The sequence below is a fragment of the Mugil cephalus genome, chromosome 8 (genome assembly GCF_022458985.1).
Source record: "Mugil cephalus isolate CIBA_MC_2020 chromosome 8, CIBA_Mcephalus_1.1, whole genome shotgun sequence".
Classification (NCBI taxonomy): Eukaryota; Metazoa; Chordata; class Actinopteri; order Mugiliformes; family Mugilidae; genus Mugil; species Mugil cephalus.
Window position 1 is genome coordinate 19,107,343 of NC_061777.1, and position 128,869 is coordinate 19,236,211.

At 41.6% G+C, this 128,869-nt stretch overlaps 4 protein-coding genes and 1 long non-coding RNA gene across 12 annotated transcripts; 3 read left to right on the forward strand and 2 right to left on the reverse strand.

Annotated features, from left to right (window-relative positions):
* Positions 1-1,124: 1,124 nt before the first annotated feature.
* On the reverse strand, positions 1,125-5,030 carry vgll4l (vestigial like 4 like). Its single transcript, XM_047590962.1, has 5 exons — positions 4,816-5,030; positions 3,064-3,187; positions 2,707-2,956; positions 2,061-2,142; positions 1,125-1,931 (listed from the first exon to the last, which is right to left on the reverse strand). Exons 1-5 carry the CDS (start codon positions 4,880-4,882, stop codon positions 1,630-1,632), a joined length of 825 nt encoding a protein of 274 aa, XP_047446918.1. The 5' UTR covers positions 4,883-5,030; the 3' UTR covers positions 1,125-1,629.
* Positions 5,031-7,267: 2,237 nt separating this feature from the next.
* syn1 (synapsin I) lies at positions 7,268-17,850 on the forward strand. Of its 3 annotated transcripts, none has more exons than XM_047591798.1 (14): positions 7,268-7,528; positions 7,821-8,293; positions 9,123-9,180; positions 10,204-10,295; positions 10,391-10,547; positions 10,641-10,730; positions 11,224-11,286; positions 11,373-11,515; positions 11,611-11,685; positions 11,776-11,878; positions 11,968-12,117; positions 13,076-13,145; positions 13,262-13,799; positions 14,680-17,850. In XM_047591798.1, exons 2-14 carry the CDS (start codon positions 7,923-7,925, stop codon positions 14,813-14,815), a joined length of 2,046 nt encoding a protein of 681 aa, XP_047447754.1. In that variant the 5' UTR covers positions 7,268-7,528; positions 7,821-7,922; the 3' UTR covers positions 14,816-17,850. The 3 variants fall into 3 exon arrangements, with proteins under 3 accessions (XP_047447754.1, XP_047447753.1, XP_047447755.1); XM_047591797.1 differs by having other exon boundaries at positions 7,270-7,528; positions 7,858-8,293; XM_047591799.1 differs by having other exon boundaries at positions 7,270-7,528; positions 7,858-8,293; positions 14,718-17,850.
* A 7,655-nt stretch (positions 17,851-25,505) lies between these two features.
* Positions 25,506-33,102, forward strand: unm_hu7912 (un-named hu7912). Its single transcript, XM_047592682.1, has 2 exons — positions 25,506-25,761; positions 28,487-33,102. The coding sequence occupies exon 2, from the start codon at positions 28,539-28,541 to the stop codon at positions 31,746-31,748; it is 3,210 nt and encodes a 1,069-aa protein (XP_047448638.1). The 5' UTR covers positions 25,506-25,761; positions 28,487-28,538; the 3' UTR covers positions 31,749-33,102.
* Positions 33,103-35,438: 2,336 nt separating this feature from the next.
* Positions 35,439-66,739, forward strand: gapvd1 (GTPase activating protein and VPS9 domains 1). 6 transcript variants are annotated; one of them, XM_047591680.1, is made up of 29 exons: positions 35,439-35,607; positions 43,348-43,566; positions 44,748-45,015; positions 45,124-45,696; positions 45,793-45,876; positions 45,969-46,103; positions 46,780-46,972; positions 47,565-47,645; positions 50,301-50,458; positions 50,699-50,828; positions 51,046-51,171; positions 51,275-51,448; positions 53,689-53,826; positions 55,167-55,301; positions 56,009-56,128; positions 56,360-56,437; positions 57,556-57,902; positions 58,011-58,098; positions 58,903-58,935; positions 60,325-60,396; positions 60,481-60,600; positions 60,694-60,820; positions 60,929-61,041; positions 61,777-61,936; positions 62,102-62,289; positions 62,640-62,853; positions 63,102-63,174; positions 63,293-63,490; positions 63,741-66,739. In XM_047591680.1, the coding sequence occupies exons 2-29, from the start codon at positions 43,382-43,384 to the stop codon at positions 63,879-63,881; spliced, it is 4,452 nt and encodes a 1,483-aa protein (XP_047447636.1). In that variant the 5' UTR covers positions 35,439-35,607; positions 43,348-43,381; the 3' UTR covers positions 63,882-66,739. The 6 variants fall into 6 exon arrangements, with proteins under 6 accessions (XP_047447636.1, XP_047447637.1, XP_047447638.1 ...); XM_047591681.1 differs by having other exon boundaries at positions 50,304-50,458; XM_047591682.1 differs by lacking the exon at positions 58,903-58,935.
* Positions 66,740-99,347: 32,608 nt separating this feature from the next.
* Positions 99,348-117,193, reverse strand: LOC125012496. The gene is made up of 3 exons (XR_007113286.1): positions 117,093-117,193; positions 101,271-101,603; positions 99,348-99,949 (listed from the first exon to the last, which is right to left on the reverse strand). It is a non-coding gene; the product is annotated as an uncharacterized LOC125012496 (long non-coding RNA).
* Between the last annotated feature and the right edge of the window lie 11,676 nt (positions 117,194-128,869).

Sequence of the window (128,869 nt, forward strand, 5' to 3'; positions counted from 1 at the left end):
CCCGGTGGCAAGTTCAATATTATCTCGTCACTTTCTACAGGTCTCTATGTCAAAGGTGAGCTCCCATTCAACAACAGGTTTGTGTGCTTTGTTTTTTTAGCTGTTTGCGCGGCACATCTTGCAACATGAGACTATTTATCTGTGACAATGTCGGCCCACTAAGGTCTACCTTAGGGCCTGTAGGTGGCGTCAGTGTCCCTGTGCACATTTAACTGGCTGTTGACTTCATGCCTTGTTGAAACACCAGTTTATGACTTAATGAGGAAAAGTAATAATCAGCAGATTGTACACTATTTGTCCTTCCACGTAGTGTGTGGACACACTGTGTCATATGTGTGGTGTTAATATGTGTCCAGTGGATCTTAACATTTGGTTATGTGCAAATGTTTAAAGTCAAGCCAAGAATGTATTATCATTTATCATCATTTATCATTTTTATTTAAAGACACCTTCAGTTCATACTTTTCTTCTCACCATTTACAGCTTTCTTTCTTCAACTTGTCACAACAGCCAAGTTAATCCTCCCTTTTTAAAATTGTCCAGCTCTGTAATTTCAAAGGCGGAAGCTTTGTAATTAATTTTTTTTGTGTGTGTGTGTTGACTATCACATTTAAAATTAGACAAGATGGAACATGCAAATATGTAACCGAAGAGCGTGGCTGGTTCTCATGCTCAGGCCTATGTTAGCCCAACCCTTCCTTCCCCTCTTCCCTCCCTCCTATCCCTTGCCAAACAGGATCTGTAGGATCTTACGGAGTCATTTTCTCAGGAGACAGGAATGTCAGAACACAAGGCCTGGAGCCTGCTGGGACATGCTCCCTAAGCGCTCTGTAACTTACAGGAAAAAGTCCGCAATGAGTGTCTCATGCAGCCATTTAATTTCCAGTGAGTGTGTGGCAACAACTTTCTGAGTAAAGTGTGCGCCGGACGTGTTGTAGACGCACATTGACTCACAAGCGAAATGAGTTGTCTGGTTTACCACCCTGCCTGCTTTTTTACACGGTGCCCTTGGGTTCACGACCTTCCTTTTGTTGCTCAATTTTTTTTTCTAGTGCTGTTCACAGACATGCCCTGTTAAACTTTGCAAACGAGCTTTACAAATAAACACATGAAAAAATGTAAAGTGATTTTTAAGATTTTTATTTTTCCCGTAGTCTTTTCAAAAGTCTGTCGTGTGTACTGCGTAAAGGCATAATATACAGCAGATAAGTTAGTCATATAGACTATAAGGAACCCATTTGCATCAGAATATAAATACAATACAATCAAATTGTGGCATTCAGCCGCTTTATGAGAATGACACAAAATTAAAGAAATGTAAAGGATTATCTGGCTGAATTTTTCAACCATCCCACATCACCATCTACAGTATCTCAGGCTTTCAGATGCTATCAACAAGCAGAGGATAGAAATGTAGCAAAACAGGGATTAATGCTACATCGGTCTGCGTCACTGTGTATTTAGGCTGGACACACAGAGGTCCAAAGTGACAGCACTCCCGCATCTGTTAGATCACTCTCTCAGCACTAGCGCTGACATTTCCATTGCATGGACAAGCAGAGCTGTTCGCAGTGAAATGTTAAAAGTCACAAAGTCCGGTTCGCACCGGGATCCAAGGTCAACTCCGCTTTAATTGACGCACCAGCGGCCAGAAGTCGGCGATGAGCTGCTGGCGGACTCTTTGTGGCTCTGGTGTGGGCTGTGGCTGTAGGTGGGGGAGTGGGTAACACTTGGACTGCTGGGGGGTGTGGAAGAACAGGAGGACGACTTGGGCCTAATCTGCAGCCACTTGTCTCCCAAAGCCTTGGCAAAGTGGTCGTCAACGGACAAGCTGATGGAGAGCTGCTGGGAGCGAGCCTTTTGGTAGTTCACTCCGAGGCTCCTCTGGAAATGCTCCTCAAGGACACGGTCGTAGTTGCACTTGGAAATCACTGAAACAGGAAGGATGGATGACAAATGTCAAATACACACCTGAGTGAGTCAGTGAACGCGTGCGGTTATCTACACTATGAAGCGTGTGACAACAAGGGAGGGACCGTTGAAAAGAGTGTGAGACTGACCCGGTGAGTGGCTTCTGTGGAGCTCAGGTCTGCTGGAGGGAGTTCTTAACGAGGACACACGAGTGATCACAGATGGACGCACCTGGAGAAAAGACAACAGATAAATGGGTCATTCATTTAGATTAAGGGCTCATAGAAATTGGAACCCGCTTTGTGTTTCCCTTTCATTACACTGGAAGTGTATACTAAACCTGACTGTGCACTCCATCTACACTACAACAATAACTGTGTATACAAAAAAAAACAAAATGATTTGAAACTGATTAAACTGGTTGGGTTTGCCCATGAAAGTCAGATCACTCCCATTGTGGTGGCATAAACAGGTCAAAGAGAAAGCAGTCTGTTCGGTCTTGTTGATGGCATTCCTCCCTCCATTGCTCACATTTTCTTCCTGAATCCGGCTGGATAGCATAGCTTGGGCAAGCTCGGGCCTGCGCGGGCTCTTGGAAGTGGAGTGCGTGTGCAGTTGGATTCGCTGAGTACAGGTGGGAGATGTACCACTGCTGTGGGTAGCCTAGAGCTATTCTAAGACTACAAAGGGACATGCAGACCTGCCATGTTCCCTAAGTTATGACTGCCCAGATATTCCATATCTTCCATGAAATCTCCTTGCTGAAGACTCAACCAACACAGTTTTTTTTCTCACCTGGGTTTGAGCGGTAGTCGTGCTTTTAGTCTTCTCCACTGTGCTTTCTGGGTCTTTCCTTGGTTTCTTGATGAGGGCGAGGGGTTCGTCCATGACTGGTGTGTAGTACACATTTGCGGGCAGGGGGCTGGTGGGGCTGGGTGTCGGACTCTGGGTAGACGTGGGACTCTGTCCGCCGCCGAACATCGCCGGTGCCGGCGCTGCCCTCTGTACCACTTTATTACCGCTTCTGCTTATTGCCCGTTCTCGCCTGAAACAATGAACGATCAGAATACGTGACACCTTTGTCAGAAAGAAGCATTTCATGTGTTTTTACACACTACATTAACGGAATCACAAATAAACCATTTCACCAACCTTTCCTCCAAAGTGAGGCCTCTCTCGTGGCTTCGCTTGCGTTTGACTGGATACACAGCCGGACCTCGGGCTCGGTCATTTGTCATATGTCTGAATCTGTCCTCGCTTCTGAGGTGGGGCTGACCTACAAAAACAAAAATAAAGTGCAGAATTAGTTTAGGCACTAGAGCTTTAAAAAAAAAAAACGTGCCAAACCAAATATGGTTTGACAATAGTTAACTGACCAAAACACTGCAAGTGACCGTACACTGGTGCAGTTGGTTTTAATTGGTGTGTGGCACTCATTGATGAGTAACTGCTTGTTTTGATCCATGACATCAACCTGCATGACTGCTATTCGTGGGAAAACGTTTTTTTTTTTTTGTGTCACCGTTAATCATAAACTCCGTTAAGCTGTAAAACTCGATCTACCTGATCAGCGAGGTTACAACAGTATACAGCTGATTCAATACTAACGGTAAATGTTGTTTTTCTGCTTAATGTTGGCATACTGCCCTGTCACACGCTCAGAAAGGTCCAATCAACAATATAGGTGAGGATGGAGCGCCAAATGTCAAACTGACTCTTGTTACGCTGATTTGGGCGGCACCCGTGTGTCAAAAGGCCACCATGTTGAACACAGGCATATACACGTATTAGATTTTTGCAATTACACAAGTTGAAACACATCAAAAAGCAACCAATGATGTCAGTGATGTGTTGAATAAGAGGGGCATGGAGTGCACCCCACCTCACAAGATAACTTATTGGTGTTTTTTTTTTTTTTTAGAAAAAAGAAAGTTTGTCATTGTCTATATTTGAATTAAAGCAGCATCAGGAATATGTCCCAAATACATCTGCAGCCATGTCCTCAAGTGTCATGAATACAGTCCAAACGCCAGCAGTGTGTAATGGGAGCATAATTACAGTGATCCATTGTTTGACTGTATGCGCTGTTAACACTTGGAAATGGGACGGCCGGCACAGTCTATTCAACTGTATTCAAATCAGCCCTTCAGAAAACGTCTGCAGCCTCACTGAACTGAAACAACAGTGGATTGTTTGTTTTGCATTCCAAGACAAACACAATAATGTGAAAAGTCTTTTCGCACCCAATCTGCTCACTCCAGTTCACATTTCCTCCCAGCCTAAACACTCCAACACCTATGAGCTCCTCGTTCACACACAGTGCTATTGTGGAGGGGGGCAGGTATAACCACACCTATGCTGATTTTCTAATGCCTCGGGCATGGATATTTCTTCCTTATTAGCAGAGGGAATACGCCGTCTGACCTTCTGCTTTGCTGCGTGTGATCAAACTTTAATGATAACCAAAAGAAAGGCACAGTTTATAGAGCTTCAGCTCAGGGCTGAGGACCTGTAATGTCCGTATTAATCAATCAGTATTAACATGGAGTCATTTAGTCTTCTTTAAGAAGAGTTCCTACATCTATAATAAAGCTAAACACATATCCAAAGTATGTTTTAAAGGTTCCTCTAAGACTGTATCTCCCATTGGATTTTCATTAAATCTGTTCTTTCTTCTGGTACTTTATTTACTTAAATGTCATGGTCCGAACAAAGCTAAACACTGCTGTAATGAACACAGATGTTGAAATAAAGTTGTGACATCAGACAGAATACATATAAGTGTACGTCACTTAAATGTTTAGCTTATTTATGACATAGAAGTAAATGCACATGTCAGTGTAATGCAAGCAAATGTGAGCAGGCAAAGTGACGGGATAAAAGAGAAGCGCGAGCCCTACTTACCCTCTAAAATGTAGACCTTGAATCCACTGCTCATCCGAGTAATGTATTGGAAGTTAGCCACAGCCATGGCTCCTGGTCTTTATCTGAGCGGATCCAAAAACAGAGGAACACCTTGACTGCTGGAGGTTACAGGACACAATGTGCCTCAGTTATAGATTGTATTGGAAAAGGTAATGAGATGCTTGCTCTGAGCTCAGGCAGGTAAAGTATCAGGTGAGTGCAGATAGGCACAGTGGCTTCCCTGTGACTCATTCCCTGCTTTCTGGTTGGCTGATTGGCCTCGGCCAATGGAAAGCCCCCGTTCACTCCGTGTTGTTGTATTGTAGGTGGAATGTGCTCACAGGTAGGCCTGTCTCAAGTAGAAAGTGAAGTTGCTAAATGTCACAGTGCTGCGCAATTCACATCGATTAGCTTTTGCTTTATCCAACAACAGCAGTTTATTTTGTAGACAAGAGACAGGGAAGCAAAGATTTTTTTTTTCACACGGATCTTTTTGAGGTTTTTTTTTTTCCCCAAAGTGTGCCTGAGGGCAAAGTGTGTGTCTTTTGTTTCCGTCCATGGAGTCAGCACCTGTCCCACCCCTCCTCCCTTCCCCCTAATCTGCAATCTCACCAAACTGCATTTTTCTGAGTGCTTAGCCCACCGAGGCTCCAGTCATTCCACTGACCTGCCCATACACGCATGCAGCTGCACTCTGAGCCTGCCTCGCCAGTAATCCAAAGGCTTTTGTTGATGGCCAGACAAAGGCTCCTAAGTCCCGAAAATGCCGCTGCCATGAGAACAATCTCTTCTGAGCATACTGAGGGGTTTGGCTGCACGTTGAATGTCTTCGGAGGCCACACACTCTGATACTGTCCCTGCTGAAGAAAAAGACAAAACATTAAGAGTAGTTAATATGTTTTGAGAGTGTTTGCACATCGGTGTTAAAAACAGTGAAAAATATCTTTTGTGTCTACTTGTTTTGGGCTCATGTGTCATTTATTTAATCACACTGTTGAATATAACAGGTTGACAGCAATGACTGGAATAGTTTATACATAATAATCTTGCTGTCAATACAAAATGAAACATTTCAGGTTGGGTTTAAACTAAGCTCAACACTGCCCCCTTACGCCATACACATTAATAACATGGCATTCATTCCTATCCCTGTACATTTTGCATAATAAAGGACAGAAATGCAAACACGTTTACAATACACATCTGGCAAAACCAGTTTGCTGAGCGTTAAATGCCATGCAGTGTTAACATTTTAAAATGCAAAGAATCTGGTTAGAAAATGCAGGGAATCTGCAAGTGGTCAATCGTGTTGAGGTTTTGTCCTCATTTAGCACCTCACACAGATAAGAAAGAGCTTCCCTCATTGTTATATATCAGTATATAGCAAATAACAACAGATAAACAGGTACATTTTAATTCATCTCAAGCTAAAAAAAAGAAAATGGTTGTCATTGACCAACAAAAAATAGCCTAGTTCATCATTCAAGTTACCACAACTTAATTTTAATATTGCTGCTATATATATATATATATATAATTTTATTTTCTATACATCTGTATATCTTAAACAATTTATTCTTATTCTTTTAGAAGACTTAAGTGTTTCATGCATACATTTATGTAAGCAGGGAGCTGATCTAATAATTAATTAAGCTACATGTGATTCCTGAAAATTATCAGATAAAAAGGCTGACATTAAATGAAACATAGGCCACATACGCTCACATTATTTATTATTACAATGATAATAATCATGATATTATCTGTGTAAGTCAGTAAATGGTTAATTTTATCTTTCTTAAATATATATATATATATATACTCAATTAGACACTCAATTACTATCACACAATGCAGTTTCCATAGTACAGGCCTGAGCTCCCAGGGGGGTCTGTGCTCATCCTTGTCTCTTGTTATCACCAACAGATGGCGCATGTCTCACAGACCTGTATTGACCGGTGGAAATCAAAAGTCACACTCAAGTGACAGAGGGAGCAACTGTGCCACTGCTGTTACATTGCACTCAGCAGGGCGCTGGCGCCATCAACACCCGTATGTATCCCGTGGAGTCAACAGCAGGCTCGTATCCGACAGAGAGCGACGCCCCTGCCACTCCGCTCTCATCAGCACCACCCTCGTACCCCACCACAGGACTGCGTCAAGGCAGACAAGGACAGCCAGAACAAGACAGGAAGTCCAAAAACGCCCCTTTTAGTAGGATTCTACAAAATAGCACAGCAGTTGTATCTGAATGCTTTTCACTGGTTGCAAAAATGATTGAATTATGACCCCGTGAATTGTCATCTGATTCACTGGCCAGATAATATCATGATTTAGAAGCTGGAACCAGAAAACTTTTGAGATTTTGGTATTACGTGCTGAGATACAAAATTTTATTTTGAAAGCATTCCCCGGAAGTCAGAGTCCTGACACTGGCCACCTTGACAGCGGTCCAGCCTCGCAGGATCTTTCCCTCCGGATGACTGGGAGTGACGCAGGGCAGACGGAAAAAACTGGGGCTTGAGGGGAAGGACGGCGGTGATGCAGGAAGGACAGTAGCTTTATTTATTTCACAGGTTAAAGCCCGATGCACGAGCTGCCTGCCAGCACGGAGGACACGAGAGTCACCTGCATGCAGGCATCCCTGTAAAGAGATAATAGCTAATAACCATCAACTCATCGTTGGGGCGGATCAGTTTGGATACACTCCCAGGTAGGCTCCATCAAGCCTTGTTATGGATGTTACTACGGGCTGGTTTGATATGTGGCTTCATTAACCGAATCAATCGGGTATGAATAGCCCAGTGAATTATTGATTTCGTTTGAATTAGTCTGTAGTATCATTATCAAAATGTGGCGATATGATTTCGTGCACCTAAAGCCAGTTCTTTGTCACGATTTCTTACTAACGTTAAAATACCTTTAAATGTCTTTCTAATTAGTAGCTAATACCGGGCTTGTGTTTCTTTATGTAACACATATCTCTGTTTCTGCTCATGGGAAAGTGGCCTAGTCATTCATTTTTTCTCACTGATCACCAAGTTGTAAGCCGCATCCAGTGGGAGGATTTTTGGACCCCTACTCCGTCGTGTCGGTAAACCTCCATCATGAACTACCTGCGTCGACGACTCTCGGACAGCAATTTCATGTCCAATCTCCCCAATGGCTACATGACTGACCTCCAACGCCCCGACCCACCGCAGCAAAGCCCCGCAGTGTCACCCGGGCCGTCGGAGAGGCGCCAGTCCACCAGCCAGCAGCAGTCTGGAGGTGGTGGTGGAGGAGGAGGTGTAGGAATAGGAGTAGTGGGAGGAGGAGGCGGAGGTGGTGGAGGCTCCGGCTTCTTCTCGTCCATATCCAATGCTGTCAAACAGACCACGGCTGCTGCGGCTGCGACCTTATCCGAGGCGGCGGACCGGGCCGGAGTCTCCAGCAATGCCAAGATCCTCCTGGTGATCGATGACCAGCAGACCGACTGGTAAGATCAGTGCGCACTGGGCAGCTCCTCGGTGACTCGTCTAGACGAGGAATGTGTGCCAAACCGTGGGTTGCGGTGGCCTGGCATCTAGAAGGTCATACGATTCATCTGAGAGGTAGCCCTGCATCACGTGAAAGCGCCCGTGGGCTTCTTGCTCGTGCCAGCAACACCTTGCAGATGCGCGTGTGCGCTGGTAGTGGCATGGCACAGGCGCAACACACACGGAAGGCAGAGAAGCCATTTTTATTTGGCGATCAGTGCTGCATTCTGGTTGCATTCTGCCGTCAAAACGCTTGTAAAATATCACACTGCACTATATGGCCGGCGCACCACGGTGATGCAGGGATTTTTAGATTCAGTGGTTCGGAGGAAAAACTGTGCACAAGAGAAATGCTCTCACCAGGCTTGATATGCATCTGCACTGGTGCACACGATGCATCATTATTAGAGCTTTGCACACAAGTGACAGGTGATGCGACACTGTAGTCTTACTAAAGATGACGCTCTGTAGGTGCTAATAGGAAATATTCCATTATCACATCATAACTCGGGATTGATATTTATATTGGCTGACGCTGCCCAATCCCAATTCACTGCAGGTAGTTATCACATTATGCAGTATTGTGTGTGTGTGTGTGTGTGTGAAAAGGGGGATTTTGTTACATCAGTGTCAGCTTTTTTGTGTGTTTTCAGCGGCTTATTTTTTTAAATGCTCTGCTGGTGTTGGGGGAAATGTCAGCTGTCAGTTACAAGGGAAAGTGCATCTAAATCATACACATCTTTGTTTTTGGAAACAACAGTTGGATTTAACTTCTTGTTTCACATTCAGGGTGAAGGTCTTCAGAGGAAGGAAGGTCCATGGTGAATTTGACATCAAGGTAGAACAGGTAGGTTGTCCGGTTAAACTCCTTCATAGAAAAATAGAAAACTTGCAAAATAAAGATAACAGAGGTTTATATGGTTGGGAAAAAAAAAAAAAACAGCCAAGCTCAACTGGGCACTGAGACCAGATGGTAACTTCGGTTGGACAAATGTTACATCGTTTTCTCTGAAGACTTTGTGTTGACTAGTCCGGAGACATATAACACCATCCCTGCCTCTGATCTATTTTTGTCAAATGAAGAAATACTTGTGGTGTATGGTTTGGTTTTCTGCAGATTAAAGCATTGCCTTTGATTGCATTTATCACTCGTCACCATTCTCACAGAAAAATCATAAGCAGTGTTCAACAAAGGCCTTTAGAATGATGATTGTCCCAGGATCCAGTTCACTATTTATTATTGCCAGGATGTGGGATCGCTGTATTCATTTCCACACGGAAGCTCTCTCTGACTTCTCATTAATAGAAAAAATATTTATTTTGGCATTTCCAAAGCAAATGCTTTACAATCTAATACTGATTTATCAGTCATTGCAACTGAACAATAACCGTCTTTGTAAATGTGAATACAAATTATATCCAGTTATACAGATTTGGTCAGTCGCTATTCATGGTGCAATCTACTATTCAGGAATTCAGGAGCTCCCAGATGCTTTAGAATCCTTTTCTCTGCCTCTGGCATTTTCCTTTTGTGTTATTTTTGTCCCTCTACTTTTTGCTGCAATGACATTTCTATTATTTGCATTGAAGCCTCTTATCAGTAAGGACACACTCCAAGCAGAGTCTCATATTTGAATGTTTTTGGAAAACAAGAAAAAACCACAACTTTTAGCAAGCACATATTGGGATATTTTTATTGATATTGTAACAGTTATTCAAAAAGTGACTTGGGCAATTATGCTATTAGGCTAACGATATCTTGAGATTGTACCCAATTCTGTCTGGCTGATGTAGAAATAGCCATTCCTGCCCTGATTAGGATAATTTTTTATGGCGTTTTTAGGGACTGACCTTGCTATTGTCCTTTCAGGCAGAGTTCTCTGAAATCAACCTGGTGGCTAATTCCACAGGCACTTACAACGTGGACATTGATGCGATTAGGAATGGACATAAGGTTACAAAGTAAGTATTGTGCTAAATATTTCCAGTAAAGAACACGTTCTGATCAGTTTGTCTTTCAGTGCAGTTTAACACCTTGCTCGTGTCCTCTTCACTAGGTCCCTTAAGCCAGACTTTGTGCTGATTAGACAGCATGCGTTCAGCATGGACAAGAACGGAGACCACCGGAACATGGTGATCGGATTGCAGTATGCTGGACTGCCAAGTGTCAACTCTTTGCACTCTGTCTACAATTTCTGTGACAAACCATGGGTGGCAAGTGGAAATCTTTTGTTCAGTTAAAGACTTCACTGAATTAGGCTGCACAGACATATGAATCAACATTTTAAACATTCATGTCTGCTTCAGTTTGCTCAGATGTCTAGACTTCACAAGCAACTGGGCCCGGAGGAGTTCCCACTAATTGAGCAGGTTTACTATCCAAACCACAAGGAAATGGTGAGTTCACAGCCCTCCAGCTACACCCGTGCTGATGGGAATGTCTCGATGCTAAGCAACCCTTAGACAGTTTGACATGCTGAGCTCAACCCTCTTAATGGGTCACATGTTAGAAGGGTAATTTACCTCCATGTCAATAATCCATCGTATGCTGCAGCTGAGACCACTCAAATTATCTGAGAAGGGTGTTCTTGTGTTTTTTTTTTCATTACTGGTGGACGCCTTTTGATTACTGGCGTGCCAAGTCAGCGTCAGTTCATTTAGACTGAGACCGTTGCTGCAGAGCCGCCGTTTACACCCCCGCGGTCACAGGCTGACAGAACTAGGCTGGCTTTCAAGTCATCAATATGAATCGGAATTTCTGCAGAAATGGAGGAAGGCTGCACTGATTTTAGTCTGTATGATTGAAAACTGATGAAACAATTGGTTTTGTAATCACAAGAGTACCATGATGGATTACACTGATAAGAGATCTGATGATGTTCTTCTACAGATTACTTCTCCTCGATTCCCCGTGGTGGTAAAGATGGGTCATGCTCACTCAGGAATGGGGAAGGTAGAGAGTCCTCCAAGTATTCTCACTCAGAAATGAACACCTTATTTCTTGGACTCGTATATCTCATCATGTGTATATTTTGACAGGTGAAAGTGGACAACCAATATGATTTCCAAGATATCGCTAGTGTGGTGGCACTGACCAAGACTTATGCCACCTCTGAGCCCTTTATTGACGCAAAGTATGACGTCCGCATCCAGAAGATCGGCAACAATTACAAGGCTTACATGTGAGTGAAGTTACCACGAATACCAAAACTACTGCTATCAAAGGGTCGGCAAGTGGTAATGGTGAACGAAAGTCAAATTTTATCCTGATTTGCAGGAGAACATCTATTTCCGGCAACTGGAAAACTAACACTGGCTCATCTATGCTTGAGCAGGTGGCCATGTCAGACAAGTAAGAGCACATAACCGCAAGCCGAATGAAATTGTAAATCACATGACGCCTCGGCGTGTAATAATATCTCTGTTTGACATGTCATTGCAGGTACAGAATGTGGGTAGATTCTTGTGCAGACATTTTCGGAGGGTTGGATATCTGTGCCGTGGAGGCTCTGCATGGTAAAGACGGCAGGGACTACATCATAGAGGTAATAAAAACAGTGCACGTACAGTATACCAATATGTGCCGGTTGTCAAAAAGGGAATGAAGAAACTTCACCATGTTGCTGTGTTTTAGGTTGACGACTGCTCAATGCCACTGATCGGGGACCAGCAGGATGAGGATCGTGTTCAGATTGCAGAACTTGTGGTTTCTAAGATGAACCAGTCGGTTCCACGCACTTCCAGCCCTTCCACAGCCCGCGCCACAGCAGCCCAGCCAGCACAGGTGTTTAAAACGCAGGCACGCTGCGCGTACTCCAGTAACCACTGACCTTTCGTCATGTTCCCACTTTTATTAGGAATATAAACTATGTCAAGCCAGATATAATATTTTATTTTAGGTGCACCTCTTTCTTGAATAATTGGACTAGTTGGGCATAAACCGCACATGCCTTCGAGTCAGCAGTTGGTGTAATGAGTGCAGTACTCGTGGTTCACTTTGTGTGGAATAGAGCGATGATTCCAGCTTTAGTGCGCTGACCAAACTTGAGGGAAATTGAAAGCATTTTAAAGGCCATAGAGATGTAAAACACTGCAGTTCTCGTAATTAACGACTGAGAGTGAGACAGGTACAAATGAACAGGAATGCTTTAAGCACACTCACACTGTGCAATGGCAGCCATTAAAATGTAAACAGTTTGTGTCTGAGTGGAATAGATGTTCGCAGTATTTGTTTTATTTCTGGTAGAGAGAAGTAATGTGATGCATTGTAATGCAAATAGCGTAACTGCTGGGTAGTGGCTAGTTGAAACAATAACATACCCTGCTTGTTTAAAACATAGCAAAACTAACGTCCCCCGTCTGATGAGCAAAAATAGGGAAACATCTGCATCCATCTCCTGGCTTTTCTCTCTCCATTATCGGATCTTTTCCTCCTTGGTTATATTAAGGCCATCGCACTTTTTTGGATTTCAGCTGTTAAATTTACCCAGGGTTGCGTTAATCTCCTTTTTTCCCTTTTATAAAGCCAGAGATGTGTGTACTAAACAATTGTCATCGTCGTAGAATTCGTTGGTATCATTCTCTAAAAGTCTTGACACGTCGTGCCGCAGTTGTTTGCGTGGTTGTCTTTAAATGTCAGGTTGCCACTTTAAGTGGGAGTATTATTTTCTACGTTAGCTATTTTCCTTTCTTATTTTATAAAAGTTTAATTTCTGTCCCTTTAACTTGTGCATGCTTTGTAGAAAGCAGTGTCTCCTCAGCCCATCTCACAGCCCAGAGTACCACAGGCTCAACAGCGTCCCTCGCCTCAGGGTATGAACTGGATATTTTCCGCAATAAAAAAGTGAACTCACTGATAATATTTGTTACAGACAATAATATGATGAAACTTACTGGATTCCTTTGCTACTTTCGTTTTTATGTCACAGGTGGTCCCCAGCAAAGCCCCCCATCTCAGCAGCGCCCACAACCTCAGGGCCAACCTCCTGCGCAGGCTCAGCAGCCTGGTGCCAGCCCCGCTGCTGGTGACCCCAGTACCCAGGCTAAGGCAACCCAAGGACCTGCGGCTCAACCACGGCCACCGGGTCCAGGTGCTTCTCAAGGCCAGAGACCTACTTCCGGGCAAGGCACTCCTCCACGTAGCCAGGGAGGCTCCCCTCAAGCTCAGAGGCAACAGTCTGTAACGCAGCAGCAGAAAGCGTCAGCAGCAGGCCCCGGCCAGAAACCTCCGGGTGGACAACCGCAGCAGCAGAGGCCCACTCAGCCCCCTAGGCAGCAGTCACAGGGGGGGGCGCAGCAACAGAGAGCTCCTGGCCAGCAGGGCCGTCCCGGAGCGGCCACCACCCAGCAGCCGCGACCCGCCGCTCAAGGCCAGGGGGGCCCGGGAGGACGACCCCCTCTGCAGCAGAAGCCGCAGCCCCCACAGAAGCCCAGTCAAGATAGCCTGAGTGGCTCCCCACAACTAAAGTAAGTAGCTGCGTTTGATTTATGATTTGTCTCATCTCATTTTTCATAAAGAGAACCTTACGGCTAAAAAAAAATAAAATATCCCTTCTTAATTTTTGCTCCTGTGAAATATGCATGCCACAAGGGAAATCTCTTTATTGATAAATGATCCACCTGAATGTGCATGGTTTATTGATTCTTAAATTTTTTTTCAGCCCCTCAGCGGCACTTTCACAAAACATAACATTTCAGTTTCTCTGGAGAAGTTGTGATACATTAAAACAACAAGCAGAGGCTGTTATGTATCTTTCGGCCTCAATTAACGCTCTGGACCCAGGTGACCAAATTCTTTAATTATGACTTTTTATCTCAGCAGTGGGGATGGACAGAAAATGTCCACATCTTGATGTAGTTGATCACTGTAAGTGACTGATCACTATGAGTGGTAAACACGTAGTGAACACGGATCGTAACTATAATGAATTTAATCAGAAATTTATGTAATCACATTGGCTCCAGCCATGGTGGTTAACTAGTGATAGTAGCACCTTTTAAAATCTTTTAAAAACCTTATGTCCATAGCAATTAACTTCAATGAACTAGTGACATGAACACTCTTGACATGAATCCCAGCCAAAAAAAAACAAAAAACACATGCATCACTATGCATCCAGAAAAGGCATTCACTATTCATATCATATCAACGCTAACTTGAAATGATAAGGTGATAGTGAATGACCTCAGGGAACGAATGCGCTTTTATCATCTTTTACTGAGCCTTTCCTCTCCTCTCTCTCTGTTCCTCTGCCTTGCCGAGCTCCGGTCTTTTCATTCCATGGGTTTGCTGCATGACTTTAATAGCCTCTCCCTCTCCTCTATTGCCATTTTCCTCTCTTTATAGCAAGTCCCAGTCTCTTACCAATACCTTCAACATTCCAGAAACCCCAGCGCCGCGAGCCAGCCTTAGCCAGGACGAGGTGAAGGCTGAAACCATACGCAATCTACGCAAATCTTTTGCCAGTCTCTTCTCAGACTGAGACGGCATAAGTCCCCTCTTCCCTCCTCCTCCTCCTCCTCCTCCTCCTCCTCCTACTGACAGAAAACAAGGACAGGCAAAGTGAAGGAAAGATCCCTTCTACCCCCCCTCCCCAACACACACCAACGAACAAGGACCAACAGGACACCATCTCCAATTCACGTACATTGAGCCTGATGTGAAAATGTACGCACTTGACACCCACTGCCTAAACAGTTAAAACGAACGAAAAGTAGAATGATGTTAGGCACAGATGTCTGAAACATTCCTTTGCCTTGCCTCAAGCTTAAGCAAGTCATCCACACAAACTGTCGAAAGCCTGTATATGCATGAACACACTTACACACAAATAAGCAGCTGAACAACACAACACTGCTCCCACTTGTTTGTTGGTGCCGTAACGTCATTGTGGTCTTTATGTTTCAATAAATTAAGGCGCTGTACAAAAGTTATGTGGATCGAGAGGACTGCAGAATCTTAGATTTTCACCCTGCCTAGTGTTATTGCACCCTGTTAGCTCATGTTGTATATTTTTAAAATGTGCTACGTGACAGCTACTCTCCGTGCTTGAATGAAGAGATAAATAATAAATCATCTGTTTGCCACAGCAGGGAACAATGAACAGCAACAAGCAGGCGTGACGCCGCAAAAGACAAAAAGTCTCTTTTTCTGAGCTCCATGTCACAAATACAACAACTTTTACAAAATACAAATTCTCAAGCGGAAATATGGGTTAAGATACAGTAAAAGACCACTCCCCCTTCAGCAGAAATAACCCCTCCCTCCTTGTAGTTTTTGTACAGTGCCCACTTTTCACTACAGCTGCACACATAGGATGTCCCGTGTTAGCAAACTCTAGATCAGTTCGAGCCGTTGACTGCTCATAGTGATGTCTTAGCTGCATGTCAATAGGAGGCAATGGTTGCATTTTCCAACCCCTGACTTTGGCGCTTGTAACTGTGTTGTCACATGTAGTTGAATTAGTTAGTAACGTAGCCTAGTTGGTGTCGTGAGTATGTCGTGGCCCCTCACTCTTCCTCCCATCCTTTGTCGCACAAGAACGAAAGCCCAAAGGCTCTCCACCTTAAAAGCATGCCTTACACAGACAAGAGCGTCAAATCAAATGGAGCTGTCTCAGGGATGTCCAGTTGATTGTGACACTTGTGTGTGGGTGAGGGTCTTCCATTGCAGTCTTATCGTGGTTGTTTACAAAAGAGCGAAGGAAAAGCATGCATTTTGATGAGGTGGGATGTTTTATTGTTTCAAACGCATTTGCACACAGAGTATACTGCAAAATTATACTTGAATAACAATGACATGGACTGATGTACGAAGTCTACATTTTCAGGTTTTATTCATCTGCCACTCGACAAAGCGACAAGTCTCTGTTCCCTCCTCGGGGGGGGGGCGGCTGTGTCTGTGGCAGGTGGTGTACAGTAAGACACAGCACAGGCAGGGTTGGCTGTTCAGGTACAGTTAGCGAAAAGTGACAGTTTCATTTCATTGTCGCTTGACTTCAAAGCAACGTGACGAGAAAACCCCGTGACTGTAAAGGCAGCCGTTAGAGTTTAGCGGATGTACAGTAATATTTTCGGATTTAGCGGTAGGTGGGATTTGGGATTTTGCACTTCAACATGGAGCCTGTGTCGTGCAGCGCAGCAGAGCTTCTGCCTCCGTGTGTGCTTCTCGGTTTTCAACGGGTTCATTTACTGCGAGAAGAGGCCATGCTCCAAAGCATACTCAGCCAAGGAATGTATCATAATGAGGTTCATCTATACAATAAAGAAAGGAAAACATTGTAAAGAATGAAAATAAAAATGGGAATGTCAACGGTAAGATGCTCCTCTGCAGTAGATTTAACACTTACTGCCACCTTTTCTTTGCACTGATGAAGCGTTCTTTGGTCACTAGTCCAAGTTAAACAGTCATTTTTTTCCAGGCACTAAATACGTCTTCCAGATGGAGTGTATACAATTGTTGGTACAGTATGGCAATATCATGCTTTTTAGAGAAGACCCAATAGCCAAAAGTCTGACGAAGTCCTGGCCTCTCCCTCCCCCCTGCAGACTCTCTATGCTGCCTGTGTTTATCGGTCTATTTGTGTAGCCACAGTGACCCCTTGTGCTCAATGGTGCATTAACGTGTGAATGTTGTTCTGTAACTGGTCAAACCAAATAGATGTGCTGTACAGAGCTCTGAGTGATGCAGATTGTCGCCTCTTTCCCCCCTGCTGCTATTTGTGCTTGTTGATAACGCGTGTGTCTCTATTTATTTATTTTTTTAGCTTCCTTGAATTATTTTGTACTCGAATCATCTTCTTCTGTGAGGCACCACTATCTGGGCCTTTATGCATTCGCGAGCTGTATTTTTAAACTTTACAGCACTCAGTATGTAATATTCCGACTTAGCCCGCTGTCAGGATAATCAGTGAGAGCAGTAATTGTTACGCTGAGTGTGTAATTTATGAAAATGAGCTATCACATTAAGCATGGATGGTTAACTTTGAAAAATATCATTTTGTCAGTGGCCTCTGGGCCGTGCTGAGACACACCATTCGCCACGGCGCCTCCTGCAACAGGCGGGAAGAGCCGCGGCAGCAACGCATAGAAGTAGTTTTGTATTTATGTTTTTATTTTTAATATTCACAGAGCTTTCTTTCTTTTAAACGTTTACATTCTTCATGGTGGCTATATTTGACTGTGAATGTACCTCGTTTCCTCCCATGCAGCTAGTTCTGTTGTTTCCTCAATGCACTGTATAATCATTGTGAAAAGATGAAATCGTTGCAGATTCGAGTGATACCGATAGTCGGTCGATGCCTGCCAGATTTAAAAAAAGTACGTCATAAGTGTAAAATCAAAAAGCTGAGGTTTTTGCTAATCAAAAAATAAGTTACCGCATAATGTAAATCATGGTGGAATATTGAATTAAATGTAAAAAAAATATATATAGATGTTATATGCAATGTAGTTATATTATGTGAAATTGAGTATGTTATTAAAACATGCACATGTCTAATAAAGTCAATGACCATCAGAGGCTGTTTCATTTGTGACTGCTGACTGGATGTAGAATAGAAACCCTTCCAGGTATTCCAGGTTCAGGTTTTGCTTGATAATCTCTGTCCATCAGAGAGGAGTGAATCCTCCTCTCTTGCTCCTTCTGTTTTCTCTGCAGTATTTTAGTGTTTGGAGTTGGAGTTCAAAGAGGGTCTATAGCAGCTTGTAGCCGTACCAACTGTGAAGATGTGAAGTCTGAATAAATAAAATATAGCATCATATAGTAATACAACCACATCAAGAAATGTAAAATCTTTGACAGTCTTGTATAGACTGTTTTATCCTGGCGTGAATATACTTAAAGTATTGTGTGTGTAGTTGTAAGCTAGTCAGCTATTTACAAAGTCAAAAAGAACACTGGGTGAACACAGGTGTTTTATTTAAGTCCTTTTTGTTTCAGTTGAAACTCATAAAGCAATACATCAAACAAATTTTTTTTTCAAAAGCAGCTGAACTTTTTTTCATAGAACACTATAAAACATGACTGCCTCATTAAGTTATATGGAAGTTTTAGCTGGTTTTTAGGTTTTTATTTGTCTCAAACAAGCACAAACATCAAAGCAAACAGTAACTGAGACAAGGAAAAAATATAGATGGATATGAAATAAAATAAAATAAATGACACTTTGTAATTAAAGTGCTATGTTTAGAAGGGGCTGAAGGAAGCAGAGCTTATCTAGTTCAGTCCCCTCTAACATTGTCATATAACCTCCAGATCCATGAGAACGTACATTTTTTTAGTCTTTAAACATTCCCTTTCATTATGAGACAGCAACACCACAAAATTAAATCCTGTCAAAGAACACAGACACACACAGACACACACAAATATATATACACATACATACATACATTCACTTAGCTGTCCGATTTCTTAGAATGATTGTTTGTATTTACTTTTAAATTGTTTTAATGTAATGCAAAGTTTTATGTTTTCATCTAGTTTATTCCACAGTTTCACACCACAAAGAGAAATGCACATACTGAGAGCTGAATGGATGGTAGGCTGTTTAAAATGATGAATCCCTATTAAATTGTATTGTCCCTCTCTGACCGTGAACATCATTTGGAGGTTGCTGGGTAACAACTTGTTCTATGCTTTAAAGAAATTCAGACCCATTTAAACTGAACTGGGTCCCAAAACTGTAAGATACCAGATTTTAAGAACACAGGATTTGTATGAGCTAGGCGCCCAGCATGATGATTTGTAAAATGCAGATCTTTTGTAAAGTGCTTTTATATGTTTCTCCAAACTTGAACACAACAGGACAAATGTGGATCAATAAGAGCATAGTACAACATATGAAGTGATTTATGATCTAAGACGTGTTTAATTTCTACTAATTTCTATTTCTACTAATTTCTAAATACTTCTAGATACTTTCGAACACAAATATTTAATATGAGGTTTTCAGCAGAGCTTCTGATCAATTAAAACACCAAGAAACTTCATTTCTTGGTGTTTTTCCACTTCCAAACATACTTCTTGATTAATTTGACAATTTCCAAATATCATGAACTTAGCTTTGTTCAGGTTTAATGATAATTTATTTTCATCAAACCAGCAACCAGCATCAAACTTTAGTTTTAGCAATTAAATTTTGACCATTAATAACAGCTGCTGTAAATCTCCCCCGGACATAAAATATTTGTGTCATCTGCAAAAACTACTATTTTTAAAATGTTAGACACTTTCCATATATCACTGATATATTAGATAAATTGCTTAGGTCCCAAGATTAGTTCATATTAACTTAAAAATGTTTTGATATTGAACTGTTTTAATATCATCTTATCAAAAATTAAACTTGAAGCAATCCATTGACTGGACTTCATATAAGTTTTGACTATGTGGTCACTGTTCATTTGTCTTTAAGTACTGAGTTTAAAAAAGCAATGGGGAGGAGGAGGAGGCATGATATGATGCTTTTTTTAAATTAGACATAACTATTATTAGAAAATGGCAAAACCCCTAAAACAAGGCTCTACAAAGGCGGATTAAGCCATGGTATTACAACGTCAGCAAAAATATAAAGCTGTTAAAAGCTGTTTCCCCACTAGGAATGTATTTCAAAGGGGCTGTTTTTGGTGGATCAGATTTTAACGTCCTTCTCTCTGAACGGCTCATCACTTATCAATATACAGTATTTTAAAATAAATGTTGAATTTCTGAAAAAAATTAAAGGTGAATTGAATCTATCGGAAGTTTTGGTGAACTTTAAAACATTTCATTAGGGGTTAAAATTAGAAATAAATAAAAAAAAAGACATGAAAAACATTAGTGCTCTCACATTAGCTGCTTTAACTCATATTATCAAGTAGAAACCAGAAATGATCATAAGTCATAACTTTGAAAAGTTGATCTTTAAGTTTTAAGTTTTGCCGACTTGAAATGTACTTCAGTGTATTTCTAGCAGCAACCACACTAATGTGACCACAAGGTGGTGTGAGCCAACAGTCTTACACACAGAACTAACCATCACTTAGTTTAGACAGTACTACTTCAGTTATCATTAAAATACGAAGTCCATTCCTTTCAGACGACATCGTTGCAAGTTTTCAGGTTTTTCGTCTCGTACGTTTTTGACAGCCCACTGTGTAATGATGGCATTAGTTTGTCATTATTAGTAAAGCTGCAGAAAAAAGGCTTTTAGTGGAGTTAATCGGTGGGTTTTCATCTTCATTGATTTCTGAGGTTCAGTTTTTAATTACGCCGGCTGGAGTAACACACAAACACTTAATAAAAAAGAAAAACACACAAATACCATGAGTGCATAATCCTATTAATGAATTAATAGCAAATATTGATCGATGGCGCCTTGAACGGCGCACATCACAATTTAGCCTCGTCATTTCTCTGTGGAACAGTGGCCTGATTCATGGCGTCTGCAGAAAAGTGCACGCATTATGTTCCCTTATATTTTGGACGTTCATCAGGGCTTCAAGTCTGAATGCAGCAGCTGCAGATGAGAGAGGCCAATAGTATTATGTGCCACCCATTCAAAAGAATGGTGTGTCTCATTGCCTTGTCTTCAATCTTGAATCAGCGCTTGCATCCACGGCTGAAGCAAATGCATTGAAATGGAGATGTCTTACTGTCCCTCATCAGCTGTAAAATGACTCGCCCTGTCCAAATATTGTAGCTGCTAGATTTGATGCAGAGGATGAAAGGGTTCAATTTTAATCACCAAATGGATCAATTCCTTTTTCCCTTGAAAGTTTTCATTGCAGACAAAGGTGTCTGGAGTGCAAAATCCAATTTGCAGGCAGGATGTTATATAGCTGCTCCATCTTGAAAGGTCAGTGTGGTTTTTAAAGCTCGCTTAAATTTCTTATCTGGCTACCCAGTGAGCCATACTGTTCTCTGGTACAAATGCAGGTATGAATGCTCATTGGATCAAGAAAGGCATATTTTATTGTTTCGAATAACACTTTCCGAGGGTTGACTTTACCACCTTGGCAGAGGACAGAGTTCATTCACACGGAAACAACATAAATAGCTATTTTACGGCTGTGTAATCGCCTCCACACAACTTTCATGACTTTTCTGGTCACAAATAAAGGATTCAGAGACATCGCCAGCGATAATTTTGCTCTGTAACAGACAGAGAAGACGGGGGGGGAGGGGCCGTGATGACTTCTTCTCCGTGCCAGGATATTTCTAGAGCTGACCCATTTAAACAGCCTCGAGAAACAGCGAGCACAGGTGCATCTGGATGGCTCCAACCAGAACGTGTAATTACATACATTAAGACGCTATTTATTCACAAATTGAAGCAAGCGTCGAAACTGATTTGCACGTGTAATTTGATGGGCGGCTATGCTAACGAGGCGGAATCTGAATGGGAAGAACACCAGGCGTTGGGAGTCAAATAATTGATTTCAAATGAATAAATACATCACTTGTTCTCAATAACTGTTGAATGAAAAAAAATCGAATCGGTTTGCAGTTCGGATGTTTTATTCAATGCTCAGATGACAGTCTTTGAATGATAAACAGTGGCTGTTACCGCTATTATACATGGCCTACAGCCTTGCACAATTAGTGCAACCCAGTACTGCTTTGCATTGTGCTGCTTGTGGGATGGAGGGTGAATGATATCCATATTTAGAGGCCCTCATTGATTCTTCCTAGCCGAGGCACAAAAGATTTGTTGTCTGTCCAGTCTTGAATAGCGGGGCCTTAATGACAGTCCTGCATTATAAAACCTCGTGCTGACCTTAATCAGAGTTTAAAATTCTCATCAAACTCTGAGCTCCGCAGAGCAGCATGCTCCGAATGTAATAGAACTGCATTCCTTTGGTTGTTACATAACAATATCACGGTGACAATGCGCTACCACAAATAATTCACGTCGTCTGGAGCTCTCGGAAAGAAGCAGCACCCACGGAGAGGCCAATCTCCGCCGTCCAAATGTGTTTCCCCTTTAATAAACCTGCACACATGACTGAGTGATCCCTCTGCCAAAATAGCAGATGATGAAGGATGAGAGAGGAGCGTGTAATAAAGATTTAATTAAGTCCCGCCATGGGATGTCTTACTGCGACTCCAGAGACCAGGACAGTGGAGTTTGTGTTTGCTCAGTGCAGCTGTGAATAATATCTACACTATTCTTACTTTGACCTACATGTAGTGAGAGGAGGATCTGAGAGTATGCCCACACGAGTGCCGAGCTTTCGTCCTATCTCATCTTCACCGTGAGGCTGCCAGAGGGGGTCTCCTTATGGCCAACCTTATGCTGACTTTAAACTGACAATCCCAGATGGAGATAATCTGAAGCCCAGGAAGCGTCCGGGCCGTACGTGGCTGCAAAACTGAACAGCAGATACGAGGCAGCGCTGCTGAATCCCTCCGCCAGTGCACTTGCAGATTGTTGAAGGTTTACAAGCTTTTTTTTATTTATTTATTTTTTAATCACCCCTGCTCTCATCTCCATGACGTAGAATTTTTATGGTCTCCATGGAAGACTCCCATCAGCATTTCTTGCTTCTCTTTGAAATCAATTCAGTCTCTTTTGCTCCTACTCAGTGTGGGTTACCATGGATACCTCTCTCAAATGGTTTGGCTTGCACATGAATTTGTTTATAAGTGCTACTTGGAGTGAATTGGAATGTTCTTTTTTGTGCAGCTAAAATAAACACAATTCCCTAATTAAGCCCGAGAAAATGACATGTAATGGCTTCTTATTTTTATTGTATTCTATGGGTCTAAAATAAAAGCTGGATCAAGATTTCTTCAGGCTGTGATCTTGACATTTCTTTTTTTTTTTTTTCTAAATGGCCACAACTTTTACAACATGCAGAATCAGCAACCTGCAGTGCTTCTGGCAGCGCTACTCCCCCCTGGAAAAGCCTAACAATCCTTTCGCATATAATGTAGTCTGATGCACTAGGAATCAAAACTACGCCAATGTGGATTCTGCCGGGCCCCGCTGCGCTGATGAAGCATCCAAATACTTCAAATGGCTGCTTCTAATTCCTCACGAAAACATGTGGCGTGCTCCCAGTATGGACTGCCACAACTGTAAATTACGTCCGGGACAAGAAAGTTTGGACAGAGAGGATTGAGTGGTTTAATTTGTTGAGGGCTTAATCAGGGCTCATTTGGAATTAAAGGAAGACTGGGTGCATCTCCCACTGAGTTTTCAGATTCCCCACGGCTGCATGTCCCTCCCCTGTTAATGCGAGTCCACTGAATCACAGTGTCTACATACGATTGTGGGTGGATCTAAAAGAACCAACGGCATACAGTCATATGTCTATCCAAGATGTTTAATCCTGGCTGTGTAAAATATTCAGCACTGCAGGGCCCGTATATACATCATCCCTAACTTCCCTGGAGATTCCTTGCAACACAGCCAAACTGAATTAGTTTGTATTATCATATCCATACCATATTAAGCAACAAGATTCTTTGTATTAGAATGCCAGACTGGCTATTTATAAGGTTGAACTTTGCAAGCAATTGGGCCTGGCTGTGTGTGTGCATCCCCACACCGTATCATGCAGTTCCCTAGGACAGGAAAACAGAAATCCAGAATACAGAAAGAAAGTTTGCAGAGTCATGTAATCTTGCATGGAGTTAAATGGAGACAGCCGCGCAGCTGAAGGTTGTTTACTGAGTTGCGTGAAAGCTGTGTTCGAGCAGTCGAGGGCAGACTTAGGCAGCGTTCTTTAATGTTGTTACTTTGCGATAGTGTAAGCCTGATTGATCCCCGTCAGAGGGACCTCTAATCAACAGAGAGCCATTGATTTCCTCTCAACAGAGTCTACAAGGTGCCTAAGACACCTGCTAGCAGCCAGCTGACAGACACTTATGCCTGCTAACCAACAGCTGACACAAACTGATGCCAGTGCACTGTGCTGGAGAGAGTGAGTCACACATGCTCAGATAGATCCCACTCTCGGGGATGCTGGACGCCGCACAACGTGAGATCCACTGTATTCTGAATCATATGATACACGTGGTATGTCACAGATGGAGTCTCCGTTAGCTGTGGTGTTTTGTAACCAGTGGGCAGGCAGTAAAAATTTGAGATAATAATAAAAAGGGGTGGCAAAAAAAAAAAACTGATCTAATCTACCGTGCTCAAGCAGTGGAAAACTGTCTTCCCCGCAACAAATTGAAATCTGTCAAAGCTAAGTATCATTGTGATCTTCAGCCTGATCAGCACAGTTTGTCAGTAGTGATTTCTATCTGCTGCAAGAGTGCCTCAGTAAGCAGTTCTTCTGCAGCAGTCACATGCTTGGGCTGGGGCTCACAGCCAGCTGTCCCCATCATCAGTTCAGACAATGCAGAAGGATGTGGAGAGGTGAGACTTGGACCAGACATGTGTGGTACAGGGCAAGCTGCGAAAGAGTACAAATAAGAAGGATCTGCAAGAAGATTCTGACTGTATTGATATCTCGCCCTAACAAGGAACACCATGGAGGATTTGTAAGTTTAAACAGACCCCATCATGTACACAACAACTGTGACACACTCAAGTTAAACAGTCCTTTAAAGCTTCAACAGTTAGTTGGTTCGCATGTGACTCAGTAGACAGAAATGTCATTTTCTTGGCCGATATTTTGGTGCATTTTTATATCATAATAACGTCACTTATGAAGAGTGACAAATGGCATTCGTTTCACATTTTAGTTCAATCTCAAAGACCGAGTAATTAAGTGATTCACCAAGAAATCAATCATCTGCGAGCTGCTGCTCCCATTACACTGCACGATCAAATGCAAAACAAATGACAGCAAACTGCCAACGCTGGTTTTTCTCATCCCCGTGTCCACCTCGTGTCCAGCTGCGTGGGAGGAACATCAGCAGTGATCAGTCAAGTGTACGAAAAACCCAAATCTGCAGTTTTTTTTTGTTTTTTTTCTGCCTGTAAAGTTACTAAAAATGTAATCGTGTGACGCGCTCGTCACTTTGATGGGCAGCACTGATTGCAAAGCACCTGCTTACACTGCAGGATGACCAAACGACCTGCGGCTCCCCCGGAAATTGGCTTTTAGGGCTCCCGTGTTCAGAGGGAACAGAGAGACCGCATTGCTGCTTCGAGGCTGATCCCACCAGCAGCCCCCACCCCCTCCTTCCTCATAAAAACACGCACAACCACGCCTCCGGAGGCACGACCACAAGCGCAGGCTCAGACACACCTCCTCCTTACCCTCCATCACGCACAGGCACACGAGCGCGCACACGCACACACGCACGGAAAGGCATAAAGCGAAGGCTGAGAACATCGCCGGGTGGTGGGGGGAAGCAGACAACATGTAAGGAGGCATCATGAAGGACGAGCGTCCGGCTCCGGGAGGATCGCAGCAGGTGCCGCGGGGCTGAAGCTGCACCGCGCTGGAGGAAGAAGGCTGCCGCTTCACCATGTCCACCGAGACGGTAAGGCCCTCTGTTTACTCGAGAAAATCTCAAACGTCCAAACTTCGTCCCCAAGTTCGTCTCTTTCGGCTTCCCTGCGCTGTCCTCATTTGAACTCGCTCGTATCTCTCATTCTACGCACATGATGTCATTCCGGGCTCAAAGGCATCGGGTCAGCCACAGGGGATGGAGGGCCGTCCGTGCCGCAGCACCAAAATAAAAGAAGCGCCCAAGTGCGTTACCGCACAAGAATTTGGTGCCGTTTCAAGGCTGAATGCGACGTATGGGCCCGGGAGGGAGGGCTCAGGCAAATCTGCATCGTATTTGTTATTGTCTGGAAGAAGGGAATAAAACTGCGAGATAACACAACCTAGGAAGTTGCTTTAAGTTATTAACTGACAAATAAATGAATGGGCTTTATATATATATAGGCCATACGTCAGCCGTGTGAAAAGTCTAGCACGGGAAAATCCTATCCAAGCTATTATTCAATATCAGGGTTACATCCTATGATTTAAACTTCTGTGTCACAAATGGGCTCGCATACAGATATTAAAAGCAATTCACACTGATAATTTTTTTTTCAGACTGAGATTTTGCCCTCAGTGTGCGACTTGAGGAGCCTTTAATGGCTTCTTCCCTGTGTGCTGTAGCCATGGAGACTGTATGTGGCATGTGGTTTTACAAAGTGTGGTCCCTTGAACAGGAGACCGTGAAGATGAGCGCAGGAAGCTATGCATGCATTAACTGTGTCAAGATGTCCCGTCCTCTAATTCAGTGAAAAAGAAATGCCCCTGATTTAGTTCTCCTAGATCAGCATCATTTAATGTCCAGGAAAAAAGCTTGAGTAGAATATTTTTGCAGGGAATAAGTGTGTGTGTGTGTGTGTGTGTGTAGTCAGGAGTAATGTTCTGGCGACTTACAGTATCTCCATAATTAATTCACATTAATTATTTAATTAGATGACATTTACTGTAGTATTCCTGGCACAGCAACATTTGTAGGACTCTTCACCGCATCTGTGCAAGCCCATTCATAATTCTTTTAACAACAGCTTTTGACTGGTAGCTGATTGTTCTTATCCATTAGTGTTTGAAAGCTGGGCTGCTGATTGATAGATCTTGCTAGTGAACCACTCACTGGCTGTTTAAAGTCTCTCTGAGGCACTTGCTATTGTTGCCACATCACCTCAGATTCATTTAAACCCAGAAAAACAGGACGAATTAAATTAAATGACACAGACTAGTCATACAGTGTATTCATATCATTCAGCAATTAAAAAGACATGACTACATTCTTCCCAGTGAAGATAGACCAGTACATAATAGTATAGCAGACCTCAGATTTGTAAACAAAAGTAGAATTACAATCTTAAAAGGCAATTAATTTAAATTTAGTAAGCCACAGAGTATTTAATTTACCGTCTACTACTAATCTATTTGTACAACAATTTGGTCAGTATCTGCTGTTTTTAAATGTGCTAGACACTGACAACTCAACTGAAATATTATTGTATAGGTGGAGTATTTATTATTTATTAGACGTTCCTATAAATGCACAAATATAATAAAATATTCAGGGAAAGCTGGCATATGAATCTATGTAAAATGCATTAACCTAAATTTATGTGGTATGTTATTAATTTGCGTTATTAATTTGCGTATATATATATATATGATTTTAGCCTTTCCTGCTATTGAAAGCAGCAAAATAGCCACTCTGCTGCCCAACACTGAGCCTTTGAAACATAAAAAAAAATCTAGCAAATCAGTGAATAACAGATCACGTTTGTGAGTCGAGCTTTGGTTGTGAAAAGACGTGATATTTAGGTGTGTTGTGGAGACATGACAGGGAGATGGCTGGTCAGTCCTCTCTCATCACGCTGAACAGATGGTAACTCAGGGTTGGCTTGTGGGTGAGTGCCAGAAAGAAAGCCCATGTATGTGACACACACACACACATCCATTGTTGATCCATTTGTTTATACCTAAAAGGACTTGGAAAATGCTGGAGATATACTCTATAGTGTTCTCTAGATATTGATTCAAGATACCTGTATATTATTGACTGGGATTTTCATTTGGTAAGTCATGTAATGGGTTAATTGGCTTACCTCGTTTAAGGGTAATGCAAGAGGTGTCACAGTAATGTAATACTACTTCTATGATCTTAAATACATCTTCACCTTAAATATTAGCTCAATAACAACAATGTAATAAAAATAATTAGTGGAAACAGCCATTTGATATGTAAATTGTAAATTGTTTGTTTTGCATTTAATGTCATCCTAGTTGGCAATGCAAAATTATGTGAATACTGTAGCTTTCAATAGCAAATGCTTTATTCTCCAATGAAACATCTGTATTTTTTAGTTTAACTGGTGTCTTTGAATGTGCTATATTCATCCAAGCCTTTCAAAAATAATGAGTCCTTGCTATGATGCTAGATGCAATGTTAACGTTGAGTCAGCGCTCATTAAATCTTCTTTTTATCCTGGTTAGTTAATGAGCAACTTTACCTGTTAAATATATACCCAATCCCATTTCTAGCTAGGGACCAAAACACATGCTGCTGTGTTGTTTTCCTTGGAAAGAATATTCAGTCCATTAGAATTTTTTAATGTTCATAATGTTTGGTCTAAGTATATTGTTTGTAAAACAGTTGGTGGCTTTATTTGTATCATTAAACTAATGTATACTGAAAGTGCATTAAATTTTCTATGTGCTTCATGTCTTTCTCTCCGCAGACTGTGTTGATCTTGAATCACACTGAATGGAGAACAGTGAAGTTCCTTAAAGATGACTCGAACTCATCCCCCTGATATACTGGCATCGACTCTGTATCAGGACATTACGCTAAATCCCATACCTGACCACTCAATTTCTCTCCACTCCTCTCAGCAATGTGACTCGAAAATGATCGACAAATCAGAAATCATCAACAAAAGACACTGTCGTAGTTTTGACTTCATCGAGTCACTGGATGAGCCACAGCCCTTCTCTTCCTCGATGGAGTACCCTTACAAGAGGCCTGACCATCAGACATTGAACAAAGACCTCATGTGGAATGGACTAGATCAGCCGGGGCATCTACGCTTTTCATCTCCTGATCTGTTTAACACCAGGCAGTTCCAGCAGCACACCAGCCAAGACAAAACTAGCCATCTCACATGGTCAGATTCAAAAAAGAGATCAAGATCTAAAAGCACTCCTAGAGTTAAGGCTACCCTCACTCCTGTGCCCATCTCAGTGTCTCCTCCTGGGGTCAGGAAAGGGAGAGATGTGTCCCAGGCTGTGGCAGATAACCTGAGGACTTCTGAAACACAAAGAGAATCTTACTCCTCAAACAGGCCTTTTTTGAATGAAGTACATCCTATCAAACTACAGCCCCATTCTCCCCTCTATGTCTCAGACTGCTTTGAGGAGGGCAAACCTGATAAACCTGCCATAACCCCTCATGTTAGGTGCCGTGTGGACATTAAACCAGATGCGTCTGTACTACAGCATACAGCTAGACAGGTTCCCAATGCACGAACTGACCATCCTTGGCAGAGATACTCCCAGGCAAGTAGCAGTAGAGGTTTGTATGTACCAAGGCAGGTGGTCTCCTCACCAACGCCAACACCAAGCGAATGCTACAGTGGAGATTTTAGGCAGGGATACCACTACACCACCAGCATGTCTCCCATCTCTTACCAGCATCTAGACATGCATAGAATGCCATCACCTACAGCACCATACCTGAGTCAAGAACAAAGAGCTTACTCAAATCCTAACATACCGACCAAGTTTTTCTACACAGAGGATGCTGTTCGTTATCCAGTCCATCCTTATTCTAGGGCATACTTTCAGGATGATCGGTCCAGTCTAACCAGCCATGGTAGTACGGTGACCAGTCAGTATGATCCAAGAACTCGTTGGGTGCACACCCTTCCTGTCAGGTCGTATTATGCAGACCACCTTTCCAGAGAACCAGCACACTCTGTATATAGTAGACCTTACTCTACAAGTGAAGCAGGATCATACTTTTCTCAGACTCCACTGTCTAGAGCTTACTATGGAGAAGACAACCGGTTTAATCCATACCACATGAATGGATCACGGTTGTTTTATTCCAAGCCCTTCAACTCTCCAGAGGAGCAGTACTTTCCATCAAGGCCATATTATACAGAGGGACGGCGACGCCCTCGAATGTCCCAGGCATTTTCGGATGACTGGTATCGCTCAAGTATATCTGGTTATTCAAACCAGTCCTCCCAGCTCACACCGCCAAGAGTAAGACCAGACTTTGGTGCCCCCCCATGGTTTACTAACAGCTGTACAGAGACAAGTCGCCTTGGAGCAGAAGTTAAAAACCACTCCAAGTCTTGGGACAACATTCTATATCCACGGAATGACAGAGAGCAATCAGTGCCACGTGGTCGAAGCTACGAGAACCTGTTTTATCAAGCAAAACATGGAGCACCTTCTGACATTACATCTCAACCTGTGATACTTAATCTTTCAAGTTCACCAAGGCGATATGCTGCTCTGTCACTCTCTGAAAACTCCTTAGAGAGAGGTTCAAGCAATCCATGGAGGAATACTAAGAGTGGGCACTGGTTTGTCACTCCAGAGATCACCATAACGGACAATGACATATGTGCAGGCAACAGTAGGCGACGGGAAGTTCACTCTGTCAGCTGGGACACTTTGGATGATGAAAAGGCACCGTCTCCAAAAGTAGTCCTTCAGAAGCAGCCATCTAACACAACAGATATTACCAAAGAAAGGAAACACAACAACTTCTCCCTCCAGCAGAGTTTAGAGCAACTGGATGAGCTCTTAGCTGACTTGGTTGTTGACTACAAACCACCAACAGGCAGAAAGTCAAGTGCAGACCTTTTAGACCAGCTAAAACAACTAATCACCGAAGACAGTGAGATAGACAGAGGCTCTTCAGGACTTGAAAACTTAGGATGTCTGAACACACAACTCCCATCTGATAAATCCAGCCCTGACACAATCAAAGACCCTGATAGTGGGTGTGATGCTTTACAAAGGAGCGCCGAAGAATGTTCTCCAGACCACAGCACAGACGAAGACGACACCATGGTGTGTGCTAACAAGAAGTGCAACCGGATTGAGAATATGTTCAATGCCTGTTTGTACTTCAAATCATGTCACAGTTGCTACACTTTTTATTGCTCCCGAAACTGTCGCAGGGATGACTGGGAAATCCACAAAGAGACATGTCTGTATGGTCGTGTCAGCAGTGTGTGTCGGCACACTCTTAAGTTCTGCAGAGAGAACTCGGAGATCCATAAAGCCTTCTCGCGTGTTGCTAAAGCAGGCTACCTCTCCAGAGGGAGAGGTGTTCTCTTTCTGGGTTTTGCTAATCCAGAGACAGCTGACAACTTCCTGCAAGTTGGGCTTGAGAGCCTCCTCATGTCTCCCACATACTTATCTCTCAGAGAGCTGGATGGCTTCAAGGACAACCTAGGTGAATACTGCAAGGAACTGCAGCATGCAGGTAATGAGTACGACCCCAGTGAATGTTTCCTTTTGAATGTATCCATAGCTGTTGGTGAACTAGTGCCTAACCGGCCTTCACCAAGGGTCCAAGCACCAACAGTTCGAAAATATGCAAAGGTGTCCCTGGCCTCCTCAAGCCCTGACAAAAAGGTACTCAAGAAGGATAGTGAAATGGAAACTCTCATCCTCACTCCGCCTCCAGGCACACCAGACATTGACAAAGAGGGGGAGGAGGGAAGAAAAGCCAGAGAGGTGTGCTTTGTCAATATCCAGCGCGAGCTCAGGACCAGAGGAGTCTTCCTTCGTCACGAGTACCCCAAAATCTATAATCAGCTGTGTGAGTTTGTGGAGAGCAACAAAAGGTTCACTCCCACTACTATTTACCCGATAGATAAGAGAACAGGGAAACAGTTTATGTGCATGATCATGGCTGCATCTGAGCCAAGAACACTAGACTGGGTGGGCACCCCTCATCTCTTGGATGATATTATATAATATAGCACTAAACAGTAACGATAATGATGTCAGCTACACTAAATTTACATTTTGTAAATAACACCATGTGATTTAGCAAATATGGACATACGTGTATATATTGTATGTGACCAATCTCTCTCTCTTTGTCTCTCTCTTTCTCTTAGTTGTGTCTGTTGCCACACACACAAAAACTCTCACACACACTTTAACGGGATGTTTTTGTTTTTGGCTTGTTTTGATCGTGTTGCACTTTGAAGAGTTAATAGCCTGCATGTGAACTAGGTAAAAACCCAGTTATTCAGGTGTTTAAGATGTGAACATGTATGATATGTTTCTGCAGTTTCTGCAGCCAATGTATGAAGCACACAATATTTATGAAGTGCACCTTTCATCACTTCCACATAACAGTTTGCACAACCAGGGTTCATATTGTGTCAGTCAAACACTATTGATTTCTCCAACAGTTACTATATCAGACATTTATATTATACCTTGTTACAGTGGTTGTAGTATTACAACTGTTTATTAGTATTTAAGTATTATTACCTTGGTATGCTTGTAGTTGTGTGAGTACTTTTTTTTTATTGCTGTATTATTCTTTCATAGACGAAGAAGTACAATCAAACCACCTGTTTGTTTTCCCATATCATTAAAGACTTCATTGGAAACATATTTCATGTCATGGAACGACTTGATGTCTTTCTCATGTAAAATGCTTTGTTTCAAAGTGGCCTTCTGTTGAGAAAAAAAAATGCATTTGACACAAAGCAATGTATAAGGTAAGCTATTTCTAAAGGCTTGACAGCTCTAGGCTTAGGTTGTTTGACTACCCTTGTAAATGAATAATTATTTTGCTCAAAGCATGTTATTTATATTCAGGTATTTTAGTATTGACAATGCTTATAATAAATTTATTATGTTAATGAGATCCAATTTGATGCTTAGAAATGTAAGAGGTATATTATATATATTGAATATTAGATCATTTAAACATCAAGACCTTGAGACCTTATTGTAACTAATGCCACAGTATGTTCTTAATTAAACCATATGCAATAAAAGAGCAACCTTAACACCTTTATTGTAAAATCCTATTTTATTATAGTTATTGAATAATTCCTTTGAGCCAAGAGCTGCAAGGGCTCTTTTTGCACTAAAACATAAATTATGAAGCAGGAATGTTCCTAACATAGCTGCAGCTCTGAACCCAGATGTGACGATATGCCTGCTTCCACTGTCCTTGTTGACTAATCTAAGGTTGCTCTTTTACTTGATAATATATCTTTGTGCAAGACCTTCCTTAACTTTCTATTTTGTGATGTTTATAACCTATATAGTATATAAATATGTAATAAATGGAATTTAAAGGTGATCTTGTGTTTTTGAATATGTTTCGTGTGCTTCATATGAAGGTGTTAAAAGCGTTATTTTCAGGATTCATTCATTTTTCTTTGTGCAAAACAAAACACACAGACAAAAAATAACTGCTTGAAAGCATTCCATTTGAATTGATCCAAGTACCAGTACCATGTTTTCATGCCAAGTGCAACATGGAAACCTTTTCTCAGAACGCACAGTACCGTACCATTCCTGACTGCAGCCAAGCGTTTAAAATGCAGATTCTCATGTACACCAATCCATTACGCACGATGGTTGTGGAGGTATAAGTTGTAGAGCACAGTTATAATTAGAAGTGATATGTCTCTTGAAATACTAATTGCTGTTGAATAAAACTTGAACCATGAACAGGTACTCCAAACCTTAACCCTCCAAACCTTAACCCTCCATAGTCTGTTGTAGGACTAATTTGCTTTGCTTTTAAATTTTAATGATGCCTTAAGAATCTTCAATCTTTTATTTTCTTTTATTTATTTATTTATTTTTACTGGGAAACATAATTTCTGGTTCACTGCTGCGTCCTTCTGTTTTATTAGAACGCCACCTAGTGGCGTAATGATACATTACCAAAACCAAAACGCTTCCTATCCTAAATCCACCTTTTCAGACACTATTAGACAGATTCATGGCTTGAGAGACATAAATATGCAAACATTCTACAGCACAATTAACTGATCCACAATGTAGTTTGTATTTGTTTGCTTCCTCTGCATTAATATCCTCTCTGTCTCCATTCTAATTTCTTTACATTGTACTATCCTGCATTAATGACTCTCGTTTCATCACCTGTAAATGTATAAATGAACGTGAATTCTGTCAGAAAGCTGCCACAGACAAAAACAAACAAACAAACAAACAAACAAAAAACAAAACAAAAAACAACAACTTAAATATTTATGATGCGTTGTTTTTGGTATTTTTGCAATAGCCAAGTCCAATAGAGTTACTTGTGTGGAAGCATTGTGTTATAAAATCAGCTAATGAAAAACAAATCATACAGCAATGGCCTAGGACTGCACAGTTTAAATAAACAAAAATAATACTTGTAATAATACTTGGAAGACAGATAAACAGAAACAGCTGTGTTAACCATACTACCTGACTTACCCTAAAACTGAAACGTGTCTTCACTGATAAATGTAATGAATTATTTCATGAGGATGGAGATTTATGTATGTTTCAACAAACAAGTTACACAAAAATATACACAAACAAACCAAGCAGACTTTTCAAATCACCCTGCAATGTAATACGTTCGTTTTTAATCCAACATTCTCACCTTTTTTTTTCTGATGGCAGCATTTCAAGTCTTGATTCAGTTTTGGTCTAAGAAAACATAGGGCACTCTTTACAGGAGATGTCTCACAACACATCTGCACTTAACAAGAGTCGTCATGATACAGGAAATGTAGCTGTTACATATAAAATACCAAAAAACATGATTACAGTTATATTTACAAATGACATGGCCATTACACTGGCAAAAACACACACTTCTGCACCGTGAAGATAAATAAAAATAAAGTGTACTTTAATTATATACCACTTTACAACAACTCACAGGTGAACCTAAGTGTTTTACAGGAGATCAAACAAGGATTAAAAAACATACTGGAAAACATGAGTAAAAGTAGAAGTAGAGGTGATGTTTTTGTGTTTAATAACAACATGACATTGTAATATCAATAAATTATAATATTATAAGGTGGAGGCTGCAAATAAGCCCATCGTGTTTTTTGCCTCTCCCTGCACTGTATCTTTTTTCTGTAATATTTTATGTGTATTTTTTTATTGATAAATAACTTAAAACTAAACTAAAAAAAATAAGAGAATAAAAAATAAAATAAAAGTGTCACCATGTCACTACTACGGAGTATTAAAAGACATTCCAAATAAATAGGTTGAATAAGTTTGGATTTGTTAGCAAGAGATGGTTAGAGGACCCCTATATTAAAGCTCTGCCACACTTACGAACAGTTAGCATCTCAGATAAATAAGATGGGCAGAGGCCATTAAGAGCATTAAAAACGAACATTAAAAGTTTAAAATGTAAAATGGTCTTGAAGCCAATGGAAGGAATAAAGGTATGGAGTGATGTGCTCTATTCTCTTAGTGTTTCTTAAAAAAATGGGGGGGCTACATTTTGCAAATGTTGAGCAAAGACAAATCAGAAAAATAAAGATCTGATGAAAATAAAATGCATCAAACTTTTACTTACACAGAATGGACATTTCTTTTATTTGAGTGTGAAAGTTGCCTTTAAACTGTGTGGAGCTGCCCGTTTTGCGCATGCGTGCTGCGCAGGTCTCCTCCTCGTGATGACAGCTAATGACAGCGCTGCTCGCTCCTGCAGAAAGAAACCGAAGGAACCAGTGTGAGACCGCTCAGCGCCAGCTAACGACTCTTCTGACTCGAGAAATCTGATGATCAGCTGCGTTCAGAGAACTCCCGAACAACTGCTGCAGGTTAATTACGTTTGGTAAGTAGCTGTACCTACGTTACCATGTATCGCTGATCACATTTGGTCTCTCGGGACCTTGCAGCCTAAAGCTAAGCTAAGCTAAGCTAACGTAGCCTGCTAACTAGCTTATCGTTAGCCTCTCTACGTTAGCAGAGTTTAACTTGGTTAACGTCAGCAGAATACTGCTGCTACACCAGCCTCTTCACTGGTTTGGTCCCCGGACTTGTCCTCCAAATCAGTGCAAATAACGTTACAAGTCGACTGGTCCGAACGTAGCACTTTGGTGTCCTGGGTTTCGGTCCCCTGTTTATTCCTCCTCGTAGCATTTAGCTGCTCAGATGTTACTTAGGTCTTGTATTTGACGTGATGTGGTGTATTTGACGTGTAGTTGGTCTTTTTAACGTGATGTAGTGTATTCGACGCGATGTGGTGTATTTGACGTGATTCTCGTCTCGTCTGGCGGCTAAATGAATGTAGCAGGCGCTAACACACTTGACATCTCGTTTTGTTGTTGTTTAATCTTGGTTGCGTCGAACACACTCAAATCAAGGGCACGATAAACTTGAAACCAGTGGCACCTAGCAGCAAATTAAAACGTTTAAGATATTTTGTGTTAAAGCAGCCTCCAGTCCAACTTTAGTCGTGCGTCTAAAGTTGGAACAATTACTAAGACTGTGGCTTGTAGCGTCATGCTGCCGTTTAACACTATGAATACTAACGACGAGACTAGCACAGTAGTACTCGGTCAACGACTGGAAGAAGTTGATCCTGCTTTAAGTTTTTTTTGTTGGTCAGAGTAAAGCTTAAATGATGAAAATGACCATGAAGTGCATCCAACGCCCACAGTAATGACTTCACACCTTCAAGACAGTTACAGCCCACATGTTTTGAATGATCCACCTGTTGTTGCCATGTTACACAACTCATTCCTTTATTATTATAGCAGCAATCACGCTCAGTAAATCACATTGAAATGTCCTCCTTCTCCTTTGTAGTGATGGCTGCCTACTAATGATGCATGTATACATTGTGTTGTGATAGAGTGTAACAAAGGAATCATGTCCATTTTTTTTTTTTTTTGCGCTGAAACTGGATTAGCAGTAACTCACAAGCTTATTACGTGTCCGCTTGTGCAATACTGAAGGTTTTTTCAGATAACTGACAGCAGTGTTAGTCACTCCAGTTGCTTCCATCATCAGTGGTCTTCACTCCTTGCTGTGTCACCGACTGCATCCTTCCCTCTCGTGATGTTCAGCTGGTGATTGGTTTAGTCAGTGCTTCATTAGTTCCTGTTCTGATTTATTACTAGACTCTGCACTGTTTCTGGGAAACAGCGCAGCCACTGAACACATCAGAAACCCGGTCAAATTTAATTTAAATTAATGGGATTTTAATCTGCAGAGCCAGTGTTGTGGTGGTGTTGTTTTTTTTTTTTTTTTTTTTTATCTGAAAGCTTTTGCTTCACTCTGTATTGACATTGGCTGGACAAGTTTAAGGTTCAGGTTTTGGTCGTCATGTTTTTCCTTGCAGACATTTCACTCCCTGTATATTGTAGACTAACCATTTTTGACAACAAAATGTGGTTCAACCCACCGTCATTGATCTACCAAAGCCCAGGAAACTTAGGTTCAATTTGCTCATTTCGCCCAGTTGAGAAACTACATTTCCGTTCAAAGTTTTAGAACAATATTTCTTTCTTTTTTTCATTGAAATGTTTGCAGTTCAAGGTCTCGATTTACTCTGTAAAGAAAGCATAGAACAAATAAATAATTGAAGTTAAAAACAAATCATGGAATCAATATATAACCCAGAATATATTCTTAACTTTTGATTCGTCAAATTAACCATCTTTGGCTGATTTAACATGTGAACACACTTGTGACGGTCTTTCTTTCTAAAATGGAAATCAAATACTTTTCAGAGAGTTCTTCCCGATTTTGTTGCAGGAGGTCCCAGACATTTATGGCACTCGTAGGGTGTTTTTTGGGGTTAAAGTCTAAAGACTGGGCTGTCCACTCAAAGGTTTCAAGCTTTCCATCTTGTTTTTATCCTGAGAGAGTACTGGTAAAGCTTGGACTAAAGTTTTGAGTCACTTTCTTGCTGTAGGATGAAGCCCTGACCAACTATACCAGAGGATACTGTTTGCTGTTCTAGAAACTTGTGACCAGTAGTGCATATCCTGACTGAGACAGGATATATACTTACTTAGGTAAGCTAGTGAAAACATGATCATTCACTTGGTAACACAAATAGTTTAAAGACAAACTGACAGTACTTGTGTCAGACTAGGTTAACTTCTATAATGCTGGGGGTTTTTTTCTGGTCAACAATTTTGTTTGCTTTATGCCACCACTACAGCTTCAGAGCTGGTGGACATTGTCAAACATTCCTGGTGGCCAGTGTTAGTCTGAAGGTTAGAGAAATTGGCATTTGGCCAGGGGGTTGCTTCTTTGATCCCCAGGCAGGATAAACCTGTTTGGGGAAAGTGTGCTTCCTTACCACACCAGCCTTGAATATCTGACTTAACATTCAACATAGGTTCGTAGCCCAGCCAAAATATTGGGAAAGTTGGCTTTTAAGTGTCACATACCTAGGGTACATTATTCGATTGCTGAGCAGTGTTCTGAAAAAATTAAGAGAGGGAAGTGTGAAGAGGATGTTGGCTCAGAACCGCAAGTACCTTTTGTAGAAAGTGAAATCCTTTATAGATCTAGAAAATACAACAACATTTTGTTCCATTCGTTGCCTTGTGTGTATGTTTGTGAAATCAGGTGTAGGAGGAATAGGCTGTGATTCAAATACATGTACACTGATGTTGAGTTATATGTATTTTTTTAGAAAGCGTTATGTTGTGCTTTGCATTTCTAAGATATTTGTAAACCTTTCCAGGAGGTATTTTGCGCAGCTGACACTTCAACTTCCATGTTTTGTCTTCATCCTGTGCAGAATCCTGTTTCTGTAACCCTGCTTTGTTGTCAAAATTGTGGTGCGTACACAGATTTTGAATAATTACTCTTGTTGTGACTCATTTGAACTGTATTCAGAGGCTGTCCTGCACAACTACAATCATTCTCACACACAGAGCTGCAGATTAGCATCTGTTTTCTGGTTTCTCTTCTGCTTTGGAGTTCCTCAGTGCTCTCCATGAGTGACTAACCAGGTATCTCCATGCTGTGACAGCTGGCCGTAAACCTCTGTGTTAGTCACTTAATAGCCTCGTTGCTTTTTCACTTCTGTCCGAGTATGTGAGGAATGTGCTTATTCACGAACATGAAGATGTGCTTGGAAGTGCTCCTCGAGTATAATCTAGAGGCAGTTACCTGCCAGTGTTAACATTCAGAAGTAAAACTCAAACAAAAGAAAAAGGAAAATTACCTTCCTTCCTTTATTAATATAAGTGTGTGTGTGTGTGTGTGTGTGTGTGTGTGTGTGTGTCCCGATCTACAAGTCTATAAAGTACCCAAATATTGATCACTTACAAGTACTTTTAGTGTAGCCGTCTTTTTTTTTGCTAAGTTTTCGTGTCGGACAGTGGATGTCTATCTGCTGGCTTTTATTACTTTTGTGGTAGTAAACAGAATATGCAGTTTGAAGACCATATCTTAGGGTCTGGGAATCTGAAATGAACATTTCTAGTAATTTCATATTGCTGTCATTTAGAGAATTATTGGATAGCGTCAGTCATCATTCATGGTCATACTCTGATGATCTAAAAAAATCACTCTACAGCGATTGTCTGTTTGCCGGTTTCCATACGTTGGGGAGCGTCAGTGGCCCTAGTTTTTCTGGTGTGTCCGGTGTCTGTAACATTTGCACTAGCGGTATTTTAAATAAGCAGAGAAGGTCATCAAATTAGTGATTGTATACTGAGGTCAGAAAAATGAAGCAGCAGAACGAGAGGCCAAAAAAACGTGCCGTCAGGTTTTTTTGTTTTTTGTTTACAGTGACCAGATGTCCTCAATGTCTGGAGACTGTTTTGGACGACTTCTCCCTGAAAGCGTCCCCAATTTTGGCTTTATGAATGAGAAAAAAATGTTGTGGGTAGATCAAAATTATTACAGTAGCCAGTCACGCTGCTATTGACATCACAGACATAGCAGGTTAAATATGTCAAAATAAATGAACCTGTAATTGTCCCTGTTTCTTCATTTCATCTTAATAACGTTTAATTCTTCCGCAGGGAGTGCTAACATGGTGCCATATAAACCTGTTTTACTAGTGTGGGATTCTACAATGTTTACTCAATGTCCATGCTTAGTTAATCAACTGCCTTAATTCCTCTCTCAACCAGTAGAAAATGTTGTGCACATGGAAAAAAAAAAATACCATGATATAGTGTCAGAATTTTGAAAATTAGAAAATTTTTGAAAAATACTATAATCTGTGTATGCATTTTTGGTCACACCACCCAGCCCTACTGTCATATCTGACTATTTGTTACAGTTGATACAGAATCTTTAATGAAGTCAAGCATTGCTCATATTTTAATGATCAAGCTAATATTATCAATTAGTAAATCATTACGGATTAAATTTCCGTAGTTAAATATGATACACTTTTTCATGATCATCAAAAACTGTTGGATAAATGTCTTATTTTCTGTGATTTTACATTTCTCACATCACAAGAAGCGGCTGAATATTTTGTAAAACACAACACGTATGCATTGTCTGCCCAATCCATAAAGGAATATGCTAAATATGTGTAAGAGTTGTGTTTTACCACTAAACTACAGTAACGTCAGTAGTCCTGCACAGCAGTTGGAATTCAGTAATCCTGTTTTTTATTCTTGGTTTCCCAGAGGACTTCAATGCAGAGCCTTTCATTATATGTTTAAATCTGCATAACCAAATTGATTTGTCAGGCACATCAACTCTAACGTCCTGGTTGTCTGTTAGCTTATGAGCAAAGACACAGCCTTGCAGTCATTCCCGCTCTGAGGCTGTTTTCTCCAGTCTAGTCTAATTTTCCTCTTGGATCCCTAATTCTGCTGTTAAATCTGTGTTTTCTGTGTTAGCGAGCGACCACAAAGGGGCTCTTGTGGAAAGGATTCACCAAGAAATCATTTAAATTGCACACACTCGGCTTGGATTGTATATTTTGGCGGTGAATATCTGGAAAAGGAAGAGTGATTTGCATTTGTGCTGTGCGGCGTCTCCTGAAGCTTGTAAAGCGGCGTGCTTTCGCTGTTGTCACTGGGCCAGCGTGTGTGAAGCGCGCTGAATGCAAATGACCACTTCCCTTGCATGATGTGGCCGTCACGCGTGAGCCAGTGTTCAACCAAACATTTAGAGAAGAGGGAACTATTTTCTGCTTTTAGTTTGAGTGTACTTATTTCTAAATGCAGGATAACTCGGATGAATATTAATTGTAAGATAGTAATTCAAGCGCATGGGAAGACTAGTTGACCTACTGTACAGATAATGCTGAATATTATTAGTCCACAATGCTGATTCTGTGGCTCCATTGAGTCACACATGGTTGTTAGTCCAACTGCATTGTTGTCACTTCCTGAAAACTATAAACACTGACTGAAAGCAGACTACAAATAGCAGTTTCATGCTCTTGGATTTGTGTCTCCTTGTGAAATATTATTTGCTGGCTGTTGTATTGAAGCTGAATGGGGTATTTCAATTCAGTCATTCAAGGATGATTGAATAGGAAGCTACTGCTGGGGAAAAAATTGGGTAATCTTTTTTTTTTGAGAGGGGACTTGCTTTTTCCTGTATCCTCTTGTGTGAAATGTCACCGCTCTCTTGTGAGTCTGGCTCCACATGAGTAACGTGTGCGAAACTGCACAACGACATCTGGCCACTCTGCCCATTGACGAGAAACACTATGCGATGACATGATCCATGCCGCTGTCGCTATGCAGCTGACAAAAACAACCGTGTCGGACACTGTTTTTGCCAACTATTTTTGTATATTTTTTCATAATGCTAATTCTATACATTTTTTGATTACACTTTTTATTTTAATTTTATTTTAAATCTAATCTCAGTTTATTTTATCTTTCTTGTGTTCACTTTTATGTGCAACAAAGCTACGGTGACAAAGTAATTTCCCTTGTGCATCATTAAAGTCTGTCTAAGTCTAAGTGAGGGAGATCCAAACCATGACTGAGGCTAAAACTCAGAGAGGACTGTTCCTGGGTGGTGTCACCAAAAATGTATATCACTGTATTTTTCAAAATTCTGACAGTATAATGATATATCACGGTATTTTTTTGTCATGCATAATCAGTTGTTCACAACATTTTATACTAGTTTTTTAACGTTTAATTAACGTAGCAGATTGGCTAAGGATGGACCATTTTATTATCTAGTAGTATAATAGGTTTGCATGGCCCCGTGTTTGCACTGCAGCTTTAGCCCGACAACACTCGCAAAAAAAAAATTTTTGTTGTTTTTTTGTGTGGTCAATATCACATTTTTTAAAACCAAAAAAAAAACTAACAAAAACCAACACGGCATATTTTTTGACGCAAGTTCTTCAATGTCTTCATGGTCTTGTCGATCATAATTTTGGCACCTTTCCATCTTCACCACGCCTCGCTGTGACACAGTCGCACCATGCGTGTTTAGAAGCGCTACATTGAAAATGGTCCCATCTGAATCAGTGTTTTGCGGCACAGTGCTCCGAACGCTGTGTAATAAAATACACCGATATGCACTGATATATTAAAAATTCATATCATAACCATAGTATGAACCGGTTTAACACCCGGCCCTAGAGAGCATGCCTGAGATCTGATGTGTGGCAGCATTTTGGATTTAAAGTATGACGACAGGGACGAGCTGAGCAAAAGCACAGACATGCAAGATGTATCAACAGGAAATATTGGGGGAATTACTGCAAATCTCCAAAGCATTCCTTTCAAAACTGAAATAACTTTAAGTGAATTAAATCAAATTGGGACCTTGTGAAATGGAATCAAATGGATTCAGGAAATCGGTAGGGATGGGCACTGATACTCTGTACCATAATGGCATCGGTGCAAATGGTAGTAACCAGACCAAAAAGCATTGCAGATTTTGGTGCTTCCTTTTGGTGCCTCTGAATTTTTGTAATTACCGCTCCCTTAGCTCTATTGCTCTGCCGATCTCACCTGTGGCATCGGTCAAAAGTCTAGCTGTGCTTCACCTCAAAAGATGCAGACTGCGCAACCTGCAGTAGCTCAAAGGTGATATTGTGCAAGGGAGGGGAATTTTATTTTATATTGGTTAATATTCTGTTCAACTTGCACATCACAAAATTCCTTCAAAATGAAAATGCACCGTTTTTGGACAAAGTTTTGTTGTATGTTTTCTATTCTTGAAGCACCGTCACCTCAAGATTTAAAAGTACCAGTTTGGTACCCACCCTTAGAAATCAGTAGCGATACCTGACCCTAGTAGCTACCAGTAGAATTTCATTGAACCCTTTTTGTTTAAATTATATTATATTATATATTATATTGTTCAAGCAGAATGACGGCCCAAAGCCCAAAAAGGTCAACAGATCAGTAAATCGGTTAAAGCAACCCTCATGATTTGCTCATCGGTTGTTTTCTCAGACTTGACAAAGCACCTCTAGTACCATTTTTATCGTTATTTTTTTGTGAAATTTGTGCAGCCGTCAACACAGCTGACTGAAGAAACCCTTTTCTCGTTAATGTGACATTTAATAAAAGGTTATTTGGGCTTTCTCTTTGTTTCGGTTCCATATATTCACCTCATTTACCTGTTTCCATTCCATCTTGCCCTTTTTGTTCCTCAGTCACTGACCCATCTGCCTGTGTGAGCTGGTGAAGATGGTGAAGCCAGACATCCACACTCTGGCCCACCACTTGAAGCAGGAGCGGCTGTATGTGGCGTCAGAGAAGCAGCTGATTCAGAGGCTCAACAGTGATGTGCTGAAGACAGCTGAGAGGCTGTACCGCGCTGCATGGATCGCCAAGCAGCAGAGGATCAACCTTGACCGTCTCATTCTTACCAGGTCAGACCTATTATCGTGATTCATTCTCAATCTTGAATAGGAATCACTCTCTAAGGCACCACTTAGACCTCACAGTGTCACCTGTTCTGGGGAATCTGATCACAAGTAACCGGCGTAATGTCCAGGTGTAAACAACCCATGACATATTTGGGAGATCCAGTCTCTGACCACATTTGGAGGTGGTATGGGTCACATTTGACCGCATTCCTTTGATAACACACAAAGTGCCCTGGGTCAAACTCAACAGGAGTGCTTCATTCAGGAAAAAACAGTCAACCACTATTATAAACGATGACCTGAAAAGGACGTCATTAATTAAAATACTCTATCTACTCTAATAAATCTGAACAATAGTTAATATATGAGTGCACAAGTGTCATTCTGTCATTAAATAACCTGTTGGTACGAGTTAATTATTGATGCAGTGATGGTGATGTATAGAGAAGTGTGGAGTTCTTTATTTACCTTTAGTATCTGAGATCACGGTGCATATGGAAGCTGCCAACTTTTGCACAGGTCTCAAATAAAAAAAAAAAGAGTTACATCAAGGATAACAGAAACAACAGTGCTGTTCATGGTTCTGATACAGTGGTAGAAATCCATTGGAGACAGTAGCTGTTAAAATATTCTGCTGTGCCCCAGATGATAGTTGAGTTTGTTTGTATACAGAACGCAAAAATTAGATCATATCTGAAGGGCTGGCTGGGGTCTCATGTGGAGACACATGTGGAGATGCAGATACTGAAAACTGCCCACTTGTTATCACATTGCTCAGGTCTTAACAGTACGTAACATGTCTGTTGAATTGATAGACACAAGACAAACAATTTGTTTTAAGGGAAGTTTTGAAAGTTAACATTTCCTGTTATTTGCAGTTGTTTTCCTATTTTCTATTGTACTCCAGAAAGCACAAAGCAAATGTGCCAAAGTAATGTCTGGTGGTAGAAACAATATTTTAGTAATAGTAATTTTACAGTTTTTATTTCTATTTCAAATGCCTAAGCACTCGATGTCTGGTGTGTTTTGACTACTTCGTTGACTACTACGTTAAGTTATATTCTTTTAGTGACATATGCTTTTGTTGGTGAGAAAGAATTGTAAAGTAAAAGCCTCTGTTGGTCCAAGAAGAATCCAAGATTTTATATGATGTGTATTTGTACTGAAACAACTCTGTTCCATAGTGCGGAGGCTTCTCCAGCTGAATGCTGCCAACATGCCAAAATGCTGGAAGATACACAGTTTGTTGATGGGTACAAGACTCTGGGCTTCCAGGAGACCATCTATGGTGAGTTCTTGGCCAGGTTGAGGGAGAATCCCAGACTGGTTGCGTCCTGCCTGGTGGCGGGAGAAAGGCTAAACCAGGAGCCCACCCAGGGCGTCATCCACACAGTCTTCACCTCACTTTATGGCAACTGTATCATGCAGGAGGATGAGAGTTACCTGCTACAGGTCAGAAATTTTACCTTTCTCATTTTGAAAAAACGGTTTACTATGCTCTCAGTAAGATGAGAGGGTTTAATCTGGTTTATGCTTTTTCTTCTTCTCACCAATTCCCAGGTGTTGCGCTACCTGGTGGAGTTTGAGCTGAAGGAGAGCGACAACCCTCGCCGGCTACTCCGACGAGGGACCTGCGCCTTCAGCATTCTTTTCAAGCTCTTCTCCGAAGGCCTGTACTCAGCCAAGCTCTTCCTCACTGCCACCCTTCATGAACCCATTATGCAGCTGCTGGTGGAAGATGAGGACCACTTGGAGACCGACCCAGCCAAGGTGACGGAGCGCCTCACCCCAGCCCAGCAGGAACGCTTCGGAGAGAAAGGCTCCGAGGGCTACAAGCAAAGGGTGCAGGCAGCTGTGGAGGCGAACGAAGCCAAGCTGGTAGCTCTGGTCAACAAGTTTATTGGTTACTTGAAGCAGAACACCTACTGCTTTCCTCACAGCCTGCGCTGGATCGTGTCCCAGATGTACAAGACTCTGTCGTGTGTGGAGCGTCTTGAGGTTGGTGAGGTGCGCACCATGTGTACGGACCTGCTGCTGACGTGCTTCATTTGCCCAGCTATAGTCAACCCAGAGCAGTATGGTATTATCTCAGACGCCCCCATCAATGAAGTGGCTCGCTTCAATTTAATGCAGGTGAGTGATGTAGCAAGTTTTTTTTTGTTCTTTTTAACGTAACATACGTAAGACATTCAAGTCTTGATTGATGTCGCATTATTTTTTGTTACACAGGTGGGGCAGCTTTTGCAGCAGTTGGCTATGACTGATGATGATGCAGACCCAAGGCGGAAAAGCAGTTTGTCTAAGTTTGATAAGGTGTGTTTAATCAGAGTAAAGTATTTGCGTAATTCTAGCCCAAGTACCTGATATTTGTCCCTTTACTAAGTCAAATTGTCTCTGTTTGGCAGAGTTGTGTTGCTGCCTTTCTGGATGTGGTGATTGGAGGACGAGCAGTTGAGACTCCACCCATGTCCTCAATGAACCTCCTTGAAGGACTCAGTAGGACTGCAGTCTATATTACACATAATCAGCTACTTGCACTGGTAGGCTATTTTTCAGTTGATATCAGAATGTACACATTAATGCTATTTGAATGTCACATTTATTGTCTCCGCTGCATCAGAGCAAAGAAAAATGTGCAAATGTTAAGTTCATGCATGTGGTCTGTGGCACTAAACAAAAATATGCTGAACACTACAAATCTTTGTGGGAAACACTTGGTACTTCACATCATCCACGTCATCTTTTGGTATTCATGTGATCATTTCTCATTTCAGTTTTTCATATGGCACATCCTGTATTTTCTTATTAACCTTTTGTCTCATTCTGAAGTTCAATTTACAAGTTTATTGGGTAAGAGTGAATGGATATGTTTTGCCATTCTTTAGAAGAGTGTTGCTGACCTTAAGAAATCTTACTTGTTTTGTTTAATCATAACTTATTAGACCACCAACATGACCTGATGGGGTTAATGTGTTACAGTGTTTACACAAAACATGAGGCAGCTTAAATGCCTGTTGGTTTATTTATGTATGAAAACAGTACTAAAGCCACTTTCATGCCATGTATAATCCCACATCTGATCTAGTCTAAATTCACACAGAGCACAAACCTGGCAAGTGAAAACCTGTCTCACACTCTTCTTCAAAATAAATTTACGCATTCAAGCATTGATTTTCCTGAAAATAACATTATAATAAAAATGTCTGTCCTACACAGGTGGACTTTGTTCGGAGTGTGATGGCAGGGGACCACCTTCGAGAGGAGGAGCACATGGCCTTGGAGACCCTGCTAGCCAATGTGCCCCAGTCCCGAACTGTGAAGAGCAACAGTCTGGAGCTAACTCCTTCCAACACCCCTCAGCTCTCCCCAGCAACCACTCCTGCCAACAAGAAGAACAGACTACCCATAGGTACCTTCCTCCACTGCTTCTAACTCTCAGTCTTCCTGCCACAGTTTTGTACCACTGATGTGTTCAAAATGATGCAACCCCTTGTAATTTCCTGATACGATGATCTGAAAGATACTTTGCTCCGTAGAGATATTACAATTTGAAACAAGAAGCATAATGTAGAAGTGTAATATTTTGTCTAATGAGAAGCAAAAAACACAAGCACATTTGAGTGGTGAAATACTGTGTCCTATAGGAAGCTAATGAGCTTCTTCTCATCTTGTTATAAAGCTAATTAGCATGGCCTGGATTGAGGCTCAATTACAGAAATGACAACCAATTAAATTACCAAATATAAATGAACAAATTTTAATTGGAATGGATGTAAAAGATGCATAGATTACTTTCATTAGCATTTCCAAGACAAATGATACTATAGCAACACCCCCTTAATTAGAAACCAACCAATTGTACTTTCTTCTCTGATATATGACATTTCTATACACAACTTGATATTTGAACTACTTTGGAATCTGAGATATACTCTGTATTCAATGTCCAACATCCTATCTTGTCCTTCTCCTTTCCTCCTGTGCTGCCACTGAATGACCAGGACAACACTTAGCCGCTATAACTTCCTGGGACCCCACAACCACCACTCTGTCTGCTCACATTCCATTAGTAACCCCTTTTGGTGGGTAGCCTGTTAGTTGTGTTAGAGCTGCAGAGCACTTAACCCTTGTATTCATAGTTTCACCCAGCTACGTGCTAGATAACACTCATCACATCACACGGTATCCATGCTACCTCAGCACTAACACTGTTAACCAAGCACTGCTGTTGTCCATGTGCTCTCACTATCCCTGCTTTGCCTTGTGTAGTGCTTTGACTCATTACCTGCTCACTAAGATGCTTTTCCACTTGCATTGTTTTTCTTCTAAGTTTCCCCTTTTTGCTTTCTCATTCAGCGGAATACGGCTATTCATTACCAGGTAGAGTGGGGGAAAAAATCCATCCATCCCTCTTTTGTGCCTGAATAAAGGGATAAAGGGGGTTTGTGTAGTTGGTAGTGATGATATCAAGACTGAGTGATTAGAAGACAAAGTTTAAAACTCAACTAGGATTATTGAAGAGGATAAAAGGACAAAATATTTACCTTGCTGCCTAATAAAAGCCCAGACACTGACAGGTGTCATGATAACAAGATTATCAGTAGGTGCATTTACATGCACAGCTTAATCAGGTTGTGCTCGAAATTCAACTTTTCTGAAAGCGGTCCTTGTCCCAGATTACATACAATGGAGAAAATCAAATTATTGACGGGAACATGTCCTCCTCCTACACACTAGGTGGCGATATGTGTGTTGTCAGCGGGTTAATACAGCCTCCTACCTGGTTGACTTAATGCCTGATATAATAAACAACTGGAGTCTAATGCGGCATACCGGCATTTAAAACAGCAATCTGATGGATAGTAGTACAGTTTTTTAATCTTGTACATAATGTTCGCGCTACTTTTGTGCACATAAGATGGTGCTATCCCTCAGGTCGTTCTTCTACTGGCTCTGTTTACCTTCTTCTTCTGCGACTGGTTTTCATGGATGTTTTTCTTCCTGGGTCATACACCAGTGCAGTGGTTGTGGAACATGCGCACACGCGTTGTCCAGTTAAAGTCCAATTAAGATAGATGCATGCCAGTTAAAATCACATTGTCTTGGTGTCGTAGTCAGATATAGAGAACTCCGATATTAGTCAGTAGTCAGTAGCGTTTTTACATGCACTTAAATTGTCCGGTTAAAGTTGGATTAAGGCAGTAATTTGTGTTTTAGTTTTTTTCACATACATGTAAACATACTCAGTGTTACTCAGTTAACCTGTCAGAGGTCATAATGTAATGGCTGATAAATGTGTACATTATACATTGAAGCCACAATAAATAACTGTCTCTGAAATATATCAGACCTTAAAGTAGTATGAACGTCTTGTGCTTCTTAAGTTCTTTATTTTGGTAGGCCTGCCTTTTCTGTCCCTAAAACTATGAAAGCAGGTACAGAGGGTATCCAGTGACATCACTGTCGCTTGCAGCCACGCCCGCTGGGGGGCGTGCCCCCCTGAGTGGCACAAACACAGTAAAATGTATCAGTAAATGTAGCAAGACTGGGAAAAATGTGGAGTATCAGATCAAATTAGGTCATTTCAGTCATGATAAATATAGCTGAATAAAAGATGCTAACGCTAAGAGCTCTACTGAGAAGTAATGTTGGCCATGAAATACTGTAGTGTCCAACCGGACATTAAAAAATAATGATGAGGAGTGATGACAAATATTCCGTTTATTATTTTATTGTTATTTGTTGTTGGAACTGAGTTACTGTTGACCGTAACTACGCCAAAACAAAAACTTCAACAAACTTATCTGACAGCCCTTCATCAGAAAATACAGCACAAATTAATATAACCTGACACTAAATGTGAATCACAACACCAGAATTCGGTGTCTGGATTCCTGTTTCTTCGTAATGCAGCGATCCAGTTACTTCTTTTCTTTTCTGTGATTCAAACTAATGCTGCTAATCTCCATGTTCAGCCGTCACTTTTTGCCACTCAGTGACTGTAACCACGTAGGCTTGGCTTGCTGTGACGTCACATGCATACCCTCTATTTCCTGAACGCACACTACAATGGCAACAATGAATTGTTACACGTTAGTAATTCTATTCGACATCATAAAATGTAGCACTGTGATGAAAAACAAACAAAGGAGTCTCTTGGATAAAACGGCTGAAAATCTGCTTTTGTTATTCATTGACATGACAAGCAAAGTTGTGTGCGCTTCTGTGTGTGTCTGATGCCGATTAAACAACTTATATGTACAGTTAAACATAATATCATTCTCAGAAGAATAATATTTTGTTTAACTTAAAAAAATAAATTAAAGGAAAAATCATCCTTTATTTTTGTAACTAAACTACAGTATGTACCTCTAGATATTATAGAAACTCATATTTAATGTCATACCAATGTGTTGCTTCTTAGAGGTAAAGGTTTTGATATTTTCTTTGTAAACTGATGAAGGCAATGTGCTCACTTTCACTTCAGCCCAAACATTCACTAATAAACTCTCCATAATGTACTTCTCATCAATTATGGATCGCAGATAATGGCAACGCATTGATATGAAATGCAATATGAGAGTCTGTTTTCCAGCCTTGGATCAGTATTGCTCATTTTCACAAGTACAGTTTTTGTGATGGTTGTTGTTTTTTTGTTTTTTTTTTTTGGATTTATATTAAGGAAGAAAAAAAATAACACTTGCACCCTCCCCTATTCACTGTAACTGACCAACTAGCAGCTGCTCGGAGCCGCAGCCGTACCAACATAGCCCAGGAGGGGGAGGCAGAGGCCAGCTCCCAAGAGTCCATCCAGGAGCTGATGCCAGAGGATGTGCTGGTGATTTCACTGGGAACTGGTCCTCAGACAGTCCCTGGCATGATGTCAGAGAATGAGGTAATATGAATTGAATTAATGCACTCATTTGGAGGAGACATGATGTGATAAATGCGATGATAAATGTGGAGTATGCCTTTTTGTGTGTGCTTGTAATGTCATGTAGTTGTATGAGCCCTGTATCTCGTATAAAACAAACTCACTAATCCAAATGTAATTTTTTTGAATGAAGAAGTCAATTTTAGTGACCAATTTTTTTTTTTTGTATTTATACCCTGCCCCCTCTCTGTTGGTCCCTAGGTTTTAAACCTTCAGCTGGCTGATGGAGCACAGGGCGATAGCCATGCTGATGATACCAAGCTGCATGGTAAACCAGACAAAACCTTGCGCTTCTCTCTCTGCAGTGACAACTTGGAAGGAATCTCAGAGGGTCAGTCTGCAATCTGATGACACATAAAGCTAAAACGTATTAAATTAACAAGTCCTTGACACTTGAGGTTTTTGAGAAACCCAACGAGCCCCCAGGTGCCCTCATTTCAGCTTTGATTGTGGAGGAGGTTTATGCTAATCAGTGCTGTAGTTCATCTGATTAAACTACCAACTCTCTGACCTTATTACCTTGCATATGTTTTCACTTTTTACCTCAGGTCCGTCCAATCGTTCTAACTCCGTCTCATCACTGGACCTGGAAGGAGAGTCTGTTTCTGAGCTTGGAGCTGGACCATCAGGGAGCAATGGGGTGGAGGCTTTACAGCTTTTGGAGCATGAACAGGGTATGTCTATGTACTTGGAAAAGCTGCTAAAACTACCTGCAAATTGAAGACCAGTAAGACTGTAGATGAAAGAGGATCTGAACATAGGGTGTGTCTCCTTCAGCCACCACACAGGACAACCTGGATGACAAACTGCGCAAGTTTGAGATCAGAGATATGATGGGCCTGACAGATGATCGGGACATCTCGGAGACAGTCAGCGAAACCTGGAGCACTGACGTACTTGGCAGTGACTTTGACCCAAACATGGATGAAGATCGGCTGCAGGAGATAGCAGGTAGGACTTTAACGGTGTTTGAATGTGTTTGCTCCCTGCGTTGGTGAGCAAAATGAACGCATGCACGCAGCCTCTGTGATCACTGCTCTCCTTATGAGGTGAATTTGTAGAACGTGGGGAAATGTCATCACCTTGTGGTGTGTGGGTGTAATGGCAACAAAAGGCACATTTTGTGTTCAGCTCAGCTTCTGCAGGCAAATGCACCAGTTCAGCTTGACTTAAGAAATAAAGTGAATTACATTTCAGTGCCCTTCATCCCAAGTTATTTTGCTCCCCAGACTTTGTGAAAGTAATAATGTAATGGCCTTGTGTTTCTTCTAGGCTTTTGAGCACTCTGTTTTTACAGCTATTTTTATTGTATTTTTTTTATTTTTTTTGTAAATTTAGTGCTAACGCTGCAATAAAATGTCCTATCTTACTATAAACAAAGGCTGTTTCAAATACTATCTGGGTTTCTGCATGAATAAACAGTAACATTCACATTTAATTCTCAGACCCCAGGAAGAACCTAGTAATGTTATATTTTATGATTTTTTTTTTTTTATAATTTGAATTTTCTTTCTAAATTAGCTACTAAATATTATTAAAAACAAATGTATTTTTCTTTTCATCAGATAGGGTAGTGGAGTGAACATATTTGATAAAAACGAAAGGATTTGACAAATTACTTTGCTCTATCCCAGCAGCAATGACTAAAACTAAAAAAATAAACAACACACTGTGGAATGCATGTCAGTGCTCTGCACACAACAATAAAACCAGTTGGGCAATATCACATTATTCTTATGTGAAACCAACTGTAGACACCATGTTTGTGTCTTCATGTCATTCACGCCCCCTTTCCTCAGTCTTCCTTCCCCTTGCCCAAGTCTCTTTCTATCCTTCTCTCTCCCTCTCTCTGACATTCACTCAGTCCCCGCAGTCTTATTGACCTTGGTTCCTTCTCATTTGCATCCACCATTTTTCATTCTTCCGAATATGGCGTTGGGGGACTTTTCCATCATTAAGTGAATTTACAGCGATTTCCTTATGTGTTTTCTCCAAGGGATTGGGTTATGAGATGCACATTAAATATCCATTAATACCTCATTATCCCACTGATAAGATTACCATGATAATGAGGCAGAAATTCTAATTGTTTCACTTCTTGTTGTGCCACTCATTTAATCATCCACCTGAAAGACAAGTACTCTGCGCCCCTACCTTGAAGACTGTAAACACGGACAGCGGGGTAGAGCTCTCCCACTGCCAATGAGAGGCCTGCCCCCGCCAACAGCGGTACACACTGTTGCCTGGGTGCTGGCACGCACGCGAGCCCATGGCGTGTGTGCGCCATGAAGTGGAAGCATCTCGTACCGGGGAGGGGGTGCCGCTACCACAGGTTGACTTTTTGGTCGTGAGCCTTGGACAGTGTCTCCCACTCACACCTGCTAGCTCCTCTGCATTCTTCCGCCTTGTTAGGCCACGGCTTCCCAAATGGAGACTGCGCCGAGCACTTTGTGGGAGGGTGGACAAATCAGTAATTTGGTTGTGAGTAATGCAAGGCTTAATCAACAGCTCAAAGTCACGGCCCCGGAGGCCGTAGCGGGGTGAGATATTACCATTAACCTCTCACCTCTGGCGCAGTGGTGAATGCGCCTGCGGGTCCCAGCAGGAAAGCCACGTGACCTCTCTGCGTGCAAAGCTCACTGTCTCTGAACCCACGTTCTTCAAAGTTTATGGAGTGTTTTTGCTTACCTCAGGCCGTATGACCGTGTTGCCTGAAAGTCACACCTGAAACTATAAAAGTGATGCAACAGTGTTACACAGTAACTTTCACGTAATGGATGTAGAAAATACTTTATAAAGTGATCATTTTAAAGTTATTCTAGCTACTCACATGTGAACATTGTTTTCCATTATGAATTGAATATTGGGAAGTTTTAACTGTTTAACCAGAAAATTGAAGATGACCCTTTTAACTCTTAATGCGAAATAATATGTGTCATTTTTCAGTCATACAGAGTAAACAGTTAATTGAAAAACTAATTGATAGAAGAGTTTGTGGGAAAATACACCATTATTTACTTTAATGTGAACATGTGTACAAAAAAAAAGTTGTTCATATTTAAAATCTGAATAATTTATGATTTCAAAACTGTAGAGGTGAGTAAAGGTGACTTGTCGCCGGTGCCCCGCTTTCCTAAACAAACCCTTCTGAAGGAGGTTAACTCTTTGTCCCTCCCTTTCTCTGTTCTCAGGGGCAGCTGCAGAGAACATGCTTGGCAGCCTGCTGTGTCTTCCTGGCTCGGGTTCAGTTCTCCTGGACCCCTACGGCTCCACCATATCAGAGACCACAAGCGAGGCCTGGAGCGTGGAGGTCCTGCCCAGTGACTCAGGTGTGGAGCCAGATTTATTCTTCTGTTATAGACACGTGTATACATATATAGTTCTTTTGCTTCAGTTATTGTCTCGGTTTTGTTGACACGACCGCCTCAGAAGTGTGTTTACATGCATATTTATATTTTTTCACTATAGTGGGGGCTGGGACACCAGGTGCGGTTGCGCCGTATTCCATACCAAAAATGTGTGCATACATCTGTCATCATATTTTTGTGCACTTGCTTGTCTTTCAGGGCCGATCTACCCGTGCCAGTAAAAGGCAGCTTAGGGTTTCCTTAGAGGGACCACCAGGTGTGTTTGCACCTGTGTTAGAGCAGTGGGGAGGGAAGCGCAAGGACAGCAGCTGTCCTCAGTCGGCTTACGTGGTGTCAGTTCTCTATCTGTCTAGACTTAACACGGAAATCTGAGACAGTATCTTCAGTTAACACCGTTGTGCTGCTGTCTCAATGCAAATGCTTAAAAAATATATATAAATTATAGAATATACTTGCAGATTAATCATGCAAACCAAACCTTTTATTAATGAGCGATTACATGCTAGACTCCCCTCTTTGAAAACCAGTGTTTTGTGAAATCAGTGGAGAGCTTTATTAAGAGTGTTAAGTGTTTCTTTGAAAAGCTTGGGCTTTATGTTAATTGGAGTAGTACACCATTTCAATATGTGCGGTGCAGAAATGACATGCATGAGTGTCTTGATTGCTTTTTGTTCCGTTTGCTGCCCCTGTTCTGCTCGATAATAGCACAGTCGCAGGCTTGCTTCAAGTACAGAGCTTGTTTCATGGCTAGGCAGCAGAAAACTACACTCTGAAGAGCACTTCACCAACGCATTATTACTAACGAGCATGCAAATGAGTACCGCTGTTAGTATGGAGCCTCTGGGTTTGACCCAACAGCTCCACGGAGTAGCCAAAGAATTGGCCGCACCAGCTTTATGGTTTGGATTGGCAGTTTTAAGACATGATAATGTATGGGTTGTGTTATTTCTCGCATGTGCGCACGCCTGGTTTCTCAGTAATCATTACGGTGGAGTTGAAGAATGGCTGTCATGTGTCGCAAAGCAGTATTTTAGCCATACCTTACCTGTGAAGAATAGAATAGAAAAATACTTTATTCACCCCCCAAAGGTGAAATTTGAATGTCCAGTAGCTTGTGCACAGACTTAAACATAACAAAAAAATCAACACAAGTAATAGCAGCAGAGAGAGTAGTGCAAATGGACGACTGGTAATATATAGATATATAGGTAATATATAAGAGTACACATTTTCTTGCCTTTTTCATCAAGAGAGAATTTCTCTCCTCTTCTTTTTTTTCCCCCTTTTGGTTTCATTTGCAGAAGCGGCAGACCTGAAGCAGGAGGAGCGTCTGCAGGAGCTGGAGAGCTGCTCTGGGGTTGGCAGTACCTCAGATGACACTGAGGTCAGGGAAGTCAGCTCAAGACCCAGCACACCAGGTCTCAGCGTTGTCTCAGGTATAAATCTAACTGCGCCACCTCTCCCGCAGCTACTTCTCCGTCTGCCTATCTTTTCTCTCTCAGAAGCCACCGGTTCTATTTCTGTCTTGCACTCTGTAATTCTTTATGTCTGTTGGAAACTATTTAATTGACCAGCATTGTTAAATTCAGGCTCAAAAGCACAGGTTCACGTTCTCCTTGTTTCCGTGAAGAGCGGTCACGTTGCTGGGAGGGTTGTTAAACAGCATAGCGGGGTCGTGTGAATTTTCCTGTATGACACGGGGGTTAATGCTGGTCGTCTTGTCCAAGGGCTCAGGTGGACATGTCAGCGTTGACTTGCATGAAGTAGTATCCTAGATTAAGAAGCCAGCGGTGACGTTCCTGGCTCGGCACACAGGAAAACGTCCCAGGGGATCCCGCCGATGGATAGTCTGCTTCCGATGATCACTCTTATCTGTACCTTTCCCTTAACCCATGGGAGCTTACGCTACCAATTTTAGAGTTCCCAGTGGGTTCCTATCTGAGAGGGACCATACAGCATAGTCTAAAGAGAAAAATATCCTCCTTTATTACGGAACCATTGCCTGTGCAGGTTCAGGTTTTTTTGGTGTCTGCCTAGCTAAAGCATCTCATGGTGGAGGTGATATTGAGTTTCGTCCTGAATGTCAACATACTGTACTTTTGTGTCTTTGTGTGTGTGTGTCTGTGTGTGCTTGGGGGCACAGGTATCAGTGCAACCTCAGAAGACATCCCCAACAAGATCGAAGACCTGCGGTCAGAGTGCAGCTCAGACTTCGGAGGGAAGGACTCTGTGACCAGTCCAGATGGGGAGGAGTCAGGCCACGGTAGGAGAGTGTCACATCCCCACTAGGCTGGCGAACCCATCAGTCTAGTGTCTACCTGGACAAAACAAGATCAGCCAGAGCCATCTATCCCTGTCACATATACAGCTGCCACCAAAATAATTCACTGTGAAGTTCCTTTAAAGTTGTTACTTTAAGTTACACTGAGGAGGTGTTTGTGTGTTAGCAAATGGTTTAGTGAACATTGCCTTATATCCTTTTGTGTTTTTGCAGGTGCACACCACTTGACATCTCCACCTTCACAGGCTGATTCCTTACTGGCCATGTTTGATCCCCTCTCCACTGGTGAAGGTAATTTGCGCTCCCTAAAAGCGCTACAGCCAATGAGATCTCGAAATGAGTATCATTAAATCCCCGGCCTAATGTTGTGGGGCCACAGAGCAGCTTGACTCGTGCAAAATTAACTAAGACAGTGGCCGCACCCCCTACCCCAATTACCGGACGTACTGTTTTGAGTGCAAGTGAGATGTCACTTCATCTTAGCGCTCCGTCCCTGCTTTTGTTCATTTTATTTGCGGCGCTGGTGGGATTGTTTGGGAGAGGAATTGCAGTAGTTGTGTGTCTGTGGCAAGGTGAAGGGATGACAGGTTGAGAGACCTCACCCCAGGCTCTTTGGCACTGTCCCTTGTCCCACTGTGCTCATGGCACGAGGCTGCCATTGGAAGCTTTTCAGGAGAGAGAGTCTACCCTTGGAACAGGTGGCCTACCTATACCTAGGGCTCATCTCCCACCAACATCTCTCTTTAGCACTCGCTCCCACATATGAGGTGGTGTTTTTTCTACTGAATATTATGTTTACTCTTTAGAAACAAGTGATTTATTACAGTACATAGCAACACTACATCGAAACAAAATCTATTTAAATATTTTTTTTATTATTATTTATCAGTACACTGATTAGCCAGAACATTAAAACCACTAACAGCAGAAGTAAATAACATTGACCGTCTTGTGGCAATGTTCTGCTGGGAAACCTGACGTTTGTGTGTAGACATGTACGACCCACGTAGACCAGACCAGGCACCCCAACCCAAAAACAGTTTAGGAACAACTCACAAAACATGAAAAACAGGACGAGGCGTTGGCCTGGCCTCCAAATTCACTAGATCGCAAACTGATCAAGTATCTGTGGGATGATCCACGGAGACCCCTCCTTTCAACTCATCACAACTGAGTCACAACTAATTTGGAGACACAAGTGAGACGTACACAATATTAGGAAGGTGGTCATAATGTTATGCCCAATATGGTTTATATTTAAGGCTTTGAAAACAGCAAACAAATAAAAAAAGACGACTGAGACAATAGTACAAACTAAAACAAATATGCACTATGTAGATGCATCCATTTTTTGTCAGTATAATTGTGTACTTTACCTTAATCCTTTATTTCCTCTCTTATTACCTCAGGCTCTTCCACTGGAACAATAGTGAGGCCCAAAGTGCACTATGCCAGGCCCCCTCACCCTCCCCCTGATCCTCCGATCCCTGAGGCCAGCGCCCTGGGGCCGGAGACTCGCCACTCACTCTTCACGCCCCACTGCTTGGCCCAGGCTGAGCTGGAGCACACCAAGCAGCGGCACTCCTTCCCCGACAGGCTGGTCCGTAGCCGCAGCTCTGACATCGTGTGCCCAGGCCGCCGGCCCACAAGCGACCCAGGCTTTAACCGGAGGGTAGCAGCTGAAGAGCGTGACCCCGCCGGGGCCTTTGCCTTGGGACCATCGTCATCCCCCAGCAAGGACTCCCTGAAAGGAGAGGTAAACGTCCGCAGCGGTGCTCTGGATTATTGACGAACATTTGTTGTTTTAAGAAAAAACTAAATAACTGCTATCGTCCAATTATAATTTGCTAATTTCCATTCTTAGGTTGAGGACAGGAAAGACAGTGATGATGAGAAGTCTGATCGCAACAAACCCTGGTGGAAGAAGCGTTTCGTGTCAGCCATTCCCAAAGGTAAGGAAGCACGACATTTGGCCATTTTAAGCATGTGTCTTTTCCAAAGTGACGAATTAACGTTTGCACATTTAAAAGTGATCTGTTTGGCTGCAGCGAACATATTAGTTTGTTGTTGGAGGAAAAAAAAAATTCTCTTAATCACAGCTGACAGAAAAAAAAATATCACACTTTAAAGAGCAGAGCGAAAAGCAATTTATAATGTGAGAAAGAGAATGATGATCCATGTTGTCCACTCCACTGCTGACGTTCCAGTTGGAAAATGATGTTTCTCGTTGTTTGAAGTTACTCCAGAGATGTGTCCAGCCCTTTTTCTCTCAGGTCTCACTAGCCGCAGATTTATATAGACTTTTCAAAGCTAATCAGTCATCAGAGGAGCTTTAGCTGTGTAGATTGTATGGCTGTAGCCCTCCCAGCAGTGCTGTCAGCCAACGGCTAATGGTCATTAGATAGACCTCTCTGTCATCAGCGCTGATAGATGACGCATCTCGTGTTGCAGTTCTACTCTACAACCATCTCTCATACATCTGTCCGGGAAATAATGAGCTGTGCCCACACCGAATGACTGCTTATCACTCTTTGAGATAATAATATTTCTTAAGTAAACATTAAATTGATATTCATAACATGGAAGAAGGAGCGCTCGTGAAAAAGTAGAGAGAGCCGTGAAGCCTGAACCACCAGTCTCCTGCCAAACCTTTTGTAGAGTTCATTATGTTTGTCCTGTTGCTCTGCATGGTGACGCACAGTCAGAGTGGCAGCCTGTGCTTGAAAGGCCAACCCTGTCTATTGTGTTCCTCACAGTGCTGTATTGGACGGCTGAGAGTGATGTCCCAGGTAACACTTACCACGCTGTCGTCATCGAGCTGGCTTCACGGCTTTAGAGCCGGCGGCTGCTTGCCATGCTGCTTTTGTACATGCTGCCTTAGAGCTGTAGAGTTGTGTTGTGACTTGGTGTGGCCTAGAGTTCACACGCTCACACTCCCCATCCATGCCCATGTTTTTTCCCACCCAGTTTGTGTTTATGTATCAATGAAGATACGTCACCCACTGTTTTCCTTTGTGTTCATGTGTCATCAAATTGTAGCCTCTGTAACTCTCGTTTGTCTTGTTGACATGTTTGTGTTAATCGCATAAGCGTCAGTAGGATTATTTACGCATACTGAACATTTTCTAATGAGTTACAGTGGACATTTGTGTTGTTCTGTTATGAACCAAAGTAGGGCTGCAACAAGCGTTTTCAAACGATTGATCAGTTATTTCTGTTGTTTAATTCATCAGTCACTTTTCAGAGTCGTCAATTTGTCACAGAAGTTTGGACTGATTCAGCGTAGAGCTTAATTGTTGACTTTTATTCTTCCATTAATTAGCATCAACATTGCTGAGTATGGTTTAACTTCAGTGGCTTGTGCAGAATTTTTAAAATTGGAAGTGTGCTTCTTTTATTTATCTGGAAAAGGTGGTTGCTCGCTCCCGCTTACCGTGCAGCTTCAGCCTCTAGGCCAGGGGTGATAATATACGTTATCATTATGCATCCAATATTAAGCTATCCCTTATCACTTTACTAAAATATGTTGGATTCATCTTAATGTGTGTTTAAAGAAATTTAAATTTATGGGGGGAAATAAAAACAAAAATATATATGTGAAAAATGCATAATCAATCAAAGATTTTGCGACCCCCTCCCCCGCAGTACCCCAGTTTGAAGACCTATGCTCTAGGGAGTATTTGTCGAATTCTTGTCTGAACCAACAATCACAGACAGTAACTGTAATAAGTCCAAAAGCTGAAGCTACTGTCTGGTTTTATTATACTGGCTCTCTTTAGCTTCCTCTTTGCATCCTGCATCCCGTCCAGTCTTTTTTTAAAGACGTCATGATGATCAGTTTTTGTGCCTTTTCCAGGCCATCTTAATTGGGGATAAATGTAAATGTCTCTGCACATCAACATGCTGCACCAGAAATTTACATATTTCAATCATGTCAGTGCGTCTTTGCAGCCCTAGACCAAAGGTTTAATTCACCATTTTAATATTCTTTTGTTTTCTTTGCTTCTTTTTTCGGACGTTTTTACCGTATTGATGCCATACATTGTTCATTTGAATACCAGCTTTAAAAAGATTTCGCAGAGCTGCTGCTGTGAATATAGGATTCAGCCTGTCATTAGGTGATAGTGAAAGTGCTGTTACTCTGCCAAAGTCAGTTATCACATGTCTCTCCTCCACAGCTCCTATAGCAGCATTTAGGAAGAGAGACAAACAAGAGAAAGATGACGTCGCCCCGGAGCGTATTCCACAAGGTCAGTCCTGGTTCGTTTTTTAAACGTTAAATATATAAATTATATATTCATTTTAATGTAAACTCTCGGTGGGTGTTTTTACAGATGACCCAGTGCCCAAGCAGAGCTCTCAAGCCCAGGCAGCTGAAGACATCCTGGACAAGTACAGGAACATTAAGAGGACCAGCCCGAGTGACACAGCTGGAGCCTCCTACGATCCAGGAGGTGAGGAAAGAAACTAGACAGGATGCACGTGACATTCACTTACAGCAGAAGAAGAAAACAACGTTTGTTATGTCCTTTTGTCTAATTCCACAGATCTTTGTGTCGAGGACAGCGTGCACGACTCTCCTAGAGAAGACACTCTGCAGAACATTTCCACAGATGACCTCCCAGACTCAGCCAGCCAGACGGCACATCAGCACGACTCCAAGTTCTCTTTCAGGTTGGAACATTCACAATCCTCCACAAACATCCTTTTTACAAGCAGTCAACGCTTTCTCTATGTCTGAACGGATGCTGACTGGGAATGTTCTTTCTTTGTCTTTGTCAGTGATGCTAAGAAGAAGTTGAGGTTGGCGTTGTGTTCTGCAGACTCGGTGGCCCTCCCCATCTTGGCGCCCGCGACCACACGAAATGGGCTACCGGATCACATGGATTCAGAGGGTAGCGTTTATGTTAACTCTATTTGTTATTGAGTTCATGTAGCCCTTCACTGCTTTCACTAGCTCTACACTTGTATTTAAAATTTCAGCCCTTTTATGTGTTTCCTAACATATTTTGGAGGGATTAGTGTTCTGAAAGGGGCCTTTGGCGTGTGCTGGTTTAACAAGTTAGAAAGTGTGTTCATTTAGAACAGTTGTAAAACTTACAGTACCTACTAGAGGGTTGGTATCTTTGTCACCTACCTCTGTAGGGACCAAGATGCATGACCTTAATGTTGGCAAACATCCAACCTGCTGAAAGTGTCCTTAAGCAAGACACCAAATCTGTACCACCTTCACCTTTTGACTCCTCGGAAGGATTGGGGCAAGGTTAAAAGGGGGGGGATGTTGAAAAAGAATTCCCACATGTTGCCAGTGAAATTTCACGGTATTAAGCCACCATACATGTGTAGCCACGTAATTAATATCAGTCCATTATTTATTAGCATTCTGCACATGTCCTGATGCTTCACAAACCAGAGAAAGACCTTTTTCCTCACAGCTATTCTCTCGGCTTGCACCTTCACATCAGAAAGTAGGATAACAGCATTAATACTATATGGCTCCTTATGGCTAAGATGCCATCCGTCTCTTTGCCATGTAGAGGTGGCAGGTTGATTAGATTACAGCGGCCAGATGTTCCTTTGTGAGGACGAGCAGGGTTTTCTAATGCTGCCTCTCTGTCGTCCTCCCTCAGACAACGAGATCGTCTGCTTCCTGAAGGTCCAGCTAGCAGAGGCCATCAACCTTCAGGATAAGAACCAGATGGCCCAGATCCAGGAGACCACGCGCTGCGTTAGCCGCTTTGATGCACGGACCTGCAGGAAGCTGCTGGCTGCCATTGCGGAGGATTACAGGTAAATCCGAAAGCCTGGAGAGAAGAGGCGAGCTCGCTTACGGCACACCGTGAGGCAATTTGTTATCCGCTCTTAGTTCAGTGCATAATTTTGTCTTTGGCAACTACGGGGATGTAGCCAGCAATACGGCGGGAATAACGACATATAATTCTGTGTTTCCTGTAGAAAGCGGGCACCGTACATAGCCTATCTGACCAGGTGTCGTCAGGGCCTGCAGACCTCTCAGGCTCATCTGGAGAGGCTCCTCCAGAGGGTGCTGAGAGACAAGGAGGTGGCGAACCGCTACTTCACCACTGTCTGTGTTCGCCTCCTTCTTGAGCATATGGAGTCCAAGATGCTTGACTTCATTAAAGGTATTTCTGCATCTTTCATTCCGCATAACTAAACCCTCGCCGAGCATAGAGATTCCTGACCTTCCTTTCATCTTATTTTCTGCCACTTTTGCTCGTGTTGCCGTTACAAGATAACGCTTTCAGCTAATGTGACATTAATAAATGTTTTGACTCATCTATTAGTAGAGGTCTATTGCCTTATTTATATATATATTTTGTATTTCCATGTGTTTTATGTGACTGTATAGTCTATACACATTATGAAGCACAGCATGACTCTTGAATCATAATGTCATTAAGTCGTGTGCGTAGACGTTGCGCAGTGTATTTTGAGTGAGTGTTTAATCTGTTGTTTCTGCGCTCCCCTCCAGCGTTCCAGGGGTGCACAGCAGCTGATGACAAGACAGCAGCAGTGGAGGATTTTCTTCGCTACTTGTACGGTGCCATGGCCCGTGATGCCATTTGGCAGTACGCGAGCGAGGACCAGCTGCAGGATGCCCAGATGGCTATCGAGCGCAGCGTTATGAACCGCATCTTCAAACTGGCCTTCTATCCCAATCAGGATGGAGATATTCTCAGAGACCAGTGAGTAGCGGTAATGCCCGCAGCAGCAAACAGAGTGCTTCTCAAGGCAGTACAGGATTTTTTATTTATTTTTTTTAACTAAAACAATATGGAAGCAATAGAGCACTATTCTTCTGTACACAGAGGAACTAAAGCTCCTTTGACCTTTGTTTTCTGCAGCAATGGACTGTAAATTAGACTGTATTTAGTATTTAAAGTATGTGTATTCCTTTGTTTTGTCATAAACCAAGTTTCTTTCTTACACACAGGCTTTTCTATGACCATATTCAGCGGCTCTCAAAGGTCGTGACGGCAAATCATAAAGCTCTTCAAATCCCAGAGGTATAATCTAGACACATTTTATCTCCAGCCCCTCTATGAGTTCATGAAGAAAGAAGGGATCTATTGGCACGCCGAGCTTTTTAAATGGTGTTGAGTTGTTCAACTTTTGTGCTCACAGGTTTACCTGAAGGAAGCTCCCTGGCCCTCTGCACAGTCTGAGATCAGGACCATCAATGCATACAAAACGCCACGAGACAAGGTCCAGTGCATACTGCGTATGTGTTCCACCATCATGAATCTGCTCAGTCTGGCCAACGAAGACTCCGTCCCTGGAGCAGATGACTTTGTCCCTGTCCTTGTCTTTGTCCTCATAAGAGTAAGTCTGTTGTCACTTCATACTTTTATTTTATTTTACTTAAAAATACTGTACTTGTCAGAAATTTAACAAAAAAAAAAAATGTTTTGCACAATCCCAGTAATCGCAGTGCACCACAAAGACCGTTATCTCCTAACATGTGTGCATATATTTTACATATTTACATATTTGTGATTATAATCTGCACGGTGTTGCGCGAGGTTCTTTGAGCGTCTAATGTGGGCCCATCCCCGCGTCTCCTCCCCTCCAGGCAAACCCGCCCTGCCTGCTGTCCACCGTTCAGTACATCAATAATTTCTACGCCAGCCGGCTGAGTGGGGAGGAGTGCTATTGGTGGATGCAGTTCACCGCGGCGGTGGAATTCATTAAGACCATCGACGATCGCAAGTGAAGCAGAACAGCCACCTGTATGGGCAGACTGCGGGGGAAGGAGCCGGGAGACTGGGAGACTTCCCAACCAACTGCTCCCTCTGCACAGCTTATAAAACCTGGCCCTCAGCCTGCTCTTTATTTGTATAGCTTGTACATAGCCAGAGACATTGAACGATTACAAAGTATATATTACTGTACGTATGTGGGCAAATCCAGGTTTTAGCCGTAGCGAGAAAAAAAAAACGGCCTTGGGGAAAAATTGGCAACGTATTAACCTGATTTGAATTTTTTTTTTTTTCATTTTATCTTTTTGTCTCTTCAGTCAGGTTTCCTTTTGGGATCTGTGTTAGGAATTTTATATATACACACAATTATCAATGTGTCATTAAATCAACATAAAAGATAATCCTATATAAAGGGACCAGACTTCCTTCATGTGATCACTGACCTTTTATTTCCCCCCGGGTGAGAGGGAAGGGCTTCCAATTAAATTACGATATAATGTTTATTAAATGTATTGTGATACGGGGATTTACAGTGAGTGATAGTTACAGATGGGATTTAGCGATTCATAAACACTGAGATCAATTTACAGCTAACCATGCCGCTCACGTGGTTAGCGCATCAAACAGTAGGGCAGCTTATTTCATGAATTGTTTACTTCATCCTATTCCCAGACACGCATCAATTTGGACATAAGGGCCCACATATTTATATGAAATAAAATGTATTTATTTCTGTCATCCTATTTAATTCTTTGTTTATCTAACTTTTTTTTTTTTTTTTTTTTTTTTTTTTTTAATGGAAAATGCATATCGTGGCCATTCAAGATGTCTGGGGCAAGTGATGTTGAATGAACTTGCCGGAAATGTTAGGAAAGGCACCTTAGCAGTGAGTAGCCCTCAGATGGGGATCCTCAGATGGATTGAGAAATACAGGGTCGGCTCATGCACAGAGTAGTGGTGGCATTTGTGGAAATATTGAAAATAGTGCCTTTGATGTGGGGCGCTCTGTACAGGTAGTTATTCTTGATTTTTTTTTTGTTTGTTTAGTTTTTTTTTTAATCAAACATAGGCATTTCCCCCCCACACATACACTCCGATGGGCCAACCACGTCTCTCTGAGAAACCTTTGTCCGGCTCCCGCAGCGGCCGTCGTCACGCCGCCGATTGTCGCGGCTCAGTCCCTTTAATGCACTTGAGTTTAAACAAATATCCCCTTTGGTATTCTAGATCCTACCTCAGAGTTGAAACCAATGAGCCTGATATCAGTCTGTACACAGTAACTGTCCCGCATTGGTTGACGACGAGAGCGCTGGGTCGTTGTTGCACTGGTCCAGAATGGTGAAACGGCGACGGGGAGTTGAGGAAGTGCATTGACCTGCTGTGATGCTTGTTGCGGTCACGTCACCCTTAATTATAACGCAAGCCTTCGTTAGCCAGCTGAGACATTTTTCGTTCCGAATACCTGAGACGCCACATGTATCCTCGTGGTCAGACTAGTGAACTATTACGTATTGGTTCTCTACCTCCTCATAAGTTCAAGAAAGGGACTCGTGTTTATGTGCACTTTCATTTCTTTTCCTTTCAATTTGGCGTGCCGTGATATCCCAGTGTCATTGTATCTTTCCAAATATAGTACAAGCATGTCTTTAATTATCCAGAAATGACTAAAAACTCCTTTTCAATTGAAATCCTCTGCTTCATTTTTGTGCACAGGCGTGTGTTATAGTTTTCGATAATCCTTTACTTTTCACAGTAAATGACCAGACAGCACAATACACGGTAGGATAGACGAGCAAATAATCAACACTATTGACTTGTTACTGACTAGCGGTTTATGCTAAAGTGGTTGGTGTAGTACGTGAGTGTGGTTTTTTGTCTAGTGAGAATGTGTGAGATGCTTGTGTGACTGGTTGACCCTCTGCCTCCTCTTGCATGAAGTCACTGAATGGTCTGTACATTCTCAATCTTGATGAACTGTAGAATAGGGTTAGTATCCGCCACAGGCCAGTAATTGAACCTTCAAGAGGACGCGAAGCTTCTCTTTGTGTCCCTGATACTTGCATATCAGAACGCGATGATTTATTTTGCACAGAAAAAGATGTATTTTCCTGGAGACGTTTTGACAGGGAGCAGTGCATTCAGAGACGTCCTCACTCATGGCCTTTACAGTCGTTTGACGCGAACACGTTGTGATTAAAATCGTACCCGAGTAGCACAGTTAAGCACCTGGCCGTTACTCTTTTAAGCTGATGAGCGGTCACGTTTATGGGCGACGCCGCAGATGCGTTTTTACATCCGTCTGCGGTCGCGCAAGATTCGCATGTGCAGCGCACTTCCCGTGCCGAGTCGCTGTAATCAATTTGATGAGAAAACCATGCACTGGAAAATCAAGTTGCAGGTTGCATCTATACTAATTAAGTTTGTGTGATGTCACTTTAATTGGAAATACATACTACCCGAATCTGATGAAATTATTTGGACCTGGCTTGTGTTTCTCCAGCTACCGGTGTGCCCCTCCCCCCACCTCCTCCCTCCGAAGGACTGATCAAAACACCAAATTATTCACACAAAAAATATACGAATGACTGTGTAACTTCAGCCTTTATTGTATGCAAACCACTGGGAAGTGGTGTCAAGTGAAAAGGCTAAAAGGGTCGGTCTGTTCAAAGCTTTACTGCTCTGCTCCCTGTGCAATTGAGTTGAAAGGCCGAGCGGAGAGAGAGGGGGAAAATAAAAGTTTTACATCTTGCATCTAATTTTAAATTTAATTGTAAGCTTGCACAATTATGACATGCGGGGAAAGCCGGGTTGTCTTTACTGTGATTAATGCATTATGTAATTCTTTAAAAACAATAAAAGAAGCAGAAGTTTTTTTTTTCTTCTTCTTCTTCCTTTTCCTTTTCTTTCCTGTGGCTCCACAGAAGCATTTGCTGGCATGTCCGCTGTACACGCAGACACAGCAGTGTTCCGTCATGCCGTGGCTTCTTGGACAGTTTGTAGGTATGTCTGGCCGACGGTTTCGCACAATACAAGGTAAGGAAATTTATGCATGGAATATAATTGTTCGTGGGGGCAGTGGAGCAGCATCATCCAATCTAGCAGCCACAAATAGCAACCTCTCAGCAAACATTTCATTACTGCTGACAAGTGTTTCTGTGGATTGTAATTGGAGATATCCCCTCATCTAAAAGCCCTCCTTACTGCACCGATTGCCGTCTCTAATACTCATCTTTTTTTCATCATAAACTTCTTCGTGGGGTGCTTTGTGTCCCCTGATGATATCTCGCAATTGTTAATTTAAATTCAAATTTTGGTGTGTGAAGTTAATTAGTTGCATAAACCAATGGCTTGATAGGCCAGATTTAGAGATTGGATCTATTCACCGTGTGACACTTAGCTGATTTCAGATACAAGTGAGCTTTGGTTTTTGCTTTGTATTAAACTGCTCCACATATTATGATTTTGCTGGCTAATACCCTCTTCAGTGGTGAACCGGAGGGGACGTGAGGCCACGCAGGCGTCATTACCCCCCCCTCCCAGTTTAAACAAGGTGTCAGCGCAGTTTGTTAATACAGGTGATGGCAGACCCATAATTTGAAGATTTTCCTCTTGTTATTTCTTGACTCGCCTAGCTTCACGCTGATGCCTTTCCATCCCTTAAAGACATAAACAGGCCTCGGGTGTCTCCCAGATGACTGTGGGATGACATGATCAGTCCAGCAGGGCCCGTGCATGACGTCACGCGTTGGTCCGGTACTTCCTGACACACAATAATCTCAGAAAGTTGCACAAATTCCTCTAAAACAGACCTCCATAGGTCAGTCTTTCCACATGGGGGAAACAGCGTAAACAGACAAACTGACAGTTACTATTATTTTTAAACCATTTAACATATGTATCTTAAGGTAACATCTCTATAGAAGCAGCCTATTGTAATCAAAGAGTGTAGATGATAAGGTGCGCCATTCAATTCTACATTATTACAACGCCACTGAAAGTCAGCAATTAAACTAAAATCAAGCACCAGGCTTGTTATATTCATACTGATCCCAAAGGACAGCTGCCCTGCATGCAGGAGCGGCACAACAAACAACAAGCAGTCAGTACGGCGCTACACGTAGCGTGTGTTGTACCTCCCGCGTCCTGCAGATGGCAGACGCACCATTCCCGACGACGCTCTGCAGATCTGATCTGAGAGCGGCGCAGACAAAGAACACCACGGGGCACGACGGCTTGACATTTAAAACCAGTGGGACCTGCTGTCTGGAACTCGGTCTGTTTTGTTTATTATGGATTTATCACAAATGAAAACTCACTACCATGTATTATTATTATTATTATTATTATTATTATTGTACAAGAACAAAAATCTAGTAAGAATGCCATATATTTTGAATTTTTTTTTAAAAAAAATAAGAAAGCCTGCTGTAAGAATGCACATGAAAACTATCTCTAAAAGACATCACGCAAATGCGCGCCATCTTTTACTGTATATATATCACCCGTGCATGCACAGTGAGGCACAGGTCCATGCATACATATCCTGCTGGACTAATCTGCTGGTGGTGGCAGGAAGTCTTCACTGTAAGGACAAAACAAACAACACAAGGCAACAGCACGTCAATTAAATTAAGTGTGGGGAGGAGGACTGAGGGAGATGGAGGGTGTGGGGTGGGGGGGCTAAATGAAGGAAATGTCAAATACACATATTAAAACTTAAATGAAATAGCCGCAAGGATGCAGGCAGAGGAGAAGATTAAAACTCAAAGGGATACCAAGTCTCTGCGCCCGGAGGTGGTGATACGGAAAGAGATGCAAAAAAAAAAAGAAAAAGAAAAGTGAGAACCATTCTCTGGACTGATTTCAGCATAAACTACAGAGACAAAGGCTTGAAAAGAAGAATTGTGTCTTGTAACAAATACCATAATAGCTCTGGTTCATTATAAGGTTACTGTGGAGAGTCAATATTAAGCCACGGATGTTCAGCACAAACACTAACATCCGTGTTAGCATTGTTCCAAAGTACAGATATGTGGACCACTGCATCCCTTTGCACCTCTATTGTGCCATTCCTTTTGTCCAGAATAGCAGACATAAGGATAAATTACACTCCCCGTGCTTTCCTTTACTACTCACCACAAAGGATATCAATTAGGCAAAAGTGTCAATTACAGCAGTGCTTCTGAGGCTACCGCTCCTTCCTTTATATTTTGCTTATATCATTAGAAAAAGAACAATTTCCACAGGCTTGGCTAATCACCTCGGAGAGAAAGAGTGGGTGGTGACATCAAATTGAACCGTGGAAATGGAACAGGAATTAGATGCACTTAGCCATCACATGTTAATGGCAGCAATCAACAGCCAATTACCCGGCGTACTTGAGCACCTTGACAAGTGCAGGTGTACCCTACAACTAACACAGGCCTCTTTGGTGCATTTCCATAAATTCGACAGTAAACTCGCTCTCTGATTGAGCGTGCATGTTTCACCGCGGTTGCAATTAGGCAATATTGTTAGGGAAGTGTCAAGAGTGGATCGTGAGGAAAAATCCCTTAAGGGCAATAACAACATGCTTTTTATCTGGATGCATGTAAATCAATAAAACCGTTATTTGTTTATATTAAAATGTCCCGCGTTAATGTTGCTTAGGGACGTGCTCGTACACTGCTTATTCTTACGCTGATTTGAACATTTTCTAAATCAGCGTTCAGAAATTTCTCTGCAGGCTTTTTTTTTTTTTTCTGGGAAATGTACAGCTGGACAGTGCAGCGGTGTCACTCCCTGGCACGGCCCTCATTGTGAACATGATCTAGGCTGAAGATCTGCTGCTGATGCTGATGATCTCTGTCACTGGGGTGGATTTCAGGGCTCAGCTCTGGCTACTGCCCTGACAAGTCTCGGAAAAAATGCGCGCACACAAACACACGCGTCGGATGAACACATCAGCCCCGGCACACACTGTGAGGGCCAGTCGTCCCGGCATGACCCACTTTGATTATTCTGTCCTTAAGCAACAGGTGATGGGCTTTCCCCGGATGTCATCTGTGTCGTTGGCCTCTGTTCAGAGACAGCATTCAGGACCCAGGGAGAGCTGGCTGGCAACATGCCCGATCTACAAGTGAGCTGTCCTATCATTGACATCAAGTAAGCCGAAGATGTCATGTCTTCATCTTGTGAGAGTTCAATCCCCCTTTCAGGATGGATCAAGCTCTCTGTCGCTGGAGAGAGGCTGTGCACATAAGTGTAGCGGGTCATGCTTCCTCCTGGGGAATGTCTGGAAAATAACCCCTGGGACACAGCCATGCTTAATAAAGGATGCTTTATTGGTGATCATGAAGCTCATGAAGCATCGCGTTTGTATCCCATTGTGAGACGTTTTACAAACAAACTAATGGAGAGGTAAACCGTACGTCTTCCGCTACACATTTTTCTGCTCTTTCTAAAAAGTCCAGGCAAAGAAATGTGCCCCGTGCGATCCCTGTACGGCCCGATATTCAGACTAGAGTCCATCTGGTGTATATCACTGTAAACAGCAGCAGGGCCGATAGCAGCTGGTGGACATACACTGGAAAGGTTATCAGCGTGCAGGAAAAAAGATTTAAAAGGGACTGTGCTGAAAAGTATCAATAACAGGAAGCCCGTTTTCAAACATCAGCATCGCAGTCATAGTTAAATTCAGATAGAAACGGAAATGTATATTTTTTGGTCTCATTTAAATAATAAAGCCTGAAATCACGTCCTCACATGAAGCAAACATGTTTTAAAATATAACATATGTTACGATGGGGACGCTGTCAGTCCATTAGCTTTTAAGAATGACCTGTTCTCTCCCTGCTTGTTCTCTCTCCTTTGTTTGCCCTCAAGCTGCTTGACTTGTTCTACTTGACTCCTGAACCATTTTAATATCAGGCTGCCATGAGTTTCCTTCCTGTAAGCCAGTGTCTTCATATTTCTGTTTCTGCCCTACCAGACCCGGAGATAAAAACTGGAGTGCCGAGCACGCTGCTGGTATCCTTACCAGTGTATATTAAAAGAGGTAGTGACCCTGTTAATGGCCCTTTTAAACACCACGGAGAGTGTGCAGGGAGCACAAGTGCCGAGGAAAATAGGTTGGAGCCATTTGACAATAATATTTGGGTAAATAAAATAATAACAGACCTCCATGCTTGCAGAGCGTTGTGCAAATTCCTTTCCTGCAAAAACGCAATGCCATTCATTTTGTCAACTCGCTATTTTAGAAAATCCAAGGAATCAATTCAGTTTTGACCGTGGGCTCCGATTTGTTTAGTGCTAAATGCAACAGCTAGTTAACGGTTCATATTAATCACTTTTGAAATGACATCAATAAAGCAGTCCAACGGAAAAATGGCAATTAAGCATTTATTGGCCCAATGTGATCGGTGTTGTCAGAGGTCATGTGCAGACATCGCTGGAACTGTGTGTGTGTGTGTGTGTGTGTGAGTGATTGTCCATGTGGCCCAAATTTCTTTTCTTTCTTAATGATAAACAACCCCCTCTATAAAAGATGAAGCGTGTCTCACTGCAGCAAACCTTTTACGTGCCATCACTCTGTCACCGGCACTTCATTGCTTACTCACACAGGAGTCCACAATGCTATATATTAATTAAGGGTTTCAGAAACAATAATGGTGACAATAAAGACAGTCCTCCCTCTTTGTCCTCCGCATTCTGCCGTCAGACAACATTAGGAGGCATGTGAGAGGAGATAGGGGATGAGGAGGAGGAGGAGGAGGAGGAGGAGGAGGGGATGGGGAGATAGAGCTCCTTCTCTCCGGAATGTAATCTCCCTGATGTTACATGGTGCAGCCTAAACTGATAAATTGCAGATTAAATGGCGGCCACACTCCACTTCACCCTACAGCCTGCACCACACCCCCTTAGTTCCTCACATTTTTGCTATTCACTGCCTTCTTGGCCTGTCAATTCTGCCTAATCGTGAGAGGCACTAAAACACCAGGTCTTGACAGAGCTAGATCAAGAATGATGAACATCTCTCAATGGCAAAAGACTCGTGCTCCTAACTCTACTAGAAGGCTCGCATCACTTATGCAGAAATCAGCGGCGTGCCAGCATCCAGGAATTATGCCTGCTGACAGGAGATGCATGAGGTACGCATTGTGCGGCTGGAGCAGCCTTGACAAGTTATAGTTAACTGCGGCAATGGCGACCCCGAACACAAAGGATACAGCGGCTTATTAATGGCGGAGCATCCATGTCAATAATCCCTGCTTTTGGGTTGTGTCCAGAGTCATGCATCTTGCCACTACAAGTGGCACACACGCTTGGCTTTTACTGCATATAAACACACATACCGACACACGCGTTTACTCAGTGTGTGCGGAGTTATGGGCCGGAAAGCTTGCTTTTCTTAAGCGAACGCCGCAGCAGCTGAGGAGGGGGGGAAGGCGAGGGATGAACAGTGAATATAAATATCAGCATATATGTCTGTGTTTAATTATTTATCTGTTTCGTCAAAAAGAAAAAAACAACAACACGTGCCCGCAGACACTCTTCCCCGACCTAATCCATAGGCATGAATACGAAGAAATAAGTCATTAAATACCTAACTGCATGTTGCTGATGTCGTCTATGGAAATATTTGTAATGTATATTCTAATTTTTCTGAATAAATTAGGCACAGATGCATTTCCATGTAAATTTATTCAAGACACAAGGAAGAGGAGTGTGGGGGGCGCGCTAAGATCTGCCAGATTATGCATAATTGTAGTATTGTAGCCCTCATTTCTACATCCAGCTCCGTATTGCGTGGTCATTAAATTCTAAAATAATGGCAACCTCACAGCTTCTCTGTCCTAATTGCCCCTTCCATACAATTGCCTTCTCAAGACAATATGATGAAGTGTGCTGTAGGATGTGTTAATAAGATGGCATTTCTAACTGAGGAGGACAAAGCTTTGGAGTCGTCCTCCCGTGTATACCGAGCGGAATGACTTTGCTCACTCACCGTCCTCCTTATTTGTTCACCTTTTTACTTCCTGACGCGCGGAAGGCGGCACGCGGCCGAGCCGAGGGTAGCCCTGGCGTGTCAGGAGGAAACCGGCTTTTCAGCTTGTCTCCACTCATCTCAGCGTGTGGAGAAATCAAAGAGGGAAACGGGCTCATTAATAAAAAGACACGTCTCTAATCCACTCAGTGGTTGGGAGGAAATTTTTTTAATGAAATGCAACACGTTACCTAATTGCGCGGCGGCGGCAGGGGCCTGGTATACATTTCAAAGGAAAATATGCGTGAATTTCAAATGCAGTATCTCTCAACTGAGACCACATCCGAGTGTGAGAAAAGGAAGGAGAGATCAATCTTTGTGATGATGTGTGAAAAGGGCAAGCTCCTCGCCTAGCATGTACTTTTCCTCATTACCTTTCATTTAGCAACCGAGCATCTTCCACTCGATGCAAAATAAACAGCTCGGATGCGGCGTGATGGCACTCAGCTGTCCGTGGGCGCAGTGGAACCCGCGCGTCCTCATCTGTGCATATTTGCAAACAAACATTTCAGCATGATCTGGAGTTATTATAAAGTGTCCCCCCCGGTGGACATTCTGTCCACGCTGGGACCTGGCGGACTCATCAGCAGCACTTGTGCAGGCCCGGTGTGTCTGCGCGGCGAACCCTCCCCTCCCCACACCGTGCCCCAGAGTGCTCTCCTCCTCGCCGAGCCCACCTAAACGTCCTCTCCACTCGCTCCGCCGCTGACGTTTAGCCATGCTTCATCTCCACATCCTTAAAAGCAGAAATTAATGACAAGCACAAAGCTGCTCATTTATAATTGCTTCATTATACTGTTGTGTTCTCCTGACAATAATGGTGTTGCTGGTGTTTTTCTAATTATATGGCATTTTTTTTTTTTTTTTGCTCGTTATCAAGGACTTCAGGTAATTGTGGAGAAAATAATGACTGCCTGCCTGCCTGCTTCCCCTGTCTCTCATGGATTGCACATCACAAACAGTCTCGGTGCAGCGCGGAGCCTTATCAAGGAGGCTGTTGGGTTGCCTTTTAAAGCTGACTCCATTTACACAGTCATCTGTGGCTCAAGCGTCTCTAATGAGCAACTTGTACCGAGTGTAACTGAAGGTTTGCGGCAGATTACGATCAGAATTTTTTATTTATTTTTTTTTGTACATGAAACACTTTATTCTTCCGACAAATCCTCATTACTCGTCTTTTTTCTGCTTTGCTTAAAAACGTCTCAAGAGGTGAAGTGAACGGGACAGAAGAAGCTAATAATGAAAATAAAAAAGTAATCATTCAGCCCCATCCTTTGACCATATATGTCTCATATGAAAAGACTCAAATATGATTCACAGCAGTGATGATAACATCACTAATATTACCGTCTGCGTAGTGCGATTTCATTCAACTGTGGGGAGATTAGTGATTTGCATTTAATACCCGGTGTGTGCTCTGCTGTTCCTTTTTTTTTTTTTGCAACATTGCCGGATATGGATGATGACATTATAATAATTAAAGAACATTATGGACAGAGGGTGCTTCGCTATTTGCTAGCATGCATAATGGCGACCAACGCTGTTATTTCTATTTGAAGAAGGCGTCCATGTGTGAAATAATAATACTCCCTCCAGGAATACCATTGTCATATTTTATTCGTCAGTATAAAAAGATGAAACGGGAAAACATAATAAAAAATGAACCCTCGCTCTTCATTTCCATCCTTCTTCCTTTTGTTTTTTAATTCTGCTGTTGCAGCATCCAGCACCATTGCTGTCTGAAAACCTCAGAGGCGGACTTAATTAGTTGCTAAGAGAAAGCTGCCAGTGGTGGGGAGCTAAGAGAGTGGGGCAGATTTTTTAGTTTGCTCTGAACTTTGCTAATTATCAGGTAGGATGTAATTTTCTCCGTTCCCAAGAGGCGCCCAGCAGAGAGCTGCACCAGCTAAGAGCAGAGAAACAAGACTGAGCCCAGGAAAAGTATGAAATTCTTGACTTCTCTGAAGAAATCTTCTCTGCCGTTACTATTCCTTCTTCCAGATCGCTAAGAGTTATTTATTTGTGTTTTTATTTTTTTATTTTTTGCCATTTCTGGGGGCGCGATTACAGCCTAATGCTGTGACACAGCGTGGACACAGCCTGAGAGGGTGTGGGAGAAATCGTTTGCACAGAGCAGTGATCATGGACAGGTGGAAACAGGATGTGGCTCCGAGTGGGGAAGGCAAGCGCGGGGCGTGGATCATTTATATCCAGCAATGTCTGAGCAGTGACAGGGACTGTGTTTAGCAGGTTCCTATCCCACATGCATCACATTATGATTCTGAAGTGCCTCAGACGAAAGAGGAGGTTGAATTGCCGTTGACCTGAGTGAGCTAAAATGACATAGATTCAGACAAATAGAGCACTGAGCTAAGAGGGAAAACAAGATGGATGTCTAGTGGCAGCACATCTGCACAGGCTCCCTCTCGCTGGCTGTGTTGCCGAGCCCAAAACTTCTGACATTTTCAGCGCATACAGCAGCATCTAAGGCTGCCCGGATGAACACTTAACAGACTCGCATACACGTAATTTAAAACTCTAGAAAGGACTCAGAAACACAGTTCTTTACTTCTAACGGCGCGCGGCTTGACACTAGATTCCAGGGCCACTCGGATCTCTGCATTCTGAAATGTCAGTGTGAAGTTTTCCCGAGCGAAATTTTGCGAGCTTCCCAGTTTAAGTGTTGGCGAGCCCTTCTGTGTGTGTGTGTGTGAGTGCATCACCATGGCTGCGGCGCGTAATATGCACGCCCCAGTGCATTGAGAAAAGAGAGTACTTCTTCCTCACTTGGTTTAATTGTCCCTCAGAGACCTGTGGAATTGGAATCTAAGTGGAATACCAGTCTCTTTCTCCAGCTTCACCCCACTCCAGCACCACCACCACCACCGCCCCCACGCTCCCTCACACCCTCTTACGCTTCCTCTCTCCGGAGTTGAGGCCGGGCGCTCGGAGACTCTTGATTTGGTCCTGTCTTTATTTCATCACAGGCATCTTCTCAGCCCGCTCCTCGTCGTGGTGCTTGAGCGCCACAGCGTTAGGCTTTATTAACCCCCCTAAGCAAGAAGCACCTAAGGGAGGTCAGACGCTGGTCGTTAAAAATCTATTGTGACTTGTCTGAAAAATGAATAAATGAGCACATTATTTCCCCCCGTTCCACAGCCCCGGTGCACTGTTTGTCTAATCAAGTGTGGGAGCAGGCAAAGTCAACCAGGGTTGACATGCACATTTTATTTAAGTTTTTGTCTGTCAGAGGAGTTTAAATGTGTAATGAACAAAGGAGTGGTGATTTGAAATATAATCCCATTACACTGATGAAATTACAAAGACGGCGAGAGTTCACAAATCATGCTCATTGTTTTCTATCATGAGCGATGCCCCTGTTGAGGTTGTGGCGCGAGGAGGAAGGGCAGGCCGTGAATGAATAGTGACAGCACTGTAAAGGGATTGGGAGTGCAGCGCGGCCTGGCCTCGGTGCACCTCCCCGTGCTGGGAGATGCTAAAGGGCTTTGTTCTTGCCTCTGCCGCCGCTCAGGATGGAAACATTAGAGCGAGCCAGACGAAAAACTGGAGCTGCGTTTTTGGTCAAAGTAGATTTAGACGCGTTTGGAAGGAATCTGTTGTGTTGTTTTTTCCATAAGAGCTGTTAATAAATTAAGCTAAGTCTCGGCTCAAGCCAGCGAGGATTTTTTTTTTTTTAGCTAAAGGCACATCTTTGAAGCCTAAGCAGCCACACCACGTACAGGTAAACAGTTTTGTTTTACCGGCTAGAATTTGAAATATTACTGTAATGTCAGTGCTGAGATTTGTTTACCGTGGCATAGGAGCATAGGATTATGGACAGCCTCTACAAATCAAGGCTGAACGCGTCATTTCTCTTTAGGAGTGAGGCTTGTAAGATTTTGTCTTAAGGATTAATATAGCGAAGTGTGCATAAGCTGCAGAAGTCCTTTGATGTCTGCCTTTGATAAGGAGGGCGCTAACAGTTAGGCCCATAGCTTAGAAAAAGTTGCATCCAACTCTAGGAAGAAAAAAACATAAATTATCGGAGAAACTTCTGTTTTAGTTTTCTACAGCTTTAATTGGAAGCCTCATATGCCCCTTAAACAACATCATCTGAAGCTAATAAGACTTAAAAAGTACATCTGGCTGTAAAATGCTTACCATTTTTAACACTAATGAACTGAGGCGTGCAGTAGAGATCGCCAAACTGCGGGGAGACGTACAGTATATTTCGAAGAATTCCCCTGCTGCACAGGAGCTCATAAAACACATCTGAAGACAGGAACTTGTATCTGGTTATTCGTGTTTAATTGGAGGCGCTGAGTGATGCAAACTAGGTTTTAATGCCCTCCCCTGCTGCCTGACTACAAGTAGCATCAGTGTTGCCACCCCTCCTTTTCCATTTATCCTCACAGAAATGACCAAACATAAAGCTAACACCAGCTGAAACACACTCCTACAAACTCCCTTCTAAATGTGGCAACACAACATGCAGATATTAGACTCTAAATGTGTCTAAATGCCACAGTTTTGTTTTCTGGCACGCGCCGAAGTGCGAAATCGTTGTGACGCTGCTGCCAAACACAGTGTCTGACTGTATGATTCAAATCACGTTTGTTGCAGATTATTAAGAGTTTCTAATAACAGGGCACATTACGGTGTTGGGATTTATAATGTGATACTTACATCATCGGTCACGAGGAGTGGAGCACTGGCCGAAACGCATGTGGCAGGGGTGAAAAACGCAACATGGGAAGTGAGAAAGCTGGGTGTCATCCGCGTGATGTGTTAAATCTTGACCCAATCAAGCTGACAATTACATCATTCAAAACACAGCGAATGGAAGCCTCCGCTAAACCTTCCCGCTATAGGGGCCCTTAGATATTCATTTTCCCAAAGTGGCGCATGTGTTCTTCCGGCGCACTCTGCCGAATGTCCGTTTTTTTTTGTTAAACGCCTGACACATCGCTCCGTCTGCCGTCGTTATGCTCCCTTCAAGACTTTGATCGTCTCCGTGTACAATATAATAGCTCATCCTGTAAACATGAAAACAGATTGAATAAAGAATACTTTACTTTCCCTTTGCCCTGGAAAACAGTTCTGTCATGTGCTGTCCACGCTCATCTCGGCTTCAGGCTGGCTGTGGTGCCTTTATTCAATGTGACAGAGGAGAGCTGGGGACTCTTTCTCCTGGCACCCCGGTACTCGCCACTCTGACACTCTCCTCTGAAGTGCCACATTAATTCTAATAAAGCGCTGCCTTACCGGGGCCCATGAAGACCGGGGCTGTTGGGGGGGAGCAGACGCTAGTATAAATACCAGGCTTAATGAAGGGAGGCAGTGGTGGCGCAGGTGGTGTGGCAGTGCAGGTGGCACCTCTCGCCCCCAGGCTCCTGGGTGAGTCCGCTGCCACTGCCACTCCAGGGGGCACAGCAGCAGAGATTGCATTTTAATTACCAGGCACACCTTGTCCTCCTGATGGGTCACCGCCTTGGTGGGAGTCAGTGTGCAGACGTGCCTGTTTTTAGACCATTTTTATCTCCGCTTGCATGTTTACAATCGGATACTCCCCTGAATGTTGTAGTGTAATGCTCGGGCCCCCGAATAGAAATCTTATTGTTCATGCTTGGCCTGTCACCACTCAGCATAACTAATTCTGTATATAGGAGAGGCCGGCATCTCCCCTGAATTATGTGCACCTCTCTCCCTGTGGGGAGGCATCCATCCAGCCCCAGTCATCGCTAACCCTCCCCTTGAGGAGTTCTATCCACAGGGAGGTCCGCACCTGTTTCCTCCCCCTCCCCTCCTTCCTCGCGCTGGAAAAATTCCCCCTCTTCCAGAGGTAACTCAAAACTCTTGACATTTCAAATGCTTTTTTAGTTGGGGACCCAAGTTTCTGAGCAAGTGGCATACCTGGATGAGAAATAGATGGCGGTTGCACTGCAACCAGTCCCCTCCACGTGTCAAGACCCTGCGCATATGGGTGATGAGAGGGCTTGGATGTAGGAGGGAGGGTTGTATGTCCAGGACATGTGAAGACGCCACCCCACCACCTACGCCCCCCCTCTCTCTCCCTCCCCGGGGACGCTTCTGTCAGCGCACACCAGCACTCAGCTGCACAGATGTTGTTGCATTGTCTGGAGCAGCAAAGCCCGGATCAGCCCAACTGGGAGCTTCTACTCATTAGCTATTGTCTCTGTGTGTCTGACTATGCCTTTGATGAATGCAGCAGTTTGCCGAAGATCAGACACCAGACAGAGAGAACAGAAAACAAACCATCTATACATACAGTCCAAAAGATAATACCCCGCTGTCTTCAGCATGTTGTAAAGATCCTTGCCAATTTAAATGCTGGAAATGGAGTCATATAAATCCAGAGGTTTTGTACTTGGTTGTCTTTTAGTTTTTTGTTTTTTGTTTTTTTTTTGCATTGAACAAACATACTATATCATCTTAAGCTTTGTATTTACCATAAATAGCATGAGCTCTAAGGTCTGGAAAATAAAAGGGCACCGTGTCTGCCACTTGAAAACTCCGCTCCCCTCTTTGCCTACTCACCCAGAGAAAGGCCATGCTATTATTTATTTAATTCCCCCCCTTCCTCCTCCTCCTTCTCTTATTCTCCCTTTCCCTGCGTGCACCTACCCAGCCAGTCATCCAGCCAGCCAGTCATCCAGCCGGCCAGCCAGCCGGGCTCTGAACACATTGCGGGGCCTGAGGGCAGTGCTGTGGACAACCTGCGCTGTGTTCACATGGCTGAGCAGAGAGCGAGCGAGGAAGACTGGCACGCTGAAACCAAACAGGTGTATGATTCAGAGGCGTGAGCTGTGAAGGGTGAATTTCTTATACAAGTCAATGTTGCTTTTGGAGCAAACAGCGGCTTGGAACTGTCCCAGGAAACATTTACACGCACTGTGACTTTTTCCTCTCATAAGCCAAAACATGTTTCTGTTGTCTCATGGCAAGCTCAGCAAAGGCCGTAAGGAATTTTGAAATTACGACATTTGCTCACTAGGCCAAGATTTATAAGTAAGTTTCGGTAAAATAACGAGCAACCCACAAGGAAAATGTGAGTAATGGTATCCCGTCGAGGTTTTTAGCAAATGAGGCAGAATCGGATTAGGTCTGATTTCGATTGGCCGCACATACTTTTCTCATTCTTCTAATTATTTATTTCAAATATGTAGATGTTCCTGCTCCTGGAAGTCACCGTGTTGTTCTTTGTGTATAGAGTATAAATTGGGACCTGCTTTTTCCCTGTTTATCTGTAAATTTACAGGCAGCTCAACAATTCAACACTGGGACATATTTTATCTTAAGGGGGTCGGATTAAGCAGTTACCAGTACTCTAGAATAGTTTCTGTTCTTTGCAATACTTTACACTGATTATGACGACCTTGCAATCTGAAAATAACGGCCGCTACAACAGGGTCAGAGGAGACAAAAAAAATACATTTTACAATTTATAAAATCTGAAGTTAACATTTTAGCCACATCAGCTACTTTATTTGAAGGTAAAACCAAACACAGGCTAATACCATTTATGTTGATTATAAACCCTCATTGCACAGTTAAACGTTAACCAGTCCATCAGTTTGTAAAAGGTTTACAACTAACAGTATTTCTGGGTAGCAATGGCTAATAATTCACCATTTGGCCTTATTTGCTCTTACAAATAAGTTTGTGTTGACCTGGGGGATCGTTAATGATCATCTTATTGATCGAGGTTCTTCGCCCGTCTTTCTAGAAATGGTGCTCCACTGCCATAACCTTGGTCAGTCTAACGTTATTACCAATGTTAAAGTCCAGACAATGTGTCCCAAGTTGTATAAAACCACAAATTTACTACTAATAATGATTTCAAATTATTCCATTAGGATTGACATAAAAATTCTAAGTGTCGTTGTGTGTCATTGCGCAACCTTTCGGTGTATGTTCGTGTTGTACTCTTTATGTCTCTGTTATCAGTGTCTCTGTAAGACTGATCTTCAGAGCAGTGAGCTGGAGCTGCACAAGTGGAATTTTCCTTTTGAACTGCAACAAAGTCACGGCAGCTTTTTACCCAACATATAATCAGCTGCAACCAAAGCATGTTACAGGTTCCACATCCAGCCATTTGGCCCGTTTCGTGTGACCTGCAAAGCGGAGAAAACGTGATGCTTAATAATGTGGTTTACCAAGAAATCAACAGACTTCTCCACACTTTGGATTACAGAAATGACACAATGTCCCAGAGGAGTCACTAGGGAAGCGGACATAAATCTCTGCACAGTCAGTCCTCCTGCAAGGCTAGACCTTGGGGTTAAGATAAGAGACCATGTTAGTGGTTATTAAGTGAAAGTTTCCAATCGATAGCCAGAGAGACGTAATCAGGGAGGGTTTAATTGCGGAGGGGAAGACATCTATTCACGTTATTGCAGGAGCTGTCCAGAAAAGCTTAATTTTTTGAGTTCCCCCCACCCCTCCCCTCCACCATCTGACTCCAAGTGACCTCCTGAAAGGCTACCGCTGCACCGTGCTTAGGTGTCGGGCAGTTAGTGATATCACTGCACTGGTTTTATTTTGCGACATTCGTGTGACTCATCTGTCTACAGCACCACGACGTGTTGCTGACGTCAGTGCATTCTTAACAAAACATGTCGGACGCATCATCTGCAGTACACTGAAAATTCAGTTCACCCTCAAAAAATGTGTTTGGAGTCAACGGTCGAATTATTATTATATATATATATATTTTTTTTTTTTTCAAAACAACACGGGAGAATAATTCAGTGACTTTTCTTTATCGCAAGAGCAAGAATGAAGTGAGCATGGGGGAGAGGTTTATCAGTTTTCCAGAAGGAAAAGGGAAACTTATGAATACAACTCTTTCTTTATGACTCCGAATTCTCTGAACCATTAACCTTTAAAAATTAGATTTACATCCGCATTTGTCATCCTCCACTGGGTAAATCTGGCAATAAACACCTTAGAGACTCCAAACATCTCCCATGACCTCGAAAAACATTTGGCTCTAGGTATATATCAACCATCAGTTACCACTCGTGCAAAATGAATCACAGAACAGTCCTGCGCTACATGATGTCCAGTAGATCAGCAAAGAAAATAAAGCGGGAAAAGAGAAAAAAGGAAAAAAAAGAAAGGGGGAAGGATTTCTTTTTCATTTTTTGCTAACAGGACTCGACTCAATAAAATGTTTAAATACTAGGACTCAACATAGCAGATAAATTGGATTCTCCCAAAGGAAATTGAGGGTATTATTCAGTGCAGTGATTGTCTCTCTCTCTCTCTTTTTTTTTTTTTTTTTTAAGAAGCTCTGCTACATTATGTCGTACGATCATAATAAGCATAAAAGCCCATTCATTTCTACACCAGTTCTTGTTCTGCAGCAGCCTGTTCATTTCTGGCTCCATGTGCTGCTTGATCACCAAAATCCAACGGCGACTTATTGCGGGGAATTTCATGCCATGAAATGATGATGATGATGATGTGAATGGATGGCTGATGCCGCGTCAAATCCAGTGAATGTCAGTAAATTGGAACATATGTTACTTAAACTATAACATCATGATAATTCTCCACCAAGATGGCTCATAAAACTGGAATTTATTAGCCTAAATCTAGGGTGATGATAACATAGATAATTTTTAATGGAAGGTTAATGCAAGAATCAAATGATAAAAATGGACCCTTTGGCCTTGTATCAGCTGGATCCTACAGTGCCATGCAAAAATCTGAACAATTTTTATGCACTGTGGGGTGTTCCCTTATCATTACATTTTATAGCTTAAAGCATAAAAATATACGGAACATTTTCATGGCTAATAAAATCCGAGATCTTTACATGATAAGCAGAATGGAGACACAGTGTAAAGGAAATCAAGCCGGAGCGAAGCCTCTGCGAAATATTCCCTCCGCTATTTGTCCCAGCGCTGTCCCACCAGAATGAGGAGCGCGTTCAGCTGCTCGCCAGCCATACCTCCTCCCAGCGGGGACTTGGAGAGCTCGCTCTGACACAAGCGCCGAGTGCTTCCTCTATTCCCACAGACGCACTTTTAAAATAGGCCACATTGGAGAAAACATGACTTTTCACTATTCTAATAAATGGGAGCCTGCCTGTTTATTATTAATGACATCCCAGCACACTTTTCAGATTTGGTTGGTGTTACGCCATGTGAGTAATTTATATTCATGCCAGCGTGAGAGCCTGCGTGTGTACGCTTACTGTCTTTTTACTGTCAGCTTTGTGTAGTAGTTCCATGAAATTTTAATGTTTACCAGGTCAGTCCTGACCTTCTTAATCCTCCTGGTTATTAATACAGTAAAGCCAACACAGAGGAACAATTAATCAAAAACACCTCTTTTCTTCCCTTTTTCACCTTTCATACATATTAATTATATTCGGCTGCCTTGGGCAGAGGAGTGCATTAACATGTATGTACCAGAGCAGGGAAATAAGTCAAAAAAAGCAGGGAGAGTCTTCCCCTACAGCGTGAGGTAGTTCCTCAGGATTAGCCTTATGAGGCTGAGTGGCAGGAACTTGAACATGACAGAGCACTGATACACTTTCTTGTCCAGACAATTATCCGTGCCCTACTTTTAAAGCTAATTCTACACGGGCCCCCCAGGTTGTGTGTGAAGCATCCTGGTGGGGGGGCGGCAGTGGAGGGTGTCAGTCACAGGAAGACCAGACTGCCCGGGAGCGAAGCTGCCGGTCCCTTCTCAGAGGGAGCGGGGGGTTGGGGGGTGGGGGGCAGGATGATTGAAATAGAAGTTGAGATGTAGGACACATAAATAAAGTGATTTTTTTCTTGGAATACACTTCCTTCTTCTCACATTTACATAATACTCTACCATGCGCACCATCACTTCTAGCAGCCCAACGGATTACAGAGTCATGTGATGATGCATGTAGCGACGGGATTTGCCGGCAATTCACATCGGCATCCAAAATATTAGTGGCTCAACTCAAAACATCAAGTTTATTGCAGGTACGGATGCCTGTTTTTAATACACCTTCCGCACTTTTGCCGTTCATTATCCATGCTGTTCATTCTACGTTCATTCTACGCTGAAAGGAGGAAGGTCTGGATTTAGCAGCACCGCTTGGGCTATTGTACTTGCACACCGCGTGACCTCCAAGGAGAGATGGAAGACAATGCGAGCATGCTGGATGAAAGGGCATCAGAGAGCGGCCGCGTCCATGGGTGGGGGAACGGGGAGGATGGGAAGCAGATGGCAGTGGCTCTGTCCCATCAGCACAACAGAAGGGGGACTCAAGATGGCCACAGGCCCCCCTCACATTAACAGCATTCAGGGAGACGCCTTATCATCCCGCCAGCGTGATACGTTTTTAACAACGTCCACCGCTCCACTCCCCCCCTCCAATGCACACACACACACACCTACCCACCCCTCGTCGCACCAGTGATGCTGAATCAATCATGTGGGTACTTACAGTATCGCATTAAAGTCAAGGGTAGGGCCTATCGCATATACCCCAAAAATGGGATCTAGTTGAGGAAATATATTCCTCAAAAGGAGCCGGAATAAAATCAGTTTTAAGATGACGGGGCACGACCTGCCTGACGTGGCTCGTGGTCGACTATGAATGAGGCTGCGGCGTCTCTGAGCAGCTTGTCTGGGAGATAACCTTCAGGCAGCCTCGCAGCACTCGCCTCTCCTTGCAGTGTGAAGAGCATGTACTGAATAGGTGCTAATTAAGCTTTGTGAATATAAAGAAGATGCCATACTGTTGCATCTAAAAAAAAAAAAAAGAAAAAAAAGTACACCACCATTTTTTCCTGTCATCCTCACTTCACAGTTCCCTCAGAACAACCAGTACTGGTGCTGTTTTAGAGCATGTCCCTAAACTTAAAGGGAAAAAAAAAAAAAAAAAACTCGAAGAAAAAATTGCTTATGTATATAGCCACAGTAAATCAGCAGTTGGATTTAAATTGTTCATCTGATGACTTTTCCCCGCGCAGCATAGTTCATCATAGAGACCAGTGACAGAGCAGCAAAAAACCAAAGAATCATGCATCTTTGCGAGCCGAAATTAATAAAAACACTATGTCAAGGAGCCAGAAAAAATGGTTTCCCCTAATGGATTCTCCACAGAAAACAGCTTTCAGACAATCAATCTTTTCTTTGAAAGCCCAATTATTTAAGTAATTGTTCCTTACAACTGCCACAGGAATTTGTCCTCTGGATGCTGTAAAAGTAAGCATCTTTTGTCACTCGTAAAATGGCTCATACCATTTTTATTGTACTCATTTAATTTCTTTGCCACTGTTCTACTTAACACCCTTTGTCTACATTTATAAAACTGTCCGTTCTCTATTTGTCACAGAACACACGCGCGCCCCAGCACACACACACACACGGCTTTAATATTATGGCATAATCGAAAGGCACACAGAGCACCGTGTCAATCAGTGGAGCTTTGTTTACAGCCTCCTATAAATACCTGTTGACTGACGTGTCATTTCTACAGTATATGCTAATGGTTAGATGTAGCATGATATCTTATCGATAAACTGACAACCCAGTGACACCAAACGTAGGTACAAATTGAAATGAAATGATTCAGTTAAACAGTAAAAGTCATTAATTAAACAATGCTTATGCTTTAATGTGAAACTTTTTTCTGTGTGAAAAGTATTAGAATAATATCAAAACAAGCAATTCAGTTAAATATAAAATTCTAACACCGTTACACCACTATGGTAGTTTTAGCAAAAAACTACCAGCTACCATCAACTACCGTTGATCATTTTCGTGGTAGTACTAGTTGTAGTATTAGTAGATAATAAAATGCTTCATTTCTCATTTTTGTACCCATTTCTAACCATTGCTAGTCATTCAATTTGTAAGATACACAAATTGTCCATGTGTGAACACACATATATACACATACATACTTTTTGAGCTATGGTGCTTCTGAACAGATGGCCATAGCTCGTACATGTACATCATACAGCTTCAGTATTTATATTGTATCAATCCGTACAATCGTGTGAACATTTTAATAATGATATGTCAAAATATTCACTTTCAGTTTGCAGTGCACGCTATTAATACAGATTAAAAATGAATGATATTTAATAGTGATTAATCATATTTCTTAGTGTGGATGTCAAAGGGTTAACTGCATTGCCTGCTCGTTAGCCTGCTAACTTATTAGCCTTGTGGTTTAGACGCCAACGGTTAGAAACAGTGCTATGATGACTTAGGACCGATCTTACCATTTGAAAACCAAGCATTTTGTGTACATATCTTCCCACACGCAGACACACACACACACCTACACAAAAAACAAGTTCGATTCGTAGGCACCAAATCAGCTAATTACGGTTTACATGGTCGTGATCATGACAAAACATGTTAAATGTCAGTTGAAAGTAAGAAACAAATAGCATGCAGAGCAACAGTGTGTAGAATTTAGTGACATCTAGTAGGGAGGCTGCATATTACAACCGGCTGAATACATCATGTGTTGAATTTAAGGTGCCTTAAAATATTAACAAAGTGAAAGTCTCTGGAGCCAGTGGTTGGTTCTGGGCTACTGTACAAACAACAGTCCCTGGAACTTGCTCCTATTGTAGATAGGCTCATTCTTAGTACACAGGCAAACTGTTATGAGAACATTACTGGCAATATTGTCACACTCCATATAGCCCATGTACTGATACTTTAAATGCAGATTTTCTGTTTCTGTTTTTTCCTCCTTCGCTCTAGTTAAAATGACTCCACAAGCTTCTCATTTGAACATAAACACATTTTGGGGCAGATGTTGCAGTAGATGTTGCGTATAGTGAACTTAGAACAGAAACATTGACTAAATACAATAATTTAATTAAATTTTTATTTTTACAATTGTAATAAAGTTGTGATAAAAAGAAACTGTATTCATGGCATTTCAGCAGAAAACTTCTGTAAAGCCAACATTCTTTAATACAAAGTTGCAAAACTGGTAGTTTAATTTCTAAAGGATTCATGAATTTTGGGCTGAAAATGTATTTACATTTTGTCCCTGAACAGCAAGCCAGCCTGCTGTTGTGTTTCTACAAAAAGCAGATATAGCACAGGCAATTCAAACTGGTTTGGGGGTGTCCAATAAGAAATAGATAATTACAAGTGAAACACATTTTACGGCTTCCAGAAATATTCAGCACAGGCCAACGGTAAAATGCTTTACTTGCATCATTATTATAATTTTGTTTTGCTTGTTAGTGTCCAGGTTACTGACAGCCTGCAAAATACTGTTACAATTAGGCCTGGCAGCAGTGCCAGATGTTTCTCTGAGAGGAGAGAGGGAGATGTCAAAACACCTGTCTGATCACCATGGTGCACATGCTGGTGCAACCAGCAACAGTGCACGCAGTCCTTGTTAGTTTAGTTTGCTCTTCAAGGCCCAGTCTGTGACTACACAACGGACACCTCTGCTGACAAAGACACTGCAGATTTTTTTTTTCCTTTGTATCTGTTATCGTACACAACCAAGAATTAGTCCAGAGGCAAAACTCTGTGTACGACTGTAACATTTATGAAGTGCTTCTTCATTTTTTTCACATATGCACTTATGTATATATAATATACATGTACTTACTAAACAGTGTGATACAGTCAACAAGAAATATAAAATGATAATTCATCGTTCTTAAATGTGAACGTAGTTTAGGAACATATTACATATTAGATTTTTAAGTGAGGACTGTTGCCAGATGCACTATGTCTTTTACTCTGTAGTTGATTGTTAACAACTAACAGTTGAGCTAAAACTCTTTTCATTAACTACAGGACTTCAAGTCACAGTGCTCTTTAAATATGTCACTATATATATATATGTAACTAAATAAAGTGAAAAAAATATGATTTTGTGAGATTTTCTTTTGTCACATCATGCAGAATGTTGTTGAATCTAACTGTGCTGGAGGCTCCATGTCACATTTCTTAACCTTTAAAGTTCACACAGAATATCCAGTCCCCTAGGAGTCCTGCCTCTGCAACAACAAAGTTGCAGCAGCAAATATGCAACTGAATTACACATGTGAAATAAATGTTATTAATTGTCATATCATATATATATTCCATTCAGTGTATTCAGTTTTGGAGTAATCACTTGGGCTGCATGTGCAGAATTAATTTTTTTTCTACAGAAACCTAAGGTGACAGCGAATGTGTTGCATGTGAGAGAACAGGTTTTACACCAAAACAACTGCAATCCAAAGCTAATGAACACTGGATAGTTGTGGAATGTGATGTGTTGATGGTTGATGATGGAGTCTTATGTTTTCATGTAAAAATTCTGTGTTTTTATTCCAACGTGAAACAGCAGACTGGTGTGTTTAATGCCATTTTCTTAATTCTAAAGGGCAGAGGTTGCAATCCTGTTCTTATGCTGTACTGTACATAATTCAGCTGGGGAAAATGCACATTTATAATTGTTCAAACTGTATTATTAAGCGGTGAACATTATAACTGCATTAACCTAACATTACAGCAGGCTTTTATTGGTGTACGTCCTCAATAAATTCTTCTAGTAGCTTGTGGGCCAATATATGCTGTAGTGTTACTCATCCTTTCAAGTGTTCAGGTCAGTTACTATGGCAACGTGCACAAACTGGGGATGAGATAAGGGCCAGAGCCGTGGCCTTGAGGGAGTCGTTAAGCATCTGTCTCCTGACTCCCCCCTTCAGTCTGTGTATGGAGGAGGCTGCCAGGGAGGCAGCGCATAAACAACAAAGGTGGTTCACCCTTGCTCCCTCTCCAAGGGCTGACCATCATCATGCTGAGTTAACAGTGCCACCCATCACCGCCGCGTCTGACTGAGATGAAGGAGATCCTGTTGAGGTTTCAGAGGGTTTCTGTCATGGACATTTTTCTGTGTGTCTAGTTTGAAAATGGTTCTTTTTACACAAAGAGATCACGTTCAGTTCACCTTGTGTATCACTCAGATAAAGTTTCATTAATTGGTTTTACCCTAAAACAAAACAGAACACAAGGCAGAATGCTCTGCTTCTTGATTAAAAATAACAATCTTTTTCAAGTGAGAAATGTCACCGTCGGATACTTCAGGTACTCGGGATTGGTGCTTGATGAACCCGCACCGGGTTATGTGTGCTGAAAAATGAAATATTGCTTTAAATTATTCTGACTCCATCGCTGTACAAGTCTGAAGACAAGAGAGATGTCAGAGGCTAAGTTCATCAGTGGATTCTGATGAGGTTGGTGCTGCCGCTACAGCGAGCGAGCACGCCTCACTGAGTTTCAATGCAGCTGCGCTTTTCAAGATGTTCCAATCAAGACGTTACGGTGTCTTTTAGAAAAGTGAATTTTGTAAACCTGAATGTGTCCAAAAAGAAAAATCCTTGACAGTGGGGTTGTGACAAATGGTGGCAGAATCTGTTTTAGAAAAATTCTCATAAAGACTGACACTAACAAGATGTTTTATTGTCCTATGTGGCATAAGTAGGAAAATCCAGCGAACAACAAAAAAAAAATGTCAACTTAAACTGGAAATATATATTATTTTTAATATGACATCGCTGCCTTCTGACATGAAAGCCATGTAAATTCTTGCTCACAGCCTTTATTTTTTACTCGTCAGCATCTGTCTGTGGACTGAATCCAGCTATTCCCTTACTGAATGAATTAATCATTCTCTAAACACACAAAACAGCAAGAGTCAGCTAACAAGAGGCCCCTGCTGGTTGACCACAGCACGTCAATGTCAATAACAACAATATTCTGTGGACTCAACACCACCGCACAATGAGGACAACATTTCAGAGGTCTGATACTTCTTAAGATACTGCCACTCAGGGTCTTACAGCGCTACCTCTTATGTTAAAGTGTCATGTTGCACTCGGAGCACAGACCATCAAGGCTACGGTCCACCTACAGCCTCACCTAGCAGTGTGCGAACCTGGAACAGCCAGCCTTGCTTTAGAAACAGATGATAAATAAATCAAAGTGCACTAAGCACTGCTTCCACATGGCAATCGCCTCCTTCATAGCGTCTGCACCTCATCAATCACGGCATTGTCTGCTTGAAAGGCGAGCCTTGTAAATGTCATATCCACTCAAACCCAAGGAGAGGCGGATCAGAATGCGGCTGAGTTTTTTTTTTAATTGGATAGTGTAATTAAACTAAAAAACCCTGCTAGGCTGCCTTTTGACAGGACAGATGAAGACCCCTTTTAATAGGGCTATGAAACATATTTGTTAAAAGGATGAGGCAATATGTACCATATGATTGGGTGCCCTTATGTGTCATACGTTTCATTTATGATTAAAATGCCAAAAAGGTGTCTTTATGAGAAAAGAGCAATTCTTAAAAGGCCTCCGTATGTAGGAATAATTAATGAAATTTGCCATCCAAATTGTACGATTTCTTGGAACCAATTGAAAAGGAAAGGCCTCGTGCATTACGTGCACCAATCAGGTGCATATATCAAAGCATATGTTCAGCAGCATTTGTGAAACATTCATCTTGGGACCAAGCGATTAAGAGAGGTAGAGCTTGTTCTTGATTAAAGTAACAACTGAGAGAGGCCAAGCTATAATATTGATTACATGCACAAACTGGATACGGGTCACTTTGCTACCCACACATGCTTTCTATTTAATTTCATTAGCAGCGTTCTTTCCTAGCGTACTAATGTTACACAAACACCAGAGGAATACATGCGCGCATACACTAAAGAATAAAAAAAAACTCACTCACTGTCACATGTCCGGGGTCATAAAAGCAGTGGCGCACGTATACACACACACACACGTGCACATTATATATCCTGGAGCTTTAGAGTTGATTTTGATAGTCGCTGGTGAGAACCTGGCTTCAGAGGTCTCTCTTGAGAGGCAGAGTTAGGCCTCGGTACAAAAGATCGATAGGACAGGGGTGCACGAATAAATCAGCGTGCTCTAGTGACGTCTGTCATAAAGCTCCCGCCACAGTTGCAGCTCTTAGGTTTATGGCAGCGTTGAGTGTTATTGCAATCTTTTGATAGCCTCGGTTAATTTATCTGATTACAAGAGCACCCAAGGAACAAACTGCACTCAACCTTTCTGCATGTGTTGCATCCAAGCAGTTCTGGATCTCTAGTGTGCGTCTACGGAAGTGCGCCGCGGTCATGGTTAGTAACGAATGACACGTTGTTTCATTCACAAGAAAAGGACATCGTGTTTGCTCTTGGTAAAAGCATGCGTGTTGTAGCTCCTTTAAACGTGCTTCATTTTTATGCTGACAGTTGATTTAGTGCTCTAGAAAACATTTAAGCGTCCCCCCAGCACATTTAGTATTATTATTATTTTTTGTATTAAAGGTTACAAACACACCAAAACGGCATCAAAGAACTATGATTCTGCAGTAACTCTTCCAGGAAACCACTGTTTATTGGGAAGTTAGGAGGTTAAGAAGAGCTACAAACTGTCATTAATTATATTATTGTTTTGGTTCAGTCTCACAAATCAGCGATGCGTCCAGCTGCAAAGGAAAAAGATACCCACAATGTGGCCTTTTTTCCACATTAAAAAAACAAATGATCAGAATGGATCTGTGTGATGACTAAAACAGCATCTTATGAATGCACGCTTAGTGGACTAAATAACAACAAAGTGGAATATTGCTAAGTTTGCCATGTATCAAGCCTTTGAAAAACACCATAAAAATGCAAAGTATGCTCCAAACTGCAGACAAGCTGGTTAATATAGTATACCCAGAATGACAGGATACTATATACAGTATACTCTAGACAAGACGTGCTTCAGTAGTAGTGTTTCAGTAAAACAGTAAAATAGAGCATTCCCAAATACTTGCCACTTACGGTGATTTCCTGTGTTACATCAGGGTACATGTAAACATTTTAGAAGTCATCAAGGTTCTTGTTTTCTGTGTTACAGGGACTACGCAGTTGTTTTTTGCCCTCTGTCTAACAGAAAGTTCACATTTTCAGTTTTATCATTTCACTGTTATTGGTGGCTCAACATCTGCAGCAGAGTCCTCTCAACACAATATGAAAGTGGAGACTGCAGACCTTATCCAAGGGGGCATTTGCCAAAAGTGAATGAACACGTCAGCTACCTCATGGTTTTAAATGAAACTGCATAAATGGCTGCCCTGCCATTCTATCTACTGGCAGCTGGTGTGAATTGTGCTGGAAAATCTATTTTGGAGAGCTGGGCCTTTCAATTCAAAGGGAAAAGACTGACTGCTGTAGCGACATCAATCAAACCAGGACGCTGTGGTGGCTTTGCTTTACAAGTGGAAGGTCCAGAGTTCACGGGTTAAAACAGGCAATATAAGAAAAGGTGTAGAGAAGCGGCTGAGCTGGGGGCAGACTGTTGTTGGTCTCTGCTATCTCCTCAGTGGAAATGTTGGAGAGGTACCCCCCTCCTGTATTAGCTGGACTTCATTAATCTTCATGCCATCTTCTTTAACTAGTCATGTAGAACGGCTCAATAGAAAGCCGTATAATGGGGAAGGCCCAGTGCCAATTACTAGGTTAACATAGTGTTCAGCCCCAGTGCAACAAAGGAATGAGATGGAGGAGGAGAGCCGGCTCAAGGGGAGAGATGCACAACATTTGAACTGACACAGGATGTAAAACTGAAGTTCTTGCTGTGCTATTTGACCTGCAAAGATGACAACAGAAATTTAATGCAAACATGGGATTATATCACTCGTTTCCAAGAAATCAAATATAGCTAGCTAGATATATAGCTAGATATATAACGGGGTTGGCAGAGAAGAGGGAGGTGTAACATTTTACATCACATTGTTGAGGTGAAGATTAGAGGAGCTTATTGCTGCTTTGTTGTACAAATTACATGGTCCATAGCAGGTTGGTCTCCTCTCAATGGGTATACCAAATGCAGTCATTCTGTTTTTCCTTTTCTTACTTTGTAAACCTTTACTATTGGGTTTGTCTGTCCAGGATTAATTTCTGCTTCTTGCTAGCTACATTGTAGTCACGACACAAAAAACATAATTTTGCCTCAATCAAAAACCTAGCAAACGGTGTGACAAATGGTTAAGCACGAGCTAGCGAAATACAGAAGTAAATTAGTGTGCATGAAGAAAGTACATGTGGTACTTTACAACACCAGGTCACATAATGCTCCCTTGAGACGACCCCTGAGTATATTTTACCGCTTTTTAAATGTAAAAATGACAGATAGATGGTAATGTGCATGAGAATTACAGAAAAAGTAAAAATAAATGGTTATAAAAATCCTCCACTCATATAGGGATAATTAGACCTGGGCTGACATGATCACAATTAGTGGTTTATACTGTGTTGGTAAGGCCTCTAAGTAGCAGGGAGGTAACAGACAGCAGGTCGTAGTGTGAATTCCACTGCATACTGTATAACACTGTACAGACTTATAGTGAACTAAACCAATCCTTTACCATTAACTTGAACTAAATGTGTGATTCACGTGAACCGAACTCAGCTTAAAGTTTCTAGTTTCAGACTACTCCAGAACATGAAGGCTTGAACTCCTGATTGCGAATTAATGTATTGCGCGTGTGTTTCCAATCTATGAGGGGAATTCATTATTACACAGGATGAGATGTGGTGCCAAGATCCGAGGGAAAACACATTTAGAAGCCCAGTCCAACTGAAAAAGCGACCAGCAGGCTAGCCGTCAGCTACCAACTAGCAACAAACAAGAAGACACCACTAACTAGCCTAGCCAATGGCAGTAAGTAAGAGGTGATGGGTTATGCGACTACATGTCAACCAAGATCTCTACCCTCTGCCGAGATCCGAGGCAAAACAGTTGGAAGCCCAAGTCCAACTGAAAGAAAAGGAAAAACACGTGGGGAAAAAAGCCAACTATCAAGCTAGCCGTCAGCTACCAACTAGCAACCAACAAGAAGACACCAGTGAACTAGCCTAGCCAGGCTAGTAGGTAAGAAAAATGTTTTTGTTATGTTGGTTTCGTTTTAGAAATAGAAAAATATTAACCATGATGAAGGATCTGATGTTGAACTTTGGTTCACATTTTTAGGAAGACTTAAACTGTGATGAGTCATCAACATTATTTTGGTGCCAGATCCAGATTGTAGTTTGGTACCAACACAAATTAAAATGGACAGCAATGCCACTGTTTAAAGAAATAAATAGTAAGTTTTTAAATAAACAGTCGTCTCGTTCTCTGAAATAGTAAGTATCAGTCTTGTCATCTTCAACCTCCATTTGCTTTGTTTTTATTCTATATTTGACTAGAGGGGAAGTTTGCTGTGCAAACCACTTGTCATGACTGCTGTCAGAACAAGTACAGTGTTAAACTGTAGTTATTTAATTCCATGTGATTAAAATAGGACTGGGTCAGTTTGGGAAAGCCCTGTAGGCTATGGTTTTATTTAGAGGACCAAGATTAAACTCAAGTAAAATGGAAATGTCACACCGTCATGGAAGATGCTGCGGGAGTTGTGAGAAGGATAATGTTATTGTGATGTGAAGTGATAATTCCGCCCTGTCCACCCTCATTATCCAGCAGCCTAGTGTATTTCTGGCTCGCAGCTGTATGTATGCGTGCACGTGTAAGTGTGTGTGTGTGGGTGTGGGTGTGTGTGTGTGCAGATGCCCTTTCATTTCTCCATACACTCACTGCAAATTCACACGGCAGGAAACATGAGGGGAAAACATTTGGCATCTTTGCTTTTTATTGTTGTCAGGGCTCCCAAATTGGGGCACAGGGAGGACACTGTGTTTTGGGGAGGGTGTAGAATGAAGGGTGTGTCCATTACCGTGTGCTTGGACTTATGAATATGTTGTTCTTGCATAAACACAAGTACACTCAGAATCAAAAGCAGTGCTCAACAACTCCATGGACATCACCAAGCAAAGCTGGAGCCTGTGTCCAGGGTTACGTGCAGGGGAGCAACACTGCAGCAAAATAACAAGAGCCCCAACAAACAGTAACAACCCATCCAGATGCAACCCAAAGAAATTGAACACGAGGATGATCTGGAGAGGCTCCACATTCATGCAGACCCCAGCAGGCTGAGATAAGGTATATTTTTGTCTGGCAAGATAAGCGAGAGAAAGCAAACATATTACAGGGCTCAAAATTCTATATCTATAGCTCCTGTTCGTGATCCAATAATTCATTCATTCATGGCCTCTGTTTCCTCTGCCTCTTGGAACATCTGCCTCATACATACATCACTGCACTGATAAAGATCGCAGACAGAATTGGTAATACACTGTGAATGGGAGACTGCGGCACTGATTAAATAACTTCGGTGGCACACTAAAATTGAAGCGGCACCCGGGATGAAAGGGGACTTATCGGGGGCTTTATTAAAGGCAGCGGAGGATGATTTTAGGTTTAGGGTGATGTACACAATTTAAGACACAATGTCCTGCAACACTGCCAAGGGATTTAAAAAGGAAAACAAAAATGGCTGCGTTGACCTCTGTCACCATATTTCCCCCTACATACACATGAAGAAACATTATTCTATATGTGCTGGGAACAAAAGGAAATCTAAGGTTAGAACATGTGAGGGGACAATTTAAAAGTTTCTGTGTGAGCGCTGTGAAGTATCAAAAAGTGTAGAGCTTTGCTCTTTAGAGTCTTGTTGATATCTATATTGCAGATGTCTCCCTTGTTTACCCAGTGACGCAAACCCAGATGGACTTAATCTAAAACGGGAGAATTGCTGCTGAAATCAAGTCATATTATCTCACCTTAGTGGCAGATTCCTTCTCAGCTGCTATCAGTCTGTCTGACACATTAAAGTTTCAGATGAGGACGCGGCTGACCAGTATCAAATCTAGCCTGATAATGGCTCTTTTAATCCGTCACATTCTTCCATTAGTTCACCTCCCTGCATATAAACCTCCACAGTCCTGTTAGGGGTCTTGCTCTGAATACCCTGTAATACTTTGAAGGTGGCCCGAATAAATACTATTTCTAAATACTTTGTGTTATCTGGGGTCATTCCAGATCTGAAAGTGTTGCTAAATTAACTGTATTTAACTATTTTATGACATTATATGTCCATAAGGATTTCTTATTACGCCAGAAAAGGAAATAATGCACAAACAGAAATTATCTATAAACCAACATAAATTGGCTGTGTTTTTCAAAATGAAGCATCCAGCCTGCAAGCAAGGAAGTGCATGGCAAAAATTAACAAGTGTTTTAGAAATCTAGTGTAGCCTCTTGTGCAGTTGTCAATTGGAATCGATGCAGAGTAATCGTGCTCAGGTTTTTTATTTTATTTTATTTTATTTTCCACAGAGAAAATAATTAAAAATCAAACTGATAAAACATCATTAAATATTTGGCCAGCACGGTTCATTTTCATTCATTTCTTTTGTGTTTCCAGTAATGCATGCACTTTAAAAATAAATCTGGTACACAAAGTAATTTTTATTTATATAGGCCAGGACCAAAAGCAAGGCTCTACAATTTGTAGTGTACGTGACTCCCTCTGACCTTTAACAAAGAATGCACGAATGCATATTCAAATTAACCACAGAACATGAAAAGTGAAGTGAAATGCTCATTATTTTCCAGTGCAGCATTTAGAAATATGTGCAGTTTTGGCCCTAAATGATTTTCAGCTGGAGGTTTAACAGGAGTCCTTCTTACTATTCATTTCTTTGCCTCACACTGACTCGGGGTTCTGCTCTGTTCATGACAAACCATTAAAGTTTAGATATTAAAATGCTATTTTTCCTTCCCAGATTTCACTCAGTTCAGATCTTATTTGCATGCGAGATAGCATGGGTGGAATTTACCAGTGCAGTTAATCCACTCTGATGGTCTAACAGGGATTGTCTGCACAGTATCTCTGCAGCCAAATCATACAGTATGAAACTGCATCAAATGAACAGATGGCAGTGACACGAATTAAAAGCACAGAACAATAGTAGAATATAAACCAGAAATGACACCCAAAGTGGCTGTTGATTTATAGCCGTGGCGAGTTTGGTACTGGGCTTCCATGTATATTAGTGCTACAAATCTGGGTCCATTTAGCAGGGAGATGCTCATACATACATCACCGACTCCTGCTCCAAGCCAAGGTCAGTCCTTATTGCATCAATCTTTTCAACAGAGGCTACTCTACACAGCAGCAGTTTTGTAACTGTCGCAGCTGTAATGGAATCTTTTTTCTCGCGCTTCATCTTTCTCTTATCACATGAAATATATATTCAACTTCTCTTCTTTCCCTCATTCTCCTGATTCTTTTTATTTTATCTGTAAAACATTCCCGGAGACCTCATTCCTTTTCTGGGGGGACACACTCCAAGAAGCACAGATTTTAACCCTTTAACGTCCTGATGTCAGCAGGGTCACTTCTGAATACATAGGCATAACAAAATAAAAATTTTAAATGCATTACGTAAACGTGGGTTTGTCCCTTTTATGGGATAACTTGAGTCAGTGACAAGGCATATATTAAAACCCTTCCACTTCCCTCTGCTGTATATATTATTCACAAAGTCATTTCCCAAAGGTCTGAAAGATATGAAAGCACTTATGTCTGCTCCACTCAAAGTGTTTCTTTAAATAGGACACTTTTAAACATTTCTTCTCCTGAATTTATCTTAAATTTAATTTATTAAAAAAGAAGGAGAAAAAAACACTCCTTGGTGTGTTGTGCTGCAACACTCATAAAGAGGACAAGAGTCCTCTGAGTTGCTGAAATGTGAAGTGCCAATTTAAGACATTCATGCTGAGTCAGTTTCTGTTGTCCTGATTACTCATGCCACAGCCTCACATAGTACTTTAATAAATGAAGAAATAATAAAATCAATCATTTTAAATAGCGCTGGACCGTTTACTGCAAGGGGAGGAAAAAAGAGCAGACTTTTAATTGATGAACTTGACCTGCTTTTCCCTGATAACAAATTTCATTTGTTCTATAAAAATTATGCTCAAGTGACATTATTTGACGGGATCTTTATCACCTGCAGAGTAAATAAGAGTAATTTATGCTGTTTAATTTTGAGCATGGATTATAAATCATTGCTCTATCATACATTACGGAGCTCGCATTGATGAAGGGAGTGAGAGTGGGGCCAGCTGATTGGGTTGTTAAGGCAGCGGTACAAAGCAACAGTTACAGCAGAGACTCGTTCTCCCAGCGTGGCTCTTTACAGCCGAGAGCAGATTGATGCAGATGATAAATGATGATAAACACCAAGCACAGCAGAGTGGTGAAAGATAGACTCTTAAATAAATTATAAAGTATGCATCATTAAAAATCAGACAACAGCTTGACGCAGGAACAGATTACAGGTATATATACTGTCTTCCCTTCAAATAATGGAGTTCAAGTTAATAATCATTACTGTAAATCCATGTTTTCAAGCTACACTGCGTTCAGAGTAATAAAAAGATGATCAAATGATACAATAAAGTACAATGTGTAATAATAATAATAATAATAAAAACTCGAGGTATATTGCGCTCTCATATGACTAAATGTAATATAAATTAAAGCGGGCACGCTTTCATCTGCAAACGCTGATCACGGACATCGCTCTCCTGTCGGCAAAGTCTCGTGCTGAAGCAGCAGGCCGTCTCTTGGCTGAGAAGACCCTCAGATCCTCTGTCAAGGGGATGGCTTCTGACAAATATCACTCTGCAGTGACGAAGACATGACAGCTGTCAGTCATCTCTTAATAACAGAGGAAGCAGCTCACACGCTGCGGGTTTGACCTGCGAGGCCACACAGACGCACACGCGCGCTTTAAAGATTTATCCATCTATCAGCTTTTATTAGCAAATATAAAATAGCAAGCTGTGAAACCTGGGTGGTATTTAAAGCAACAGCGGAGCAGTTAGCTTGCCAGTTAGCATAAACCTGCTGTCTGAGCATGAAAATGGTGCTTCAAGTAATAGTTTGATGTTATTTCAGAGTTAAATAAGAATATTTAGCCCTCTCTCATGCCTGTGCATCAAATAATAATTTACATCCTGCAGACGGTTTGCCTTCTAGATAGCTGAGGATCTCTGAAGTGCACTAATTAACGCAAACCTTCAAACGTCCGACATAAATGATTCAACTTTAAAATGGATTTGGGAATACGTTTGAGCACCAGTATTCAATAAAAATGCATTCAACAGACTCAACATATGTTGGAAACCCCTGGATTACTAATTTAAAACTGTGTGGTATTAATCTGAATTATTTCTTCAGTCGCATTTTAGTGAAAGGGACTGAGTTTGAGCCCTGAGACTGTAAAAACGTGGTTGTTGTCATACGCAGCCTCAGTGGACCCTCTTAATACACCCATTCGCTGTGTGTAACAAATACTTGGATAAACATTGCTTATCTGTTCTTCGTTATATCCTGAGCATAGGACAGAGATGGAAAACATTTGCAGGCTGAGAAGGATTAACTGTATTGTGTAACGTAGAAATAGTCAAACAAGGAAATATTAGAGCCATGTTTTATTTGCAACTAGGGTACATTTGTTTCAGACAAGTGTTGGAAGAGTTTCATGTACATAATAATCCATCCAATCCAGAAATAGAAGTAAAATAGAAATAAAAACACAAGATTATGTGGATGCGGCTGCCACTGTAAAACTGGATGTTTGATCTAAACATACAAGTAGATTCATGGTTAACAATAACTCAGCACATAAGTTGCAATTTTTCTTTTTATTTCTCAAAGTGAAACCAATGCTTCATTCATACTGATGTTGTGTAGCTATAAGACAAGGTCCATCAAAACCATTGGAATTATGAAGCCCTTGTTTCCCTTCCTACAAAGACCTGTCTCTAAAAGCTAAACCAGAGAAAAGTTTACGTTCAAGTCCACCTCCTTAAACTTTGCATCACACAGACAGCCGTCTGCAATCGCATATTGTGAGCTCAAACACTATGTTGCACAGAACAACATGTATTCTGATGAAATAGGATTAATAATGCCGTTCCTCCTTTCGCGTTGTCCTGCAGAGCCTTTATGAGTTCCTTCGATCCCTGCTTTCACAAGCCATTAGTGCTCTTCCTCTTGAGAGATAGAAGGCGAAGCCCGGAGCCACAGCGAGAGTCCCCTTCCTGCTCTAACTAGAAATGACACAATGTCAATAAGCATACTGATTATTCTGCCCATTTGTTTTGCGCAATGCAGTTAACGAGCTTTATTACACAAAAGACATTGTGAGAAGCTAATAACCATTCTTTATCATTTGTTTTGATGAGAGTAATAGAGTGGCTCGTGTGGATGGTCTGGAGAAACTTGGGTTAGTGGAGCACACAATGGATAATTTCCTGTGTCTGCAGCCGCTGCAGCAGAGGAGCCGCTGCAGTCCGTGGTGGGATGGGGAGATCGGCCTCAGTCCACTACACCGTCTTGAAGTGTTTGTGTTCCTACATCAGCTGTCCTCCCAATTCACCATTTATCTTCCCTGAACTGTCCTAACCTTGTCAAGCTTTCACTTATGACAGATTCCAGATACACTGGGCCAAGCCTCACTGGAAACCAGCTAGAGTATCATACACACAACTGTCAGCGTAAAAGCAAGCCTACACATGGCCTGGCACACTGGATTGGCCTCCTCCTATACAGCCACATAAATCTCAGCAGAATCAGACAGGTGGGAGGAAGCTCTGGCAGATGTAGCCAGACCTCAGACAGGTCCTCTTCCCAACCTCTGGCCCTGCTCCTCTGCAGAAAGAGAAAGGGTTGTGGGAGTCTGAAATGAAGGTGAGTTTTCTGGCTCTCGCAAAACTTTGGCAGCAGGAATCCAAATCTACAATACCACCTGTCAAAAGTTCGGTCATAGGAACAACATTTAAATGAGCTTTTTTTTTTTTTTTTTTTTTTTTTAGAAGAAAAAGTTATATGCAATGAAATAGAAATCGGGATGATTGACTGAGCGGAATAAAACTAAAACCTTAAAAATGAAAATAACGTGACATGTTTTAAATGTCCTAAGAACAGTTTAACTTCAACGGATGAATAAAAGTTCACAGTGACCTATGGAGCTATTTTATGACTGAGCCTCTGTAAAAGTGAAAAAATGCACAGTTGATTTAATGAGTATGAGTAATGTCAACATATCAATAAATACTTTTTTATTTTCATTAATTAACCTGACCACATCTCTTAAAAATAAAAAACGCATTAGGTGAACATCAGTTCCAGGCTCTTGTCTTTGGGTGAATTTGAGACATAGTAGAAAACTCGTCTTTGTGTTGCAACAAGCTGGAGGAAAAAATAGACACATGAGATCTCTTCTTGGATTTGTGCTTTCCTACGGGGATAGCTGAAAACGTCATTTCTAGCCGAAAGCCTTAAATGAGCAGTTCTGAGGCGTACCTGATTGACCGAACCGTACAGCTTGTCATCTAATCAGCGAGCTAACCAAGTCTGTGCTGTACTTACCTTGCCATTCACTCCGTGTTGTTGTTGGAAAGCTGATAGACCAATTCACTCCTCTTCCTTCAGAGCTACAGTAACAATGCCAAGGCACACATTCAGTCTGAGAAGCCTGGATGAGTAAGTGTGCTGTGTGTGTACTGCCAGTTTTCAGTCCGTGAATACTTATTTATAATAATAAATAAAATGGAACAGTGAAAATGACATGTCCCAAGATAACCAAAAACTTACGCGCATGATCATGAAATGCAGTGCAGTCAGACGTCGCTTCCATGTGGACTTGAAAACGTGGCAACTTGTCATGCCACACAGCTCCAGTCACATCCAGTCGATCTCCTCCTGCGGACAAAAAGTGAGTGGAATGTGGATTAGTTACACGAGGCTTAGGCTGGTTTACTTATGTATGATATGATACGACAAGCTGACAGACGATCTACTGAATTGTGCCAGCCCATCCAGCAAGTATTGGACAACTTTAACATTAAAGTGATTCGACCTATTGATTTTATGTAAAGGACTTGAGTGGTACAAGCATTAAAGATGATATTTAGCATGTTTTTGTCATGGTTTAACATTTATTTAATATCAAGACACATCCACTCAAAGCAAGATAGGCAGACATTTGCATGTGCCGTATTCTACTTCCACAGATTATTTTACTTTTTTCTCCATTATTTTACGTCTGCCTCCACTGCATTGATCCACTTTTCCCACTCTTCATATTGTTTCAATCTGTCTGAGCCTTGGAACTGTACAAAAGCAACTGCACAAGGTAGGTGAGGTGAATAATAAAAAAAAAAACAAAAGAAACAAATGATGGTCCAGACACACGTAAGTGCCACAATATTTTTGCCCCAGGATAAATAGGAAATATAATTTCAAGCTGAAAAATTAACACATTTCACAGTTCTGAACATAGTTTCCAAACACAAATCGCACTGTGCTGCTTCAGACATTTGACTGTACTGTCTTGAATAGCCTTCCTAAAATATGATTGCTTTAAATGGTGTGTCACAAGGTCCGGTTATTTTTATTTTATGCGTAGTATTTAAAGTCAAAGTTAAAAAAAACAAAAAAACAATACATACATGCAAGATGAGAGATTAGCTCAAAAGAAAAGGAAAGCACCAAAGGTAGCATGTTAGCAGCAAGGATGTTTGCTTTGAGGCACAGCGGGAGAAGTTGGGGGAGGGGGGTTCAGCCATCTCCTTGATGGGTTTGCATTTCAAAAGACCTTGGTCCAATCCATTAGGGGTGTAGGAAAACAAGATGTTTCTCTCCAGTTGGACTAATTAGCTTTTTTTTTTTTTTTTTTTTTTTTGAGGGAACCTTCCATATCCTTAAATTGCTGTGGGGATCCAGATGTGTAACTAGGCTAATGACTGACTGGCTAACAGAGAAAAATGGGCTATAATCCTTGAGCAGCACAATAAGTCACCTTCTGCGAAACCGTAGTGAAAAGTCATTGTCCATGTAGCTGCGCTCACTGTGCCAACCAACAGTATACGTCCAACCTTAATATTCTCTGGGGTCAAAGAATATGGAAGCTCCCTACTAGATGCAGTCTAAATCGAGAAGTCCATTTACATGTGGCAGCATCATCTGCGCAGAGGCAGAGGAGATGAAAAGTGACCATTAGACGATGGGAGTGGCCCGGGGGGTGAAGGGTGAGAAGGCGAGGCAGTGTTGTGCTGAAACTGTGTGTCTGCTTTGAGGAGAAGTAGAGCTGACAGAGGCCACCTCAAGAGACTCTTCACTCTCCATCAAAGAGCTGAGAAGAAGAGGCAGGGTCTGTCAGGGGTTCCCAATTCTTACAGAGGACCCACATGCTGCACCTCCCACCCTAAACACCTTTAGTCAGTCTCGCAAAGCTCCTCGCGCTGCCACAAGCCTCCAGACTCATTGGCAATGCATGACCAATCCCCAGCTCAACCACCCAAACATCACCAGAGTTTAGCACTTAGAACATGACAGACATGTCTAGGGGCTCCATTTCTACACAGTCTGCAAACACTGGGATCATACGCAATACTGATGTGTGCGATACAATCTTATTACGGGTTGCATCAAATAAAATGTACAGTCGTGTTTCACGTCAGAATTATAAAACTGTATTATAGTCTACCTAATAGAAATCCTAAACTATTGAGACAACTAGGATACTATTTCTCCCAGTGGAAGCGCCCTGACCATATCTGGACACCCAATTTGACTTGTTCCCCCCGCAAATTGAGATTCCTTCACTGCCCACCCCAACCTATTTGAACAAGGCCTATCAGTTTTAATTTTCCAAACTTTCTCCTTTCCGTCAAAATTGGGTAGGAGGAAAAGGGTAACACAGAGGCAGAGACCACCATTCCAAGTTTTATCTGCTCTACAAAATGCCGTTATCTTAGTGCGGTGTCAAGAACTCTATCTCTTTTTTTTTTCCAGGTGACAGGCACGGACGAGAGATAAGATTGGAAAAGAATCCCACTCCACTGAGTAAATAAATAATCAATACTCATCTAAATGTAAATGAGAAAGTAGCCCCCTTTGATAGGAGGGTTTTTATCAACCAACCAATTTTCTACAGGCACTCACTGGGCCTCAACCAAATCACCATCATTCAGCTCCCATGTAATGGATAAGAAAGGGGAAGGAGGGGTGGGGTGGGGGTGCCTACAGTGGAGAAAAGAGGAAGGGTCATCTGAGATCAGCCATGTTCAGATGGCTGCATCAAAAGCATAGTTGTTTTTTTTTATTGTAATTCCCTGATTATTGCGTGGCAGATAGTATTACACACGCGCATAAAATAATATTAAATGCTCATTTTTGAAGAATTGTATCACATTTGAAGGAAAATCTATAGTTTGAGAATTTGATCATGCATTTCTTTTGCAAAACTGCATTACAGGGTGAGAATTAGATATGGAAATCTCAACCTTAGATAATCTTTTTGGGATATGTTGTCAATTTTGAACACAATACTCCGAACAAAAACTTGTCCAACACTCCTTTTCTTTTGTTAAATGTAGGGGAGGAAAAATAAAAGGAAGTCTGTTGTGCTGGTGTTTATGAAGTAACCTGATTATGTAGCCATTTATCATGTCAGTGTTGCGTACCCTCACAATCTGTGAAAAAAAAGTATCCCTACATTGAGCCCATTGCTCTGTGTTTGGTGAACCTAACCAATCGCATTCACGAGTGTCAAGCTGAATTCCTGCTGAACTGCTGTCAGAAAACCAAGAACGACAAGCCTGGAGATGTTATTATTATTTCTAACCGTCTCTCGCGTTAATGTTTTTCGTACCTTTGCACTTTCCTAACCTTTCGTGATGTCGCGCACGCTGGATGAGATTAGCATTTAATTATCATCACAATGCACTGGTCTGACTTTAAATTGATCCAATAAAAAAACCTCAAATACTATTTTCCTCATCCTCATTGCATTAGGTTTTATTTCATAACTCATAGATGTCAATAATGGAAACCATTATATAGCAGTATACTCAATAACAGAATTTTCCTGCTTGAAATGCATACAATATTGATTTCGTGTTTTTCTGGGTCCATAAGGGCAAGTAGCGTGGCGGAGGTTGTTTTACTGTAGTCAGTCAGCAATGTAGAAAACAAACAAGGAGAGCACAATGAGTGCTTTAGTACTAAAAAGTACCACTTTAACAAAATAATAAAAGGTCGTACCACACCACTTCTTTTACCATTATGAATTTGACCTAATATTTACATTTAGCTTTCAATTTTAATTTAAAAGTGAAATTGGGTAAACGAGGAACAAAAGTCTAACTCACGCTCGCACAAAACAATAATGCTTTATTTCAGATAGCACTCAATTCCATTTTATTTAAACTACAAACACTGCTATGCTCAGGATTGCTGCAAATGCAATATGTGAGTTATGGGTAGTTGTCATGCATGGAAATGATTGCTTTTAAATTACAGCCCATTGTTTTATAAAGTATAAAATGAAGCTTGACAGCAGTCTTTTTTACAACAGCTGCATGGTGTCTGAGGTTGGTACTGTACTGCGGAAAGCTCCAGGTGAAACTGTGGTCTGTGGCCAAGCTGCGTCTGATTTTTATTGTGCTGAATTGGAATGACAGAGCAAAGCATTTCACATAGTGTGTCTTCCATTTCTTCCCTGGGATCCCTCCAAGCTAGCCTCTCGTGTCCCATGGGAAACAGACCCATCCAGCTAATATGCCATAAGCTGACAGCTCTCCCCTGAAATGTGTGTTAAAGAGCCAGGTTTGGAAACATAAAGGCATTCTTCAGAAGCTGACGCAATTCCTTTAGAAAAATCACACCTCGCAGTACACACAGAATGCTTACACCTCTGTCAACGCAGGAATGGGGGTTTAAGCAGTTTTGCAAACAATCTCCAAAACAAATGAATGGACATTTTCTATTAATAACAAATACTAAATGTAGAACATGACGTAGATGAACTGCTAAATTCAGCTCAAAGAGGCAACGAAGTCCCAGAGAATCTTGTACCAAAAAAAAAATGCCTTAACAGTATTATAGGCTTCAGAGTCACTGATATCAATGCAATTTAGCAAGCACACGAAATTGCCCCAAGTTTTCCAACCTCAGCTGTAATCCGCTCAAGGAGGATTTGCAGACTGTTCCTCCAAACCATTTTAAATCAGACAGAACTGCGAGGCTGAAAAATAACACTTTAAACGGAAATCTTGACAGGACAGTGAAACGGTAACATTATACCACAGCTGCTTTTGTTTAAATCCCGAGCATTCACACCTCTTTAAAATATTGCATCACTGCTGGTTCGTAAGCTCTGCGCAATTTTACTCTTTGATGGTCTTAGAGAATGGAAATGCCATTTCCTCACTTATTTTCGTAAGAATTACAGAAAATCTAATACGAGTGTTTATCGCGCCACGCTAGCCAAGCCGAATTGCAGCATTTTAACTATATTCACATCCACTGAGACCCCCATTATTCAATTTACACAAAAATATTAAAGCCAGAACTTTTAAGTACAAGAGGTAATATTGCTGTTAGAGCAATCTTTCACGAGCACATTGTTCAACAACAGAATCACCAGCCATTTAAAGGCCAATAGCAGGGACCATAACGCCTTTATAGTTGGTGTTGTCAACTCAATTTTCAAATTCCACCCCACACTCTGGCTCTTCTATTGAAGTGTCATCTGATCTGCTGAATTACTGACAAGACCCGAGTCATCACCGTAACACTCTGCCTTTCTCTCCAGCACCCAAAGCAGCTGCATTACATTCACCTTAAACCAAGGAAATAACAGCTCTAGGAGGAAAAAAAAAAAAAAACCTGCTTGGAGCCATTGTGCCATCAAACTCGTAGTACCAGCATCTTTTATCTAAAGGAGTGCATTTCTCTGTGTAGATACACTGTTGTACTGTGCCCTATTTAAATATAGAGATTACATTAAAATCAGTCACATTTTCAGCACATTTATAAAAGATGGAATAAGACACACTGACATATGATTTGTTTGTAGAGTGAAAATCTCTAATCTAATTGTTTGTGAATAGGTGATATAATATAAAGATTATTTAAATACGAGACTTTCATTTGCCATGTGAACTTCAAATGCAGTGAATGTGCTTGTTGTGGTGCATTCAGTGCATGTTGAAAACATATATTTATCAAATTACTATTTTATTTTAAACTAGTAACCAATTAGCTTCGTATGCGCGTGTTGTGATTACTCAGCCAAAGTAATTTTGCGCCTCCCGTCTCCCACCTGTATTAAAGTGACTCTACGGTGTCATCTGTTGTCTGAGGCAGAAGCGATGAGGTGCTTTTTTTCTCCACGTAGGTCAACGGGAATGAGCTCAGTTTTGTCGTAGTAAGACCATCATGACCTGCAACTTATCACCACACACAACCCCACTAGAGACACAGCAGAAACAGAGGTCCTCTGGGAAAACATCATGCTCCCTACTGAACAAAATCCAAGGACACTATGTTCGGCATGGGAAGGCTGCAGATACGACCAGTGGGGTAGAAGGATGGTCAAAGTGAAGACAATGAGCAAACAGGACTGTTACGGTTCATTGGTAATTGGTGTCAAGTGCTTGCAAACATTCAGTTTCCGACAGAATCAAAAAAAGGGCAATGACATTTTGTGTTTGTTGGTGCAGTGGTTCAACTTAGGCTGTGATTACACAAGATGACTTTACCAAATCCATGGCTGAACTGCAGGGTTCTGCCAACTATTATCCTGAAGACAAAACTGGAAATAGTGTCAAGCCATAGTGTCAAGCCTTTGCAACAGTAAACTACTCACACTGAACACACATTTACCTACCTGCTCTGCGTTGAGCTAAATACCGGCAAAGATTGTTTACGTGTCATTCTTAAAATTTCACCCTCAGCTACAGTTTCCATTTTTGAAATAAAATAAATAATAAAGCGGTCTTAAAGTTATTATAAGTGAATTAAACTTTTCAACAATGTCTTCAGACTCCACTGCCCAGAAACACAGGAGGGAAAAACACTGGAACACACGCAGGATATTTTTTTCTAGTAGTGATAATTTGAAGGAAACTTCTAAATACCATATGCTCTCCTTCAGATTAGAAAGTCCCTATACGCTTGTTTTATTTATTTCTTTTTCCGAGTAATTGCTGTTTCTGCCTCAGGCACTGTCACCTTACAGGTCATGAGAGACCTATATAACTGCTTTATGTACTTAAGCCCGTAGACAACAGTTAGCACTTATATTATTCATTGTTAAATGACCAAGCTCAGTTTGGTTGCAGCAAACAATATTGAGTTTAGCCTAAGATAATTCTATACTACATAGTTTAAACATTTTTGTCGAGCTAATCTTAGGTTTTATTCAGACCTGGTATTAACATCTAGGTGGTCTGATTTTAAACTGCCCATAAACTGTCCACAGCATATAACACACATGTTGACACTTAAATAGCTGTTGTAACACATTGAAGGTTACCAGAAATACTTTGTTTTTGTGCTATTGCTATAACATTTGTGTTGCTGTTATAGTTATATAGTATAGCTAGTTTGCATTGTGGTGTTTGTTGTGATTATACACTGTGACATTTGCTGGGTTCATGACAGTCAGTGCTCAAACACACACTTCAAAACCTTTTTGAGACTTTATCTTTATTAGGCAATTTGTTTCTTGGCCCCTAGCGACAGGGTGGTGCCCCGAGGTTTACTACTTGTAGTGACTATTTATAGATATTAATAATTATTTCTCATTATTAGTAATATTAATTGCTAAGAAACAAATTGCAAATCCGGTGTTTTTGTTTGCTGTTGTTCTTTCACTGCTGCAAAAGGCTCAGCAGTGACATTACTGTGCGTATGGACACTTCTCTACAACGGTTAACGTCAAGCCATAAATAAAGGTTGTGTGCTTTTAGTGATTGCGGTAGACCTCTCAGCTCATTATGTTGCACATTTCATTCATTTTACCGTGGGTGCACACAACAAACACGGCAGTTCGTGGTTTGTATATAGTGCAAAGACTGTGATCAGATCACAAGTGTTGTGATTTTAGGTGTCCACTTGTGATTGGATCACCCAGGATGCATGTAATACAGAACTGAAGAGGACCTAGATGTAAGTATGCTGGCAATTATCTACAGCAAATAAATGAGGAGCTTTGTTTTACTTAGTTGCAAATTTAGAAAAAAGTCAGGGTGATATATTGTTAAAGGTAGACTTTATACTCATATAACTTGTTTCTCTCATATGTGTTTCTCTCATGCTATCCAACGCCTACACATTTTAGCCAACAGATGATATTACACTGTTGCAGCAGCAAATCAAAACTTTAGTAAAAGCCATTGAAAAACAAACGTAGGGAGTAACTGAAAAAAAAACAAAAACAAAATCCAGGCTTTGAGTCGCGTCAACTGGCCGTTTAAATCTGGTGCGTTCAAAGCTTGTTTTACACGCTGGCCTCCCTCTACACATCCGCTCCAGCTAATGCCGCCTCCAACCAGCATTCCTGATGCTCAGGTGAGTGTTCTCCTGGTGTGAATTGCAGACCTTGTGCTGAACATTGATGCACTGCCTCCATTATCGCCCTGCCTCCTTCCGAGGAGTCGACGCTATTGTTTATGACACTGACACATGCAGTAATGGGTATTTCAGTTCTGCACCTATACTGAGCGTGTGTGGAAACTGGAAACATAGATAAATATGGTGCGTATCCACAACATCAGTAAATTTCTATTTCATCAACTGAAGCATTAGACTGATCACTAGAACACCACGGTGTAGCGGCGGGATTGTCCGCTGTGCACACTGCCAGTAGAATCTGATATTATAATGTTGTTCTAAAAGAGCAGAAATAATCCCATGGGTAAAACTGGAGCGATCACAAAAAATCACTCTGTGTTTGCTCTCTGTTATTTCCACGACTTAAATGTTCAGGGAATAGAAACTTGTAAAAAGATTCAACCGGAACCTCTCTTCAGGAAAATCATCAAACATGTAAAGATGTGTCTCAGGGGATTTAAAAGACTTCAGACATACTGTAGAAAGTCAGATGAATCCTCCCGTACTGTACGTCCCTGCAGACTGGGGAACATGGCAGCTGTCACTAACAAGGAAAGTCACATGCCACTCTGCTCCTTTATGTTCAAATGCATACGCAGAGTCTGGTGTATTAGTGCCAGATATTTTCAATTATCTCGTGTCAACCTTTATCTCTTCACATTTACTGCCGTGCGCCTGGATTGATGCCTTGCTTTTTTCATATTTCAAGCACTGTTGTACTTCAGAGGAGAAGGAGGAGGAGAAGATCACAACAGTTTCATCCAACTTTTATGTAAGTGTTTTAGATTCCGGTAGCCTGGGGGTATATGGTGCACACTGTTAAATTGTTTAACAATGCTTTTAGCCGCACAGCGATTGTAAATAACAAAGAAGGCTCCCGGGAAATGTTTGTCTTGAAAAAATCGTGTTCACCAAACTGCTCATACATCACAGGAATTATCAGTTCAGATAAAAGACTGATAGAGTTTGCATGCACAGAAAATCCCGTGTAGTCACGCTGTCGACGGTATATACAGTATTTGTGCTACAGTGGAGCAGAAGACCACAGCGTGGTTTAACATATCTATGGTAGTTTTCTATTACAGTGCAACAAAAAGCCTTTTTGTGTTTACATAGGAAGCCTGCATCAAGTGGAGGATTGTGCACATAAAATTACCATAATAGGCGGCCACCGAGTTTGCTAATGTGTTTCTCTAGATGAGAGAGAGCATGCGGAGACTTGCTGAGGAACTGACAAGTGGCAAAAAAAAAAAAAAAAACAGAGAAGAAAATCAGAAATATCCTCGGTATGTCCTCATTTTTCCAAGCCCTGTTTAGTACATAGATGTGCAGCTACCCCGGGAGCACGGAGGTTACCCCACATCTGGAGAAATGAGTTTGACCCTCTCAAAGGGCACAGGAAGTTGCCCCTGAAAGCTGCAAACAAAAGCAGCAGTGGCGAGCAGGAGCCCAGAGCGCCATTCATCGCGGCTAATGACTTGTTCATTAAGAGTGATGATGGATAAAGACTTCTCACGCTGAGATGAAATCAAGATTTATATGCGTTGTTTCCTCACCCAACTTGTGGGAAGATCATCATCATTTAATTCTATCTCTGCGGCCGGTGATGGGCATCCAGAGAGCGGGCTATCAAACGGTGCAGTCAGCTGGCAAAATCCAAAACGTGCCGTTGGCACATCTGGAGCTTGCCGTCGCAGCTGAGGGTGAGCAATGGCTGCTGGCGGGTGGCCAAATTACAGGCAGAGACGCTTCAGGACTCCACAGCCTCCACCCTGGCTTCTCCTCGTTTAGATCATCATCATTATTTATTTGCTTATTTATTATTTTTTCCATTATGTGTGCTGTGTTGCATTTCAACAGCACTTTTTATTTTTTACCCAGCATCAGCGTATTATCACACCGCGCTAGACCCTCGACCCACCTCTCTCTGTAGGTTCTTATCTCTAGCTGGAAATAGGCCCCAAGACACTTCATCAGTGTCCTTCACCCTGCTATCTGCTGCTCCCAACTTTTATTAAAACTTCAGGCTTTATCAGCTCCTGGGTAATTCAGGCATGACAAATTGGGCACCAGATGCCACCTCCATTTGAGGCCGCTGTACATCTCTTGCTCCCCTATCAAGACAATGGGAGGTGGCGGGCTGCAGCATTGTGGGATATCCACCTTTAGCCTGCCACATCAGGTTAGTTCAACAAACTTCCTACATCCATCTGAATGCTGAATACTTTGTTTGCCACTGGAAAAGTTCCTCGGTATGATCAGTTCAGTGCCACTCACTGACACAATTTTTTTTTATTTTTATTTTTTTTATCTGTAATCTTCTATCAGAAAATTACACCACATTACTGAGTGATTCAATCGCACAAAGAACTGCAGCGATGTCTCGTTATTGGATGGATTGTTTCTTTCGCACACAGTCACATTCCTGTAAATTATTAGTGTTAAATAAAGAATTTATAGGTCACGCATTCCAGACACAGTTTATCCTTGTACTTATGTATCGTTGGAGAATACATCTAGCTGAGAGGCTCCTGCTTTTAGCTGCAAAAAGATCAGCAGCAGCAGAAGTTTGTTCGGGGCCTGTGCATTAACATCTAGGCGTTAACCTATCCTTATCAACATTATGTGAGCTGTGTAATCATTAAAAACAACCAATAAACGAAAATTGCCATTTGGGATTATATTTCTGGGCATGCTTAAATGCATAATTATCTTCGCACGGTGATTTTGAATGCAGCCTTGATGGACAAGAAGAGCCCTGGACAGCTTATATTTACCATCTCCTCCTCCTGCACATTTCATTTTGGGCATGTTTAAAGATAGGGTATAATTTATGATGCATTCGAAAAGAGGGAGCGTCAAGCAGTGTTATACGCTCAGTTAAATAAGACCACAGCAGATAGGCCATAGAAAAAGTATTAGTCAGTGTCACTAGTTCATTTATGTCAGACTGAAACAGACGATCTGCTCATGTGTAGATAACCTAATTCTGAAGAGTGAAAGATTTTAGACTTGACAGACCTGCACATGAGGAAAAGTAGTTGGATCGCTCGCTGGAACTCCTGAATTGTATTCATAGTGATACGGACAGTATTCATGGGATATGGACTCTACCTAGACCTGCACATCATCTGCTCCTCAGGGGGATTCAGTGAGGGTCTTGCCTGTAAATAAGAAACCATGATAGAGGGGCAGCAGGCGTGAAGCATGAGATTGGAAACCAAAGGCATCACACTGGGCCGTTGGATCTTAGTGATGTTTAGCAACACATAACTCTACACACAGACCCTGAATTTGGCATGAGCTCGTACACACTCATGCTCACAGGGTCAGCCATGCATGTGAACTCTCTCTCAAACAGCGCATTACATTGAGCTCCCTCTTCCACAAATGCATAATGTCTTTCAAATCAGCTTACAATAATCAGAGCCCGCTTTTGGTTTCGACAGGAGATGTGCTTGGAATGAGAAGGCACGAGAGACACCAGGGCGTACTGCAGATCCACTCTCACATACAACTGGGTTCCACTTTAGTTTCTCACTAGCCTCCTAACGTTCAGTCCTTTCGTGCCCAACGCAGCGGTGCCGGCCAAGACGCCAGCTGTGTTTCAGGGCCTAAAATGTGTTTTAAGAGCTGCTGCAGGATGGTAATGTGTTGTGTAACCTGCCAACCCACGAGCATCCTGAGGCAAATGGGAGAAGCAGTGGTTAAAAAGCAGGCTTTTTTTTGGGACGGAGCCAGGGAGTAATCTACCACATAAAGGCATGGCATAACTGGGGGCTATCATATGGGATATGTTTCCCCAAAGATGCCAATAGGAGCCCTTTTATTATACGGGGCCTGTGAAATTTGGCAGTGAAGGCTTCATTTAGACAATTAACATTTAAAATTAAAAAGCACTTTACAAAGACATGTTAAGTACATTAGCAAACAACAGATTTATTTGTGAGTGATGCCGCAGCCGTCACATAACCAGAGGAATCCCTCCACTGACTTCTAGGACAGGACTCGACCGTGTTTTTGTTTTCACACATTTACCTATTGGTTTGAAAAATATACCAATTCCCTGCTTGAAAAGCCTTTCGTTTTGGCAATTTGTTATGTCAAATAAGTTTGCTGGCTGAACTGGACTTGGGTACAGAAGTCTGTGATAAATAGTATCCATTAAGCTGGAATCTTACAAACCTTAAAGTGAAAACATACCTAAAACAAGAGCATCATTAGGAAAATGAGCAAAGACCTGAACCTGGAGTTCTGAGCAGAGATGAATGATGGCATCACACCTCGGTCCATTATAGACTCTATTTATACACTGGGACACAGAGGAGCAACACTAGTTAGAGGCTTCTCTCCAATTAGGTTATTACTGGTCTGGGAGCCTTTTTACTCAAGGAAATTTCAGAATAGAAATTGTGTCTTTAATCAGGGATAAGGAAATCTGTCATGGAATAGAACATTTTCCTTGCTGGTTCCTTCAATTTGGAGTCAAATTAAGTACTTCCCTGTGCTTGGTTAAAGTTATTTAGATTCAGGATTCAGGATAAGAAAGAAAAAAAGAAAATATTGGATCTGCATCTTTCTTCTGGCAATTATCCCGAGAACTTTCATGTAGGACAATTATACTCCTCACGTTCATCTCCAATATCAACATCTGGTAGCAATCCAGGAAATTTATACTGTTTAACAATGGCCGACTTTTATGTGTGAAACTGGATTTCACGTCCCTTCACCTCACTACAAAAACATAATGATCAATTAAATTTAACGAAAGCCTTAGCAACAGGCAAATATTGTCATTTTACAAATTTTTGTGCAGATCAAATGAATGAGATATCATCTCTTAATCATCAGTTTTCAAAGGTGCTGCCATTTCTGCTATTTCTCCAGGTTTTATCCTATGGGTATAGTATCCTAGGTCAGGAGTCATGTTTGATATTCAGTAGGTTAGTACGTGCTTTCAGCCTACGGGAACTGACTCTTAGTGTTTATGGCCGTTTCATTATTGGTCGTACATATAAATCCAGTACTGGCAATAACTGTCATTTAAAAGGGGCATGCAAACACAGGTAAAATATTAGCAAACATTAGCTTTTAATATTAGCCTTAATAATGAACCAAAATTACAGAGAAGTGGAAATCCAGTTAGAGATATACCACCTGCTAACCGGCTATGACCTAATTTCAGTGCAACTATTGGTTGTGCGAATGCAAACCTTGAAGGTACGCAGCTCAGTGGGTAGTTAGTCTCTGAGAGTCCCGAGAACTGTTTAGTCTGAAAGCATCTAATGTTCAGTTAATGTTCTTCTTCTTCTTCTTCTTCTGCTTCTTCAGGCAATCATTTGATGCTTTCCCTGGACTGCCTATGCTAAGTATTCAAAGGAGCAAAATGCAATGAAGCTGCTGGAAACATAATCTGTGTGAGTGCAGGATCACTATTGTTTCTGATTTGTTGGTACATTAATTCACTGTGTATGAACATGCTATGATTGTCTTTACTTAACATATAGCCTTGTTCTGAGGAGTTACGCCGAGGCGCAAATGTGGCGCCACTCAACACTGGCCATATTATGAGGTGTAATGTGCACGCTGCTTGACTGACAGGTCAGCGTACAGCCCTGGAATTCCCCAGCGCTCCTCCTCATCGCAGGACATGGTGGCCTCACTTGAAGTCGAGCGAGGAATAAAGAATTGCCTTCTGTATTTTTTCATTAGACTTTTCTTTTGTTACTGAATACATAAATCCATTGTGGCAAGATGCAATATGTATCATGGCACTCCACCTGCGGACGTCTCATAATGGCTGCCATGTCCCTCCAGTCAGGGATGATAAGTGAACCCCCCGTGAATGTTAATGATAGTGATCATTCTGAACCAGCCCGCCTCTCCGTCTTCGCTCACAGCCCGGGTGTCACACACAGGGTGGCAAGGTTCAAGGGACTAAAATGAAAACAAACACTCATGGAGATATATTAATAAATAAAGAGAAAAAAATGAATGAATGAGGGTCTAAATGAATGAATGCGTGCAGCCCGAACCTGAGGAAAGCGTGCACTACCGTGGATGCATTTTAAAAAGATGACATTTTCGGATTATATTTTATTTAGAAATGTGCAACTCCTGGCAGTGTTTTCTTTTGTGGTGCTGATTAATTATGGTGTCATTTTAATGCAAAAGTGCATGCTGCTGTAATATTTTTTTTTTCTTATGCGGTAAGACTTATTTCATTATTTACAAGGCTCAGTAAACACTGGGGAGCAGGTGGGTTCAAACAGATGTGGCTGTTTACATGACCGCAATAGTCTGGGCTTCATATCTGGTCATTGCTTGTAAATAGCTTTGACAACATGCACACTTGCTGGGCCGGACAAAGGCTTGATTCAGCTAATCGAAAGTGACAATACTGAAATCACAATGAGCCTTTTTCTATCAAGTGCTATGAGTCAAATGGGAGATGAGCTTAAGTATCCCAATAATCTTGAACAGCACCGGTGCAACAGACGCAACCTGGAAAGCCGGTTAGATTCTGCTGCCTGTTAACGATACAAATACAAAGACAAACATGTATTAGCCTAGTTGCAGCCTACTCACTGCAACTTTCTCCGTTGTATCCATCTTTTTCGGTGTTCAGTGGATTGTTTTGACCAACAGAGCATCTCTCCAAGCAACACACCCAGCTCAAGTAACAGGCAGGGGAGAAAGCAAACACAGAGTCCATGCCAGCTCATCCCCCTCTCTACATCTCACCGCTTCCTCCTTGTCTAACTTTGCCAAAGTCCTTGGAACTTGCCAAATCCGGTCATGCCTGCTTAGCTTGCTGGACTGATTGTGCCAGAAAAGAAAATAAGACACAGATGTATACAAACTCTTGGTGGTGCCAGTGGAGAGACAGCTAATGGCTTCATCTCGACCCTCCCATTGTAGCCGGGCACAGGTGGGGATAATTAGAGATTTCTCTGTCCTCTCAAAGTCCAATCTTTGCTCATTGTGACAACCAAGAAGAGGCTGGGATGCAAGGTTTCCATCCTCAGCCTCCTTATGCCCATTGCAGCCTGGGCAAGAACATCAGAATGTCATCCATACCACTTCTACCTTAAGTGACACCACAGTAACCTGCCTTCCAGAGACTGGGGTTGGTACAAATGTAGGAAACTCGGTTTTCCAAACAGACACAGAGGAACATCCTATTGGGGGGGAAAAAAAGGCACCATAGCAGACCATCTCTTGTCAGGCCAGGCTCTGTCACAGCAGTGGAAGAAGCACAGCAAAACCACAGGCAGATGGGCTCAAAGAGCGTTTCCCAGCCAAGACTAATATACGGCTCCAAACAACTCAAGCTTAGTCACTAAAAAATAGTTTAAAAAGAAAAAGGCAGGAAATTGGACTTTGGAAACCGAATACCTTCAAGTGCATCATGAAAAACAGTTAGATATCTCAATCCAAACTGGTGCCTCATTTAATAATTTATGTTCCTGATCTCCAGATGTTTGAATGAGCTCCAGAGTGTAACCTCTGTCCTCTCTCTGGGAGCCTTGTAATGAAAGAATCATGCATGAGCAGTTCCTGATGCAAAGCGGAGCACTATCATATATGTAACACATGCTTCAAAGAGCTTGAAAAGCCCTCTTTCCTCCGTTAGCCTGAGTGACAGCTGAGAGACATGTGTCTTCAGATGAGAGGGGGGCGAGTCTCATTACGCCGCATTTGGTTGACACTGAGTGATTCAAGTGTTCCTGGACAATTCAGACACACTGATATAAAACACATTAAACGTCTTTCACAGCACTTTACCTGACACTGTTCATCTACGCTCATCTGTTATCCCAGATGAGCCGGCTTTTGTCGCTTCTTCAAGTCTGAGATCGGGACCGCGGTGAGTAAAAAAGGAGCTGTGCTGAAACACAAAAATAAAATAAAATAAAATAAAATAAACCAGAACTTGAGGTGTTGAGATGTGGGGAAAAAATCACGTCCCATTTTCCATTTGGATTTCAGTGAGAATTTGCAACTCTTATTATTTAATTCACCCTACAGACATAATGCTGTTTTTGCTGTAATGCCAGATTGGGAAGAGACAGCAGGTACCAGCTGCTGAATGCTTTTGTCAAATTTAATAGACCACAAGCAGATAAAAATCAAACAGACTACAAACTTAGCTGACACATATGTGTGTCTGACAAAGTAAGCTCTGCCCAAAAATGATATTTCACGTTGAACAGTAATCATACATGACACACCATAATAACATTTTGACATCCTGCATTGGAAAAAAAAACAACAACAGTAACACAGGGAGGCATATATATGATCTGCACTTCCTCTAGGAGTGACAGGCTTAGAGACAAGATGACGCAGTGAACTGAGCAACGTGAAAGACAATCCGTGACTGCTGACTTACACCTCAGTCAGGATAAACGAAGCTCCACCTTCTACGTACATATTCAGCACAACTGAATATGAATTAAAATGTTGCAGAGAAATAGCACTGCCAGGTTGGTGCAATTTTCCACACATGCAATGCATGCATTTACAAAAACTGAAAAACCTCTAAACAATTTTTTACTTACTGCAAAACTGACGCCCCTGTGGATTAAAGTAAGTATCTGATTAGTCACTTACATTTGAAGAGAAGGTTTGTCACCTTGTCAGGCTGGGAGAGTTATCAAAAACCAACAAACCGAAGTCAGCACCCGGAACCGATACTTGTAAGCCCGCAGTCAGAAATTGTTAGCCGACATTCCTCCTCTTTGACACTAAGGCGTTGATCCTCATTCTTGCAGCAAAGACTTTGAGGTGAGAGCGAGGCGAGGAAAGAGATAGGGTGGAGGCGGTGATAGGGCAGGTGAGTGGAGAGGATGCCAAGCCCAGTGGTCAGCGGGTAACAGAGAGAGGGCGGCTGTCACATCCTGCTGACTTAGCCAAGACAGATGAGACAATCAGCAAACCGAGGCCCGGACAGCTCTTCAACCATGCCCGCATCCGGCGTTTGAGGGCAGCTCGTCCACAACATCTCAAACCTGATCTCACCTTTCTCTTTGCTGCCATGTGGAGGTGAGGACACAGCTCTGGAGAGTTCTCAGACATTTGAAATGTTAAGAGAGATGTGATGAGCTCTGCTAAAAATAGCAGCGGCTCAAATTGCAAGTGTATCGTTTCACTTAAGTCACTTAGCGGTGATGAAGTCTGAATCTTTCTCTCGGCAATTTATAGTGTTTAAACATGTTAGCTCGTTCTCTGACCTTATTTTTAGATACTGCAGCTCTTACAGCAGCCCACTGTACGGTGTACAGTAAATGCCATGCACCAAACAGAGGACAGGCAAAGTTAGTAATTGACTGTTATGAATATATTGCAGAATGTAGCAGCTAAAAAGAAAAGCTTGTTTCTCTGAAGTTGGTGGTGATCAAAACAGGGCAAAAAATGGGGATATTAATTGTGTAAAAAAGTTTTCTCTCTAACATGCTAGTAGTTTGATCAGCAGCTACCAAGTGGCTACAACATCTTCTAAAGCATAGGTCTTCAACAGGGGGTCTGCGACCCCTAGTGGGGTCCACGGTGGTACTGAAGGGGGGCTGCAAAATCTTTGGTTGATTAGACATTTTTTATATATATATACATTTTTAAATTTCCTCTAAAAATGTTAATTTCTTTAAATACACATTAACATGAATCTAACATAATTTAGTAAAGGAATAAAGGATAGCTTAATATTGAATGCAAAATGATGATAATAACAATGTAAATTTATAAATGGCACTAGGTCAAGTTTAATATAGAATACATAGAATACAGAACACATAGTAGGTAGGGGGTCTCTACTTTAGCTCTCCATCAGTCTGGGAGTCTTTCGCCTGAAAAACGTTGAAGACCCCTGTTCTAAAGCAGTAAGCAAAGGAGTTTATGGAGAACGTGGTTTTAATTCTGATAAACACTAACATCAATAAACATGGTGTGAGACAGGGCCAAGCAATCATCTGAACCGTTGTCTCGTTTGTTTGTGGTAATTATGCTAAGATGTCACAATTAATTTGACAATGACATATTGATGTCTGAAATGCGATGCTTATGCAAAGCTCCAGATATTTAGCAGAAGGATTTCAGGACATTTGCTATTTCTGCTGCTAACGGTTTTCTTATTATGTCCAAAATATTAAATTTTATAGCAGAAACACATTTGGGAGTGTGTGTGTTGTCTGGGTGATGTGTGTCTGTGTGTGTCAAAATTTTCCTAAAGACCATGCTGGACCCCAGGCCAGCTTCCAGCCTCTCTACTAATTGCATTGATTTTTAGCACAGTAAATCTAGCTGTGTCACAATCTGCACTCCCCAGGCATGATGTAGTGCTCCAACGGCAGCCTGCACGTCTGCTCCCAAAATTGCTGGCTTAAAATCTGAACTGTAATGGCGTGATTAATGGTTAAATTAATTAATTGCTAAATATATGCTAATTGTTTAATTGGTTGCCTGATCTATAGAAGATCATTTATGAATGAAATGAGTTGATTTACAAAGTTTATTGATTAAATGTGACAATGAGTTATACGGCTGACTACCTGATTTGCAATTTCCCCAATTAAATTCACAAAGCTCTTTTAAGTGTGGTTTTGCAAAGTCTGCCCTATCCAAGTGATCTATACCAGACCTGACACTGCTGTACTTATTTATGAAATCAGACAGCTGATAATGATGCATTAATATTAATGCAAACTGTAAATTTTCATGTTGCTGTGCAGAAACCAATCCAGGAACATTTGTCATTTGCAACTCTGCCTATATTTCACGTTTTTAATGCAAATTAAAGTGGAAGTCCTCAGTAAGGTCAAGCATCTGAGACGTAATTTGGTTCCACAAGCTACAGGTGAAATATCCTGGGACGACATGTGAAAGACAATTTAAGGGGAAATATTTATGGAGGCGCTGCAGATTCCTCTTTTCCAGGCGAAAAAAAAAATCTGAGAACATAATGGTATTTCAGCTTCATCTAATTATTCCTACAAATGAAAAACAGATACACAAGAATACATCAAAATGTTCAGAGCAGCTCTAAGACTCAGCGTGCTCCTGTTTATCAGTGTTTGTTGACAAGGTCTTACATTGACGGGTGTAAATTTTCTCCTGCTGTCTCCTCTGTGCTGATTTATTAGAGCTGTTTAAAGATACAATGCAGATAAGTATTTAGTGCCTCGCGCTAAAGTGAAAAATCCACCGAAATCATTCCGTTTCCAAACTAGTCCAATTCCACTGCGCTACGCTACGCCCCACTTCATATCAGTGAATTACCATTTTTGTTGTTTCTTCCCTCAGGTGGGGGACATATAGCAATGTTGGGTGGCAAGGTATTATCAACTATCCCTTCAGGGGTTAGAGTGGGTGCTGTGTACGTGTCTGTTCCAAGGTCAAAGACAAACCACTGACCTCTGATTCCAGGTACCACAGATATTGTATATAAGTTATTATTACAACAGCTGTGATTTAATGCTGTGGTTTTTGAAAAAATCTTACAGAAGATTGTTTCTATTCAGATTTTTATGTAGATATTTGAACTTAAACCTAAAAATCAGGAATCATGTTTAATTATCAATTACCATTTTTAGTTAACGGATCATCATTGAATATGTGAATGTACATATTATATATGTTAACAGTGCATTTATAAATACTTCACTTTACTGACAAACTGTTGCAGATGTTGACATATGAAGGAGGATTTTCTGGTCTGGGCTGTTGTTTTTGTTTGTTTTTTGTGAGGATTTACTTTGAAACTCAAATGTCTTCATGATTTCTAAACGCAGCAAAGTCGTGATTTTTTCTGGTGATCCATCCATGAATTGGTTTGCTACTATGTTGCTATCAATCATCAATTAATTACAACCATACCAGTGTTTTCCAAAGTCAGGGACAAGACCAGTACCTCAAAACTGAAGCCAAATCAAGTAGAGCTCCCCCTGGTGTCTGACTGCAGTACAGGTCATAAGCTCCGCCCCCTCCATGTTAGTGGATGGGACCTGGGCCAAACTAAAACACAAAAATACATAGTTAATATGATAATGCATTGATGCTGGATACTCAAGTCTCAATTCTTCTGATAAGGTTCCGGATAATTTTCTGTTTAGCTTGTTATTTGACGCTGTAGAAACAGGATGTGACTTCATGATACCAGTTACAATAACAACCGCTCCGTAAAGCAGTCCGTATTCCTGTTGGGTAGGAGAAAAACGATTAAACAAATAGGTACAGTGTATAATCCAGCATTTCTGGTGGAAGTAGAGCAGAGCGCAGAATCGCAGAAACACTTGGGAATGCTTGTATCCCCGGGAAAATTGTGCTGCAAGAAAAGTGGGGATGCATTGTCCATATTTTATAGTCTACGGGCAGGCCTATGGGGGGTCTAGGGACAATGCAAGAGGGTTGTGGATAAAAACAAACAACACGTTTGCAGATGCTATTCAAACCCTTTTTTCCAGTAAAACTCTTCTTGGATCCTTATCACTGCAAATGATTAATGAACATTGTGGTGTGTGGGGTGCAACTGTACAAATTTCAGCCACTTAGCTGCTAGTTGGAGTTGTAATTCTGGACTAAACATTAATCAACCTTTTCAATGTCATTATATCTGAGCCGTGTTAAGCGCCATCCTTATTCTTTTACATTTCCTTCCTGTGAAAGTGTGTGTAAAAAGCATGTAGTGTTCGCAATTTTGCAAATAAATATATGCATTTATTTTGAAAAAGTTGCTGACTGGCTTCCAGCCAATATCTATATTTCGCAAAAACACTGACAAATAATCTTATACCGTCTTCTGAGAGCAATGTCATGCAATCAGAGCAGCAGGGCTGATCATTTTTAAAACTTCCTCTTAAGTAATGACCTATAGGAAAAAGAAATCCGAGGTGTGATAAGATTAAGAGAAGCTGTCACTCTTTTAGGAATGGGTATCCTTGCTTGGAGGATTAGGCATCAATAACTGGCTCACAGATCATACATTTTTGCTAATGTGCACAGATGTAAATATTTAAAATAGGTACTGTAGGTAATAAATAAATCAGTGGTCCAATCTAGCTGGCTAAGCTCAGTACTAGATTGATAGCAAGGCTAATTTATAATACTGAGCTCCAGCTAAATACTTTCAAATAAATAATGGACTTCATGCGTCTGCAGTGGATCTAGATGACGAACGGAGGCAAAGTTGGGATCCAGAGAGATGACGGCACTGTGGTTAGGCTGGTTTAAATAAATTTTAGTTTTAATTGTACTGTTCATTTGGAATAACCCATAAATTCATGTTTGACGTGGACAACTGGGTGTGCGCTTGCCTTCATCTTCCATATCCACAGTAAATGAAGCTGTGCCGCTGTCATTCTGAAGCTGGCAGGAAACCTGAAAAACTGAAAAAAAACACACGCTCGGAAAGAGCGAGGTGGAGAGACCTAGAAAGAATTTGGATAAATTGTTGGCCAAACACTTTTAAAGGACACAAATGTGTACATTTGTCTGCGCAAACAACTGGAACTCTTTTTCGTGCAGACAGACAAATTCCAAAAATGAAATCCAGGTTTTGTCTGAATTCAGAACTGCCAAGAATCCTACCTTTCAGACACATTCATCTTCTTCTTTGTCTTGTCTCCCACCGTCTGTTTATTCTGGCATTCATCAGCGCCATTACTGCCATGCCCGTCAGATCTCTTCGAGGGAAATGAAAAACAGCAGTAAGACGCAGGCTAAAGGTTAGTTCATGTAGAGGGAGTCTGGCACATCATTCCTTGCATGCATCTCTCCCATGCTGGTATATTCTGTATTACGCAGTTACATACCCCAGCTAAAGTACACCTGAAAGTTCATAAAAATGTCTCTGAATTTACGATATGGTTTTTAACAAACCGGGGGGAAAGTAAAAGAGCACAGGCAACGGCAGTCGGAGCTCCGAAACTAACAGACACACTAGGACATGATTTTATGGGAGATGCTGCAGAAAAAACTTAAAAATCTGTCACAATTAGTTCCTGAAGCAAAAATCACCAAAGACAGATAGTGAGAAACATTTTCCAACACAGCAGTGTTCCTTATGAAGAGATATACCTCCTGAAAATTTGTTCCATGGGAGGAATTCATTTTCTGCTGTTTCAAATGCCTCATTATATTATATTCATCCCTGCGTATAAATGAAGAGCAATTAGCTCTGTTAAATTTTCCAAAAGGCCACAACGGCAGTAAAAAGGACTGATTGTACAGGTGGAGAACACTGTCCTGTCTCCAGGAGAGGAATGCACTTTTGCTAATGCTGGGCTTGTTGCTCTCTAGGTTACATGGGTAGCTTGTGGTGGATTTTTTTTTTTTTTTTTTTTTCAGCTTTTTGTAGTTCCTCGGAGGTGATGAATGACAATGGGTATAGTGCCAGTAGCAATGTCTCTAGAAGTAGCTTATTCTGTGCTGCCAAGCATGATTTATGACAAGAAAAGGGAGGGGGGAATCTCTGACTTCACCATTTGCCCTATTGCACTTTTCCATATCATCCGAGAGGAGTTTGAGGGTATTGGATTGACACAGCAACTGCACACATCTGGTTTGGAGATATAGCCAAGTCCTTTTCATGCCAACAACCGTTTGAAGGAAATAGGTGGAAACGGGAAAATGGAAATATGATGTGGCAAAAGAGGGAGTACGGTTCGTGGCAAGGATTATTCAACTCTGTCAAAAGTCCCATGATATTGGCATTCAGGATTTTGTTGTCAAGTGTGCTATAACTCCAAATAAGAATAATGTGCTTGTGGGTTTTTCTTTTTTTTTTTCAGGAAGACATGGATTACAGAAAAGAACTACTTTGGAGCCCGTGTTCTCACATCGCGAAACACTGGCTGCTGACTGGTGGACATTACGACTGGTTCAGAAAAAACAACACTGCTGAGTGCTGGTTTTCTGTAGGGTGTGTCCGTTGAAATATTACTGCAACCTGACAGAGAGAAAGATTTAGGTTTCCGTTTTTTATTGCATAATTGAGAGAGAGGGTTGAACCCCCACTTATAGGATCAACGGCCCTCGTCGACATTTTCAGAGCCCAAGCAGAAATAAACAAAAATGAGACGTAAAGGGGAAAAAAGGTTAAAAAGAAAAAGTAAGCACACAATAACAAACCAAATATTACCATGAATGCCTCTGTTTATACTATCCCAAACGCTGTATAGATAATCCAATATCTAATTTGAAACAAATGGTCTATTACTTGATAGTCATGGAAACAAAAAAACATGGAAGGAGAAGTGTGACTTTAAAAAGTTTTGTATTTTTTTTAGAAACATTTTTTTAAAATCAATCATGCAAAAAAAGTAAAAAGTAAAAAAAAAAAAAAAGATTGAATTTATTCATCCCCTCATATGTACTGGGTTCTGCTCAGTGTAAAGGAACTCAAGAGAATGTAGATCGAGCCCTACAAGTGTAGGACAGTGTGCGCAATTTTATACTTCAATTTAGAAGTTTCAGTTTTATTTTCACTAAATAATTCCTAATTAATCCTCCACATACATCACTAAATGTGCTGTTTGACTGTAACTGTTACTTTGAAAATTAGAATCTAATAAGCCAAGTAAGTGATTAGCACATTCAAGTGTTTTACACGTGCAGGGGACGGTACTGTAAATTTCAATACATCTTAACACCTATTATCTGTGACTGAATATAGAACGTTTGCTTCCTGTGGGGGATTTGTATAGTACAACGTGAGATTTTTGCTTCATGTACATTTACCACAATTAACCCTTCGTATATGTGTTGTAAAAGACGACAACAAATCTGTCATCCAGTGGCAATTCTCGGATTAATTCCACCTTCTGAGAGATGGAGATGCGCACCCTGAGTCAATAAAACTTAAATCATGATGCCAAGGAGCCTCTTTACCTACAACATAAACTCTGGACTTTTTAGTTTTTTTTTTTTTTTTTTAAGGAGAATACCGCCTCCATGTAACCTTGGGCCATTAGTCCATTCAAACAGGAGTTCAAAATTTACCTTAGTTTGTTTTTCTCTCAACCATAAAGCGCGACCATCACACGCTCCAAACAATCCACGGTAATATACAGCGCCTATGATAAATTCTGTGCTAATGATGCAACTTCAGTTTCAAGTAATTCTGGTTGAGCATTTTACTGTTCAGACGTGCTTTTAAGGACCTCTGTCTCCTTAAATAATCTTCGTATAAAATCAATGTGGTTAAAATGTTCAAGGAGGATTTTAGCACCATGGCGATGAATTAGACATTCAGAAACTCTATTAATTTCAGCAGTATGTGGCGTCATATTTAGATTTAATAGAAAGTTTTTAATGAAGCAGATTGGAAAAGGGATCCTTGCCTCCATTACCGGATGATGGATAACTGAGAAAGGTTAGCAGCCACTCATTAACACTCTCTTAAATTACGAAAGTACTTGCCGTACTTTTTCCCCTCTACCTTTCATTTTTCCCTTAAATGAGATAAAATAATATTGAGGGGATGAGCATTGAATCAAGTCCAACCATAATTAAATACACTGATGGGGTGAAAGTGTTCCTCGGTGCTGGTGGTGTTTGAAAATGTTGCCGTGTGTTAAAATCACTTGTGTTTCTGTCTGTGGGGGTGTGATTGATAGGTCTTGGAGTCTCTCATTAGCTTTAAATATGGATGTACTGCACATATTTCTTTCTGGAAAAACCAGGAATATTAGAAGTTGAAGATTTATTTTAAGGGAATAGTTTTGTTTTAGATTCATGATGGATTTCACACGTTTGCCTAGAAAGAGACACACTAAATGCATATTGTCCGAGTTCTGGGGTTGTCGAGCTGACAAATAAATTGGGGTTTGACTTTCCTCATAATTAATAAATTGTGAAGGTAAAACTACAAGTAAGTTTTACTGACATCAAACTACGTCATTAATAATCCTGATAACACTCAGTGTCACTTCCCAGAATATGAACCATTTACAAAAGCATACAGTAGTGGAGGTGATGACAGCTTCCTACACTATTTGCCAGAATGGGACTCTGATGATTGTACCACAGCCTGAATCATATGGAAATCTAAGAATGACAACTCATTCTGCTGGCGGCACCAGAGCTAACAATGTGTCAGTTAACAGTAGCTGTCTTTATGGAGACATATATTCCGATTACAGAAAATGCTCCACTTAAACACCTCAATCAGAATAGACAGGTCCAAACCGAATGATATTTCATTCAAACCGATCGGAAGACATTTAAACGGTGAATCGGAAAGAAAGTCCGGCTCCATTCTGTCTGAGCATGCTCTGACGTGACGTGAATGCGCAATGACGTTCCAGTGACGTTTCCTCAACTGACCTACGGCTCCGCGTAGAACTTGTTTTTTAATATATAATATATTTTTATTATCAAACGATTAATGAAAATAGAAATATCAAACCGTTTAAAAAGGTCCATCAAAAATTCACTGAAGCGGAGATAGACCGAAGCGTGGAACAATTTCGGAACCGCTGGATTTTTTGTGTGTGCTTTTTTTTTTTCAATAAAAAATCAATCTAGACGGTGAGGACCCAGGAGCTTTACCTAATTTCTGTCTGTATTTCCATTGACAATAACTTAACAAATATTTAGATTTTATTAGTCTGATATAATGAATCATGAAATTAAGAACACAGATTAGCATGCAGTGTACAGAGCATGTAAATAGAATATATTCCACTGAAAACAACGTCCAATCAGAAAACTGTGAAGAAACACTTTGCATAAATTCTAACCTCTCACGTTTATTCTCATGGCAGGTTAAGAATTACAGTAAAGACAAAAAAGAGAGCGCTTCAGATAAAAATAGAGGTCATCAGGTATTCTTCATTTTGCTGAGTGCTACAGAATTGGAACCACTTGGGATGTTGGTATATAGGACGCCTGCTGCTAAAATACCGGCATGCAGCACCATGATTACGACTTGATCCTTCCTCCACTGAAGGCTCATGCTGGCGGAAATCAAGTACCCTGAGGCTTACAGCACGCAGCCCAAGGCCTAAAAGGTAATAGCATGAAATATAGATACGTAGGTGACAGATGTTTACAGTGCGTCGTGAGATGGCATTGAGACACAACACAGTGGCTCCCTCCATTGGAGAGGAACCTGATGAGTAGTATAGTAAAGAGATGGAGTGATATAGGAGGTGCTCTGGCAGTGTTTGCAGGCAGATCATTAGGGCCCCTCTTTAACTCAACCCCGAGTGACAATCTATTGCTCTCCTCCCCTGTCAGCGAATCATTATGGTCTGATCATTAGTGACATCGCCACATGCCCATCACTCAGGCTGGTGCCATATTGGCAGATGAACAGCCTCTGCCCCAGGCCCACTAATCTACAGTCTTCAGACAGGGAGGATGAAGGAATGTTCTACAAGCACCAAAAACACTGGTCTCACTCTTTTCACTCAGATCAAATCTGCAATTCTCAGCAATAGTGTTTAAGGAGGGAAGCCATAACTGAGCGAGACTTGCAGTTTAATGAAACACATCATTGGATTATAACAAATATCTAACGTTTGATGATCTTTGAGAGAGGGACTCAAGAAACCACAATGAACTGTTTAACAGACACACTAAAACTGATGAAAACACTGTTGTTTACCCTTTAATCTTACAGTCCCAATAGTAGGTCAGCATAAAAAAATAAAAAAAAATTAAGTAAAACAGCTTCCCAGACAAGCATTGTCATAACCTAATGAACTTCATCATAAATTGTAGAGGTTTTGGGGGAAATATGTGTAAGATGAAACCTAACAATTATCTATGTATCTATCTGTTTTCGAGAATTATGCACTCATAAACACATGCAGTCTTGGGTATTTCTGAGCTTCACAGATGGATATTTCTCCAACTTTAAAGCTTCTTAAGAGATTTTTCTTATTCTATACCTTACCACAGTGTTCATTTTAATTTGCTCAGTTCACCTAAACGTTTAGTCAATCTGTAGTTCCTTGAATGGCTATTTGGGACTCCAATCCCCACAGACCACTGTTTCTGCCTTAAACATTGCCTGAAAGCTGTTTTTGTTTATATCTAGGTTCCCTATTTATGGCAACTGCACAGGGTTCAACTTTTTATGTAACTTGCTTGTTGTTGTTCACTTTGATTGACAGGTGGATGTCATCTGAGGTGGCTAGATGTTGGCATAGACCAGTGCTTCTCAACCTTTTTTCCTGACAAATTACACATTTTTAAATTTAATGAACAAACACAAAATGTCATAACAAGGCAAAAATCAATAACACCAAATAACACAAAGTTCAAAAGAAAGTAAAAGTGCAGTTGTGCCATCACTTGCATCAAAAAACAAAAGTAAAAGTACAGTAGTCAAAAGAAAATAAGTCACTGTTTTAGTCATTTGCATTTACTGTTTTTTCCTACATTAGTGACTGCAATGAGCTTGTTTTCCACTGCACAACAGCTGAGAAGCCCATCTCCCAGAGATAAGATGTGGCAAAATGTAGGAGAATGTCGACAGCTTTCTGACAAAGGAGTAGATCCCGCTCCACTGCAGGTCAGTTGAATGTTTCCACCAAGAACATCCCAGAAGCATGCCGCTA

What these genes read in the sequence shown, in the direction of transcription:
- vgll4l (XM_047590962.1), bottom strand. Translation starts at nt 4,882, where the DNA reads ATGGCTGTGGCTAACTTCCAATACATTACTCGGATGAGCAGTGGATTC. An exon ending in GGCCTCACTTTGGAGGAAAG is followed by an intron (nt 2,957 to 3,063) that starts GTTGGTGAAATG and finishes TCATTGTTTCAG; the next exon opens with GCGAGAACGGGCAATAAGCA. An exon ending in CGACTACCGCTCAAACCCAG is followed by an intron (nt 2,143 to 2,706) that starts GTGAGAAAAAAA and finishes TCTTTTCTCCAG; the next exon opens with GTGCGTCCATCTGTGATCAC.
- syn1 (XM_047591798.1), top strand. Translation starts at nt 7,923, where the DNA reads ATGAACTACCTGCGTCGACGACTCTCGGACAGCAATTTCATGTCCAAT. An exon ending in ATCCAAACCACAAGGAAATG is followed by an intron (nt 10,731 to 11,223) that starts GTGAGTTCACAG and finishes GTTCTTCTACAG; the next exon opens with ATTACTTCTCCTCGATTCCC. An exon ending in CTCACTCAGGAATGGGGAAG is followed by an intron (nt 11,287 to 11,372) that starts GTAGAGAGTCCT and finishes ATATTTTGACAG; the next exon opens with GTGAAAGTGGACAACCAATA.
- unm_hu7912 (XM_047592682.1), top strand. Translation starts at nt 28,539, where the DNA reads ATGACTCGAACTCATCCCCCTGATATACTGGCATCGACTCTGTATCAG.
- gapvd1 (XM_047591680.1), top strand. Translation starts at nt 43,382, where the DNA reads ATGGTGAAGCCAGACATCCACACTCTGGCCCACCACTTGAAGCAGGAG. An exon ending in AGCCTCCTACGATCCAGGAG is followed by an intron (nt 60,601 to 60,693) that starts GTGAGGAAAGAA and finishes CTAATTCCACAG; the next exon opens with ATCTTTGTGTCGAGGACAGC. An exon ending in TTGTCTTTGTCCTCATAAGA is followed by an intron (nt 63,491 to 63,740) that starts GTAAGTCTGTTG and finishes CCTCCCCTCCAG; the next exon opens with GCAAACCCGCCCTGCCTGCT.